At 49.5% G+C, this 121,896-nt stretch overlaps 2 protein-coding genes and 1 long non-coding RNA gene across 6 annotated transcripts; 2 read left to right on the top strand and 1 right to left on the bottom strand.

Annotated features, from left to right (window-relative positions):
• Positions 1 to 432: 432 nt before the first annotated feature.
• Positions 433 to 4,568, bottom strand: LOC112580214. Its single transcript, XR_006545961.2, has 2 exons — positions 4,049 to 4,568; positions 433 to 2,560 (listed from the first exon to the last, which is right to left on the bottom strand). It is a non-coding gene; the product is annotated as an uncharacterized LOC112580214 (long non-coding RNA).
• A 61-nt stretch (positions 4,569 to 4,629) lies between these two features.
• FBXO31 (F-box protein 31) lies at positions 4,630 to 41,279 on the top strand. Of its 4 annotated transcripts, XM_025268496.3 has the most exons (10): positions 4,630 to 5,019; positions 15,277 to 15,348; positions 18,662 to 18,748; positions 25,516 to 25,592; positions 30,180 to 30,347; positions 30,906 to 30,980; positions 35,358 to 35,467; positions 36,480 to 36,633; positions 37,506 to 37,873; positions 39,138 to 41,279. In XM_025268496.3, the coding sequence occupies exons 1-10, from the start codon at positions 4,671 to 4,673 to the stop codon at positions 39,358 to 39,360; spliced, it is 1,683 nt and encodes a 560-aa protein (XP_025124281.1). In that variant the 5' UTR covers positions 4,630 to 4,670; the 3' UTR covers positions 39,361 to 41,279. The 4 variants fall into 4 exon arrangements, with proteins under 4 accessions (XP_025124281.1, XP_006046190.2, XP_006046191.2 ...); XM_006046128.4 differs by lacking the exon at positions 18,662 to 18,748; XM_006046129.4 differs by lacking the exons at positions 15,277 to 15,348; positions 18,662 to 18,748.
• A 6,405-nt stretch (positions 41,280 to 47,684) lies between these two features.
• Positions 47,685 to 62,103, top strand: C18H16orf95 (chromosome 18 C16orf95 homolog). The gene is made up of 8 exons (XM_044931941.1): positions 47,685 to 48,036; positions 48,119 to 48,230; positions 50,707 to 50,761; positions 51,470 to 51,610; positions 55,555 to 55,701; positions 56,545 to 56,581; positions 59,663 to 59,873; positions 61,859 to 62,103. The coding sequence occupies exons 1-8, from the start codon at positions 47,685 to 47,687 to the stop codon at positions 61,875 to 61,877; spliced, it is 1,074 nt and encodes a 357-aa protein (XP_044787876.1). The 3' UTR covers positions 61,878 to 62,103.
• The last annotated feature ends 59,793 nt before the right edge of the window (positions 62,104 to 121,896 follow it).

Here is a 121,896-nt window from a genome sequence, read left to right as displayed (position 1 = left end):
AGTTCTTCACATCAGGTGGCCAAAGTATTGGAGCTTCAGCTTCAGCATCAGTCCTCCCAATGAATATTCAGAACTACCATATGACCCAGAAATTCCACTCCTGGATATATATCTGGAAAAACCCCACTAATTAAAAAAGATATCAATACACATACCCCAATGCTCATATCAGCATTATTTACCATTGCTGAGATATAAAAGCAACTGAAGTGTCAACAACATTCATCAACAGATGAATGGGTAAAAATGTGATGTACATATGCACATACAATCAGCCACAAAAACGAACAAAATTTTTGCCATTTCCAGCAACATGGATGGACTTGAAGGGCATTATGCTTAGTGAAATAAGCCTGAGAGAGAAAGAAAAATACTGTATGATATCACTAATATGTGGAATCCAAAAAAATACAACAAACTCTAGTGAATATAACAAAAAAGAAGCAGACTTTGCAAACATGGGGAACAAACACTAGTGGTTACCAGTGGAGAAAGTGAGGGAGGGGCACAAGACGGGTGGGGAGTGGGAGGCACAAGCTTATATGTGGAATCTAAAAAATACAAGTGAGGCAGCTACTCACCTTAGTCTGCCTGCTCTCCCACTGTGAGCATACTTTCACTTAATAAATCCTCACTTTGCTTTCTTGGAAAAAAAATAAAACTACAACAAACTAGTGAATATAACAAAAAGATGACTCACAGATACAGAGAACTGGTGGTTACCATGGGAGGTGGCAACACAGGAGTGGGAGAGGCACAAACTTTTGGGTGTGAGATAGGCTCAAAGGTGTACTGTATTACACAGGGAATATAGCCAATGTTTTGTAATAACTGCAAGAAAAAGTAACCTTTAAAATTGTATACAATTTAAAAAATTTTCCGTTTAAAAAGATCTCTTCTATCTAATCTTCCCTCATTTTAGCATGAATGTATCCTCTTTGGCGTTTTTTTGTAAAGGATCCAGTTCTACATAACGGGCTGTAAAAGCTTCAAGGACACAAAGCTTTCAGGGTTCAATGTGTAATTGTTTTCTGCGATAGCCTAAGTCTTCCCCTCTGGTTCTTCTCCCCCATTATGGATTACCACAGTTCTCATGGTCATCCATTTCTTTCTGTTCTAATGGTCAGCACAAAGTCAAACCTTTAACATCTTTGTGGGTTATTGTACACAGTCTTTTATTGTTCCTGCTGTCAAAAATGTAGATTTAGGTATATCTTTTAACTGAATTATACATAATTCAAATTATGAACATGGTTAACCATTCTTCAAAAGATGGAAATTTAACCAAACTATTTTGTACATTTTAATATACCCTAAAACTTTTCTAGAAGAATATTTTATTAATAGGACCTAGTAGTGAGTAGACAGATTAGAAAAAAAAAACAAATTGAAATATACAGCAGCGAAGTGCATGCTTTATAATCTATGGATCCATGTAGAACATAGCATGTAGGTTAGTCAGGCATTCTGTAAATACTTATCACATGAGTTGACGCATTTGTATTTGCTGAGAGACTTCCTAGCTTGGATGGGGATGGCAATGATCCACAAGGCTTCTTTAAATCTGTTTGGTTCACATTCCTCCCTCTGTAGCCATCTAGCCAGTTTGTTGTTCTTCACTCAGCCAACATGTAGTCAGTACACATTTGCCTATTGCGTGATGTATGCTAGCATGTCTGTCATGTAACAGCGGATACAGCTGGGGAGGCCGCTACCAAAGGAAGCACGTGTTTGTCATAAAACAAAGGATGGTGCAGTAATAAAGGGACATTCCGGGAAGGGGTACCATTTGAGGACGAGGTGGAAGGGGTGACTGTTTACCAGCACAGACTGGGAAAAGGGTTTTCCTGACAGAGGAGACAGCTTGAACAAGGGGCAGGGATGTGACAAGGCATGGTGCGTTCCCACTAAGGAACTGGGTGGCTCCCATTGAGAGATGTTTGGTGACAGGAGATGCTGCCAGACCTGGAGGTTAGGCCTGGATTGTGAAGTACTCTGTGTCATGTGATATGGAGTCAATGGGGTCATTAAATACTAATATTAAATAGGTGAGTGAAGCATGACTCTTCTTTTGTTTCTGTGTTACCACTTGCAGGAGGCGAGTTCTGATAACAGGCTGGACGACAGTTTGAAAAAACACCCAGATACAGGGAAGGCAGTCACAAGTTGTTTTTCAATTGCCCGGAGCTGAGATAGTCAAGGTTTGAAGTCCAGCATTGTTACTTTTGTCAAAAGATGCACTTACCTGTTTATGGGATTCTGTGGACTGGGGTAGGCAGCTGTCTTTTCCGCTTGGAGACCTCCTTAAGGAAGTAGTGAAGAGCCAGGACCTTGTGGAGGCTGGGCCCAGGGAACTCGAAGAGTCATTATTTTTCAATCTGAGTAGAAAGAGCAACACTGACCAGAAACACTGGGGTGGTCTGTGGATTCTTAGCTTCCATATGGGCTCTGGGCAGTTGCTCCAGCACTTCAGGGTGTTGACGTGAGTCTGGACCAGAAAGGAGCTGGGCTCACCCAGGCAGAGGTCTGCTTCCATAATCTCGTAATTGCGTTCTTCTCTCTGGAAATGACAGTTTCTTGTTATTAGTGCTGCTTAAGGGGAAGCCACTGTCACAGGAAGGCTTTGTGTCTTTCACCCCTGCCCCAGGCCCCAGCTGGCTTCCCGTCTAGAACCCACAGTACCCTCGAGCACAGTAAACAAGGTAATCAGGGCACAGAAAGGTCATATAGATCTGATAGACAGAGTGCCTGAAGAACTACAGACAGAGGTTCATGACACTGTACAGGAGGCAGTGATCAAGAAAAAGAAATGCAAAAAGGCAAAATGGTTGGCCTCTGAGGAGGCCTTATAAATAGCTGTGAAAAGAAGAGAAGTGAAAAGCAAAGGAGAAAAGGAAAGATATACCCATTTCATTTGAAAAGACCCTGATGGTGGGAAAGATTGAAGGCGGGAGGAGAAGGGGGTGACAGGATGAGATGGTTGGATGGTGTCACTGACTGGATGGTCATGAATTTGAGTAAACTCCAGGAGTTGGTGATAGACAGGGAGGCCTGGTGTGCTGCAGTCCATGGGGTAGCAAAGAGTCAGACATGACTGAGCGACTGAACTGAACTGAACTGAAGATCATATAGACTACCCATCTAGTGTGATTACCTCTTTTCATTGCAATCAGGGTAGAAATAAGTGAATGTCAGTTTTTAAATAACAAAGGCACAATTTAGGGTCCGACTTGGCTTAACTAGTTCCAGGTGCTATAAGTTTGTGTTGTTTCCCTAATCACACCTTATATGACCCTTCTGGGTCATGGGGAGGTGTGGTGGGGGTGTCCTTGTGTGCATCCTGAATTGTTCTCTGAGGGGGGATCCTTAAGATGTACACTGGGGGTCCTTTGAAACTTTTGGTGGGGTTCTTGGGATCCTGCGGGGAGTTCTTCCAGGCCTTCCTGGGAGGTCCTCAGAAGAGTGTTCTCTGGGCTACCCTGGGAGGTTCTTCATGCAAGGGTGCTCAGGTGGGTTTTAGAGGTCCTGAGGGTTCTAAGAGGGCTCCTTTGGGCCTTCCTGAAGGGTCCGGGGCTGGTATTCTCTGAGCCTTCATGGGGGTTGTAGGGCTCTCTTCCAGGTTTTTTGGAGGATTCTCCAGAGGGTCCTCAGAGCCTTTCTGGAGAGTTCTTGGAATCCCCAGGGGTCTTTTTGGGGCCCTCCTGGGACGATCCTGTGGGGGTGTCCTCGGGGCTTCCCTGGATGGTTCTTTGGGGATCCTCAGGGGGATCCTTGGGGGGCTCCTTGAGGCCTTCCCGAGGGTCCTCTAGAGAGGGTGTCCTCCGGTTTCCCTGGGGGTCCTCTGGGCCTTCCCAGGGGGTTCCTTGGGGATCCTTGGGGGGAGCTCTGGAGGGGGCCTTAGGGCCTTCCCGAGGCATTCTCCGGGGGCGGGGTGGGGGGGGTGTCCCTCGTAGGGTCTTCAGGGTGACCTCTGGGAGAGCTCCAGTGCGGTACTCAGGAGGTGGTGAGTTCGGCCCTCACAACCGGCAGCACGCCATCTACTGCCTACCTGTCGTGTGCGCTCAGTCGGGAAGGGGCAGCCGTCGTGCGTTTGTCGGTGACATTCCTTTCCCGTGCTCTGTACGGGCGCGCGACGGGAGGCCCGCAGTCCTCAGGTGAGCGGAGGCCAGGGCCGCCTGGGACCGGTGGGGCTGCGAGGAGAGGGACCTAATGAACCTTGAAGGGCGGTCGAGGCGGGGGGCTTTTCGGCTACGCCAGCCCAAGACTTTTCGGGTCCCCTCTGGTGGGCGGGACCAAGCCCCAGACAGGTACTTTGGCAATGTACTAGAGGCGTGGCTTAGCTGTCGGGCGGGGCGGGGCCTCGAATCCCGGGGGGGGGTGGTGGTGGTGGTGGTGCCTTGGTTTCCCCCTCCCCCCGGAGGGCGGGGCTTGGCTCTCTGACGGGGCGTGGCGAGGCAGGGCTCTCCCAGGGGTGCTCGGCTCCCCCGGGGGGCGGGACTCCGCGCTCCTGGGGGCGGGGATAAAGCTCCCTGGAGGGGCGGGAATAAGGCTCCCTGGAGGGCGTGGCGTGGAGTGGCGGGGCCGGGCTCTCCGTCCGGGCGGGCGGGGCTCGGCTCTCCGGCGGCGCGTGCGCACGGGCGGCGGCGGCGCGGCGGCCGTCAGTCGCCGGCATGGCGGTGTGCGCTCGCCTCTGCGGCGTGGGCCCGTCGCGGGGATGCCGGCGCCGCCAGCAGCGCCGGGGCCCGGCCGAGACCGCGGCGGCCGACAGCGAACCGGACACGGACCCCGAGGAGGAGCGCATCGAGGCGGGCTCGGCGGCGCTGTCCGGGGCCGGGGGCGACCGGAGCGCGGGCCCCTCGTCGCCCCCGCGATGCTCGCTGCTGGAGCTGCCGCCCGAGCTCCTGGTGGAGATCTTCGCGTCCCTGCCTGGCACCGACCTGCCCAGCCTGGCCCAGGTCTGCACCAAGTTCCGACGCATCCTGCACACTGACACCATCTGGAGGCGGCGCTGCCGGGAGGGTGAGTGCGCCGGGGCGCGGCCTGGGCCCCAGGGGCCTTGACTGGGAGGGGGTGGGGTGGGGTCCCCACGGGCTCTGGCAGGGCAGCTGCCATCGAACAGGGATCCAGGGGGGAAGGTCCCAGCCGTCGGGTGCTGCTGTGACCCCGGGGGCCCCTGCCACAGATCCGGGGCGCGGGTTCCGGGCGCGGCGGAGTTCATGGGGTGCTCAGAGAGGGTTGCGGGGGTGCCCCAGCTACGGGGGCCAGGACGCCGAGGGCAGTGACGCGAGCTGGGGCTGGGTTTAGGCCGGGGAACTAGCTGACGTCTGTGACACCCTTCTCGGTCCCCAGCCCTTGGGGGCGGAGCTGACGAGATCGATGAGGGTGAACTTGAATAGTTAGGGGAGTCCGAGGGTTTGGACGGTCTCGAGGGCGAGGACCTGGTCTATGAAGCGGTGGGTTGTGAGGCGGGCATTGCTGGAGGGCGCTTATGCCCCGCTTAGGGATGCTGATGTCCGAAGTGAGGGTGGTGAATAGTTTTGTAACAAATCCCCTGAAAACAGCTTTACTTAACCCAGAGTTCAGGGCTCTGTATTCATTTGAACGTTGACAGATCGCTGCTGTTCACTAAACTCTAGAGTTTCGGTAAAAAGGATAGGTAAGAAGAAAAATCAAACAATGAAGGACAACAAAGGGAAGAAAGTAAAAAATCATCAGAGATTCTTGCTATCAAAGATAATCCACTCTTAAAATTTTGGAAAACGTCTCTCCCTACGCACATGTGGAGTCATGTACACATTTTTCCGTAAATGGGATCGTATCATTTATGATCTCATAGAGGGTTCAGTATAAAAAAGCTTCATAGTGTTCCACTGCCTGTGTATGCCACAGGCTAGTCCTTTACTGTTAGACTTTTAAGCTTGCAGTTTTTCCTTGTGCCATCGAGACTGCCTTTGTGCATTTTATAGGAATTGGTGGGACTTACATACACCTTTTAGAACTTCTGAGACTATCTTCTTGGGGTATAACTTTCCAAAGTGGGGTTGTGGGCAGCAGGGAGGCTGTGCATCTTGATAACACCTTACATACTCATTGCCCAGCTGTTGGTATTTACACCCCCAGGAAGACTTCATGAGAAGGCCTCTTTCCCCGAATCCTCTCCAGAGGGAGGTCAGTCAGTTCATCATCTTTCTACCATAAAGCTCAGTGGTCAACCCTCAGGATTGGTCGTCAGTGGCTAGACTCTGTTTATCTGCTCTGAGATCCTGGACATGCTGCTTCCCTGGCCCAACTGTTATTGGGAAGTGCTGCCCCCATAGGGTGACTTTGAGGGTAAAATGAGATGATACAGATGAAGCCCTCACACCCTAACTGGTGATGATGCTTCACGGCCATTTTAACTTCACCTCTTTCAGAGGCAAAGAGAGTTCCACCGTTTCATTTGCTTTGTTTTGCATTTTGTACCCTTGTGAGTCCCAGATTTGTCACAGATGTTGCTTTGAGCGTTGTGAGTTTCTCCATCAGTCAGCCAAACCTGTGTGGTGGTCTCCAGGGGGTTGTCTCTGGGGAAACTGTAAGATGTGTAGGAACAGAGGCTAACAAGACTTCTGTGTGACCAGAAAGCTCAGAGGTGTGCCACAGAGTAAAATTAACCAGAGGTACAGCTCAGGACAGGTTCTTATAACTTCTAGTGGAAATATGAAAAGTCCTCCTGAAGATGTAGAAAGGCGTGGGGGCAGATGGAGGACGACTAGCCCTTCCTTTCCTGCTCTTGTGCCTCTCAGTGCAGCTCTCTGGGGACAGCAGGCACCGTGACAGCTGGGTCAAGGCCTCCTCTTCACCAAGGTGGCCTGGCAGCCGGGAGAATTTTCACTCTGAGAAATTAAAAAAATGAAAGACAAACATGGTAAAGCAGACGCCTTCTTAGTCATCCCCAGTAAATAACAGTTAAGTCTTCTATCATATTTGCTTTTGATTTTTCTCCTTTTTTTTTTTTTAAAAGAAGCCTTCTAGCCAGCTCTCAAATCCCTCCAGATCAGCCTTGTCTTTCCCACCCCCAAGAAGCAGCCACGCTTGTGGGTCGATTTTACTTGTATATACATACACCTGTAACATCCCCAACATTGTCTTATCATGCTTTAGTTTTTCGGAAATATATCATCCGTGAGTATTACGCATCTGTCAACTTGTGTTTTTAAATTCTGTCCATGTTAATACATTTAAATCTGGTTCCAGCTTCCTGAGCACTGTGTGGTGGTTCATAATTTGGAGAGGCCGTGTGTGGTCCTTTGCTCGTTTTTATTTTTCTCACTGCACACAGTGTGATAGTGAACGAGCTCATATGTTTCCTTGGATGCAGTTAAATTTGATAATTTCTCTGAGGAATATATCCAGAACTGGTGTTGCTGGGGTAGTGGGTTATGAGTTTTGTAGTTTTGCTAGAAACTGGCCAGTTATCTTGTGGGGGTTGGGGGGGCGGTGATTTTTCACTCCAGATATTAACAGGTGTGTTTTCCTCTTTGCACATCTGTCACGAGGCGTGCACAGGCAAGACACTGAAGGTAACAGGAGTGCTCTGTGCTCATCACAGAGCTGCCTTTGTGGTCTGGGTTCGTTATGTCGTTTAATCCAGTGTCCCCTAAATTTTTTCTGGTTTGAACCATTTGTTTCTAAAAATCTGTGCCAATCTGGGTGAGAAACAGCATCTCATTTAATTTACAGATGGCAGATAACTCATGAAGATGCGCATTTAAAAAAATATAATTATTGGCACTCTTTGGTTTCTCTTATTTGTGTATCCTTAATCTTTGCCCCTTTCCCCATTGTTATTTTTTTATTATTGATTTGCAAGTTTTATTTAATCTGGATCAATTTCTGTTTAATATATGCAGACCATTTTCTCATAGTCAATAGTGCTTTACTTTCAAACTTCACTTATAGTCACTTTTGCAAAAGTTACAGCATTGATCAAAGTTATTTTCTGGTAGCTTTCGGTTTAAGTAATGATTGTCATCCTGAGGTTATGGAGGTTGTCAACAGCCGGGTCTTCAGTTTCACTTGTTTGTTCTGGTAACTTTAACTTCCACTTCATCTGGGTCCAACATTGGGTGGTTGGCAGTCCCATGTAGCATTAACAGGCATCCCATAGGGTTAGTGTAATTACGACTGGAGTATGTGTAAGGATAGTCGTGCGTGAGACAAGTCTCATTTCTCTGAGCCCCTAAACGGCTTCCATCCTGAACTAGACATTTGGTTGTGGTGGGAGATAAGGTCAAAGTCATGTGCACAGAGGCAAAAACCAAAATGATCCCAGCCTTGGTGAGCAGGAGGCGGGTGGTCGCAGCCTACTGGGGTTCCTGGCTCTGAAGCCCCAGGTCCAGCCCTGACACTTGTTAGTGTTCTGGGAGGACGAGTGAGGCGTTAGTGAGCGTGCGTGTTTACCGCTCAGTGTATGTGCCTTTGCTTTCTGTGTTTTGATAATCAGTTTTCCCAGAGGAGAAGACAAGCAATCCGGGGAAGAGGGTGCTGCACACCTGTGTTTTGTTTTTTAAAAATTTTTTAATTAGAAAAAATTTTTTTTCTTACCCCTGTGTTTTATTGCTTCTAAGAGTTTTGGGCTGCGGGCAAGACATGCGAGTCAGGGGCTCTTTTTAAAATGAGGGGATGACTTGGGGGCAGGTGGAGGGTGGTGGGGGAGGGAGCCTAGAAACTTAGAGTGGGGTGGCTGTTACAGTGCTAGCGTGAATCTCACGGTTTTCAGTGTCCTAGCAGCAGGAAACCAACAGTAACAAATCAGTACTTTTTATAGAATTTGGTTTTCTGAGCCCCCTGCCTAATGGAGCTGTTGGATTAAATAGTTTCTTTGGGCAGGTGAAAGAAAGTTGCTACTCAGAAGCCAAATATGTGCTTCTGTTTTGGGGGCAAGTACACCAAATAAGTGATATCTCCCCTCTTATGGGAAAGCAGAGCAGCTCTGGCCTGCAGGGCGGCGCGGGGTCGGGAGTGAGCTGTGTTCTGCCTCTCCCCGTTTCCAACCCCTGCACCCCCCCACCCCCCAGCCGTGTTTTGATGCATCACTCCTTTGGCTCCAGGCCCTCTGCAGTTACTTGCTTGTGGGGCTATAAATAAGCCGTCATTTCTCAGAGCATAGGGCAGAAGCCAAGTCCATTCTTTGCCTTTGACCCTGACGAGGCTTTTCTCAGTTAATACTTCACCGTTTAGTTGGTGAATTTTGAAACACTGGCCATTTTTAATACGGTTCATCTCTGCAGCACTTTGTGAGGTCTACCTGAGGCTAATGCGTCTAGAAAATTCAGACTGTGATTCCAACTCAGAACATTCAAATGATAGCAAAAGATATATTTAGAAGCAAAGGAAATGCTCACACGTAAAGACATAGAGACATAAAGTCAGGTTTCAACTATATAGTATATAATTTGCCCATTTCTTCTCTTGATGGTAAGTGCCTCAGTGACCCCTGGAATAATATTTATATAATATTTTGATCAGTTGTAAGTCTAAGGTGGGCTGCAATTCCATCATAATTAGAAATATCCTTTTCCCATAATGTTTGAGCTGTATGACAGAAATGGGAAAATCAAAAGTAATATTCAATTTTGTATTTGCATACAGAAGAAAACACTGTTTCTGTTCTGTTTGGTGTGCTGACATGAAATGTGAAAAATGTGGCTTTTGATAAACATGGCTGAGCTCGGAAGGATCATCCAGGGAGGAGGTGAAGTGGGCAGGTTGTTGGCTTTGGGAATATTTTATGGTTCTCGTTAAGCAATGCCTGTTGAGCCTGCTTGTTTTGGGGGTGTGGGGTGGGTGGTGGTGTATAAACAGACTGTCCAGGTAGTAGGAGCAGCATCCCTGTCCCAACCAGGAGAAAGAGGAAGCCAGGTTGCCTCCTGGACACACAGCAGGGTCTCAGAACTGGAGGGGAGCCCTTATCCTGTCCTGCTTTGCTCAGTGACAGGACTACAGGCTCTTTATTTTTGGGAGTTGCATCACGTATGCTGCTCCACAGAGTAACCTAATCCTTCCAGTTAGCAGAGTAGGAGGGGTACAGGAGACACTTCCTCTTAGCGGACATCGCTAGCCTCAGAGCAGCAAGCTAGAAAGCGCGTCTGGCCCCCAGGAAGTGCTGAGCCAAGATTCCCCCTTGGCCATGTTTAACTGGACAAACATGGGTGCCTTGCCAGGAAGAACTGCTGGGCTGTATTCACTGTTTGCTGTGTTTACAAAGTGGTTATGTAATTCAGTTGAGGATCTTGGTTTGTCTTTCTGGCTGGAAGGAGTGTGTCTTTGGGACTTTGGAGGAACCACTGTCCTCTGAGAAGCCCAGGACTGGTCCAGGAGGTGGCCTGGGTTCTCACTCATGAGTCAGCATCCTTTGCCAGTGATGCCCTCACTGTCTGCCCCGCGGTGATGGGCAGGGGAGGAACCCGGAGTAGCCCCAGCAGGCCTGCTTGCTGAATATTAGTGGGGTGTCGGGGAGTGTCTGAAATCTGAGAGGAGGTCTGGGGAGACGTGATGGCAGAGTCAGACTCCTGCTTACCCCCTGGTCTCAGGAGTGGGTGGTAAGACCCAGCAGGGGTGTGTGTAGCAGGAATAAGTGTCTAAGAATGACAGATGGGCCTCAGTGGGAGTGGGGCTCCCTTGGCCAGTGGGTGCCCATCATGGAGCTGGACAGGGTCAGCATCTTCTGGCTGGAGGGACGAGGCTCCTGTTGGCACTGAGGCTGTTCATCTTTGCAGAGGTGGAGCTGGTTGGGAAGAAGTCTCATTGACTGTGTAGGTGGTATCAGCTGTCCTGGGGAACTGTTTGCTTAGCAGCCCGAATATTCTAAGTGTTTAATAGGAAATGCCCATGGGCTGCGTCTAGGTTTGGTTTTTACATTCGTCCATCCTGAGATGAGCTGGCTGCAAAGTGCTTTTCCAGATCTGCTACATTATTATTATTATTATTATTTTTAAAAGGCATTTCATGCAGTTACAGTAACAGCTAAGGAAAGCAGCAAGCTGTGGGACACACAGGACTTTGGAACCTGTGCTCTGCTGTTGGAGGGGTGTCCTCAGAGCAGGAGACCTGAAAGCCAGTTGCCTGAAACCCCCCCACCCCAAGCCTGATGGACCCCCCTTCTCTACCAGCTCCCATCCCTGCCTCTGCCTCCTTTTACAGCCTCAGAAATTCCAACCATACTTTATTAAGGGTTATAATTATCCCCTAATCTAGTGCAAACAAAAATGAACTACATTTCCAATCAATATTACCTTTTGGTTTTGTTTGGGGAACTGAGTTTACAGCAGGTGGGAGACGACCCAGCCGCATTCCCCCAGCCCCCTTCTCCCACTGCTGCCTTCTGGGGGCCACGGCTGGGCCCCAGCCTTTCTCCTGCCTTTGCCTTGCCTGGCAGTGCAGTGGCCTCCGCACTGCACCCCCCACCTGTGCCTCCAGGTGTGTCTCTGCCGGCTCCACCCACAGGTCGCCCCATCTGGGCGCTTTGCTGCCTGAGCCTGTCAGTGCTCCTGCGTTGCCCTGGACCCCCAGCCCCGTCTCTGGAACAGCAGGATGACCTGCTGTTCCCACTCTCATCCCATGTGCCCCTCGCTTGCGTCAGAGTTGGTTCTGGCTCTGTGGCCATCCAGCGTGGCAGAGCCCTCCTGAGTGGCCTTTATTGGAGCATGGGGCTGAGTGCCCTGTAACTGTGGACTCCAGGACTGGTGCAGCCCATAGATGGATGTCGCTAACTTTGTCACCTTCGATTCTGACACAGAGTGCCTGCACGTCTTAGCCACGGCAGGCACAGGCACCAGCTCCGTTCACCTCCGTTTTTTCTTCCAGGGTCTTGGGAAGTAGCATGTGACCCTTGGGTCCTCCTGTAGAGGCGAGAGAGTGGAAAAGAGAGGAGAACACTCTTACCCGTCCCCACCCATGGAGACAGAAAAGACCTCCTGCACATTAAGAAACACGTCTGTGGTTGGCAGCTTGGGTAAAACCTGGGCAGCAAGGGACCTCACTGGACGGGAAGTGAGTGAGGAGGGCCGGGAGCCCCTGGCAGTCGGGTCACAGGAGGATGCAGCTTCAGTGTTGACTCAGCCCAGATTCCTGGCCTGTTTTTCCCTCTTGGCGAAACATGCATTAAATAGCTTTTCGGAAATTTCCTGATTGGAATATTTGGAAGTGGCAATTTAAATTTTTTTTTAATTGTGGTAACATATACACAAAGTGAAATGTACCACTTTGACCTTTTTGAAGTGGGTGGTTCAGCGGCATTACCTGCATTCATGTGGCTGTGCAGCTATCACCAGAACTATGGCCACAACTTTTCCATGTTCCCCAGTGGCTGCTCAGTCCCCATGACACAGTAACACCCCGTTTCCCCTCCCGCAGTGCCTGGCACCCTCCATTTCTACCTTCTGTCTCTATGAATCGGGCCGCTCTGGGGACTTCGTATCAGTGGGACCATACAATGCTGCCCTTTTGCGATGGGCTCATCTCACTCAGTACAGTGTCCTCAAGGTTCAGCCAGGTTGTGTCAGGTGTCTGCCTCTCTTCCTTTTTAAGGCCACTTCCTTTTTAAGTCCATCCCCACTGTGAGGATGGACCTATTTTGCTTATCTGTCATCTGTCAATGGACACTGGGGTTGCCCCCACTTCTTGGCTATTGTGAACCATGCTTCTGTAAGCAAAGGTGAACACACATCTCTGAGTCTACTTTCCTCTCTTTTGAGAATGTACTAGAAATAGGGTAATAGCTGGATTCTATGTTTAATTTAAATTTCCTCAAGTCTAGCTCAGCCAGCCATTTTTCTCCCCCTTCCCAAACTATTTTTTTTTTTTAGACTGTGTTGCTTGTTTTAGAGTAGACACTTTCAAAAAAGACTTTCACAAGCTGCCTGATGTACTAGTTTAGCAAGGAAACTTTTTGAATTGCTGGCAATTAGAAAGCAGCTGTGGGCAGCATGGTTTGGTGTGCTAACTGTAACCATCTTGGGCAGGAGGATGAGTTTTTCTGGGAGGGAGGCTCCGTGGTGATGTAGGTTCACTGGCCTTACTGCTACTTTATGGCATTTCCCCAGTGACTTACAGAAAGGTTTATAGAACAGTCAGAGGAGGTGGAATCGTTCCTAGCCGCAACTTTAAAAAAAAAAAGCCTTTCCCATCATGTGGAAAATACCGAACATTTCTTGCAGGAACATTTGGGTCAGAATGACATTGTTCTGCTTTGGTGAATGTATTATCTTTGGAGAACGTTGAGGAAAACCCACTGAGCGTTGCCATATTTATTAGCACTGTGTCATACCTTTGCTTTCCTTCCGATTGTCGGTGGCCTTTTCTGTGGTTGGTTTGTCTGCTCATGCAGGTTCATCTCCTGGGTGATATTAACAGTGCCTTTTCTTGACACGTTGTGCAGAGAGATTCACCGTGTTTCAGTCATCCAAAGTTCAAGCCATCGCTGGGAGGCAGCGTGTTGTTTCTCTCAGGTTGGACGATTGCTGGACTCAGACAGGAAAACCTCAGATCAGGTTGCCTGCCTTCAGCGACTCGGCCCCGGGAGGTGCATGCGGGGTGGCACCCATGCCTCTGCGAGATACAGGCTTCCAGAGCAGGTGCATCTCTGGTCTGTGCCCTGTATCTGACCGGCAGTGTCCGTGTGTATCACAAAAGTGCGACGGGAATTTGCCGTATGGCTAAGAAACTCAAACAGGGGCTCTGTATCAACCTAGAGGAGTGAGATCGGGAGGGAGATGGGAGGGAAGTTCAAAAGGGAGGGGGTATATGTATACCTATGACTGATTCAGGTTGGGGTTTGACAGAAAACAACAAAATTCTGTAAAGCAATTATCCTTCAATAAAAAAATAAATTAAAATAATAAATGAGAGAATAAATTAAAAAAAAAAAGTGCACAGTTTGGAGGAGAAGGCTCCCACCCCCTGCCCCCTAGTGGGCTCCCAAACCATCATGTCCATCATGTCTGTGAGGCAGTAAGAGGCAGGTCTTGTTGACCATGTGCCCTGGTTGCTGCTGGAACCGAGGGGGAGGAGCTGTCCTTTCAGAACCACACAGCAGGTCTTGTGTGGTGACAGTTTTTGAGTGCGCTGTCATTGGTGCAAGGGAAGGACACTGTTTATGGGGATCACCCAAGGTGGTGACAGCCCCGTGGTGGTCAGGCGGCCGCCTGACCGTGGTGGGAGCTCATGAAGGCCGTCTGGTGTGGGGCCGAGCTCTTCTCAAGAGTGTGGGCAGACCCACTCCAGCTCGACTGCCAGCCAGGGTGGAAGTGGCCCTTCCAGCTGGTCCCCCACGTGGTCTGAGAGGGTTTGGGGCCTCTTGGTTGCTGGTGGCTCATGTGACATGCAGGTGTCACCCCTGCCCCAGGTCACACACAGCATGTTTCACTATCAAGTTCCTTTCAAGTTCTTGCGACTTGCATGACTCTCCGGAGTGGAGTCCACATTCTTCTTGGCAGGAGGGTAGCACGTGTGCTTTTGTGTGATCATGAGGCAGGCCATGGGCTGTTCGTCAGCAGGGGAGGCAGGGAGACAGGCCTGGTGGTGACCGCCTTGCCCCAAGCGGCTGCTTCACTGTCTGCCTCTTGAGCTTGGCTTGGACACCGTCACAGTCCTCGCAGCCACAGAAGCATTGGGTTGACGTCAGGCGTTCCGCTGGAAAGACCAGGCCTTGGCAGGGGAACGGCCATGGTGTGATGAGGTTGACAGCCCTTTGCTGGCCTTCTGGAAGGACTGCTGAGTCACCAGCCTCTCTGAGCCTGGGGCCCCTGCCTGAGGTGGGGCAGAGTGCTGTCGTGGAGGTGGTATAGGGTTTTGCTTCAAGGCTACCCTGGGCAGCCCCAGCTGTGTCTTCACTGCAGAGTCAGTAGCCACACCGGGGTCTGGGGCCTTTGTGGAACCCTGATACCAGTGATGGTCTTATTTCCATGGGAACACACAGTATTCACTATGTTCCTGAGCTGGTTGTCTGGTTGTGGGTTTGAGCGATTAGGTTTCCAGAGCTAATCAGAATAGACAATGCAGATTGCTGTTTCATTCAGAGTGGTGTCATCTAAAAATAGAACAGTGGCTTCACTGGTGAGTGAGGTGTTGACTGAGTGTGGAGAAGGCCCGTAAAACCTCCGCAGTGGGAGAAGGGTCAGGCTCGGAGCACACGGCCAAGGCTGAGGCATGCCCACCCCAGCCCCTCCCCTAGTCTTTCTGTTGCTGCTGCTTTCTGATTTCTTGACTGTAATTCCCAGCAAACGTTTCTTGTTACAGAGTACGGCGTTTGTGAAAACTTGCGGAAGCTGGAGATCACGGGCGTGTCTTGTCGAGATGTCTATGCCAAGCGTAAGTTACTCTGTTGTCATCTTCCGCTGACTGGTTCCAGAGGCGGACCCTCACTGAGCAGCAACCACGTAAAGTAAAAGTCCACGGCCCTCAGCCCACGGGCCAGTTCTCAGATGCCCCCTTAAAGTCAGAGGTGACGCCGTGGAGCCAGCACAGGCGTGACGGCACTGAGCAGGCAGGGGGCTCTCTTCTCCCCATTTCTGGCCAAAGCATGACTCTGACTTTGCAGCACAAGTGCATCAGGTGTTGTTTATCTGGGAGACGTGGCTGCCCTGAAAACAGCTCCGGGGGGCTCAGAGGCGCCCCTCTCTGGGTCCTGGCCCGCAGCCTGGCTGGAGATGTGGCAGCAGGGGTGACCGTGATGTGTGACAGCAGCCGGGCCCCTCCACCTCCCCGAGCCCTGCCCTTCCTGGGCTCGCTTCCTGCAGCAGTGGTGAGCCCCCAGTCCCCGCCCCTCCCCCCATTTCTTGTCCCCGCCCCTTTGCCTTCCAGAGTCGCCAGCAATGCTCCCTGATGCCCAGAGCCCCTGCCCCAAGCATCTCTCCTCTGGCCGTCCCTCAGGTGTGAGGCTGTTGGCACTGATGCCACCCAGGGTCCTGCAGGGGGCATCCTGCCTCTCCCTACCTGGGCTGGGGTGTGATGCGCTATTAACCCTCGGGGCTGGGTTGTAAAAGACGGTGTAAGAAAGACCTTTGGCCTAAGGGAGACCTGCTGAATTCTCTGGAAAGGACCTTAATTGTTCGTCTTAAAAGCATCTTGGTAGATTTTGGTTTTCACCTTCTTTTGCACTTTGTACCAGTTCTGCAGAGAACACTCAGACCAGGTGGTGCTTCTCCCTGAGCGGCTTCCCTAGGAAGCCAGGGCTGGGGTCCTCTGTGGGAACACCTGTGATTCAGAATGGGGGGCTTCCCAGGGGGCCAGCCCCTCCTCACGTGGCCCACACCCCCTGCACAAGCAGAGTGTGGGGAGGCAGGCCATGGGCCACAGTTGGCCCCTGAATCCAGGCTGACTTCCTCATCCCCTCAGACTTCTCTCCGTCTCAATCCCGTGGCCACTTGGGGGGTGTTAGATTGGCAGGTGTTCCTGGGTTAGTTTGCTCACGAGTTGGGAAATCTCCTGTCAGAGTCTCTGGGTTTCCGTGGATCTTCCTCTGAGGAGCCCAGCCACCCTGGACATGGGCAGTTCTTGGTGTTGGTGCTTGACTGTACCTTCAAGGTGGCCACGTCCCCACTACCCACCCGCCCCCGCCCCACTCCCACCAGAGCCCTGCATGTCCCGGCCTACTTCTACCTCCCAGCACCCCAGTTCCTCACTTGCCAGGGGCCTGGGCTGCATCCTTACTCACCATAGCCACCATCCCTGCCCTATCCCCCGCCCGGACCTGTCCTTGGTCCTGGACTTCCACCTTTCCCCACTCCTGTCCTTGGTCCTGGACTTCCACCTTCCCCCCACCCCTGTCCTTGGTCCTGGTCCCCACCCTTCCCTGCACCCACTTCCTGTGCTTGGTCCTGGTGGCAACCCCTTCCTGCACCCTGTACCTGTCCTTGGTCCTGGTCCTCCCCTCCCCCACCCCACCCCTGTCCTTTGTCCTGGTCCTCCCCTCCCCCCACCCCACCACTGTCCTTGGTCCTGGTCCCCACCCCTCCCTGCACCCTGGCCCTGGTCCTTGGTCCTGGTCCTCCCCTCTCCCCACCCCACCACTGTCCTTGGTCCTGGTCCCCACCCCTGCCTGCACCCTGTCCCTGTCCTGGGTCCTGGACCCAGTGCTGGTCTGCACAGGCTTTCCCGCTCCACCTTCCCTGTCCACGTTCGCACTTTAGTTTTTCTCTCTGACCTCTGCTCCATGTCCCACTCCCCAAGAAGACATGTGCCTCCAGGGGAAGTGGATCTGGGGGCCCTAGTGGTCACTCCTGGGAAAGTGTAGTTTCTTCTGGTCCTCTGGTCTCAGGGGCGAGAACAATGCTCCTTTGAATCCTGCAAAGCCCAGAGTTCCAGGAGTGGAGAGCTGGTTGTGTACCCTGTCCTCCTGCCCTCTGTCCTGGGGGTGTCCCCAGGGCCCCACTCCACCCTTGGCTCCAGCGTTGCTCCCCCAGAGTTGGAGTCTTAAGTCCGGGGAGTTCAGGAGGCCACCCTCGCTGTGGGCATCAGTATCTGTCTGAACCACACTGGCCGCAGTAGCCTCTGTCAGCACAGAAACGAGAGGCTTCCTGGCTTTGGGGAATGGTCAGCTGTTTCCTTGAGGGTCTAATACGACAAGTTCTTATCATCGGGCCGCTTGAGTTTGTTAGGCCATTTGATGATATCATGTGAAAGTGACTTGAGTTCCCTGTAAGAGCTGTAAGTCCTGAAATAGTCCTGGAGGGAGGCTTACACCTGCCTGGTGGTGGGGCTGAAGTGCCTGGGGGAGAACATGCGTGAGAAATTAAGGCCCCCACGGAGCTCATCTCAGCTGTGGGCAAAGGGGCTGGGGGCAGCTGTCCTGTGGAGGAGATGTCTGGGCACAGTGAGTGGGCAGGTGAGCAGTAGAGAGGGGCAGTCCAGCAAGAGGGGACAGGGCCATGGGGAGGTCACAGGCAAAGCAGGACATCTGGAGAGGTCATAACTGCTGGCTCTCAACCCCTTGAAAGTGGTTGCCAAGTGCAGAGGATGATTTGCAGTCTGTTAACCGGCATCCCAGAGTGTCTGATCTGTCCCGGCCAGTGTGAGCTTCAGCTTCTATCCTCACATCCCCGGAACCGTGTTTCTTTGAGTTTGCTCTGAGGGCCTCATCCTTAGCTTCCGGAGGAGGTGGTGAAAGAAAGTCACCCCTCTCCTCCTTAGATAGTGGACCCAGCTACCTTGATTCAGGAGCGAGGGGTCTGACTGAGTTCAGGGGCTGGCAAGTACTGTCCTTCAGCACAAACAGCATGCTCAAATGCAACAGGTGAAGGACATGCCAGGTATGCACCGGGCAAGCCGGGGATCCTAGCTGGGGTACAGGGCTCCCTACACGGTCACCCCAATATCTGTGAGCGTGACCTCTGACCTCCCTACTCAGCAAGCCTGGTGATCGTGGTGGGTGATGGAGAGAGAGCCTGGGGTTGGGGGAGTCCCGAGTGGGCCTGCCGTGGGGAGTTCCCAGCATGGATCGCTGACTGGCAGCAATGCCTGTCACCACAATTCCTTCTGGCCGGGCCTGCCACCATGGCGAGTGCCCCTGCAGGTTCCAGGGGTCGAGGACGTAAGGGGAAGCGTGTGATGTGGGTGAGCAAATGGCGAGTCCTGTCGAGAAGGCGGAAGCCCCCTCAGCCCCTTGCCTGCTGTGTCTGTTCAGGTATAAACCCACGAGTGAAGTCGGGACGTTTCATGAGAATTCTGCCCGATTACGAGCACATGAAGTACAGAGACGTGTACACCTGCCGTACGTACCCCCACCCTCAACCCCACCCTGGCTTCCGCTTCTGTGGCGAGCACCGCCGAGATGCTGCTGGCAGGGCCTGTCACCCAGGCTCTGGTCCCGGCAGTGGGCTGACCTCCTTGGCTTTTGCTGGTTTTCACCTCCTGAGTGGTAGCCCTGGGGCAGTTATACAAATGGGCAGGGTTTCTGCAGCCGCTTTGGGTTTGGGGTTGTAGCAAGCACGAGCATGTGTTGCTGTGCATTTTAACATTTATCGCTTCTTGAGACACAGGAGCCTTAAAACCTACCTCTTCCGAGATGAAATGTGAGTGTTCACATCTCGGCTTTGTAGTCATCATGTGTTAACAGTAGACGTCAATGTAAAAAGTTTACACACACAACAAAAGTACGTAGAAATAGTGGGTATTTCCTCCTTTGATGGGCATCACTTGAGCTCTAGACATCTTCCTAAGCCGTGTTCCACAGGGGAAGAATGCTGTCTCTGTTTGTATTGGGTTGAGCCAGGATGCGCTGGAAGCTGTTTTCACGTTTTCGAGAAGCACAGGCAACCCTCTCCTGCTCTTTTCCCCACCCCTTTGGGTGTCCAGGGGCCAGCGTCATCTGCATTGAGCAGACCCGCTCCTGAGTCTTAGAAGAGCATAGTTTCCAACAAAATCTGCTTAAAACAGAGAGAATAGAGTCATTGGTGGAATTTTTCCTAACCCCCACCGGACTCCATGTAGCTGCTGTGTGCTGGCCAGTCCTGTTTTACTCAGGGTCATCCTGAAGTCTAGGCAGTGTGCTCTGGGGCACTTTCTGGGCACTGTGCACTTACAAAGCCACCTCGTGTGTCACCCAGGCCCAGGGGACTGGTGTGGGAGCAGTCACCACACACCCGGGCTGGGCTGGCTGGCTGAAGATGTGAGTCCTGTTCCTTTTCTGGCCCTCTTGGGAGTCGGCTCTCTGGAACACTCTGTCCTGGGCTGTGCTATCCCCCCCGCGCCCAGCAGTCAGTGAGCCAGGCGCCATCTCCAGCCCCATAGGACAGATGGTGACGTTTCGGGTATCAATGAGAACAGCGGATCGATGGCACTGGCTGTGCTGAGGGGAAGCAGGTGTCGCGGGCTTTTAGGCACAAACAGACCAGCACTTAGAGGTTATCATGCCACAGGGCTGTCACAGGCTTCTTCCAGGACGTACACTGTCAGGCTGATGTGGAATTCCAGCACGCCTCTCGGGGTGACCGGGACCAGGAAGTGCCTCAGGTTGTTTTGAGAGGTGTCCTTCTCTGTGCCCAGAGGGTGGAGAGAAGCTTCCTGCAGTGATGAGGATGAGTCCTGAGTCCCGACGGTTGACCACACTTCTGGGAGACCACATCTCGAGCGTCTGGACCAGAGCCGCATGCGTGCTGTCCCCATTGCTTGGAGCTGACGCTGCCTCGAGGCCCTGCTTTAGTGGGGGATTGCTGGCGCCTCGAGCTGCGAGTGTAGTTATAAAAGCACAGCGGGACACCTGGGAGATCTAGACACAGTGACAGTAACCAGTTGTCAGCCTTGGTTGCCTTTCTCTGAGAACTGGTCTGTTATTTTAGATGGTCTACAAGAATACCAGGGAAAAATAAGCATGCGTGAAAAAAAGAAAAATCAATTTCAACTGAGCTTGAGCTTCTGTACGCCCAGGTGTTGTTCCAGGTTCCAGTGTCCTAAGGTGTCCCAACTGAGGGCTTCTTGATATTCGTGCTCTGATGCTCTCCCAAGCTCCAGAGACGTCTGCTGTGATGACTGGCTTGTGAGGAGCGAGGCCCTGGGCTCTTCCTTGTCCACTTGTGCTCTGTCTGGAGCCATGGGACCTCAGGTCCCCAGGTCCCCTGAAGTCTTCTGGGCCTTATTCCCTTGGACCTGAGAGACACAGTCTCTCTGAAGCCTTGTGGCCCAGATCAGCTGCTCCTGGGGGTGGTGTGTGTGTGTAGCTAACTGACAGTCTTGACAATCCATGTCTGTAGGATGTTGGGATTGTACCGGGGGTATGTGTGTTGCCTTTTTGATGAATCTAGCACATGTCTGTGTGTGTGAATCGATGGTGCACTTTGAACTTAAAAATAACCTCGTGTACCTGTAGGGCTCTGGGCTTTGAGGCTCAGACCCAGCATTCTGGCAGTGCTCCAGGTTGCTCGAGTAGACATGAGGTGTTTAGTGGAACATCACCCCCGTGGGTGAGGAGATGGCCAGGCCATTTTTAATCCTCAGGTATAGATGGCACAGGGTGGAGTCCTTGGAGGGGAAGTCCCCTCCAAAACCCAGTCTGCCAAGTGGAGCAGAGAACGCATTGCAGGATGGCTACGGAGAAAGGCAGGAGACCATGGGTAAGGATAAAGCAGAAGGGCCCTCCTGGAAAGGGCTGTGGGCACCAGCGGGGTGTGTGTCTGAGAGAGGAGAGCGTGTGTCTGTGGGATGTTTCTCCTGACTTTGTTCCGTATATCGATTTTGTATCCTGCCGCATTATGTGATTCATTTATTCAGTCTGAGTTTTTGGTGGTGTCTTTAGGGTATGGTAACATGTCATCTGCAAAATGGTGGCAGTTTTATTTCTTCCTTTTCAGCGTGAACACCTTCTATTTCTTTTTCTTGCCCGATTGCTCTGGCTTGGACTTCCAATCCTACACTGAATGACAATGGGGAGAGTGGGGATCCTTGTTTTTCAAAAGCTTTTTGCTGTTCATGTTTGATGTGCTGCTGGCTGTGGGTTTGTCACACATGGCCTCTGTTGTGTTGAGGTACACTCTCTCCATATCCTTTTATCATAAATGGGTGTTGCATTTTGTCAAAGACCTTTTCTGCGTGTGTGGAGAGGCTCCCGTGGTTGTTAGCCTTCATTTTGTGAATGTGGTGTGTCGCATTGATTGATCTGCGGGTTTTGTGTCATCCTTGCCTCCCTGGATAAAACCCCCTTCATCGTGGTGTGCGGTTCTTTTTGGTTTGCTGACGCTTTGTTGAGGATATTTGCATCTGTGTTCAGCAGGAATATTGGCCTTAAATTTTTTTTTCTCGTGGTGTCCTTGTCTGGTTTTAGTATCAGGGTCATGCTGGCCTCACAGAGTGAGTTTGGAAGTGTTTTCTCCTCTGATTTTATTCCAGCTACCTAAAGTTTCTAGTGGGTGGCAGGAGATACCGTCAGTTGCATGTAGGGTTTTCCTTTGGGCCTGAAACCTCAGTTCTGCACGACAGATGTAGTGATTCAAAAATGATGTTACAGCCTTGTGGGTGGTGGGCCGGCTGCCCCGAGCGTGGTGGGCCGTGGCAGCTGCTGGCAGGACAGCAGGGGCGAGACTGCTCAGTCTCAGCTCATGCCGAGGGAAGATGGGTCTTTTAGGCTGGGTGTTGTCAAGTGTGTTGGAGTTTCCCACTTGGCTTATTAAGTGGCCCTTCCCGTTGGCAGATGAGAATCGGCTGGCCCTGACTAGGACAGAGTGTTTTTCTGTTAGCTCCTGGGCTGAGAGGTTCCTTAGTCATCTTGGACCATTGTTCCTGTTTTGGTGGTGGTGGTGGGGTGACCTGAGAGCCTGGGCTGGTTTTCTGAACGCAACCATGCTGACCTTGGGGATCAGTGGTCGGCAGGGTCTCTGAGCTGGTGCTCCTTCTGGAAGGCCCAAGTCCTGCTTCATGGGGCTGAGAGCAGGAGCATTTTCACTGTTCTCGCTGAGTTAAAGTGTGGTTCTCTGGTTTCTGGTTGCTTCGCCTGTGAACTGGAACACCCGGCTTCCCTGGATTCCTGGGACTTGGGCGCTTTGAGCACGCCTGCTTCTGGTGGGACAGCCCCTGAAGGGTCTGATCCTGTCCACTGGCTGCCTCAGGTCCCAAGCCCACTGTCTGCATGTGGGCAGTGTCAGGTGGGCCCCATTCAGTGTGTGTGTGTCAGGCACTCAGTCGTGTCCGACTCTTTGCAACCTCATGGACTGTAGCTCGCCAGGTTCCCCTGTCCATGGAGTTCTCCAGGCAAGAATATTGGAGTGGGTTGCCATTGTCTTCTCCAGCCCCATTCAGTAAGTGGGACTGAATCCCACTTTACTCTCCTGACTTGAGTGGTCAATGCGTGTTTGGAGACGGAGGAAGGAGGGCTTGTTGAGCTGGGGATCCTCCTCCAGGTGGGGAGCCCTGGGGTTTGTTGAGCGCCTGGGCCAGGAGGTGCTGGGGACTCTGTCCTAAACCCGGGGGCCCCTCCTCTGCCTGAGGCAGGGTGCGGGCGTGGGTCAGAGGCGAGCCCGAGGGCAGGTGCTTGAGCTTGTCTGTGCTTGTTCCGTCCTGTGGCCGTGGCGCCTTAGAGCCGGCCTCCCAACAGGCCCGGGCACAGGCGGCCACCGTGCATATGGGGCTGCCCTTCCTGTCCTCACCCTGAAGTTTTGTGTGACTCAAGTGGACGCTTCAGTCCGAGGGCCACTGGGGCTTGTCAGGTCGCTTCTCCTGGACTAACCCTGAGACTTTCTGAAGAATATGTTGTAAAGCACAGGCATCACGTTATCTTAGGGAATAGAGTGCCTCTGGGCCAGCATGCTCCCAGCCCACCTGACGCCGGTGGTCTCTGACTTTCCCTCTAACTGTCCTGAGGGCCCAGGCTGGGTGGGCCAGGAGCCAGGGGCATACCCGTGTGTGCTCACCTGCGTGGAGCTTGCAATCCAGAGGCAGCTGCTGCTCTCGGCAGCACGGGAGGCTGGACTCTTTTTTTCAGAGAGTTGCTGCTTTTAAAGCAGAAGAAGGAACTCCCCTTTGGAAATTGCCAGGTCGGTGGCAGATTCTTTGGACAGACTTTCCAGGGGCTTCAGGATCAGATTGATTGATCTTGGAAAGATGGGAGACCGGAGATAAGAGAAGGCCATGCTGTATGGGCCCATTTGATTTTTTTCTCCACAGTTATATGGCAACATTTTAAAAGCATAACAGAAAAGTATAGAGAATTGTGCAGTGAGCACCCACTTACCCGACTCCGTAGCTCTCTGCCCCACTTCACCCCCACACACCTGTCCATGCATCCATCGTATAATGTGCTGTGTTTCTATGTAAGTGGCAGACATTAGTCTGTTTTACCCCTAAACACGTGCGTGTGTGCTGCACTGTCTGGAGCTCAGTATTTGCTTATGACTCTGACCCTGCTTATTATTGCTTGTTTAACAAATGCAAAACCTATGGGGGCACGGCCATGAGACAACCACTGACTTTAACATGTGTCTTGTAAGCTGACTCAGAAGATGTGTGTTCTGAGGCTGCAACCTTAGGGAGGCTGGTGGAACATTCCCACCAGTCTTCTGCACGCCCTGTGGGCTCGGGATGATGCTGGACCCGCTTTCCCTGTCCCTGTACCCCAGACCAAGTGGCGGCCGCAGAGCTGCTGTCTGGGCTCAGGTCCCTTTGGACCCTGCTGCCTGGCCTTCCTCCCTGAAGTTGTGATGATGCAGCTCCTGCACTTGGAGACCATCCATGGCTCCCACTGGGTGTTAGCCAAGGTTTTTAGACACAGAACCAGTTCCTTCATATAGAAAGAGAGCAGTATAAGAAGTTGGGTTGCACAACTATGGAGACCCTGACCAGTCCCAGGATCCAGTCAGCAGCCTGGAGACCCAGAGGAGCCAATTGTGTAGCTCCAGTTCGAAGTCTGGCAGGCTCCAGACCCAGGAAGATCCCATGTTTCAGTTCAAATCTGAAGGCTGGAAAAGACCATTGTCCCAGGTCAACACAGTCAGCCAAGAGAAAACTCCCTTGTTTGTGGGAGGGTTAGTCTTTTTGTCCACTTCAGGAAGAGCCCATGATTAGAGTTTGAAGTTAGAAAAGACTGATTTCCCAACATTCAGCCAGGCAGGAGGAGCTCCTTCATACTCACGGGAGCACCAGCCTTCTTCTGCTCAGTCCTTCAACTGATTGGACATGGCCCTCCACGAGGGAGGGCAATCTGCTTTCTCCGTCAGATGGCAGATTGAAATGTCACCCTCGTCTAGGAACACACACATATCAGAATAATGTTTGACCAAGAATGTCTGCCCACCCCTGGCCCCCATGGGCAAATCCAATTGACAGATGAATTCTAGCACCGCACACTGGCTGTGGTGAGACCCCAGACCCTGCAGCTGGCAGGCAGGGCCCTGCATGAGCTGGTTCACTTCTTTGTGCAGTTTGCTCCTCTTTTCACTTTTTCACTTTTCACTATTCACTCCACAAATACCCGTGCAAAGGAAGTGGAAGTGAAGGACTTTTCCCAGGACACCTGCTGCACATGGCCATGCAGTGGGATCGCAGGTTGGCCTCAAGTGCCCTTTTCTCTTGTTGCCCCCAGTAAATATACATGCATTGCTTTTGAAATAAGGCGGGAATGTGTTTTGTTTTTAAAGAAGGATGATCTGTTTTAAATCTTACTCTACAGCCCCATGACATTTTGGACTCTGCCCTGCTAAAGAGTCCCATGCTTACTCCATCGTGGAGACCGACGGGAGGCTCATCACCTCACCAGGGTGCCCACTGCATGTCTTTTGAGGCAGCAGTTCCTCGTCACTGGAGCTGATACGCAGAGGCTGGGTTTCAAAATAACCCCGTTATCATGCTTTCTAAAGACATTTTTACTCTTAGAATGATTTAGGAACTTGTAAGGTTTACTTAAAGCCCCATTTGTTTGCACGGCTCTCTTGTGAGCCTTCATGAGTGACCTCTTCACAAGCCTCACCCCCCACCAATGCTCTTCCCTCCGATTACTGACTCTGCATGGAGGCTGGCTGACTCTACAGCAAAGCCCTGTCCTCTCTCTCCCTGTAGTGCTTCACCGATACAGACACATCCTGGGCTTGTGGCAGCCGGATATCGGGCCGTACGGAGGACTGCTGAACGTGGTGGTAAGTCTGAAGAGCCTCGGGCCTGGATTCTTGTGCAAGGGACTTTGTCCACCTGCCTGAGTGGTTCCTACCTGACAGATAGTCGCAAAGACTCAACAGGCCAGGTGTTATTTTCTAAATGAGCAAAGATTCGTACTAAGTAGTTCTTGGCCCCTGCCACATGCAGGGACTTTGTGATACAAAATGCTTTACCTGATCCCTGCCTCTTGGACACCAAGGGCCGTTGATTGTCACAGGCCCCGGACACTCCCGTCTTGGGTTGTGCACAGGCCCTTTGCCCTAAATCAGGGTCTGAAAGGACAGGAGGCAGTGTGGGGCCCTCAGAGGCTGGCTCTGGATGGAAGGCCCATGCTGGCTCTGCTCCAAGGTATGTGTGGCACGTGCGTGGGGTTGTGGCAGGCACCTGTCCCTCCTCTGCAAGCCTGCCTTCTGCCTCCTCAAGCAGCATTTTAACTTCCCCTTTTCAGCCTTTATGGCTGGTCCCAGCAGGAGTGGCTGTTTGATATAAGCTCCTTGGTGGTAGCCAGGAGAAAAGTCTTTTGGTTTTAATCTTTATATGCTTCCTGATGACTTGCCTATCTTATGTAAAAAACTAACTGATCAATTTTTGGATCCGTCTGAAAAAATTCAGACCTGACTTTCCTTGGTGTTAACTGGAGTCAGCATCGAGGAGGACACGGCCCTTCTTGCTGGTGTTCTTGCTGACATGACTACAGCCTCCGGGACAGAAGCCGGGCGGGGCCTTGTATTCACCGAGCTCCAGGCAGGCGCCCCGGCCTTAGCGTCACTGTGGCCAGCAGTGCAGGGAAAACCAAGCCAGGGGTCCTTGCGGCAGCCTGGGGTCCACCTCTGCTTCCCTCTTGCTGCACATACACCTGGCGGGCCAGAAGCCTGAGTCCAGGGCTCTGGCTGCAGCTCGGGTCACAGCTGGCGGGTCTGCCTTGCTGCGGCTGTCAGGGTCCCAGGAGCCAGGTTCACGTGGATTGCCAGGTGACTCTGGTGACTCCGGGTTTTGCTCACCAGGTGGGGTTTGGTTAGGGATAAATATTGCTTCATATTCCTTATAATGTAGTGGAAACATCTGTTGAGAAACTCACTTCACATTTGTTTAATATTAATACCGCCAGGGAAGCCTTGCTGTTAGAATGTTCTCTCGGGATAAGCCAGACAGCTCCCAGCGTGGGCTTATTCTCTCCTTAGTTCCAGTGCGGGAGGGGGTCACTGTTTTTCTTACTGGCAGTGAATGATAGAGTTGTGTGTGTTTTTTTTTTTTAAAAGGGCTTCTGAAAGCAGGGGATAATTAGGGTAAAGTGGGGCCCCTGACAGAGCACCGTCAACTAGCCCTCCTCTCAGACGATTAGTGATTGAGTTCCGTCCTTCTCTGTCGCTGGAACCAGAAGCTGGGGACTCAACCCCCCCGGGGAGGCAGGACTGGCTGGGGGGCCACCGTGTGGGTGGCAGAGGCACCCCCGCCCTCCACGAGAACGCGCGCTTGCTGAGTGTGGTGCCCGGGGACTGTCCCTTCCTTTATCCCCGTCACCACTTTTATCGTGTGGCACTCTAAACACACACAGGGTGGCAGGGTGACGCCCACATGCCCGCCTCCTGGCAGCTGCCTGGTGCCAAATTCACGGCCCCTTTGCCTTTTCTTTTCAGTATTTTAATGCAAGCCCCAGGCTCCTGACAGTCCGTGTTTGTGCTTCAGCGTGGGTCTCTAACTCCAGTACCCACACACGTGAGGTTCTGACCACAGCTCACCACAGCAGCACTGGTCCCCGGGTCCCCTGAGGCCCCATCCACACTTGAGGCTCCCCATGCATCTCAGAACCACCCTCAGCTGCTGGCTCATCCGCCTCAGGATCTAAGCCAGGGCCTCCTGTCGCGCGTTGGTCTTGGCTCCCGAGTCTCCCCTGGCAAGAGCAGCGCCCGTTCCTTCTCGAGTCTGCTGCCCTGTTGGGGGTCGCTCTCTGAATCACTCCTGCTTCTTTCCTGTGTCTTTGGGCTTCTTCCCTTGCCCCGCCCCCCGTGCCCACTTCAGAGCTGGATGCTCTCTCTCAGTAGCTTGCTTGGATCCAGGTCTTACTGCTGTATTTTCTATTGAAAAATTAGCTAATTTTTTCAGCTTGGTTTAGTATAGTTACCAAAACTGTGAGGTCTGTAAAGCGTACCTTGTGGCGATTTGAGGCACAAGTAACATCGTGGAAGGAGTCCCCCTTCTAGTTAGTCAAGGTACCCATCACCTCACAGTTTGATCCCTTTACGAGGGGTGGGGAGAACTGTGATTTCTGTTTCTCAGCATATTTCAATGATGTAACAGTGTTACCAGCTTTAGCTACCACGTTTCATGTTGGATAAACTACTTAAATTAGTTATTTAATTAATAATTAATTAATGGCGGGAGAGACCGTGCTCGTCCTGCTGCTCTGGGTCCCTGCAGGACTGGGATGTGGATGTGGCTGGTCCTCACTGTTGGGGGGGTTTCAGTTCAGTTGCTCAGTCGTGTCCGACTCTGCAACCCATGAATCGCAGCACTCCAGGCCTCCCTGTCCATCACCATCTCCCGGAGTTCAGTCAAACTCACGTCCATCGAGTCGGTGATGCCATCCAGCCATCTCATCCTCTGTCGTTCCCTTTTCTTCCTGCCCCCAATCCCTCCCAGCATCAGAGTCCTTTCCAACGAGTCAACTCTTCGCATGAGGTGGCCAGAGTACTAGAGTTTCAGCTTTAGCATCATTCCTTCCAAAGAACACCCAGGGCTGATCTCCTTTAGAATGGACTGGTTGGATCTCCTTGCAGTCCAAGGGACTCTCAAGAGTCTTCTCCAACATCACAGTTCAAAAGCATCAATTCTTCGGCACTCAGCTTTCTTCACAGTCCAACTCTCACATCCATACATGACCACTGGAAAAACCATAGCCTTGACTAGACAGACCTTTGTTGGCAAAGTAATGTCTCTGGTTTTCAATATGCTATCTAGGTTGGTCATAACTTTTCTTCGAAGAAGTAAGCATCTTTTAATTTCATGGCTGCAGTCACCATCTGCAGTGATTTTGGAGCCCCCAGAAATAAAGTCTGACACGGTTTCCACTGTTTCCCCATCTGTTTCCCATGAAGTGATGGGACCAGATGCCATGATCTTCGTTTTCTGAATGTTGAGCTCTAAGCCAACTTTTTCACTCTCCTCTTTCACTTTCATCAAGAGGCTTTTTAGTTCCTCTTCACTTTCTGCCATAAGGGTGGTGTCATCTGCATCTCTGAGGTTATTGATATTTCTCCCGGCAATCTTGATTCCAGCTTGTGCTTCTTCCAGCCCAGTGTTTCTCATGATGTACTCTGCATATAAGTTAAATAAGCAGGGTGACAGTATACAGCCTTGATGTACTCCTTTTCCTATTTGGAACCAGTCTGTTGTTCCATGTCCAGTTCTCACTGTTGCTTCCTGACCTGCATATAGGTTTCTCAAGAGGCAGGTCAGGTGGTCTGGTATTCCCATCTCTTTCAGAATTTTCCACAGTTTCTTGTGATCCACACAGTCAAAGGCTTTGGCATAGTCAATAAAGCAGAAATAGATGTTTTTATAGAACTCTCTTGCTTTTTCGATGATCCAGCAGATGTTGGCAATTTGATCTCTGGTTCCTCTGCCTTTTCTAAAACCAGCTTGAACATATGAAAGTTCACAGTCCATGTATTGCTGAAGCCTGGCTTGGAGAATTTTGAGCATTACTTTACTAGTGTGTGAGATGAGTGCAATTCTGCAGTAGTTTGAGCATTCTTTAGCATTGCCTTTCTTTGGGATTGGAATGAAAACTGCCCTTTTCCAGTCCTGTGGCCACTGCTGAGGTTTCCAAATTTGCTGGCATATTGAGTGCAGCACTTTCACAGCATCATCTTTCAGGATTTGAAAGAACTCAACTGGAATTCCATCACCTCCACAAGCTTTGTTCGTAGTGATGCTTTCTAAGGCCCACTTGACTTCACATTCCAGGATGTCTGGCTCTAGGTGAGTGATCATACCATCGTGATTATCTTGGTCATGAAGATCTTTTTTTGTACAGTTCTTCTGTGTATTCTTGCCACCTCTTCTTAATATCTTCTGTTTCTATTAGGTGCATACCATTTCTGTCCTTTATCGAGCCCATCTTTGCATGAAATGTCCCCTTGGTATCTCTAATTTTCTTGAAGAGATCTCTAGTCTTTCCCATTCTGTTGTTTTCCTCTATTTCTTTGCATTGATCGCTGAGGAAGGCTTTCTTATCTCTCCTTGCTATTCTTTGGAACTCTGCATTCAGATGCTTATATCTTTCCTTTGCTCCTTTGCTTTTCGCTTCTCTTCTTTTCACAGCTATTTGTAAGGCCTCTCCAGACAGCCATTTTGCTTTTTTGCATTTCTTTTCCATGGGGATGGTCTTGCTCCCTGTCTCCTATACAATGTCACGAACCTCAGTCCATAGTTCATCAGGCACTCTATCAGATCTAGTCCCTTAAATCTATTTCTCACTTCCACTGTATAGTCATAAGGGGGGTTAGGGTGGGGATACTGTGCCTCACCCAACCCCGACCCTCACCCTTGTGTGGACCTGCGTGCAGGTGGATGGCTTGTTCATCATTGGCTGGATGTACCTGCCTCCCCACGACCCTCACGTGGATGACCCCATGCGGTTCAAGCCCCTGTTCCGAATCCACCTGATGGAGAGGAAGTCGGCCACGGTGGAGTGCATGTACGGCCACAGAGGGCCCCACAACGGCCATGTCCAGGTGAGGCCAGGGCTCCTTGCTGCTCCCCGGGGCCCAGTGCCAGCTGCCTGCCAGGGTCTTCCCAGCAGCACCCCCAACCTGCGCTGGTCAGCAGGAGTGGGGATTCAGGCTTGGCCCAGTCCTTCTGGGTGCTGTTGATGCTGCTACCCTGCTTCAGAGATTCACTGGCTGGAGCTGTCCCGGCTTCTGCCTCCACTTAGAACCATGTGTCCTTCTAAGCGAGGTTCTTTTCTCCTCCTTTGGAAGGGTGTCTGCTTGGAATAAGACATTTTACTCTTGGGTGTGGGCCTGGCAGATAGCCACCCGCGAGCGAGTTAGCGAGCGGGCATCCTTGCTGCCTCAGTAGGAGAGTGCGGCTCGAGGACACCCCCTGGGAGCAGCGATGCCGCCTGCGCTCAGGGGGTCCCCAGTGCCCTTCTAGGACCACCCACCATCTGGCGGCCTCTGGGGCCCCTGGATGATGGGGGGCATGGGAGCGGGAGGGCCTGGTGCACCCCTGCTCTGATGGGGCCGCCGGGGCTCACTGGTGACCCTCTCTCCGTCTTATGGACACTCAAGATCGTGAAGAAGGACGAGTTCTCCACCAAGTGCAACCAGACGGACCACCACAGGATGTCTGGCGGGCGGCAGGAGGTGAGGCCGACTCTGCTGTCCCGGGGAGTGACATGAGGGTGGACATGTGAAGGGAGGCCGCCTCCCAGGCTCATCCTCATGGTGTGGATGTGTGTGCCGGGCTGAGGATAAACACGCCGAGTAGAAGTGGTTCTCTGACTGCTTCTCCATCGCCCCTTTGACAAGAGGCCCGAGGGCTGCGGGGTCTCATTGCAGGTGTGAGTTGCAGGGAGACCAGAGGCTTTATCAGGGCGAACCCCTTAGAGCCAGAGGCTGGGCTGCCTGAGGTGCTGGGGGGTCCACCCGAGTCCTGGGGTGGGGAGCTCGCCATCTGGCCCACGGTCACTCTGCCCGCCTCAGCTGCCCGGGGTCTCTCTGCTGGCTCCTTGTGCTCTACCTCTCCACCTCTGTCTCTCCCTCCAAGTAGGGAGTTAGAGGATGGTGTTCTTCTGTGGATTCACATGTCAGCTGAGACATCCCCACTCTTAGCTGAGTCTTGCCGACCTAGAGAGTGGCTTCAGGCTCCAGGGGGAGAGGAATCATGATGGCTCTGAAGATAAGATGAAAGCCTGAGCCACCCTGTGCTCTGATGGTTGATAATCACGTAAAATTCTGGACCACAGTGGTGCTTCCCAAGGGAATAGAGGACTCCTGGTGGCCTCAGAGGGCAGGAGGGTAAACTTATCACTGTCTCCAGGTGGAGACCTGTCCTTGACTCTGAGCCCCCGGCCCCTGCAGGCCCTGCTGGCTCTCACCCCTCCCTCTGCTCAGGAGGAAGCCCCACCCCAGCCCTTCTCTGCCCTCATCAATGCCCAAAGCCTGCTCTGCATAAACTGCATCCTGAGGCTTGCCAAAACCCCGCCCCCACCTCTACCTCCCCACGCTCTGGGTTACCTACCAGCTTTGTGCCACTTCCAAGGCCACGTCCAGACTGTCTTGGCCCCTCTTGGGACTGGGGTGTTGCGCTTGCTCCTTACCTGTCCCTCCTGAAGCTGCAGCCTCATCTCTGGGGTCCCCAAGGGCAGTGCAGGGCTTTGTCTGCCCAGACCCCAGCTGTGTGCCTGTTGTCTAACTCCCACTGCGGATGGTGCCTGCTTTCTTCCTGGGTGGGATGGCGTGGCTGAGCCACCATACCCATCCCCATCTGTCCAGACCCCGCGGCCTGAGGCTTCTGGAAGTCGGGGGTTGGGGGGAGCTGTGAGGAGGAGCATGGATGGGAAAGGGAGGAGAGGGTGGCGGGTCCCACCCACGGCGTGCAGAAAGCCTGTGGTGCTGGACACTCTGAGTTGCACACAGTTGCTTTTATTTTGCTTTCCTTTGTCTTATATACTTTCTCACCGCCTTCCCAAAATGATGCTTCCTGAACTGTCACCATCAGATGCAGAATGCTCAGAATCCAGAGGGAGAAGAGTGCTGAGACGGCCCCACCAGGGTGGCCTCCGCAAGTCCACTCTCCATCATCCCTTGTTTCCCTTGGCCTTTGTGGTGTCACTGTGGTCTATCTAATTTAGATAGTTTTTCTGTTTTTTTCTTTTTTGTTTTTTAGCTTAACTGGTATTCCAGAAACATTTCCCAGTCTCATTAATATTATATACAAACTTTTCTTTTTTTGGCCGTGCTGCATCAATCGCGGGATCTTCCTTCCTTGACCAGGGATTGAACCCATCCCCCTTGCTTTGGAAGCACAGAGTCTTAACCACCAGATGGCCAGGGATGTCTCTGCAGACTTTAGTTTTTATGCAACATTCCATCCATCATCTTGCTTTGGTGTAACAACCGTAGGCGTGTGACTGTCCTGCAGTTGGACATGGGGTTTGTGCTCAGCTGTTCCCCTGTCATCCTTTGACCACATGCTCGAGTGACCTGCCCTCTGGGAGCCTCAGCCCTTGTCTATAAAACGGGGCCCTGAGATTGCCTGTAGTCGCGGGTGATTTGGAGCATTGAGTGGTCAATGGCTTAGAGGCAGGCCTGATTGGAGCCGCCTAAGAGAGATGCTGGGCATTATTTTTGTGACTGCTGCATGGACTCTGCAAAAGTGGAATTGTATAAAAGGCCCTGAAGGTCCTCCAGATTGTGCTTCAGATTGTGTTCCCACGCTGTCAGTTCGCTGGTTCCTGTTTACAGCCCACCATGGTGCGTGGGGCCCTCTGCCCTGCTGCACTCCTGCCAGCCCTGATTGGCTGTGGCAGAGATGAGACCGGTGAGCATGTGGCCTTGGGTTATTAGCTTTAATTCTGTCACCTGCTAGCTGTGTGGCTCTGGAAAGTTCTGTGGACCAGGGAAGGTGTTAGCACCCAGCTCCTAGGCTGCTGTGCAGAACGAGGCGATGGTGGTGGGGTGTTGGCCATGGTGAACCAGCCCTGGATCTGTAATGGACTTCTTGTCTGGTATGTTTTCTGCCCCTGTGTTTTTCCTTGTGGATACATATCTGATGAGATAATTTCATAGTGAGCGTATCTGTTCTGAGTAATTGGGTCTGGTTGGTATTCCTAATGACTGACCTCATGCGAAGGAAATAAGATTATGACGGTTCACAAGCCAGTTTCTTGGCTCTCAGCTCAAGTCTGATTATGTGCCGTGACAGCACTGAAATCCTGGCTCGCTGCATTCCCTCACCTCCATCTTCATCTGGTATTTCTCTATTTGATTTTTTTTTAAGGGCCTTTCCTCCATGAGTTCAGCCACGTAAGTGGGAGGTTTTGATTTTGATGAAGTCTAACCTGTGAGGTTTTTTCTTTTGTGGTTATTGTTTCACCCCCAGACTGCAAAGACAGTGTGTTTCTCTCTGTGATTGTTTTTAGGAGTTTGGTAGCTTCACGTTACGTTTCGGTCTGTGACCTGTCTTGAATGGTTACTGTATGTGGCGGGGATCGCTTCTTTGTTCCCTGTGGTTGTTGGTTTGTGCCCCATTTGTGGAAAAGAAAGACTTTTTCCCTGTTGGGTGGCTTGGATGCTGTGGTTGAAAGTCCATTCCTGAGACACATGTGGGTGTTTCTAGGCTCTGTCTTTTTTTTTTGGCAGTACCACATGTCTTGCAGTGTCTCTGTTCCCTGACCAGAGACTGAACCTGGTCCATGGCAGTGAAAACCCAGAGTCCTAACCATGAGGCCACCAGCGAACTCCCTCCAGGTCTCTCCCTAGCTCTGACCTCACGCTCAGCCGCCGTCTCGGTTACTGTCGCTTTGCAGTGAGTCAGCCACGTTAGCGTGCATCCTCTAGCCTTGTTCTTTTGCAAGGTTGCTCTGGATGTTCCAAAGGGGTTTCAGAATCAGCTCAGCAGTTTCTCCAGAGAATCTGATGGGATTACGGCTGGCCTGGTGTTGAGTCTGTAGGTCAGTGTGAGACAGTTGCTGACCTAATACTGAATCTTTTGGTCCACAGGTGTCTCTGACCTGTGGGCCTCTTCACCCCCTTTCAGCAGCATCTTGGGGTTTTCAGAGTAGAACTATCACCCATGCTTTGTGTATTTATTCCTAAGTCTGTGTGTTTTTTGAGGCTGTTGTAAATAGGATTTTAAAACTTTCATTTTCCAATTTTGTTCTGTTAGTATATAAAAAATTCAGTTAATTGTTATTTGTTGACCTTGTATGTCTAACAGTTGTTTATTTCAGTCACTAGTAATTTCTATTCTTTGCCAGGGTATGAGCAGTAACATATTAAAGCAGTTGACAGATAGTAGCCTTTTTTTTTTTTTTTTTTTTTTAGTAAATTGTTTTTGCTTGTGTTTGTAGAGCTAATTCTAGATAGTCACTGGAAACACTGTACTGAGTTAGGAACACGTAGCTGTGGATTAGCTATGTTGAATGTACAGAACGAAACAATGAAGTGCTAAATATCCTTCGCATAGCTTGATGCCATAATGAATTATGGGGCTTCGTGGATGCACTGTTTAAAAAGCTTTCTTTTTACAAATATACTTACTGAACATAACTAGGAAGACAGGTTTTAAAAAGGAAAGTCCACCCACACCCTCCACCCTGCCCATCCCTGTCCTGTACTCACTGGGGGCTGCAGAAAGCAGACGTGGCCAGCACAGGGGTCCGATGTGCCTGCTCCCCCAGAGGCCCGACAACCAGGCTCAGTGTACATGCTGCCGTCTGGCGCGGAAGCAAGGCTCATACAGTTGCCTCCCAGGCACTCTTGACAGCGCTGTGGCCCCAGCCTCCACAAAGGACGCCCATGGTCCCTAAGTGTCCTTCCTGTTGAAGTTGGGAAAGTGGGGACCAGAGCCCCAGGCTCCTCAACAGGAAGGGAGGCTGGGAGCTGGAAGAACGAATGCACACAGTCCCGTCCCTCCTGCCCAGCTTGCGTCTTCATGCTGTCCACGCACCATCACAGCAGGCAGCCTCTCCGCACCCTTGTGTCTGGGTGGTTTTGTGACCTGTGTTCTCTTGGAAGGAATTCCGCACGTGGCTAAGGGAGGAGTGGGGCCGGACGCTGGAGGACATTTTCCACGAGCACATGCAGGAGCTCATCCTGATGAAGTTCATCTACACCAGTCAGTACGAGTGAGTGCAGCCCCTGGCTGGGGGCAGGCAGTCTCTCCCTCCCATGTGCTGTGTGCACAGTCCCTCTCTTCTGGGTGCTATGAACACAATCCTTCTGGGTGCTATGAACACAGTGCCTCTCTTCTGGGTGCTGTGAACACAGTCCCTCTGGGTGCTGTGAACACAGTGCCTCTTCTGGGTTCTGTGAACACAGTCTCTCTGGGTGCTGTGAATGCAGTGCCTCTCTTCTGGGTGCTGTGAATGGAGTGCCTCTCTTCTGGGTGCTATGAACACAGTCCCTCTGGGTGCTGTGAATGCAGTGCTTCATCTGGGTGCTGTTAACACAGTCCCTCTGGGTGCTGTGAGTGCAGTGCCTCTCTTCTGGGTGCTATGAACACAGTCCCTCTGGGTGCTGTGAATGCAGTGCTTCTTCTGGGTGCTGTGAACACAGTCCCTCTGGGTGCTGTGAATGCAGTGCCTCTCTTCTGGGTGCTGTGAATGCAGTCCCTCTCTTCTGGGTACTGTGAACATGGTCCCTATGGTACTTTGAGTACAGTCCTGCTCTCTCTGGGTACTATGGCCAGAGGCCCTGTCTCCTGACCTACCTTGGTGTCCATTTTCTGCCTGTCTGACCCCCATCACCCACCAGCTGTGTTCTCACAGGCCTGGCCTGTGTGTTAGAGCCTCATGTTCCCTTTCCCATGCCCACCTGGGCAGCCTCTTAGCCCCCGTTCGCTGTCATGCTCTCTGCCCTCAGACCCTCTCCTGCTGCCTCTGTTTGGCCCCTTGGCAGCCTCAGGAGTCCCCACCCTGAGTGCTGGAGAAGGTGTGAGGTGTGTGGGCACCCATGCATTGGGGTGAGTGGAGCTCAGGAAGGAGGGGTGCCCCTGCTCCCACTGGCCTTGGGGGGAACCTAACGCGGCCTGCCCTGTGCAGCACAGCGTGAGCCCCGTGTTCTACCCCCGCGCCCATGGGCTGTGCCAGTCGTGCTCTCACGCTGCCCTTTCCTCCCCCCACACCCCCTGTCCTGCAGCAACTGCCTGACCTACCGCCGCATCTACCTCCCACCCAGCCGCCCGGATGACCTCATCAGGCCGGGCCTCTTCAAGGGCACCTATGGCAGCCACGGCCTGGAGATTGTCATGCTCAGCTTCCACGGGAAACATGCCAGGGGCACGAAGATCACGGTGGGTCCCGGGGGCCACCCTGCCGGGCCCAGCACCACATGTATGCAATCACATAATCCTGGTGTAGGGCGGCTCTGGCTGCGCCCCAGCTACTCAGAGCAGGCCCCAGACTGTGGCAGCACTTCCCCAGGGGGCTTGCCGGGAACTTGACATCTCGGGCCCCACCCCGACCTGCTGATTCAGGGCCCACCTTTCACATGATCCCCTGGGAATTCTGAACATTTCCAAGGCAGCCTTCCCTGCACAGCCCTTGGCTCTGGCCACACCCCAGGATTCCTGGGGAGGCAGAGAAAACCCTGATGCTGGCCCCACCCCAGAGGTTCTGACTTAATGGGGGTAGGCCGGGTGTGGGGCTCCAGGAGTTCCCTGGGTGACCCTCTGCTTTAGCACTTGGGCCCCCACAGCCTGTCTGGGCCTCAGCAGCTCAGGAACATGCCTGGAGGGCTGCTGAGCTGAGTGGGGGCCCTGGCCGAAGGGCCCCTTGTCTCCTGTTCCAGGCACACAGTCTGGGCTGGCATTTCCGGCTGGCCCTGCCTGACCGGGGAGGGTTCACAGACCTCTTGAGGCTCCATTGCTTCAGCTGTCAACATAGGGTGGCTCCCACCCAAGGTCTTTGGTGTAGGGGTGCCTATGGGCCCTCCCAGGGTCACCTGTGGTACTGTCATTCCCTGTCCTCAAAGGCCTTTCACAGGAGGCTGCCTGCTCTGGGCACTGTTTTTCTTTTTAAGGACGTATCAGATATTCCGACTGGTAAGGGGTCACTGCCAAACCAGTGGAAAGGCTCAGCAAGCGCCCTCGGCCGGAGGCAGGACTGGGGCTGGAAGCTCAGCGCGGTCTCTGAGCCTGCTGACGGCTGCACACTGGCTCCACAGGGCGACCCCAACATCCCTGCTGGGCAGCAGACGGTAGAGATTGACCTCAGGCACCGCATCCAGCTGCCTGATGCTGAGAGCCTGCACGACTTCAACGAGCTCTCCCGCGTTGTCCTGGAGGTGCGCGAGCAGGTGCGCAAGGAGCAGGAGCAGGAGCAGGAGCAGGAAGGCGGGCCTGAGGACGCTGAGGGCCTCGGCCAGCAGAGCCCCCAGCCCCACGAGGAGCCGCCCGCCGAGCCGGCCCAGGCACCTGGGGATGGAGGGGCCGTGGCCGTGGCTGAGCCACCTGCCCAGTCGGGGCAGCCGTTCGTGTTGCCAGTGGGCGTGAGCTCGAGGAATGAGGACTATCCCCGGACCTGCAGGATGTGGTAAGGATCGGGGCGTGGGCTTCCGGGGTCCCTTGCCAGACCAGCACAGAGGCAGCCTGGGGTGGGGCCAACTCCACACGGAGTGGGGAGCATTGCACCGTGGGAAGCTCTGCCCACGTGTTCAGGTCCTGGGTGGCCAGTGCTACTCCCTGGGCCCCACGCCGAGCTCCCCAAAAGGGATTTAGGCATTGGTGCGGACTTGACAGACAAAATCTATTATATCCTCTTCATGTTAATACTGTTGTGATAAAAGAGGCTGAATATGGGTTTTCCAGAGGGAGGTGTACACGATAGCGTTCCAGTGTAACTTCACCTGCTGTGAATTTTTGAAAGTCATAAAGGAGACAGATGTCTCATCCCTGGGAAACTTGACAACTTGCAGCATCTCAAGGCCAGCTTAGAGCCTTCGGGCAGAGCTGGCCTGGAAGCTCTGGTCCAGCCCCCGCTATGTCACCAGAAGGTCTCCACCCCAAGCTGGATGTTAGGGGCCCGGCTGGGAGGGGTGCGTGCGTTCCCTGGCCCAGCTGCAGAGCCTGTGCAGCACACGTTTTTATGTGTCCAAGCTTGGTGCCCAGGAGCCATCCGAGCCGCGGGCCCTCAGGCACAGGGCTGCAGTCCCCTCCCGCCTAGCAAAGCCTCAGTGTGGTAGGCAGAGGTGGGGTCCTAGGCATTATTCCACACACCGGGAGGGTCAGGCCAGTCCCAACTCCTTGTCATCTGTCAGAAACACTGAGTTCTTTGCAAGAAAGACATAAGTGCATTAGAGCCCGAGTCTCCAAACGTGGCTGTAACGGGTATTTGCAAGTTTTGCTTTTATGTGCAGATAAGTCATTGACTACATTTGAGTTGTTCACACGTGCACATGACTATCCTGGGAACTGAGGTTTCTGTTGCCTGGGTCTGTGCCATGAAGATGTGCACTTTGGGGCAGCAATACGAGGGGGAGCTGCCTGAGACCCTCATCCTTTCGTTGGGTGAGTTGGTAGAGAGTCGCGGTTGGCGGGGTGAGCCCAGCCATCTGGGGCGAAGCAGCAGGCCTGCTCACGCCCTGTAAGTGAACGCCAGCCTCCCGGAAGGTGCGGAGCCCACTAGCCGGACCCCGCATATTGCCCACTGCTGGAGGATGGTGGACGTAGCCCATGTGGGATCTCTGGGGGAGGGGTGTTCCAGAATGTCCCGGACCACAAAGTGATGGGCTGGGGCCACCGCGTGTCTTCAAGGGCCCTGCTCACCCTCTCTCCCCACACTCTTTATTTTTGTTCAGTTTCTACGGCACCGGCCTCATCGCCGGCCACGGCTTCACCAGCCCTGAGCGCACCCCTGGGGTCTTTGTCTTATTTGACGAGGACCGCTTCGGGTTCATCTGGCTGGAGCTGAAGTCCTTCAGCCTGTACAGCAGGGTCCAGGCCGCTTTCCGGAATGCAGACGCCCCGTCCCCACAGGCCTTCGAGGAGATGCTCAAGAACATCCAGTCCCTCACCTCCTGACGGTCCGCCTCCCCACAGAGGGCGGCTCAGGGCTGGGAGGGTAGCAGCATGCGCTCTGGGGGACTCGGCCAACACCTGACACCCCCCTGCTCGCAGGAGCCTCGGCGCGGCCGCCCAGATGCTTTCCACGGAGCACACCGCACACCTGCATATCTGCCAGTAGCAAAAGGAGGGCTGAGCATGTCTTGAAAAAAACAACAGAACCAGAACAAACGGACCTGGAGGATGGGCCGCGGGGTGTGTAGGGACTGAACTGGAGAGACTGGCCGTTTTCTAGGGAGAACACAGTCCTCCCCCAGGGAGGGTCACTCCGCATGCATGGGGGTCTGCTGCCTCCAGCTCATGGAAGGAGTCCTGGGGGAGGCATGTTGGCTCCACCATCCCCTCTGCGGGGAGCAAGCCGGAGGGCCATGGTGGCTTCCACGCAGCCTGGGCGGGTGGGGGTGCTGTGTGCAGAATAGGAGCTCCGGGGAGACGGGGTGGGGCTCGAGACCCACTTCTCCACCTATCCGCTTGGATTTGGGACAAGTGCACGTCACTCCGATCTCAGTTTCCAAGATCAGTGAATGGGGCCGGTGATACGGGTCATGAGGAGATGCCCACTGCAGGCCGTCCGGCAGCTCGGTGGCCCTGGTCCAGCACCACCCGGCCCTGCTCCCCGCAGCACAAGGTGCCTGCCTGGCCTCTCTCAGGTTTAGAACCGAGACCTGTGCTGTAGCTGTTCCTACAGGCAGTCACTGAGCGCCCTCCCTGCTCCCCCACCCCACACTCACGGGTGTGAGACCGTGAGTTGCAGCTGCCGGTCTCAGAACCAGGACAGGGCCCCTCGGAGATGACCCACGTCTGCTCCCCTGTGTGGTTTGCGAGATGCCACTCTTGAAAGGGGCGGAACATCGGGAGGGGTCGTGCTGGGTGTTTGACGCCCCTCTGCAGGGGAGAGGGCAGCTTTCTGGAAGTGTCAGGGGACCAGGCCCCTCCAGCGTGGAGAACCCGGGCGCTAACCCTTCTGCTGGCGCTGTCCCCATTGTCTTGTTGACCCCTGCATTTGGGAACCCCCACGAGGCCTGATCTTGCCATCCCCTGAAGAACGGAGCCCTGTGTGCCTGGGCACAGACCTGCCGGAGTTATGTTCAGCCCTCCCTCCAGCCCGCAGAGCATCACCACACCTGCCTGCCAGGGCCGGTGGCTCCCCGGGGTGGATGGACTCTGTTGCAACCCAGCTTCTTGTCCTCATTGGGTGGACTGTGCTGAGCCCTCACTCTGGGCGCCCCAGGGAGGGGGCAGCTCTGTGGTGCCTTCACGTAGAGCCCAACCTGAGGTGCCCCATGAAACGTGTCCTGTGTTTCCTGGTAGAATTCTTCCTGACTGGCCCTTTTCTCAAATAACTTCAGTCCCCGCTTCAGTCCATTTGGCTACTTGGGCCTTCCTTCCTTTGCTGCCCAGAAGCAACAAGCTCTGGGCATGGCCCTGAAATGCAAACTAACCCTCCCAGGACCAGGACTCTGTGGGGTCTGCCCTGGGCCATCGCCGGGCACTGTCAGCCGAGTCTCATCAGTGACACCACCTCACACCTCCCAGATCCTTCCAGCAGGACCCACAGTCGGGTAGGGACGTGGTTTCAGTTCCTGTATCTCTCGCAGGACTGAGCCTCAAAGCCTGTTGCCCTCCCCCATCTCACAGCGCGGCTGTTCTTCTCTTGTGCCAAGCGTGGCTGTCCCTGATGGTGCAGCCACAAAGCCTTGAGGACAGTGAAAACGGAGGACAGCTGGGCGCTAGGCTGTTCCTCTCTAGGTTTCACCACTGTTTAAATAAAATCAAGAAAATGCGTGTTTTACCCAGAGCTAAGGGACTGTCTCCGTCTGAGGCCCCCAGCATTGTAAAGATGAGCATTTCTGATTAAAAACCAATCCCAAACTAAATGCTATCCTGCCTCTAGTGTCTGGCCTACGCATGGTTGCCACTAACAGTGACTGAAATAACCTTGGGCTGCTGGCCGCATTCACGTTGGCCTCCGTCTCGGGTGTCAGGTGGGGCCTGTGGGTGGCAGCGGCCTGGGTGTCGCTGGGCAGGGCAGTAGGAGTGAAGGGCGTGGGCTTGTCATCTGCCCAGAGGGCTCCTAGTCTCCCAACTGTACTTAGTTTCCAGTTCTGGAAGCCCCAGTTTCCAGTTCTGTAGGTGAGGTGCGCAGACAGTGGCAGTTCTGTGCACAGACGCAGTACCGGCCGCTCCCCCTCATGGTGGATGGTCAACCGGCCCAGGAGGGGAACTTCCAACCAGTTAACTCACTGTAGGCAAGGATTCAAAAAGGCAGAGGGTGTTGTCCGAGGCTTTTGATAAAGCCGGTTCCAATGGGGATCTCTCATGACCCAGGTTAGGGGCTGGCCATGCTCCTGTGGGGCTTGATCTGGGGGTGGCAGGTGGACCTCGGGCGGTCTTTGGATGTTCCCCACGGTGGGCATCACCTTCACTGCCACTTTTGCTGCCGTGAGGTTGGGTATGGGGTGGAGGGATACCTCTCTGCATACCTGGAGGGCTCCACGCTCTGGGAGTTGATTAGAAACGTGATTGGAGATTTCAGACACAGGTCATGGGGATTCTTCATGTTGGGGCTGGAGGTGTTTGGTGTGAGGCTGTGTCAAACGCCCTTATTTTTTTGGCTTCGTGATGTAGGCCTGGCACTATACCCAGATCTGTTCCTCACCCTCCCCCCGTGCCTCCCGGAGCTCAGAGCTCCAGCATCTAATACTGGGTGAGAACAGGTTTAGGGGCATTGTGGTGGGAGGGTTTCAATCTTCTTCCTCTGTCAGTTCAGACTGGAACCTCCCTTCCTAGCCTTGCCCTGGCCCCTCTGGGACAGTCCAGCTCACTGTGGCTGGTGCTCCAGGCTGCCGCTGCCTGGCTCCTCCCCTTGTCCCCTCCGGCCCTGACACCAGGCCTGGTGTCCCCGCTCCGTGCAGGGTACCTGTGTCCCTGGCCGATGAGGAGGGTGGGAAAGCATACGGTCGTCTAACTAGCTACATTCCCACTGCCTGCAGAACAAGCTCAGGGGTGAAGCTGTCCTGCCTTTCTCACTGACAACTTGGAGTTGTTCCCAGACAGCCAGATCCCTCCCTCAGCCAGCCGCCCTCTTGTCTGACACTTCAGGACTGCCTTCACTTTTCAGGTTGCCTGGGCTTTCTCCCACTGCCACTGAGAGGTCTTTTTAGTGCTTGTGAGCCAAGCCGGAGTGGGTCAGAAACCTGCTCAGCCCGTTGTCATTTGGGGAATTCCCCGAGTTCCTTGCGACTGTGGTATCTCAAGTGTGGACCAGGAGCACCTGTGACTCAGTAGCTGTGTTCTCCTGGATACTTTCATGCTTTAACTTTAAGAATCCTTATGTGAGTGTTCTCAGGTAACCCTCACCTACCTTGAGGGTAAGATGCCTCAATTCACAGAGTCCATCCCAGTGTTAACAGGATAACTTCTCTGTCTTCACTTTGGGGAGAAGATCTGCAGTGTACTTTGTACGTTCTCAGAACTATTTAGACAGAGAAGAAAGCCACATGCCGTCAGTTTGCCTGATACTGTGAATGGGAACCACATGGAGTGCTGTGTCATTTATAGCTCAGCGGCCGGCAGGCCAGCCTTCCGGGGCCCAGGGTCACCAGCAGTGACACCTGAGGGTCCAGCAGCAAAGTAGCTTTCTTCTGGGTCCTTTCTGCGCTTGCAGGGAGACCTGCCGGAACACGCAAAGGGATGAGAACCCTTTGCTTTTTTTTTTTTTTAGCCTAATTCTAATTTTGGTTGTGGTTTGAGATCATGAAGCCCGCTTGGAGAAGAAAAACATTCATCCTGTTTGATCTTGAAACCCCACCTCCCGAGTGATGAAGACAGCAGTTGAGATGGACGCTGTGATCACTCTCAGGCATCTGCTCGGGCTTGCTGGGTGGGGCAGGGTCAGGACCCTAGGAAGGTCTGACCTGTGACCTGGACTCGACAACCTTGGGGTGCTGTTTCTCCATAAAGCAGCTTTTGAAATCTTGTGTGCTTTGTAATTTGTTTCTTTCGGGTTATGATTCAGATGGAGCCTGGAGCCCTAAGTGACATGGGCTCTGGATGTGGGCAGGGGCCAATCACAGGAGAGTGGTTGCTGGTCGACAGAGAGGACTGGGTCACCAGTGCGGGGGTGGGGCCTCCCCAGGGGCCTGTGCTTCTCATACCCGGTCTGGATAGTTGTGATTTTCCCAGTTATGGAATAGAGTGGGTGGCGAGTGGCCCTTGGGAACCCAGACAACGGTAGGCCCCTGGATCCCTCTGTTTGGTCTGGGACCTGTACCCTCTCCCCAAGGGTAGGGCTGCAGTGGGTTCTCCTAGTCTGAAGTCTAAGTTGCCATTTTTGAGAACCGAAGGGTGGGATAGATAAGGGCAGGGATGTGCTCAGTGGCTGAATAGACAGCCGAGGAGCTCATTTATGTATGATTTTCACCTGTTTACAAGAGTAATATCCTTGTGAAAAATTCAAATAGTGTACAGAAAGTAAAACTACATCACGTTCCCATCCAGCTGGGCCTGGATTCCTGAGAAGGGTTGAGGCTGAGTTCTGCCCTCCATCTGGGGCGTCGCTTCGTTTCCCATCCCCGAAGGCAGCGTGCTCACCCTTACCCACTGCAGGGGGCTGCTTTGCCAGGCCTGGGGGCTTTTGCTCCCTGTGACCAGGTCCCTTTATAGCCCCCACTCTAGTGGGCCCTTCGGGTCACTGCATGCTGCATGACCGCAGCCAGCAAGGTGAAATCAACGAAGACATGCCTCTAGGGTAAAGTTTTCAGACCTTTCCCCCCACTTTGACTTGAAAATCCCTTTAAGTGATGGAAGGCTGCCTCTCAGGCTCCTTTCTGGGAGAGGAAACTTGGGGGAAGGAGGGCTGGTAGCTTGACACTATTGTGGGAATGGTTGGGCTGTCCTTTTTTATTTCTTGGCTAGGTTCTTTGAGATGTAATTTATGTAAATTTGTAGTGCAAGTACATGTCTTTAAGTTTACCAACACAGAGCTGTGAACAGGCACCACAGTCAGGATATAGAATGTTCCATCCTCCTCAAAATCCCTGGTGCTGCCCCTTCTTAAACCACTCCTCTGTTCTCCATCCCTATTGTTTGGCCTTTCCTAGAATGTCCAATAAATGGAATTACTTAGTATGTAGCTCTTTTAACCTGGCTTCTTTCATTCATTATCATTTCCCTCCAAAGAGCCATTGTACACGTTTTCCCCCTAACACCCCCAATGAAGTTTTAATGCCACAGACATAGTTTATATGTATAACGCATTTGTGCTTTCAAACTTTGGTGCTGGAGAAGACTCTTGCGAATCCCTTGGACAGCAAGAATATCAAACCAGTCAATCCTAAAGGAAATCAACTCTGAATATTCATTGGAAGGACTGAGCTGAAGCTGAAGCTCCAATACTTTGGCCACCTGATGAGAAGAGCCAACTCATTGGAAAAGACCCTGATGTTGGGAAAGATTGAGGGCAGGAGGAGAAATGGGCAGCAGAGGATGAGATGGTTGGATGGCATCACCGACTCAATGGACGTGAGTTTGAGCAAACTCCGGGAGACAGTGAAGGACAGGGAAGCCTGGTGTGCTGCAGTCCATGGGGTCGCAGAGTCAGACACGACAGTGACTGAAAAACAACAACAAAGCATTTGTGTGGGTCTGTGTGGGTATGGGAGCCCAGGTGGATGGCCGCGTCACCATGGAATGTCTCTCCTGTTCACAGAGTTCCACAATTCTATTGGAAGGCAAGCTCCCACGGGCTGCCATGGGTGTGGGGGAAACGGTGCGGAGGCCTCTCCTAGAGGATGCTTCGGTGATCTCAGGGCGAGTGCTAGAATGGGGTCCCTGGCACCTTGGGGGTGGGGGTGAGACAGTGACACAGGCAGTTGGAAATGAGAAGACTCTCCTGGCCTGGCTACCTGGCCTGGCCGTGCCATTTCATAGTGCCCCGATGACAGAGAAGGATGACAGTGGTCCTGTGTCCCCCCAGCAGACTGCAGGAGCTCACAGTGGAGGAGGGAGGAGAGGCCAAGACGCTGCTGTCACAGCCGCCGAAGAGAGAAGTCTAGGTGTCACAGTTGGTGAGGTGACGATGAAGCCTGTGGGCCCACAGGAAAAGGGTAAGGTTGGGGGCAGCAGAGTTGACGGCATGCCGGTCACCAGTGTACACCTGTCACATCATACAGGGCCCTCATCTGGGTAAAAAAGTGAGTCCTGTATTCAGGGCTGTGACGGTGGCGGCGCCTGGTGTAATCTTGACCTGAACCACTGTGCAGCTTGGGTTCAACCTGAGAGAGACCCAAAAGTCATGGGACACGAGAACTTAAAAATTACAGTTCTAGCTTAGACTTTATTTGAAAATCATGATTTCACTTAACCATTAACCATAACAGGATTTACGTTTGTGAAAACTGTTACAGGTCAGTTAGGCAAGATGATCCTGAAATAACAAGCGAACCTCAAAACCAAACCACAACTTTTTTTCTTTACCAGCAATACATGCTTTTTTAGGAATGTTCTCAAAGATACAGATGTCTGTTCTCACACAGATACGTGTGAAGGAGTGAGAAGTGGCTGTCCTCCAGCTGCTGGCTGGGCTGGCACTGTGTGTGTTTTTGTTGGTATCTTCTGGTGGACATAAGCTCTATTATCTTGGGTGATTACCTGGGGTGGGGAATTGCTTAGTCACAGGATATTCACATGTTTGAGTGAGTGAAGTCGCTCAGTCGTGTCCGACTCTTTGCGACCCCATGGACTGTAGCCTACCAGGCTCCTCTGTCCATGGGATTTTCCAGGCAATAGTACTGGAGTGGATTGCCATTTCCTTCTGCAGGGGATCTTCCCAACCCGGGGTTCGAACCTGGGTCTCCTGCATTGTAGACAGACGCTTTACCGTCTGAGCCACCAGGGAAGTCATTCACATGTTTAGACATTGTAAATACTGCCAGTTTGCCTACATGGTTTTATCTGTTGTGTAAGGTGTGAGGGTTCCTGCTGCCACACCCTCTACAAACTTGGTACTGTCAGTCCTTTTAATTTTAGCCATTTTTGGTGGAAATGGTGATGAGTTGCACTTGACATGAAATGGAATGACAGTGTCAAGAGTGGTGAGGGCCAGTGCTTCTGTGGGGCTTGTGGGGCATAAACCTGTCTTCTGTGTTATGATATTCCAGTGGGCTCAGGAGAATAGAAATGACAAGGACTCCCAAGGGCCATCCAAGGTTGGCAGAGATGAGACAGCCATAAATCAAATACTAGGCTAATGGTGAGATTCCTCGATAAATTTTGTCATTAGCTATTAAGAGACCAGTGCTGACATTGTTTATACAGATACACAGGTAGGGGGTGGTGTCCAAAATAATTAGCAGCTAAAAGACAGAATAAAATAAATAATTAGCAACTAATATAGTGGGGGGTGCTGCCCAATCAGCATGGGTGCTAGCTAGGAGAGCCTGCAGGGTGGGAACTGGCTGGAAGCTCAGCCCTGTTCATAGGTCATGAACTTACCAGTTCAATAAAAGAGCCATGAAACCTGAGTAGTGCCTGGGAAATTCTGTTTGTCTATGGCTAGGAGAAGGCCATGGCAACCTACTCCAGTACTCTTGCCTGGAAAATCCCATGGACGGAGGAGCCTGGTAGGCTGCAGTCCATGGGGTCGCTAAGAGTCCGACGACTGAGAGACTTCACTTTCACTTTTCACTTTCATGCATTGGAGAAGGAAATGGCAACCCACTCCAGTGTTCTTGCCTGGAGAGTCCTGGGGAAGGGGGAGCCTGGTGGGCTGCCGTCTGTGGGGTCGCACAGAGTCGGACACGACTGAAGCGACTTAGCAGCAGTAGCAGTCAGCACAAGGAAATGTGGCCCACCAGGGCTACCGTTGCTTATGATGGTTTGATCAAATATTAGTATTAGTTGAGAATGTTAAAGTCAGCAAAAAAAGGGAGTTCCTTAGTTGTCTAGAGGTTAGGATTCAGGGCTTTCACTGCTGGGGCTGGGATTCAATCCCTGGTCAGGGAACTGAAATCTCACAAGCTGAGGTGTGGCCAAAAAGAAAAAAAAAAAAGTTAGCAAACACTGAAAAGTTTGTTTTCAAGAGATACTACAATCAGTTGTTCTGAATTCCAAGGCCTTCGAACCCTCGGTTGCTTCAGAAACACACATCCTCAAAAATCACAATTTGAGTCCGATTCAGCCAGTGACAAAGGCGCCCAGTTAAATCTCAGCGTCAGAAAAACAATGAAAGACTTCAAATACAAATACGTCCCAGGTCCTGCGTGGGACACACTCCCACCGAGATGCTCCGCGGTTCTCGAATGGGTCCTGGGCCCGCGTCGCGCAGCTCTTTCTCTCCTTCCAGGGGACAGATACCCCGTCTACTGTGCCCTGCAGCCCCGCAGGCCCGTCTGCACGAAACAGTGAGTGGATTTTCCCGGGATCGGGCGGGGAAAGGTGTGTCTTCCGAGGCCGACGCCCACCTAGGCCAGGTCCAGACCACAACCGAGGAGTCTTCACCTGCGCCTAGCCCGACCTCCGCCCCGGCCCGCCCCGTCCCCGTCCCGCCCCCCGGCCCCCGGCCCCGCCCGGCCCCCAGCCCCGCCCGCTCCGCTGACCCCGAGCCTGTGCCTTCAGAGCCCAATCAGATGCCAGGTAAGTAAACATGTATAGAATGCAGCATCTGATTGGCTAATAGAGAGCCAATCGACAGCTAATAGAGTGCTGTCGCCGGAAGAGCCTGGCCTCAGAGGAGCGGGAGGGCGGAAGAGGTGGGGCTTTCGAGGTCGAGGGCGGTCCCGGGGACTGACGGGGCGGTGTGAGGGGCGGGCCCGAAGAGGAGTGACACGGTGAGCCAGCCCCGACTTTCGTCACGGCTGTCATCTTGAGCTTCGTCACCGCCCTCACCATAACTTAGCAGAATCGTGGCGGGCATTTCTGGGAGCTCTCGGCTGTCCGTTCGGTCTGTCAGCGCACACTCACCCCGAGCGCGTCATGACAGGCAGGTGCCTCCCTCAGTCTTGCACGCTGGGCCGTCGCGCCACACAAGGGGCCCGGCACCCGAGTCACCTGGGGGCGCCCCACACCCCAAGTCTCCTGAGGGGGCCCCAGACCCCGAGTCACCTGAGGGGAACTCAGACCCTGAGTCACCTGAGGTAGCCCCGGGACCTGTGTCACCTGGGGAACACCGACCCTGAGTCAGCTGAGCGATCTGGACCTCGAGTCCACTGGGAGGCCACAGACCCCAATTCTACTGGGGTGGCCCCAGACCCTGAGTCACTTAGAGGGGCCCTGGGCTGAGAGTCATCTGGGGGAACCTGGACCCTGAGTCACCTGGGGAGCCCCAATAGCCTCAGGTCACCCCATCCCATGCTGCTGCTCCTGTTGCTGCTAAGTCACTTCAGTCGTGTCCGACTCTGTGCGACCCATAGACGGCAGCCCACCAGGCTCCCCCGTCCCCGGGATTCTCTAGGCAAGAACACTGGAGTGGGTTGCCATTTCCTTCTCCAATGCATGAAAGTGAAAAGTGAAAGTGAAGTTGTTCAGTCGTGTCCCACTCTCCAGCGACCCCATGGACTGTAGCCTACAGCCTCCTCCATCCATGGGATTTTCCAGGCAAGAGTACTGGAGTGGGGTGCCATTGCCTTCTCCGACCCCGTCCCATAGTAGCTTGTAAAAGGTAGGCAGGAAAGACACTACACTACATCATATAAGCAGGAAAGGCAATTCACTGACTAATTGAGGCTGTCAGGTGTAAGTCGTCAGGAACCGATGTACTCAGATGCTTAAGGACTGTGGTCAGGGACTGTTGTCTCCATCTTTCAGCTTTGTTTTCTTCCCCTTTGGGGGCAAAATGACCACCAAGACCTCTGGAAAAGCTCTTGCAACTTCAACAGAAAAGGAAATTTCCTTTCCTAGTAATTTTAACACAAAGCCCCAGAATGAGGGACGCATGACATACTGCACCATGGGGTTGCAGAGTCAGACACAATTGAATAATAGCAACAAGAATGAGTTTCACTGGGTTGACTTGGGTTATGACATTCTGACCCAGTCTCTGGGACTAACTGGCTTCATCTTCTGGGCTGGAGGTTTGGCCTCCACAAAGGAAATAACAATGCTCTTATGACTGTTAGGGGGCTTGGGTGCTGTGCAGGGCAACATCCCATATTCTGTGTTGTCAAGGATCAGGTGTGGGAGTTGAGCTCTGTGACCTGAAGCTATTACTGTAAATAGATAGCAAAATAGTGATTATTATGATCATATCACTCTTACCATTGCCATGTTACATATGCTATTAGGAAAGCTGGAAGTTTTGCTTTGTTTTGAATTTATGCTCACTGGACACTCTCCATATGGTGGCCAACATACTAGCAATTTGTTGTGCGGAGAATGGGGAAGAGTAGTAGAATCTGTGTAGCTCCAAATGCTTTGTCAGCCCAAGAGACAAAGCACCCAGTTTTTTTTTTTACTGCAAAGAATTTCATTAGATGTATGGTTTTGACAGTATTTTCCTTCAGAATTCTAAGTAAGCTCAGGGTGTATGATAAAGCATGTGTTGTGGTTGGCAGCTACACATTTTGTAAAGTTCTCACCAGGTTGGAATGTTCCTGTCTTTCCTAAAGGTCCTAGCATAGGTTTAGCTGGAGTGTGCCTGGTGGTAGTGGTTTAGTCGCTAAGTCATATCCGACTCTTGTGACCCCATGGACTGTAGCCTACTAGGCTCCTCTGTCCATGGGATTCTCCAGGCAAGAATACTGGAGTGGGTTGCTGTTTCCTTCTCCAGGGGATCTTCCCGACCCAGGCTGATTCCAGCTAAACCCTTTGGGGATGCAGGATTCCACAATAGCTTGACATATGGGAACCCCTAGACCTTAGCACATGAGTGTGTATCTACCTGCTTCTGTTGTCACCCTCTGCCCCCTCTTAGGCTCAGAATGATGACCCCTTCCACTCTTGGGGGGCAGTTGACTAGGGCCTCAGAATGGGCAGTTGACTAGGACTTCCCTGGTGGCTCAGACAGTAAAGTGTCTGCCTACAATGTGGGAGACCTGAGTTCGATCCCTGGGTTGGGAAGGTCCTCTGGAGAAGGAAATGGCAGCTCACTCCAGTACTCTTGCCTGGAAAATCCCATGGACAGAGGAGCCTGGTAGGCTACAGTCCATGGGTTCGCAAAGAGACATGACTGGGCGACTAACCTTTCACTTTCACTTTCCACTCTTGGGGTTTAATGATACGAGCCAGGCTGGCTCAGGCTCTCATACTAGCATTCCTGCCTCCAATGTACACAAAGTCCAGAACTTTCTAAGCTGTCTTCTTTTCTAGGAAAAGAAGCACATTTCCAGCTTTTGGGAAAGAAGTGTGTCTCATAGATCATTTGGTAAGGAAAGCAAACCTGAACTACTTTGCCCCAACCCTGACATGCCCTTTGGTGGGGAGTAGAGCAGAAAATGTGGGTCCAGAAGCAGCATCTCATGAGAGGGTGTGTCAGCCAGTGGTTTAAGTGGCCATGCAAGCCCCCAAATCTCTATATAGGGTCACCCACTGCCTTCCCCGCCCCTCAGTGCCTCATGATACCTTGAGACAGGGATTTAGGAGGTCTGGGAGAACCAGTGCTGCCCCTTAATGTATCTGTTCTGGGCAGCTCTGTCTGCTCCTGGAGAGGATGACTTTCCCTCTCCCCCAGCCTGTGGGTGTGGTGGGATCATATGCGATGGATGTGGAAGGTTTTGCAAACAAAGTTCTGTATGCAGACTGACGTGGACAACCACAGAAAGAGCGGTCATCCATCCTAGAGTTGGTTGTATTTCTCCATTTTTAGAAAGAGAGATCCAAGACTTGCTCATAGTAATGTGGCTGTAAGTGATTGCACATCCCGGGTCTGCAGGCTCTGTGGTCCCCCTCCAAGTGACTTTGGAGGATCTCAGGACAGTCTGCAGTAGCCGAGGCCCCTGTGCCTGCACTTGCCCTGGATGCCATGTCTTAACCTGGCTCCCTCTGAGTGTGGATTTACCATTCAGAGAGTGCCTTGGCTTGCATCACTAATGCAACATCACGTTAAATTCTGTTTTGTCTGCCTCTTGCTCAGATGTGTCCTGTCCCCAGCACTGTTCATCTAGAGCCCATCTGCTGTGAGTGCCAGGCCAAATTTGGGGGCTACCTGCCAGTGCCCAGGGCTAAGGCAGCACTGCCTTACTGGGTCCCTCTCTCCTTGAGACCCCAAAATCAGGTAGGTGAATTGAATCAGGGGTTCAGATTTTTGGAGATATGATTGACATGTGATAAAATGGCACACATATAAAATATCCTGTTTGATAAATCTTGACATATGCACACACCCATGAAACCACCACCATAATTGTGATAATGTATAGTCATCTCTAGATATTCACAGGGGATTGGTTCTAGGATGCACATAGATACCAGAATCCAGGGTGCTCAAGACCCTTATATAAAATGGTATAATGCAGTACATGTACACAACCCTGAAAGGTTTCCTTGTACCCTTTTCAAAATTGTATTTATTTATTTCTGTTTGGCTGTGCTGGGTCTTCATTGGTGTGCTCAGGCTTTTCCCTAGTTGAGGTGAGTGGGGGCTACTCTGTAGTCGCAGTGCGCGGACTTCTCGCTGCGGTGGCTTCTCTTGTTGTGGAGTATGGACTCCAGTAGTTGCAGCACAAAGGCTCAGTAGTTGCAGCTTGTGGCCTCTGGAGTGTGGGCTCAGTGGTTGTGGTGCATGGGCTTAGTTGCTTCCTGTCTTGTAGAATCTTCCTGAACCAGGGATTGAACCCATGAACCATGCATTGGCAGGCGGATTCTTAACTACTGAACCACTGGGGAAGTCCTCCTTGTTCCCTTCTGTAATTCCACTCAACCCTCTCTTCCCACAGTCCCCAGGCAACCATGGGTCTGTTTCTGTCACTATAGATTCGTTTGCATTTCCTTGAATTTTTTATAAATGGAATCGTATAGTATGTACTTTTTTTTAGTCTGGTTTCTTTTGTGGTGGTGGTGGTTTAGTCACGGAGTCGTGTCTGGCTCTTTGCGGCCCCATGGACTATATATAGCCCACCAGGCTCCTCTGTCTGTGGGATTTCCCAGGCAAGAATACTGGAGTGGGTTGCCATCTCCTTCTCCAGGGGCTTCTTTTACTCAGCATGATTATTTTTGAGATTCATCAGTGTGTTCACTGATAGGTCATTCCTTTTTACTGCTTAGCAGTGTGTTATATGGATAGACCATTCATCCAGTGAAGGACATGTGGATCGTTTCCAGTTTTTTTCTATTTTGTCCAACAAATAAAGCTGCTGTGAACATTTGTGTATAAGTCTTTGTGTGAACATGCCTTCATTTTTCTTGGGCAAGCACCTAGGAAAGGCATTGCTATATTGTATGGGAGGCATATGTTTAATTTTCTAAGAAACTGTCAACTGTTCTGCAAAAATGGTTGTTCCATTTTACAATCTTCCCAATAATGTATAAAGTTCCAGTTCCTTCATGTCTTCATGAATGCTTGGTTTGGTGAGTGTTTTAAATTTTGGCCATCTTAATAAGTGTTTATCTCATTGTATGTTTTTTTGATTAAAAGATTTTTAAAATTTTGGTTTCAAAGATTGCGGGATCTCAGTTCCCTGATCAGGGACTGAACCTGCACTCCAGGCAGTGAAGGTGTAGAGTCCCAACCCCTGGACCACTAGGGAATCCCTCTCACGGAGGCTTTAACTTGTGTATTTCCACAGTGACTAATGATGTTGAGCATCTCTTTGTATATTTTTACCATGTGCATATCTTACTTGATTTGTGTCTGTTCAAGTATTTTGCCCATTAAAAACGTTGAGTTGCTTTTTTTAATTACTGAGTATTGAGAGTTCTTTATATATCTTCATACAAGTTCTTTATTAGATATTTAGTTTGCAAGTGTTTTCTCTGCGTTTTTGACTTGTCTTTTAATTCTCTTATCACTGTCTTTCAAAGAGCAGAAGTTTTAGATTTTGATGAAGTCTGATTATCAGTTTAATAATTTAGTCCTTTCTGGATCTTGCTTAGGCATGCCTGTCCCCAGTACAGTGGTGGATCATGGTTGCCTTTCATCAGGCTGAGGACTTCACTTCTATTTCTAGTTTGTTGAGAGCTTTTATCAAAAATGAATCTTTTAAGTTTTCAGGAAGACTTTGTGTAGAGTTGGTGTTATTTTTCACTTCTAGTGTTTTTAGATGTTGGCTGTGGGTCTCTTATATGACAATGTACATGGCAGAAAGTGAGTCTTCCAGAGTCTTCCAAAAGCTTACCTCCTACCTTCTCCTCCTTTTCAGGGATAAAACATTCCCAGAAGCCCAAGCTTTTTTGTCCCCTTACCCCCCAGACCCTTTGTTGGCAAGTGGGACTGGCTGATCCCTGGCCTGGCCGCTTTGCATCGTAAGCAAAGTTGGTTTCTTTTAACAGGAGGAGGAATGATTGCTGTGTGGCTGCCCTGGTAGTTCTCTTGTCATGTCTTTGGGACTCTCAGCAGGCATGGTTGCTCTCTTGATTCTCCACCTAGCTGCCCCTCTGGCCTGAATGTTCTCCCAGCTCTGCTCCCCGAGTCCCAGTGTTTCTTCTTCCCCAGTGGACGGTGCTGTGCAGGGAGCTGCTGTGGGCAGGATGGGGTCTTGTTGCTTCTGGTGCAGCACCTGCCATGGAGAACGGGCTTAGCAGGCATGGGTGGATTGAGTAGAAGTGGCTAGAGTATCCTTATCCTGGCGGGCAAAAGGGTCCTATGTGAGAGGGGTCCTGTGCCGTGGTGACAAGGAGCCAGGGTGCAGGGAGGTGCCCGGGTCTCCAGGCCTCATCTTCTCTCCTTTGGAGGAGGTCCAGGACTCCCTTCCTCCTTCCTGCGGCAGTGTCTGCTTGGCAGCACACCTTACACCCAGGCTCCAGTGCAGTCCTCCCGCGGCCTCAGAGGTTGCAGGGGTTACTCAAAGTAGTTTTGATTATGTTTTATAATGTGAGCAGTGAGCACATGGTTGGAAATTCCCACAGTGCAGCAGGGGTGTGGTACACAGAACTCTCTGTCCTACCCCTCTTCCAGAGGTGTCCTCATTTGGCCTTCTGGAGGTTTTCTGTGCTTGTTTTGTTTGGCTAGCAATGTACAAGTCACCCTAAGACCCAACTTGATACAGCAGTCACTGTGATAGCTCATGTGGCTGAGGGACACTCTGCTGGCAGCTTGGCCTCAGATATCCCGATCTTGGGGTCAGCAGGCTGCCCCAGGCACTGTCTTGTGGCCATGGCAGAGATGTGAGAGCAGCTCACAGCCTGACAGATCTGGCTACTGTCACTTCCTGCTTATACTGTTGGCCAGTCCAGTACGTGATCTGACCAGAGTCAAGGGGCAGAGTCTACTCTTCTGGAAGGAACTGCAGAATTGCAGGGCAAAGGGTGAGGCTAGGGGTGGTGAGGAGGCATTGGGGTAAGGATCTGACCCACCACAACTCATATACAAACAACACTGCACACATATTCTTTAATTTTTTTGATGTAAATGGTAGCATGCTGTATTCACAGTGGTGCATTTCTCACTTAATATTGCATCTCTGTGCTCATTGTATGTCAGGACAGATAGATCTGCATTATTCTTTCCAAAGGCCATCCATTCCCTTTGTCCCTGTGTCCGTTATTCATTGTCCCTTATTACCAGATTCAGGCTGATTGGTCACTACAGTCAGTGCTGCACTGAGTGTTCTTGAGCAAATGCACATGTGTTTTCGCGGGATGCGGTCCCAGAAGTGCAACTGCTGGACCAAAGACTATCCATGGTAGACTTTGACCAGTGTGGCCAAGGTGCTGGCAGAGTCCCCTCTCTCGCTGAGATCACTGAGGCTCAGAAGGGCTAAATGTGGTACCAAGGGTGCTCCTGGAGGCCAGCAGTTTCAGGACGGAGCCAGGTCTCCTGACTCCCCGCATGTGTCCCACCACAGCACCACGCCCTGCAGATGTGCAGGTGGTGGGTAATGAGGGTGCTGGCCACCCCTGGGAATATCATGATGGGGGGACCTGCTCCCTCAGCCGGGCAGTTGGGGTGTACTGTGGGAGGGGTATAGCAGAGGCACTCTCCAGGGCCCTGTCCCTGAGGCTGAGGTTTTCTGGGGTGTGGCTCCACCCCCCTTTGGACCTTCTCTTCCCTTCCTCTGTTAGATCCAAAAGATGGTCCGGTCTTATATTCCCAAAACCACCAAGGCATGCCCCTGCCCATGCCACCGCTTTGGGGGCCACCTCCCGATGCCTAGGGATCAGGCCGTGATGCCCTACTGGGTGCCTCAGGTCCTGAGGTCTCACAAGAAGGTAAGAGGGAGGCTCGTATGGCAGTAAGGCCTGAAAGTGAGGGGTGGGCTGAGGGGGACCCAGAGATGAGGGGAAGGGTGCCGGGTTCCTTCCCCACAGTAGCCTGCATTGGTGTCTGGGGGTCTCCTCCAAGCTGTGGCCTAGGGCAGCAGAGAGCAGGAGGCAAGTGGTACTCAGGGCAGGCCCAGGTCAGGTGTCCTGGTGGTGTTGGGAAGGGTGGGATACACTGCGCTCTGAGGGTCTGCTGCCACCTTTCCCATCATTTCTTCTGCCCCTCCTCCTCCCCATCTCCTCCTTTCTCTTCCCTCTTCTCCAACTTGCTCACCTCCCTCCCTCTTTCTTCCCACCCGACCCTGCTGCTCCTTGCCTCCCCTCTACCTCACTTTCCTTGGCCTGTCTGAGCAGCCTGACCTTGTAGCCCTAGCATGGCAGGCATGGAGCGAGGGTTCTGGGGAGGGGCCGTAGCTCAAGAGTCTGTGCTCACTCTTCGGCTCTGTCTGGCCGCCTCCACAGCTCTGGGTTCCAGGCAGTGTTTGTGGTGGGGTATGGTTGGCTAGGCCTAGCCCCGCTCAGTTCCGGGGCCACTCCTCTCCCTTGCTTTCTGAGTGTCCTGGAATTAGAGGCTTCTTCTGCCTTCACCCACATTCCATCTGCTGGTTTTCTGTCACCAAGTAGCAAACTGTCACCAGAATTAAAACCTAGAGGCCTTTTAAAAAAACATAACTTGCATTCTGAGCTGGTCATGGACCCGTTTCTGGGGGTCTCCAGGCTAAATCACTGGGCCCCCGTCTTGGTGGATCACTGGGCTGACGCTCTTGCCCACGTTCTTATCTTTTATCCTAGGTGGTGAAAAGGCAGCAGAGTTTTAAAGGCATCCCAGGTAACTCAGTGCACACGTGTCTCATCACCCCCTCCCCAAGGAAGACGGGGTTCTCATGAACATCATGATGGGAGTGGGGTAGACTTCTGTCATGATGGGTAATAACACAGAGAAGGCCACAGTCTGGCGCACATACCACTTCTCCGACACCTACCCTTACCAGGCGTCACTAATCACCCCTTATCTTTTCCCAGTGAACCCAGAGAAGCCTCAGACTCCACCAGTTATCAATATTGACTCTCAGGATGAAACCAATTTGCATCCTGGGGTTAGGTGGTATCTGAAGTGTTTTTTAAGCTCTAATCTTCTATAATTCATGATATGACTTGTATATGTATGTGTTATATGTAAATATACATTTATGACAGTGTATAGGCTTGTATGTTGGCATATTTGTATCTTCATGTATTCCTGACACATTGTATGTTCATGACACCACACTTATGCATATATTCATCATACAGTGTATACATATATTCATATGTTCATGACAGGCCTAGCACATACTCACATGTTCACAGTGCAGTTCATAATCATGACAAGGTGTGTTCACGTATCCTTATGTGTGGCCTGATGTACGCGTGTCCTCACACGCTCAGTCTTGGTGTGCCAGGAGATGGTGTCTCTACTTGCACCTTTACTTTCTTCATCTCTGAAATGAGCAGAGGTGCTTTTCCTCACAGATGGTTGACAAGTCTGCTTTCTCTGCATTGCATGTGAGCAAGGGAGTGGACGTGTTTTGTGCAGTCAGATCACACCCTCCCCTTTTTGTGCTGGGGCCAGATTGCACGGTGAGCGCCCTTGATGGACTCTCTGGAGGAGGACCTGGAGAGAACTGAGACGTTGGGTGTCTGACAAGGGGTTTTCCTGATGAGCAGGTGATTTGAGCGGCCCACCCAGAGCCTGGGTGTGTGCAGGTCGGGGTAGAGTGGTTGGGAAATGAGCGGCCACTACCTCTCATGCTCATCTCTTCATGTAGAAGATACTTAACTTTTCCCTCATTTTAAAAGCACAGTTAGGAAGAGCATGAATTGTCACAGCCTTTGGCAGGAGGTTTGGAGGTATCGATCAAAATCTTTAATCCAACAAGCCCATGTCTGGGTAATATCTGTGGGCACTCCACACATGTCTGTCTGTAGCAGTGATTTCTTTGGTGAAAAATTGGAAGCAACTTAAGTGTCTCTTGGTGGGAAGATGGACATAAATAGAGGTGCATTTGAAATGTGGCACTGGCTACCTAAAGTCCACAGCTGTTAGGGATGATGAAACGGACCCCCCAACACATTGCAAGGTAGAATAACAAGTCAGTGTAGCCCAGGCAATAGGACTCCACTAGTGTCAATTTCAGAGAAGGCGATGGCACCCCACTCCAGTGCTCTTGCCTGGAGAATCCCATGGACAGAGGAGCCTGGTGGGCTACAGTCCATGGGGTCACTAAGAGTTGGACACGACTGAGCGACTTCACTTTCACTTTTCACTTTCATGCATTGGAGAAGGAAATGGCAACCCACTCCAGTGTTCTTGCCTGGAGAATCCCAGGGACGGGGGAGCCTGGTGGGCTGCCGTCTCTGGGGTCGCACAGAGTCGGACACGACTGAAGCAACTTAGCAGCAGCAGCAGCAGCAGTGTCAATTTAAAAATGAAAGCTCTGTTTATGTGTAGGTTAAGGTTGGTTTCGTGTGTCTGAGCTGACAGTCACAGGTAATCCCTGTGGGTGGGAAAGGGGCAGGTCAGCCCAGTAAAGAGAGGCTTTTGGGGGGGGGGTGTGTGTGTGTGTGTGTGAGCATGGTGAACAAAACAGATAGCAACACGTTGCCTCAAGTTTTAGGTGGAAGAGCCAGAAATCACTTTATTAAAAAAAGTGGCCGTAGAATGAGAACCACCTGAGAAACCGCTCTTTTTACTGTATAGTATAAACTCACCAATTTAGTGGTTTATTTTTATTGGTTGTTTTTGGCTTTGACTACTCTGCATCTTTAAGAAAGTGTAAAAGCTTGGTCGTTTTATTAGTGAATCATGCATCCATTGATAACACTGTTAAAAACCAGTATTAATTTTTACTCCAGCCATGGTTTTATAGTTCAGGTGATTTATGTTAGTAATATTTCAAGCCTCAAACCCATTCAAGGACAGGAATGAGAATGTGTTCACAGGATGGGAGTGAGAGTGTGTTCACAGGTTGGGAGTGAGTGCCAGTCTCACTGCCACTAGGAGGTTAGGGAGCCTTCTCTCCTCTGAGCTTCATACAGAGTGACCTAAAAATAAGAGATGGTTCATTGGCTTCAAATCCAGCTGATTTCCATTTTAGAAAAATCTGTGTTTCTGATCTTGTAAATAGAGGGCTCATGTGCTTTTCTTCTTTATGCTCTTGTGATAGTTTTTTATAAAGAAAAGATAGTTTATATTTGTTAAGAATGTATTTTATATTAGTATGATTAGAGTCGGGGTACTACATTTTTAGTAGTAGCATATTAATAGAATAGTAAAAATAAATAAGAGATATAACATCAAGAGGGTCACATGTGACCAAAGCAGGACTTGAAAAAGCTAAAGAGCATGGAGGAGATAGAGATGTTTGAATTCCATTTGTGTTTGTGGTGGTTGTTTACCGCTTATTATGGGAAATTTCAGATACTCTGCAAAAGCCCATGTTCCCTTCCCTCGGCTACAGCCACGATCAACTGATCAACTCCTGGATGATTTGGTTTCTTCTGTGCTTCACCCACTCCATACCACCTCGCCCCCCCAAAAAAAAGGAAAAAAAAAAAGATTACTGTGGAGCAGATCACCACTAACTACCATATCCTTTCATTCATAAATATTTCAGTAGGCAGCTCTAAAAGATAAAGACTCAGAAAACACAGCCACAAAGGCCCACAGTCGCCCTAGAAACAAACACATAGCCATGCTGTCTTCATCTCCCTGGGCGCTGCGTGAGTGCTCACACCCCAGGGCTGCGACCTGCCTTGCTGTGACACCTGGTTCCTTTGCCCTGGTTTCCCGAGGGCTCTCTCATGGGTGCAGGCTCAAGGGTACCCTGGCCCCATACCCCTCGGGGCCTGACTCACTTTCTCTGCCTAGAAGCCCCTCTGGATGTGCGTTCCCGGTACAACCGCTGGCGGATCTGTGGTGAAGGGCGCCATCTCCTCAAGTGGCAGCAGCTCCAGGCTCTTCACCAGGCTGGGCTGGTGGCCTCAGGGCAGCCAGAAAGCCCCCCAGCCTCCCTCCTGCCCCTCAACCTCAGCCTCCTGACACTCCTCCATGCCCTGCTGAGGGTCATGGAGGCCATCCGGTGAGCAGGTGTGGGTGGGGCAGTGGTGGCCTTGGGCTTATCTTACATCCTGGGGTTTAGTTGAGTTGAAGGTGTGGGAGAACTTGGTTGTCGCGCAGCAGAGGGTGAGAGGTGGGCACTGCTCTGATTACTGTTATGTGGTTAGCGTTGTCTGGACTGTTGCTCGTACCTGACGCACACATCTTCTTCCAGAAAATGCAAGGGAAGAACAAACCAGATGCATGAAGATTAGGGCCAGTGGTAGGGTGGTGGAGCATCTACCCACCTTTATTTTCTCACCTTCCCTGTTCTCAAGTTTCTAAATTCCCCTTCCCCCAAAAGACCACTGGTTTCAGTTTCTGCAAACTTCTGTTGTGTTGGGGTAGGAAGTGGATTTAATGCCAGCCTGACCAGCCATCCCTCTGGAGTTTAAGCACACTACAGCCTTGAGGAACCTGCTGCCTCTCTCACAGCCCAGCCCCGACTATCAAGGCTCCATATTGAAAAGCCCTTTCTCCAGCCTTAAACACACCTGGCCTTGTCCAGGCCTGCATTTCTCACCTGGGGGCCCCACTCTGCCTCTGCCACCACCCAGGAAGCCTCCAGGGCAACCTCAGGTTCACTGCAGGGCCTCTCCTTACCTGGTTACTTGCTTTAGTCCCCTCAGTAACAGCTCTCCTCCTCCTTCTCATCCTCTTAACGCCCCAGTTTACCCATGTCCCCAACCATTACCCCATCCACCTTCTTCTTCCTGTTTCTTTCATCACACCTATATATAAATATATACAAACACACACCAATATGTAAATAGAAGGCATGCAAATACATATCAATATGTAAATGTGCACAATTAGAATTTACATATATTGACTTATTTACTTTTTGTCTGTCTCCTCCACCCAGTTGTAAGAGGAATGTTCTAGAAAATGTCCAGTATCTGAAAACAGTTTCAGATGCCTTTTGCCCAGTTTTTTAGTTGTTCAAATAAAAAACCAGCTCTGTCATTGTCACTCCATCTTGTCTGGAAGTGGAAATTCCTCTCCCTGAATCCTTCCTGGCCACTCTCCTAGTATTGGCGCTCCCTGTGGTCCATATGACACCGTGATGCACATTTGCATACGGGTGCCTATAGTGGACCTGGGTTGCAGCTTCTCCAGGGCGAGTGCCCCGAGGAAGCAGCCGGCCAGGGTTCTGTCAGCTTTGCATGATCTGAATGGGTCAGCACTGTGAGATTTCCTTCTTTGTTTAAGTTTCATTTTTCTTTTTTTGTTTGCCAACTTGATGTCAAATTTGGTTGGACTCCCTGGTTCCCACTCTGGGAAGAACAAAGATAGAAGCTTGTCTGTAGATGATCCATATTAAGTATTAATAGGTGGTTCAGGTGGGCCAAAGGAAAATTGCTAATACTTTTATGGGAGGTGTTTGCTTCTGAGCCAGGATCTTAGGGCAGAGGTCAGGCACTAACCAGCTGTTAGGAAAAATTCCTTACCTGCCTGGGGTGTATGTGGGGTGCCCTGTGAGATCCCACAAAGTGCACACCCCGTTTATCTCAGGAGAAGCTGCTGGCCCATCTGCTGGCCTGGCAGAGGCTTGCTAGAACTCAGAGGCCATGGGAGAATGGATGAGCTCCGAACCTGCCCAACAGGGAGCCCAGAAGAGTACTGATGAGTCAATCCTTGCCTTCTGGTCTGGACATGCTGTGCCTTCGTTTTATTCAGTTCCTTCCACAGTTCTGCAGAGCTGGTGTTCTCCTTGGAGCCCAGAAGGGGAGAGGGGGCTGAGGGGACTGAGTGCCTTCCCTCAGGTCCCACCCTGGACAGTGAGCCAGCCAGGGTGGCTCCCTGTCTCCTGCGCAGGCTCCTCAGTGGCCGAGTGTGCATTCTGCTCTGCGGTGGGGTTTCCTCCACCCTCCACCGCGGGAAGGCTCCTCACACAGGCCCTACAAGGCCAGTGTGGTTTCATTTTGGGGTCAGTTCCTAGTAATTGCCTTTCTCTTTGCTTTCTAGCCAGCTTTTTTGGGTATGAAGTTGGAATCAACGGCTACCGTCAAGAACATCAGCAGAAATGTCCATCCTCCTCAAGGTCTTTAACAAAAGCCATCAAATCAGGGAGAGTCTGTGATAGTCTCTCTTCTCTCAGTCAATGCAAGTTATTTATCATCAGGTGATTTTTAGTTGTAGTGGAGTTGCTGTGAATGTGGGTGAGATTCCATTATGAATATGATCAATAAATGTTATTTGTGAAACTCAAAGTGATCACTTTTGAAAAATGATTTCCTCAGATTTCCCTTTGTGAGGATGGGACTCGTTCTCCACCTCTGTGTCCCTGTGGGCGGGGGGCCGTCCCCGAACTTCTTTTCCCTTTGCTAGGACAGCACATCCTCTGGATGAGGATCCTGAAATGGCTTTAGCATCTGTTTCATGTGGGTCTCACTTTAAGTAACATAAAATTGTATGCAGTTTATATTTTTAAAAACTGAGATATCATTCACATACCATAAAATTCACCTTTTTTAGAGTGATTTAGTGTTTTTTTTTTTTTTGCTATATTTACAAGGTTGTACAATTGCCACTGCTACATAATTCCAGACATTTTCACCCCCCAAAGAAACCCTATACCTATTAAGCACTTACTCCTTGTTCCCTTCTCTCCTCACCCCTGGAAACCACTAACCTACTTTTTCACTTTTCCAATTTTGTATAGATGGAATATGTATCCTTTGTATCTGGCTTGTTTTCGTTTGGCATAATATTTTCAAGGTTCACTCACATAGTAGCTTCATTCCTTTTTTTATGGCTGGATAATAAGCATTGCAAGGACAGACCACATCTTGTTTATCCATTCATCAGTTGGTAGATATTGGGTTATTTATACTTTTGGGGTATTACTAATAATGCTGCTGTGAACGCTTATTTATGACTTTTGGTGTCAACATGTTTCATGTTTCTTGGGTATGTACCTGGGAGTGCTGGGTCATATGGTAACTCTCTTTAATGTTTTGAGGAGCTGCCTCATTTCCATGGTGGAAAACACTGCCTCATTTTATTTGTTTATTTATTATTATTATTTTTTATAGCAAAGTTTAAAAAAAACTTGTTTAATTTTGGTTGCTCTGAGTCTTCAGTGCTGTGTGCGGGCTTTTCTCTAGTTCTGTTGAGCGGGGTTATTCTTCACTGCAGTGTGCAGACTTCTCATTGCAGTGGCTTTTTTTGTTATGGAGCACAGGCTCTAGAGCACACGGGCTTCAGTAGTTGAGGCACACAGGCTCATTAACTGTGGCTCTCAGGCCCCAGAGCCTGTGGGTTTCAGTAGTTGAGGATCACAAGCTTAGTTGCTCTGCGGCAGGTAGAATCTTCCTGAACCAGGGATTGAACCCATGTCCCCTGCATTGGCAGGCAGGGAAGTCCCTGTGCACCATTTTCCATTTCATATTCCCACCATCAGTGTATGAACTTTCTGATTTCTCTGTGTCTGAAGAGACTCGTGTACTCAGGGTGTTGCCTTGAGTGCTAGTTGTGGGGTGACTCTTGCCTGTTGTTTCTGCTCAGGTCAGTGTGGGACCCACTCTGCAGACACAGGTGTATTGATGTTTCTGAGTGCTTCTGTGATGCGACCCCACCATGCAGCAGTGACAGGGCCTCTCTCCCTCACACCTGCACTGGGCATGCCTCCTCCCCTGAACCTCTGCCAATGTGAGAGGTAAAGCGTGCTGTGACCTTTTAACTGGCATTGCTTAACTGAGGTGTGAGCAGCTCCTCATACTTTTGCCAGCATTTGTGCTGCCTCTCGGAGAAGGTGATGGCACCCCACTCCAGTGTTCTTGCCTGGAGAATCCCAGGGACGGGGGAGCCTGGTGGGCTTCCGACTATGGGTTCGCCAGAGTCGGACACGACTGAAGTGACTTAGCAGCAGCAGCAGCAGCAGTGCTGCCTCTGCTGCAAGTGGTCTGTCTACAGCCTTCGCCATCCCTTCTGCTGTCTCACGTGGTTCCAGCTGAGGACAGCTGATGATGTCAGTTACTGTACTTAAAGCAAGACAGAAGAGCGAGGCATCTTTAACTGGAATGTCCTTGGACTTCAGAGTGCAGTCCTGGGGGCTGCAGTCATGGTCAAAGGTGTGTGTGAAGCATGGAAAGTCAGCCAGGCATAAAGCAAAGCACAGGCTAATGTGTGTGGGTCCCTGAGTCACTAAAGTTTATGAGCTGGCATGGCAAAGTACGAACCCTCATGGGCCTCCGATTGTCATCAGTTGACACAGTTGGCCTGAGACATGCCATTTCATAGGCATAGCTTTCTTCCTCAGGAGGTCTGGCTCTACAGAAACTGAAAGCGAAGAGATGGTCAAGTGGTGACGGTGCTAGGAAGAAAGGCAAAGCAGAAAAAAGATGGGTGGTGATTGGGTGGGGGCCCTCTCTGAATAGGAGACCTGAGCGGAGGATTGAATGGGGTGACAGTGGGGACAGAGCCCCAGACTGTGGGGCGACAGGTGCAAAGGCCCTGAGGATGGATATTCGTGGAGTATGAGGAAGCTTAGGAACCCAGTGTGACTACAGCAGAGAGTGAAGTGGACTGTGGTCAGGGATGGCGGTCTGGAGGTTAGCTCAGGCCTGGTCCTGAGGTCTTGGCATCATTTGCGGGTCTCAGGGTTTGTTCTGACTTGGAGAAGCCCTTTGGAAGTGCCTGGACTGAATGGCCCCAGGCTGGCTTCTAACCTGCTCCCTCTGGTGGCCATGTTGAGGACTGACTGAGGAGGGGCAGTCTCGCTACCTGGGAGGGTGGGAATGAGCCTGAGCTCCTGGTGTGTACTGAGCGTGGAGACAACAGGATTTGCTGGTAGATTGGCTGGGGTGGGAGAGCAGCGGCGGAAGGAGTGGGTGTGGTGGGCACGGTGGAGGAGCCACGTAGAGGTGCTGACATCACTGTTAGAACTGAGTCTTTGTGGAAAGGGGAGCTGTGGCTGGAGGGGTAAATTTGAGTCACCAGCTGGCTTGTTTTGGAGCCCTGGGGCTGGATGCAATCGCCTGGGAGTTGATGTGGGTGGGGAGGATGGAGACTGTGGCAAAAGGGGGGCCAGCTCCTGTGGGTCCTGCCACCTGCCTGCTCCGGATCATCCAGGGCACCAGCAGACACACCTTCTCTATCACTGGGATTTCTGGACGGCAGAGTTGAGACTACATGCCAGGCCAAAAGACTGTGATCTGGTCACTAAAATGATACTGAGGTGTTCCTAAATGATTGACATGTCACATAGCAATAAACATGGGATCTGATGTCGTTACCCCTTCCCCCCTCCCTAGCTTCCTCCCCCTCCTCCTCTCCCATTCCCTCTGTCCTATCCCCCTTTTACCCATTTTTTCTCCTCCCCCTCCTCCCAGTCTTCTTTCTGGGTAATCTTTCTGCCATCAGTGATCAGGTACCAGAGGCTCTCTACAGTCTAGGAGGGCCAGCTTCAGGATCTCACGGTCTGTGTCCTCCTGGTGCAGAACTGTGGAGGACCCCCTCCCCTCCATTACCACCATCAAGGGGTTGCCATGGACAGTGGTGCCTGGCGGGCTGTAGTCAGTCCATGGGGTTGCAAAGAGTCAAACACGACTGAGCGACACACTTAATGGTAAAGGTGGTAAATTTTGTTTGTGCATTTCACCATAATAAAAAATTAAATGGAAACAAAACTGAAATCATTGATGTTTACCATTGGTGTCGATCATTTGCTTGTTGTGCTCACAGCTGTTGTCAGCTCGAGTGTTGTAGTCTGTGTCTCGTGCTAGGGGACCTGAGGGCTGGGCTCTAAGAGCACGCTGGTGGAGTCAGCTAATCTCCAGGGCAGGGGGATCCCGTTGAATTGCTCTGCATGTTTTACGAGGTGCCTACTATGTGCTAGGGGTCGTGCCAGCCACTCATGTGGTTCCAGCACCCAGTGTGAGGCCTCTTAATTGGCTTCAAATGTAGCTGCGGTGTTCCTGAGCCTCTTAACGACCTTGGGTAATGAGGTGTCTCAGGCACAATATTTGTTTAATGCTTTATTCATGGGCACAAAACAGTGGTAACATTAACTTCAGGGGAACTTTAATGATGTATGTGTTTGGTGAAGTCCCCAGCTCCTGACCCTTAAGGTGCTAGATCTGTTTGGGGCCATGTGAAATGTTTCGCATCACTTACAAGAAAGAAAAAAGAGGTGCTGTTTTTCTTTGGGAAAAGATGAGGTATTTCACAGCCAAACCTTGTTCTCCTGTGGAACATTTGTCAAAGACTGCAGAAAGGAAACACATGGAAATTTCCAATACTTCTTCTAAAGGAAGGAGCTGGACTTGTCACATCGCATCCACCCATCTCCCCATCTACTCACCTGTCACAGGCTGAGGCCTGCTGTATTCCACCAGTTCTGGGGTCAGTGTTTGTGTCCAGCCAGCTGGATGAGGCCAGTGATTTCATCTTTCTGAGCTCCCATTTCTTCACTTGCCAAGCGAGGCTTTGTTGGTGGCAGGCTTGGTGAGTAGCCCAAAGCCTGGCCTAGAGCAAGCAAGCCTTCAATGCATGTAGTCAAGTTGTAGCCATGACCAATAATAATAGTAATATATTCTGAGATAGGCACTGTTTTCACCCCATTTTACATATGAAACTGAGGTAGAGCCCTCTGGTTCTGTTTCCTCTTAGAGTACAGGTGTGAAATGTGCAGGAGCCTGGCCAGGCTGGACCCTTGGAGCTGTTCCTTGCTGCTTGAGTGGCTGTGACTTCTAGATCCCTGGGTATCCCCAAGAGCCTGGGATCCAAGGGCCTGCCTGAGAGGAGGCCAGAGGTTGTAATTTTCTACCTCTGGACACAGTGAAAAGATTAGAAACAGAAAGATTATCACTTCACTTCATTTCTTTTCCTATTTAAATAGCTACCTTCCTTCCTGCTCCCCTCCAATCATTCCAAACAAAGTTTGCTTGGGGTTTTCAAGCTTCTTCCTTGTTTCTGTCCTCCCAGGTGAGTGAGAAGCTGATTACGACCCGGGTGGGCAAAAGCAACCCCTATTTGTGCAATCCCAAATTCTTCCTTCTTAAATAAAATTTAAGACCATCTGAAAACGAGCTGCAAGGGTGACCTCTCAGCTTTGATTCTTGGTTGAGTTTCTGAAAGGCATATGAAGCTGAGCCTGCTAATGCGCTGAAATAATTAACCTCAGCTCCAGGGAGGTGTTAATGCCTGAGGTATTCGCTTGCCAGTTGTCTTGCAGCTAGTGAGAAGCAGTGTCAGCCTCTCCCACTTACTGTCAAGTCGCAGCCTTACCATCTTTTCCAGGCTTGCTGTCGATCCCAGCTGATGGCAGCCACTTGACTCTGGTCCAGAGGATGACGTAGGTGCCTCCACCTGTGCTTCCGGACGGTGTCCATAGGGACAGACCTAGACAGGTGGTGGCAGCCAGTTTCCACGATGCCCAGTGGTTCCCCCTCCTGGAACTCACATCCTGTGAACCCCTGCCCCACTCACTGCGCCACGGCTGGTCTGTGTGGCCAGTAGACTCTGCGGAAGTGATGCTGTCACTTTTAAGGTTGGGTCCTGAACAGTGCTGCGGCTTCCATCTTGGTGCCTCCGCCTCTCGCTCTCCCACTCGCTCTCCTCTTCCACCTCCAACTCTGTCTCTCTGTCTTTCTGTCTCTCCGACTCTCTCCCCACCCTTCCCACTTCTCTCTTGGATCCTTTTCTTTGTGGAAGCCGGAGGCCATGTCCTGAGGAGCCCTGTGGAGAGGCCGCATGCCAAGGAACCTCAGCCTCAGTCGCTTGAGTGAGCGTGGCTGCAGGTCCTCCTGCTTGTGTGGAGCCTTCATGACTGCACCGTGGCATCTGCATGGTTGACTCTTCCTGCAGGAAAGTATCTTGGGTCTAGTAAGAGCTGGAGACATTTACTCATTTACCCACCTACTGAGTGGACAGCTGATCACGAATAAACTCAGGAAGGTAGGAATGTGAGAAGATGCTTCTAATAAATGAGCTAGAGAGACTTCTTTGTGGCAGTTACTAAGCATTACATCACAATGTTTTGCTGTTCTGTGATGGAAAAGGGGAAGAGAAGTGAACTGATGTTTTTTAAGTGTCAACAGTAATGATACCTACTCTTCACTGTTTCCCACCTCTACCTGCTTCACATTCTTTTTACATGCATGGTGTTAATTCATCCTTCCTTTAACAAACAGGTGAGGTAATGGAGGCTCAGAGAGGTATAGTGATTTGCCCAAGGTCACACAGCCAGGCAGTGTGTGAGTGTGGGTTCAGCCCAGTGATGTCTCCTTGCAAAGGGGTGAATAGTGAATGGGACAGATGTGGAAGGGACAGTGCATCAGAGCTTGAAGGCACTGAGGTTCTATAGACGGTGATCATGTTATCAAAAAAAGAAAAATTGAGACATACTGACTGAAAAAATATTTTTTCTCAGGCGTATGAATTTATAAGAAAAAGAATATTAAAAGACAGTCAAATAAATTGCTTGTTTTGAAAAGAAGAAAGTTACATGAAGAGAAAACAAAATTATGCAGCAAGGTTTTACCTATCAGTGTTAGTCCATATCATATCAGAATGCTGGGAATTGGGAAGGCCCTGGGAGTGAGGCACTTACAGTCATCATGGTTACATGATCTGGTTATTCCAGATTAGCTCTGAGGATTGAAGCTTTGGTCACTTTATCTTCCTGGTGAAGCAGCTGGCTGGGTTTCAGGTCCTGGCTATTCCTGTGTAAATCATACTAATTTTTAAGTAAAATTTTAATTTTTTGATAACTTCAGATTTGTCAAAACTAAGGAACATTGCTCTTAAGTAAACTGTAGATGGTGTTCAGATTTCACCAGTTTTTCTATTAATGTCCTGGGGCTCAATTCAGGATACCTTACTGTGTTTCTCACACATTTTGAGTGAACTTGAATTTGCTCTCAAAACCTTGGACCCTGAGCTGAAGTCCTACTAGTTAATCAGGAATCCATTCAGCTGTACCTTTAAGGGATAGCAGCCCAATAACTTCTTGTGCTTTAAGCCCATTTCCTCCAGTGGCATGGTGGTCGCAGTGGGTAGATATATTTCACCTCCTGGGCTGATTGTAATCTGTTGGTGGGTCTGCATAGTGTGTCAGGAATAAGGAGACCACATCTGAATACCGTGATCAACTAGCAAAGTCTGTTCTAGTCATGGGAGTAGAGAGGAGTGATGTGTGCTGAGTATATGCCTTCAGCCCCAGAATGTTTCACATTTCAACATTCTGTCCCCATGTCTAGGAGGGGAAGTCACATTTGAGTGCAGGATTATGGAATGAGGTATCTCTACCATCCCAGGCACACTTAGACAAGGGTAGTGGTTGTGGTGGTGGTGATGATGATGTAAACATAGCTGCTGCTGCTGCTGCTAAGTCGCTTCAGTCGTGTCCGACTCTGTGTGACCCCATAGACGGCAGCCCACCAGGCTCCCCCGTCCCTGGGATTCTCCAGGCAAGAACACTGGAGGGGGTTGCCATTTCCTTCTCCAGTGCATGAAAGTGAAAAGTGAAATTGAAATCGCTCAGTCGTGTCTGACTCTTAGTGACCCCATGGACTGTAGCCTACAAGGCTTCTCCATCCATGGGATTCCCCAGTTAAGAGTACTGGAGTGGGGTGCCATTGCCTTCTCCGTAAACATAGTTAGGTACCATTTATTGCTTCTTAAGTCTCAGGCACTGTATTAAGTGTGCCACGCAGATATTGTGCTTATTCCTTACAATAGCCCTGTGAGGTAGGGCATGATTGTCATTCCCATTTTATAAATGACAAAATTAAGACATAGGTAAGGAATTTTTTCCAACTCCTGCAGCTTTAAGTTTCCTTTTAGAGGAATCATTGTTCTCCAGCAAGGCAAGGTTCTCCAAGTGCTGTCCATTCAGAGGTTCTCTGTCTCAGGCCGCATGTCACACCCTTCTCCTTAGGTGTTGATCATCACCTGACCAAGTAAACTGTTTTGGGCCTTGGCAACTGCAGCATTCTGTGGGATTTATTCAGAGGCATTTGGGGCAAGAGCAGGACTGAGTGCAATTTCACAGAGGTGGCAAATAGGGAGGGCCAAGAGCTGTATGCCCAAGAGAACGTCTGCAGGGTTCAGGAGTTGAGAAATGATTTCCTTAAATGTGTAATGTATATCTGTGCCAGGGATGCAGATTAAAATCTGGAGTTTCAAAGGAAAAATTGCTGTCCTCCTAAAGGAAGTTCTTCATTGATTGCAGGAAAAAACAGATTTATTTTTTTTGTTTTGGTAGGTAAAGTTCTCAGTAATCTGAGCCCTTACAAGCTTGTGAAACCCCATCTGCCCCAGGGCTCTCCTGGCCCCACACCCCAGCCTGACTGTTACCCCAGTTTTTATTTCCAGCCTCCTTTCCTTTGCTCACTCTCTCTGCTGAGAGCACCCTCGCTCCCTTCTCTTTCAGAGTCCCTTTCTTGTGGATGCAGCTTCTCTTCCCCAGGCCTGTCTCCCTGCTGTGTCCTGGCTGGAAGCCTCTGGAAGGCAGTGTTGTATGTGATGTTCTCAGTGCTTGGCCCAGGGCTTGGGGGTGAAGTGGTTCAGTAAGTTTCATAGGCCGATCAGTGTCTCTTAAAAAGTGAGCACATGTGTAGCCAAGAGGAATCTTCTTTCAGCTACATCTTCAGAACTGCATGAGCTCCTTAGACAGGAATATCTGTGGCCAGAGCAAAGATTAAAACACCCTACTTTTGTCACACTCTTACTGCACTGTGTGCTGAACACATGTCCCCTTATCTCCCTCTCACTGAAGTCCTCTGGGCAGGTGGTTTTTCCCCTTTTATCGAGGAGGTTATGGAGACTGAAGTTACTTGGCCAGGGACCCACAGCTGTCAGGAATTCTTGCTGATCCTTGAACCCAGCAGCTGCCCAGAGTGCAGGCTCCCAACCTGGAAGGACCATTAGAGTTGGGAAGATGGTGGGGCCAGGATGCAGGGTTTGGGGCAACCTCTTCCCCACCACCTCACCGTGTCTCCCACTGCCCACCCGTGATCAGAAGCCCAGGCTGCTCTGTGTATCATCTCCTAAATACCTTCTCCCCTCTTGCTGGGGAGTTGTAGCTGCATGTTCCTTAAAATGCAATTATAAAGACAAAATATAAAAAGTAGTTACCTAAAGCTTTGCAGAATCTTCAAAATGTATTAAAACTGTTCCACTTAATATCAGTTCAGTTCAGTTGCTCAGTCATGTCCGACTCTTTGTGACCCCATGAACCGCAGCACGGCAGGCCTCCCTGTCCATCACCAACTCCTGGAGTTCACCCAAACCCATGTCCATCGAGTCGGTGATGCCATCCAACCATCTCACCCTCTGTCATCCTCTTCTCCTCCTGCCCTCAATCTTTCCCAGCATCAGGGTCTTTTCAAATGAGTCAGCTCTTCGCATCAGGTGGCAAAAGTATTGGAGTTTCGGCTTCAACATCAGTCCTTCCAATGAACACCCAGGACTGATCTCTTTTAGGATGGACTGGTTGGATCTCCTTGCAGTCCAAGGGACTCTCAAGAATCTTCTCCAACACCACAGTTCAAAAGCATCAATTCTTTGGTGCTCAGCTTTCTTCACAGTCCAACTGTCACATCCATACATGACCACTGGAAAAACCATAGCCTTGACTAGACGGACCTTTGTTGGCAAAGTAATGTCTCTGCTTTTTAATATGTTGTCTAGATTGCTCATAACTTTCCTTCCAAGGAGCAAGCATCTTTTAATTTCACGGCTGCAATCACCATCGGCAGTGATTTTGGAGCCCAGAAAAATAAAGTTGGGGAAACAGAAAGAAATAAAAATAAAGTTGGGGAAACAGAAAGCTGGAGCCCAGAAAAATAAAGATGGGGAAACAGTGGACTGTTTGCACTGTTTCCCCATCTGTTTCCCATGAAGTGATGGGACAAGATGCCATGATCTTCGTTTTCTGAATGTTGAGCTCTAAGCCAACTTTTTCACTCTCCTCTTTCACTTTCATCAAGAGGCTCTTTAGTTCTTCTTCACTTTCTGCCATAAGGGTGGTGTCATCTGCATATCTGAGGTTATTGATATTTCTCCCGGCAATCTTGATTCCAGCTTGTGCTTCCTCCAGTCCAGCATTTCTCATGATGTACTCTGCATTTAAGTTAAATAAGCAGGGTGACAATATACAGCCTTGACATACTCCTTTTCCTATTTGGAACCAGTCTGTTGTTCCATGTCCAGTTCTCACTGTTGCTTCTGGACCTGTATACAGGTTTCTCAAGAGGCAGGTCAGGTGGTCTGGTATTCCCATCTCTTTCAGAATTTTCCACAGTTTCTTGTGATCCACACAGTCAAAGGCTTTGGCATAGTCAATAAAGCAGAAATAGATGTTTTTGTAGAACTCTCTTGCTTTTTCCATGATCCAGCGGATGTTGGCAATTTGATCTCTGGTTCCTCTGCCTTTTCTAAAACCAGCTTGAACATCTGGAAGTTCATGGTTCACATATTGCTGAAGCCTGGCTTGGAGAATTTTGAGCATTACTTTACTAGCGTGTGAGATGAGTGCAATTGTGTGGTAGTTTGAGCATTCTTTAGCATTGCCTTTCTTTGGGATTGGAATGAAAACTGCCCTTTTCCAGTCCTGTGGCCACTGCTGAGTTTTCCAAATTTGCTGGCATATTGAGTGCAGCACTTTCACAGCATCATCTTTCAGGATTTGAAATAGCTCAACTGGAATTCCATCGCCTCCACTAGCTTTGTTCGTAGTGCTGCTTTCTAAGGCCCACCTGACTTCACATTCCAGGATGTCTGGCTCTAGGTGAGTGGGAGTGATCACACTTCGTGATTATCTGGGTCATGAAGATCTTTTTTGTACAGTTCTTCTGTGTATTCTTGCCACCTCTTCTTAATATCTTCTGCTTCTGTTAGGTCCATACCATTTCTGTCCTTTATTGAGCCCATCTTTGCAAGAAATGTTCCCTTGGTATCTCTAATTTTCTTGAAGGGATCTCTAGTCTTTCCCATTCTATTGTTTTCCTCTATTTCTTTGCATTGATCGCTGAGGAAGGCTTTCTTATCTCTCCTTGCTATTCTTTAGAACTCTGCATTCAAATGGGTATATCTTTCCTTTTCTCCTTTGCTTTTCACTTCTCTTCTTTTCACAGCTATTTGTAAGGCCTCCTCAGACAGCCAGTTTGACTTTTTGCATTTCTTTTTCTTGGGGATGATCTTGCTCCCTGTCTCCTGTACAATGTCATGAACCTCCGTCCATAGTTCATCACTTAATATAAATATAAATATTATATAATATAATATAAATGACTATAAATGACATAAATAGAATTTTTGTAAGTGGTTAAATTTGGTAAATTTCGAAAGTTGAGTTGGTCATTGAGCAAACCGATTTTTTTGGGGAAGAGATGTGCGGCCATTTGGGCCCCATCAGGGCTGGTGCTAGCCCATGCAGTGGGCAGTTGGGCTTGATTCTGTCGGGAATTTCGATGAAGTATGTAGAATGAGACTAGAAATTGCCTACCGAGGCCCAAGGGGTGAGTGTTTACCCACTGGCTCTGATCTCCTGTAGGTGGAGGGAAGTTCCACAGGTGGTATGTCTTTGGCTCTTCCATGACAGGATGAGCTTCTGGAGGTCGTAGGCAGAGAAGCTGGGCAGAAAGCAAGACATGCAGAGTGCAGGGAGGCATGCTACTGTGCAGAGACTGCATCTGTGCATGAAGGGCTGCTGCAGAAATTGCGGAGCAAAATGATGGGCTGAGAGAATAGCACACAAGGCATGAAACAGCCAGCATGCCAGTCTCAAAGACACGCTGGTGCCTCCAGACATGCTCTGGGCTTTCCTTCACCTCCTTTCCTCAAGCAGTTCCTCCTCCTAAGTTGTCATGTTTCTGCCATGCAAAATGGAAAATGGTAATTCGTTTTACCAGCATCCCATTTAAAGATCTTCCTATAGGCTGTATTTGCTGCTCTTAGCCTAGGATTTGGGCACAGAGCCTAATGGAAATCGTTATGTCATTAGGAGATTTATTAGGTTCATAGCAATATTATCTAATATTAGATGTATTATATTCATAGTAACATTTACATGTCCAGGGCAGGTTGGAGAATATTTTAGCTCATTTGCTGTAGAGTTTGTGTGTGGTTTACACATTCATCTTCAAACCAGCCAGACTTCTTAGGGTCTTCCCAAGGTCAGACACAGAAGTGCCAATGCCCATCACAAGATAAACGTGTGTTACAGATGTTGGGGGGATTACAAAGTTCCTTTTCTCAACATAAGCTGTTTGTGGTTCTCTCTGTTCCTTTCTCTAGATAAGTTTATTTTTCCTGACTGCCATTACTGACTAAATTCTGTCTGCCTCACTTGAAAGCTCCTGGGAGGTGGAGAGACTGAGTTTCTGGAGGTAGAATTGACTATAGATTATATTAAAGACCAGGATTTGAAGAAACAGAGCTGGTTGGCAATTAACCCACTTCCCTGTGATCCTCAAATAGGAAGTCTACTTTCAGCTTTTGGGGGATCTCTGCTCTGGAAGAAATCCTAACTCTGTCATAGAATGAATGGGATGCATGCTACTGAACACTCATTCATTCATTAAACATTTCCCAAGTACTTACTGTGTGTCAGGCAGGGCTGGGCTCCATACTACACACATGTGCTCTCATTTAGTTCTCTTCATAACCCTCTGAGGTGGGTAGTGTCCTCATTTTACAGATGTGGTTGGTTTGATCAAAAAGATGTCAGTAAAAATTCCCTCCAACCTCAACCTTTGTGCTATTTTTTTCATATTTTTTTTACTTCTATAGATGTTATGAACTCCACAATACATTATTATTATATCATTAAACAGTTAACGATATTTTATTGCCATCCTAGGGTTTAGAATATGCATCTTTAATTTTTCAGTTTGCCCTCAAATAATGTATCACTTCATGAATAGCATAAGCAGTTTGTAATAGTCTGCTTCCAATTTCTCCCATCTTTTGTGCTATTCTTATCATGTATTACTTTTACATAGGCTATAATTCCACAGTCTTTTATTTCTATTTTTGCTTTAAACACCCAGCCTTAAAAAGTTACTTAGAAGATCTTTTATATTTCCTTTCGTTTATACAGTTTCTGGAGCTCTTCATTTCTCTCTGCAGGTCTGTGTTTCGGTCTTGTTTCATATTCCTTTCACCTGAAGAACTGAATTTTAATATTGGAGAAGATAATGGCACCCCCTCCAGTACTCTTGCCTGGAAAATCCCATGGACGGAGGAGCCTGGTGGGCTGCAGTCCATGGGGTCGCTAAGAGTTGGACACGACTGAGTGACTTCACTTTCACTTTCACTTTCATGCATTGGAGAAGGAAATGGCAACCCACTCCAGTGCTCTTGCCTGGAGAATCCCAGGGAGGGGGGAGCCTGGTGGGCTGCCGTCTATGGGGTCGCACAGAGTCGGACACGACTGAAGTGACTTAGCAGCAGCAGCAGCACCAGTCTACTGGTAATTCCTTCTCTCAGGTTTTACTTTTCTGAAAAAAATTTAAATTTTGCTCTCATTTATGAAAGGCATTTTTTCTTGGAGGTAGAACTCTGTGTTGACAGTTATTATTTATCTTAGTACTTTTATGAAGCCACTTCATTGTCCTCTGTGTTGTATAGTTTCCGATGAGAACTTTGTTGTCATTCTTATATTTCCTTAATTTATCTGAGTTGCCTTTGAGATTTTCTCTTTGTCTTTCAGTGTTTTGAACATGATATGTCTATTTTTATTTATTTTTAATAATCCTGCTTGGGGTTCTGTGATCTTTTTTGGATTTGTGATGACATATTTTATTACTTTAGTAAAATTATCAGCTATTACTTTAGATATGTCTTCTACACCATCAAGTCTTTCTTTTTCCCTCTGGGATTTCAGTTACATGTGTATTAGATTATTTACCTTGTCCCAAGTGTATTTAAAGCCCCTCATTGTCCTCACTCTCCTCCTCTTTCTCCCTCATCTCTTTCGGCTCCTCTTTCTCCTTCCTCTGTGTTTTACAGTTTGGGTGATTTCTATTGATCTAGCTTCATGGATTCTTTCCTCATCCATATTGCATCTTCTGGTGGTCTCAGTTAGGGCATTCTCCATCTCTGTTACCATATGTGCCCTCATGAGACTCCCCTCTGTTTCCACTCTCTCAGGCACGACTCTCTTGAGCTGAGATTGCTCGCATATTTCTTCTTTTTTGTATGTAAAATGGGAGGATAAATCCAGTGCTTATTATCATTGCCAGAACCACCCTTTTACTTCAAATATGTCCATGTGTTTATATTTCAAGCTTATTTCTTGCAGACAGCATGTTGCTAGTTTCTTACTTACTTGGATTAGCAGGTAGAGTGTGATTTTTCTAAATCTAGGTCAACATTGAGAACAACTATAGTCTGTGTCCATGGAAGCACAGAGGTGAGGACTTGCTTCACTGAGCACTTGATATCCTCATCTCTAGGGAGTGATATGTGGGTAGTGCCCTGGCTGCAGACTTTGGGTTCAAACACACCTGGCTTCACAGCCCTCTTGGCCGGATTCCTTAGCCTTTCTGAGCCTGGTTTAACTCATGTATAAAGAGGAATAACAGATGGGGTACTAAGGACTAAGTGCAGTGACCGCCCCCCTCTCTGTCCACTTTACCACAAGGCCTGGTACACAGTAGATGCTTATTAAATGCTTTTGAATGAATGAGTGCTTTCAAGAGTTCTGCTGGCTCATTAAAATAAATAAATAAATAGTCCCCAACCAATCATTCCATTCCTTAAGATCCTATATATGGAAAATGATTTTTGCCCTGACCACCAATTTTACCGCCTCCCCTTGTTCAATACAATGTTTGCTTTCTCTAATGAGATTTTCCAAATTAATTGGAATACATTAATTTATGTGGTTACCACCCCACAAAATGCCATCTGTACTTTGCTTTTTTTCTTAATATAAACATTCAATTTAGGAGACCTGTTAGAAAGGAGCCTGATTCAGGAGTCAGGAACACAAACATTTCTTGCCAGCTTGGTTGCCATGTGACTTTGGACAAACCCTTTAACCTTTCCTGAGCCTCAGTTTCCTTATCTATAAAAGAGGATAAGTGACTGAAGATAAGTGTGAGAACCATAGAACTGGCCTCAGATACTAAGCATCCTCCATTCTCTCTCTCACCTTTTACTCCCTCATCACATCTCCCTCCTATGACTCCACTAGATGTAGGCAGGGGCTCCAGCAAACTTTAAAGGGTACACAGTGAGGACAGGTAGGGGGTGTGGAGGACTCTTCTGGTTCTCATTTGGCACTGCTGCTGCTGCTGCTAAGTCTCTTCAGTCATGTCCAACTCTGTGTGACCCCATAGACGGCAGCCCACCAGGCTCCCCCGTCCCTGGGATGCTCCAGGCAAGAACACTAGAGTGGGTTGCCATTGCCTTCTCCCTCATTTGGCACTAGATGTTGCTTTTGGTCTCCTCCTTCATACCTAGCTAAACCTTTAAGTCGTTCCCTTGTTTGCCCTGGATCCTGGAAACAGTAGAATATCAGCTTTGGAATCAGAAGAATTGCACAATATTGCCTCTCCAGATGACAGTCTCTCTTTAGAAACAAGCTCTGGGGAAGTGACTCTGCCAACGGTCCCTAGGCCCCTCCTCTTCCCCAAGTTCTAAAAGTCTAATTTGCATTAAGTGGACAAGTCCTATCTACCTGGCACTGCCTTCAGAGGGAGGCAACCCTTTCTAAGGCCCTGGGCATTGTGGGGAAGGGAGAGGCAGAGGAAAGGAGGATTTCTTTTCCGTTACTTGATACAGTGAGTAGGTCTTTTGTCACTTTGTGACTTAAAGCGTGGTCCATGGACCAGAGCAGAGGCGTCCCTGGAGCTTCTTAGAAACACAGAAACAATCTCACCCAGGACCCAGTGAACCAGAATCTGCAGCTGGACAGACCCAGGCAATTCATATGCACATTAAAGTGTGAGAGGCACTGTCTCCTCAGTCAGTGAGGAAAACTCGGGGCGGCAGAAGTGTCAGGTGTGTGCAGTCAGCAGCATTTGGTGCAGACGATGGAGCTGTCAGATGGCAAGGACAAGGTTCAGGGGGTCTGTGGAGAGGTGGCTTGAACTGAGATGGCTCCATGGCCAATGGGGCTTCCGTCCAGAAGAGGCCGCCTCCTATTGCTCCCTTAGGTGTAGGGTTGTCACTTCACTTTCGGCTAGTGTATTTTGAAGCTTTAAAATTTTGATCAAGTCCAATTTATCCATTTTTCTTTTATTGCTTGTGCTTTTGGTGTCACATCTAAGAACCCATTGGAAGCTCCAATGTCATGAAGATTTAGTCCTATGGTAACAGTTTAAAGTTTAGCTCTTACACTGAGCTTCTTGATCCATTTGAGTTGCTTATTGTATAGGATGTGAGGTAGGGGTCCAGCTTCATTCTTTTGCAGGTAAACAGGCTTTGGTTTCCTTATTCAGAGGATCTCTCTAACTATTGTGTGGAGAATAGCCAGGGGCAAGAAGGAAGCAGGGGGACTAATTTTCCACTCTTCCATGATAATCTGTCTCTGAGACTAATAAAGTTAGAGGAAATGGTTAGAAACCCACTACTGGACAGCCATCATAGCCATAATTGATTCAGGCAAGAATCATTACTGGATGCTAGCATGAAAGTTTCTTGAGGAACAGAGTGTGTGGTCTCAAAGAACCTCCCCATGAGAAACTTGTTACAAAGGGTAAAGAACAAACTTCACAGTGAAGAAGCCTGAGAGACACTGCCTTAGTCAATAGTGATATCATCATGTGCAAACAGAATTCGTGGGCTTCCTGATACAGTGCCCTGAGAAGGACACAGCATCACTTTCTGGGTTCCCTGCCCAGAAAGCACACCCTGACTCTGATCATGACCAAATACCAGACAAACTTAATTTGAAGGACATTCTACTCAATGATTGGCTCTAGAAAGACCAGAAAGACTGAGGAATGTTCCAGGTGAGAGGAGACTAAAGAGATGGAACAGCGGAACACAGTGTGTGTTCTGGGACTTTTCTTTGGTGTGAAGGACCTTCTCAGCGTAGTGAGTATAATGCAAGTAAGGTCTGTAGATTGGCGACATCAGTCAGAGCAAATTTCCCAATTTTGAGGTGCTGCACCAGGTGCTGTAGCTGAGAAGGCAGTTTCTCATGTTTATGCACATGAAGTGCATAGGGACTGAAGGTGATCATGTCTGCACGACAGCGTACCCTCCAATGGCTCTGAGAACAAACGTGCAAGAGAAGGCAGATGTGGGAAGACGTTGCCACCATGATGTGTCCTGCTTAAGAGTACGGTACAGGGGATTTTTTTTTTTAATACTCCTCTGAACTTTTTTGCCACCCTGCTTATTTAACTTATATGCAGAGTACATCATGCGAAATGCTAGACTGGATGAAGCACAAGTTGGAATCAAGATTGCCAGGAGAAATATCAATAACCTCAGATATGCAGATGACACAACCCTTATGGCAGAAAGTGAAGAGGAACTAAAGAGTCTGATGAAAGTGAAAGAGGAGAGTGAAAAAGTTGGCTTAAAATGCAACATTCAAAAAACTAAGATCATGGCATCCAGTCCCATCACTTCATGGCAAATAGATGGGGAAACAATGGAAACAGTGACAGACTTTATTTTCTTGGGCTCCAAAATCACTGCAGCCATGAAATTAAAAAACACTTGCTCTTTGGAAGAAAAGCTATGACCAACCTAGATAGCATATTAAAAAGCAGAGACATTACTTTGCTGACAAAGGTCTGTATAGTCAAAGCTATGGTTTTTCCAGTAGTCGTGTATAGATGTGAGAGTTAGACCATAAAGAAAGCTGAGCATCAAAAAATTGATGCTTTTGAACTTGGTGTTGGAGAAGACTCTTGAGAGTCCCTTGGACTGCAAAGAGATCCAACCGGTCCATCATAGAGGAAATCAGTCCTGAATATAAATTGGAAGGACTGATGTTGAAGCTGAAGCTCCAATACTTTGGCCACCTAATGTGAAGAACTGACTCACTGGAAAAGACCTTGATGTTGGGAAAAATTGAAGACAGGAGGAGAAGGGGATGACAGAGGATGAGATGGTTGGATGGCATCACTGACTCAATGGGCTTGAGTTGGAGCAAGCTCTGGGAGTTGGTGATAGACAGGGGAGCCTGGCGTGCTGTAGTCCATGGAGTCACAAAGAGTTGGACACGACTGAGGAATGAACTGAACTGAACTGAACTTTTTTTGCAAGTCTGAAATTATAAAAATAAGAAGTGTTTGGGGAAAAAAGAGAATCTTCCCCCTTAGAAAAACGACATACCCGGGGACCTCTGCACTGTCACTGATAGGGTGTTTGATGGGCTAGTTGGCTGCCCTGGTGTTCCCAGGATGGCCATCAGAGCAATATTGAACAGCACCAGGCATCTCCTCCACCACGGCACCCTGCCTGTGGGCTTCACGCAGCCTTTCATCCTGAGCTGCTCATACCAACAGCCACTCTTGGGTGTCCTGGCTGCCAGGTATCCTTCAATCTTCACATGGGCCCTACTCTTATTTCCATTTTACAGATGAGGAAAGAGGTTCAGAAAGAGGAAAGCAGAATCGAATTTGGAAATGCATCTGTCCAGCTCTGCTCTTGAGCAGTTTGCCTCCACCCCTGTGTTTTCATTCTCTTGTTCACTTGTTTATCATCTGTGTTCCCAGCCTCAGCTCCTTGAGGGCGGGGCCCTTGTCCTGTTCTGCTCACTGATGTATCCCAAGGAACTGGCTCAATGCCTGCCTGTGACAGAAACTCAATATCTCCTGAGTGGAGGACCATCATGGGGCTTAGCACACTTCATATACAGGTGTTGGGCTTGAACCTCAGCTCAGATCCTGATTCTGCTACTGAGAAGCTGTGTGATCTTGCATAAGTTAACTTTGCTGGAACCCAGTTTTTCAATCTATGAAATACAGATTCTGCCCCTACCTCTTAGGGCTTGTGGTGAAGAGCTAATGGACCAAAGTGTTTATTGTAGTCCCTGACATCATGTGGATTCTCAGACCCCACTTACTGAATGAAGGAACGAACAGCATTTTCAAGTGGGCACTATCTCTCTGAGACCCTACTTCCTCATATAACAGTGTTTATTGGGAGCAATATGGAGGGCCTTACCTGGAGACCTTAACTTCTGTAACAAACCACGTGGAACTGTTGTCTATGTATTTAGTTGTGTGTTTCCTCCCGTGTGTGCGCTGAGCTGGCAGGGACCCTGTTTGCCTCGTTTGCGTTGTACCCTCAGCATGCCCACAGCTGTAGCTCAGGGCAGCCGGGCCTGCTTGCTGCCTGACGATTGACTCAGCATGTTTTGCTTTTTGACGTATTTACTAGGGTTCTCCCCATTCTGGGTCCTGTACTGGACACTAAGCACCTGCCTTCCTGCCCTTGATTTCTTCTCTGGGGCCCTCAACCTGCCTCATGATTGGGGTTCCCTTGGCCGACAGCTTGCCTTGGGCTACTCTCCCGGCCCCAGGAAGCCCTGTGCCCTCTGGCTCACATGCCTGTTTTTTACCTGACCTTTGCAGTATGCTGCTGGGCAGCCCTGGAAGCTCCTGTTATTGCAGCTCCTGCAGCAGATAAGCGAGCATATGGAGGCCAATCTAGCATTTTCCCCACCTCGTGTCCATGTTTATTTCCTCTCCTGACTGGGACTGAAGAGGCTAAAGTGCTCTGGAGATCACAAGGATGGCCAGCTCGCTGGACACCTCTGAGCTGGACGCCTGATGTCCTACACGTTCTGGCCAGCAGGTGGCGCCGTCCTACATTTTATGGGCTGGGAGGCGAAGGCGAGCAGAGAAATCCTCCAAGGGTGACTTTAAGATCAAGGGAAATTCATGGGCATTGGGACTAGCTTTTTGGAAGAAAAACAATTCTGAACATAAAATGATGAGTTAAAGCTTCCATTCACGTTCTGTATTTGAGTTTTGAATTCTGTTTGCAGGAGGACCCATCTTGAGGGTCAGAAGACATTTTTTTCTGTTTGTTTTGCCTGGAAGTCCTGCAGGAAGGGCTGGTGGGGCTGAGAACCCAATTTTGCTTTTCTAAGAGATTGAGGAGGTAGGCTCTGGGCTGTGTCCTTTCCTCTGTGTCCCTGGATGAGTTGCAAGAGAGAAGCAGGGATAAAAGTCCTGATGCCCATGAGGTGTTGTGGCTGTGAGTTGATGACTGTGAGGGGCTCTCCCTGTGCCGCTGCGTAGAAAGCAGGGCTGTGGCTGGGCTGGTGCCTCGGTACTGTAGTCAGAGACAGTGGGGGCCTCGGCCACGCGTCTTTGATTGAGGGACTTTGTTGGGGAATACAGCCCTGCTTACTGTTGCAGGGAGGTGGCGCTGGCACTGCAGAGCACCTGCTCTGCACAGGGAGCCGGGAAGACACAGATGAGAACCCGCAACCCTGCCTCTCGGACCTTAGGGGGAGAGGGTGCCACAGTCTCTCTGGAGGTTCTGGCTGAGGTGCTCGTGGACAGGGAGGAAGACTAGTCTGCCTGGGTGAGGTGGTAGGCGTCATGGGAGAGGTGACAATGCCTTTCTTTAGGAGAGGATGTATGGGAAGGGTATTTTGAGCAGAGGGCACAGCCCAGGCAAAGGCTTGGTGATGGGAAAGCTTCAGGCGTGGTGGAGGGTGGGCCATGGGTGCATGGTGGGCCCACGTGGATGTGGACTTCACTCAGGCCCACGGGTTCTGGGTGGGGCCTTTGGGGTGACTTTTTAATCAGTGCTCTATGCTACTGAAGCATGACTTCCCAGTGGCTTTTCTTAGAGCCCACAGCTCAGCCTTAAACTGTAGAGAGGGGGAGTGATGGATTCACACTTCCCTACTTCCTGCGTTTTACTTGACGTCTCCCTTCCTTCTCAGGTGGGGGCCTTGTCTGTGTCCCCTGCTGCACTCGTGGTCCGGGTGCTCCCTCAGGCAGAGGCCTTGCCGTGCTGGCCTTTGCTGTTGATCTCTAGAGCTGGGCCTCAGCACTTCCCGGGCTCCCACCTGGCCAGGTTAAGTTTGTCAATGCCTGTTTGAATGTCCAAGGGTTTTATCTGAGGACCATCCAACTGAAGTTTCAAAGACAGTTGGCTGAACTCAGTAAACAAATGTGGAGACCCTGGTTGTTGTGGCTTCTAGTTCCTGTGTCATTTCTCCCCGTCGTGTGAACGCCTGCTCGGCCTGCCCTCCTCAGGGGCTCTTTCACTTGAACCAGCGCACGGTCCAGCCTGGAGCCCCTCCTGGTTGATTCTTTGTGCTGCATTTGGCTTTCTCTGGAGGGACCTGTGGGCCAATCTGCTGTGGCAGGGGCAGTGCTGGGGGAGTTGGGCTCAAGACTGGGGACATCACAGCTGCCTATGTCCAGATGGGGATGGGGGGAATCCACTGGTGGAAGCGCCCTTGAATTTCAGGGTTTTGAGGGGAAGAACAGGCCAGGTGCCTCCGCCTAAGCCACGGAACCGTGTCACCAGAGCTGGAGGCAGGGCAGGGGCCCAGTGTTGGGCCGCAGAACAACATTTTGGTTTTCACCCTCGACACTGAACAGCCATTAAATGGAAAGGAGGCCTGCGTCCCTCCCTCGGCAGCCACGCCGCCCGCTGTCCCGGCACCTCACAGAGCGGCTTTTGTTCGGGGTCCAGAGTGTAAAATTGGAGTGTCAGGTTGTCGGTGCGCACATTTTGAATTTCCTGGCTTTCATCAGCTGCGCCACTCAAACGACAATATTTAATCCCAAATGTTTCCTTCCCTTCCCCTCCCCCTCCTGTTTCATAAACAAGAGGGCTTTCCCCCTTTTCTGTCTGGTAGACTTTGCTGCCATTTCTTCAGTCACAGTGAAAATATACTTGTGATTTTTCTCTCATGTCTCTGCAGTTACACATTCCAGGGACCTTGGGAGAACCTGACTTCCTGGGACCTGGTATAATGTAACCTTCTTGCTGAGCCCTCCAACCCCACCAACTGTGTCATAAGGGAGATCTGGACGCATTTACTTCCAGGGCTCAGATGGCGCAGCAACAACTTCATGCCATTTTATCCTCTTGGATGTGGCTAGGGTCCAGTTGCACATTGGTTTTTCTGTACAGGGATTTTTTCATGGTAGTCGTTAAAGAATGATTTGTCCTAGATGGGAGAATTAGCCACCTAAATTTTAAAACTTGAAGTTTCTTTTCGTTGCTTGGTGACTCCGAGAAGTAATTGCTGAGCAAGACAGCTCTTGTGAGACAACAGGAAGGTTCTGATAATATCCCATCCGGATTTTCTAATGACTGTCTATACATGTGTGTGTAAAGTCACTTTACATCTTGCACTAGAGCATTCCAAGTCACATTTCATGTAGAGAAGCAGCATGCTGTCCTAAGATGAGGTACTTTGCGGTGAGAAGGAGCGGATGTGACACCTGCTTGTGTCTCAGCTATGGCTTCTTGGCGTGTGCAGCCCTGGGTGGGCCTGAGGTCTCAGTGGGGTCTGACACCTGAGCAGTATCTGCCACCTGAGGCTTCCAAGGGCTGTGGGTTGGTCAGTTTTGTGCATAGATGTGGTCAGGCTGTAAGACCAGTTATTTGATCAAATGCTAATCTAGGGGTTGCCGAGAAGGCTTGTAGCTGTGACCAATCAGTAGGCTGTGAGTAACCTGGATAGTCTGGGTGGGCCTCATCCAATCAGTTAAAAGGCTTGTGAACAAAGGCCGAGGTTTCCCTGGGATGAAGAATTCTGCCTCAGGACGGCAGCATCAGATCCTGCCTGAGTTTTCAGCCTGCAGTGGCCTTACAGACTCTAGGCTTTCCCAGCTCCACAGCTGTGTGAGTCACTTCTTAAGATGAATCTCGCAATGTACACATATACACATATGTAATATGTAGACATATGCATATATAAAATATGCTTGCTCCTTGGAAGGCAAGCTATGACAAACCTAGACAGTGTATTAAAAAGCAGAGACATCACTTTGCTGACAAAGGTTCATATAATCAAAGCTATGGTTTTTCCAGTAGTCATGTACCGATGTGAGAGTTGTACCATAAAGAAGGTTGAGCGCTGAAGAATTGATGCTTTAAATTCTTCCTGGAGAAGACTCTTGAGAGTCTCTTGGATGGCAAGGAGATCAAACCAGTCCATCCTAAAGGAAATCAACCCTGAATATTCATTGAAGGACTAATGCTGATGCTGAAGTTCCAATAGTTTGGGCACCTGATGCAAAGAGCCAACTCATTGGAAAGGACCCTGATGTTGGGAAAGATAGAAAGCAAAAGGAGAAGAGGGTGACAGATGGTTGGACGGCATCACCAACTCAATGGACATTAATTTGAGCAAACTCTGTGAGATAGTGAAGGACAGAAGCCTGGCGTGGTGCGGTCTATGGGGTTGCAAAGGGTCTGACATGACTTAGTGACTGAACGACGACGAGTATCTCCTGGTAGTTCTGTTTCTTCGGGGAAACCTGACTGATAACTGGCTGAGACAAGCAGGGCCTTTATTCAGGCTGAGCTATGTAAGAGAACAGCAGCCCCAGGCCGTTGGTCAAGGGTCTATGAAATCAGAAACGAGCTTCTCTGTGCCTCTCTAGGCCCTTCTAGGAATCTTGAGTTGTTTTCCAACAGGCACATGTGTGTGGGAGGGGGAGTGATGCAGACGTGCAGGACATGCATTGCTGTGTGTGTGCTCTCCCAGCAGGTGCACCCACCTCACCGGGAACCAGCGGCCACACCTGAATTCATGGCCACGGGCAGAGGGTTCCGAGAGAGGGTACTGCAGGTGGTGAACTTCTAGGGTGGTTGGACCATGGAGCTTCTTATGGGCAGGGGATGAATAAATATCGATGAGCCCAAGGTGAGTAGTAGAGGCATGGAGCATCGTGTCATGCAAAGAAATGCAGAAGTCAGTGAGGTGGATTGTGCTAGCCTGTTGTCCACCAGCAGGCAGTGAAGCAAGTGGGTTAGCTCTTCCAGGCTGCAGCTGTAAGAGGGTGTCAACTTGGTACCTGCCATTAGGGTTCTGAGGCATAGATGTGCTGATGCAGGTGAGGAAGGAAAGGAGGGTTTCCCACGACTGAGGCCATCCACTCCAGCTCTGGTCAGCAAGGGGTTCATTGTGAGCAGAGGGCTGAAAGTCATTGGTGTCCTCCTCCCATGAAGCGCGTTGTCAGAAGGAAGGAAGCCATCTCCCACTGAAGGTGGGTCTGCTTCAAGACCACCCTAAAATACAATTCAGACAAAAGGCCACATGTTGTATGAGTCCACTGATGTGGAATGTCCGGGGTAGATAAGCGTATGGAGACAGAAAGCCAAGGGTTGCCAGGGGCCAGGGGAAAAGGGGATGGGGAGTGACTACTTGTGGGCACAGGGTTTTCTTTTGGGGTGATGAAGGCGTCGTGGACATCTTGGAACGAGACAGAGGTGGTAGTTGTACAGTCCCTTGAATGCCCTAAATGCCACTCAGTTGTATATTTAAAAAATGGTCAAAGTGGTAGATTTTATGTTACGTGTTTTTTAACACACACAGGCTGGATTTGACAGAACTCTTTGGATGGACGTGACAGAGACAAGATTCAGGTGAAAGGTCAGCTAGTTGGCTTATGGGATGGAAGTGTCAGCAGGTGGCTGGACTCCAGGTCTCCACTGTCTTTTGGAGTAAAGGCTGCTCAGCCACATCCCAGCTTTCCACAGGGTCTCTGTCTGTGTCTTCCTCAGGCTCACGTAGAGTAACTACCATTTCCTTTCCTCCAAAGCCTCCTGGATGCCTACAGAGGCCTGATCAGATGCAGCATTCACCAGAGACCCTGAAGCCCCAACATGGGAGTGTGTTTGGGGTGGGCAGAGGCAGACTGGAACCCAGCACACCTGGCAAAGTTGTCATGCATGACAAGTGTGGGAGGGCAGTCATGGGGAGGTGCTTCTGAGACTAAGCCCGAGGGTTCATGCCAGGACAAGATGATGGAGTAGGGCCCCACAGGACAGCCTCTGTTCCATGCAGAACTGGGCAATTAATGGATATCTTGGTGCCACATAGGCTTTCAGTTCTGACCGTCGGAGTCAACATGACACCACAAGTGTGGGGTGTGAGTGTCAGGGTGTATGTGCTGTGGGTTTGCAAGTCCATACACAACAACTTGATAATGGGTCTTGGTGGCTGGTTCTCTAGTTGATGGAACATCTATTCAACTTTTGACGACAGGCCAGTGGGGGGCTCTCTTCATCTGATCCCCAAAGATAGTTTCACCTACATTCAGGAAAGAGACTGTGAGAGCTCTAAAACAAATAAACAAAACCTAACTTCAAACAGGATTGGTGTCCTGAGGAGGTTTCCTTTCCCCACCTTAATTTTGGGATTAATCTGTTTTAGAAGTTCCTTGGCTGCTGCTGTGTGTGTATGTTTGTGCATGCCTGTGTGTAAGAAAGGAAACACTAAGGAGAAAATGTGTCATGTTCTTCTGAAACCTCCACTGGCTAGGTTCCCTCTCTGTACCTTGAGGATAGCCCTGCCTGGGGCCTCTCTCATGTTCACAATCGTCTCTGAAGCCAATTTTGAAAGAATGAAAGGAAATTGGGCTACCCAGGGCTTTATTCCCATAGTGGCTCCATGCCAGGACTGTCCTTACCTGCGTGTTCTGAGGTTTTTTTTTTTTTTTATTAACTGAAAGTGATCTTGGTTAATAAAAATATGAAGACAAGAGCTGGATGCTTTCTGATTCCCAGCTTTGGTCCCTTTTTATGCTTATCAAGATAGGTTAACTCACTACTTAGATCCATCAGTTCCTGCTCTTGGAGGTGGGAGTCAGTGCTGTGCAACTCTTTCCTCTGAATTTATTAATTTTAATTTCAAATTATGGGTCACCAAAGACTCTTTTGTAATGATTTGTGAATTCTTGTGACCCAGTAGGGGGTATTAGTTATAAATGAGTTTCTTTTTTATTACTTTACAGTGTATACAAGTTGGCAAGAATATAATTTCAGGGTTAAATAGTCATTATATTTATTTTTAAAAATTCATTATATTTATTTTAAAAAGTCATTATGTTTATTTTTAAATATTCATTATATTTATATTTTGGGGTTCCCAAATCACCACAGATGGTAACTGCAGCTGTGAAATTAAAAGACACTTGCTCCTTGGAAGAAAAGTTATGACCAACCTAGACAGCATATTAAAAAGAAGAGACATTACTTTGCCAACAAAGGTCCATCTAGTCAAAACTATGGTTTTTTCCAGTAATCATGTATGGGGGTGAGAGTTGGACTATAAAGAAAGCTGAGCGCAGAATTGATGCTTTTGAACTGTGGTGTTGGAGAAGACTCTTGAGAGTCCCTTGGACAGCAAGGAGATCAACCCAGTCAATCCTAAAAGAAGTCAGTCCTGAATATTCATTGGAAGGACTGATGCTGAAGCTGAAACTCCAATAGTTTGGCCACCTGATGTGAAGAACTGACTCATCTGAAAAGACCCTGATGCTGGGAAAGATTGAAGGCGGGAGGAGAAGGGGACGACAGAGGATGAGATGGTTGGATGGCAACACCGACTCAATGGACATGAGTTTGAGTAAACTCGGGGAGTTGGTGATGGACGGGGAGGCCTGAAGTACTGCAGTCCATGGGGTCGCAAACAGTCGGACACGACTGAACGACTGAACTGACTAAGTATTCAAATGATTCTGAAGTTATGGCAAAAGGTGCTGCCCCATCCCTCCTCAGGCAATCACCTTCAACGGCTTCAGTGCTTCCTTCCAGTTTCCTTCCCAAGCACTTGTATATGTATATGGATCGTAATACTTTAGTCATTTAATGCCACATTCAGTGGCAGCCAATATTTAATGTGTAGAATAATTCTATACGTATTTATTGGTTCAACTAATATTTCTGAGCACCTGCTGTGTGCCAGGTGTGATGCTGTGAGTAGCAGACTCAATAGAGAGCCATCACACAGCTCACAGCCTGCAGGCATGTTGTGCTGGGGCTAGTTTCCCTCTATTTAACAGGGTATCTAGGCATTTTCTCCATGCTCACCCTTATGCCCTGTACTCTTCAATGTTGAGAGAAAGAATTGAATTTTGATGGACAGCAAATTAAGTTCCAGTTGATTTTCCATTATAAAAAAGGAAGCAATGAAGGTCTCATTGAGCACCTGGGTGTTTTATAAGATTTAAAGATTCTTTGCGCAACAAGGCACAACACACCAAGCCTCGTCTAGAGAAAACTCCCACTTGCATACCGCACTATTACAAATTACAGTTCTCAAAAGAGAGTCTTCAAGTACAGTTTCCATGGAGTCTTCACTAGTTAGCCTGGGAACTGATAGTCCTACAGTTATGCACATGAGGAAACTGAGGCTCAGAGAGGTCAAGAAACTGGTCCAGGGTCCCAGAAGCCACAGAGCTTTGAGTTCAGGCTTTGTGATGCTTATCTAGAATTTTCCATTTCAACTCTGTCTGGAGTCTGGCTTCTCTGCTCAAAGTTTGGTCTCTGTCCCTCTGAATCTTTGGGATGTCCCTCCCATCTTTGGGAGTCGTCACAAATCTGAAGAGCAAGCACAGAGCCATCTCCAACCTCTGACAGAAAGCCAGGCCTTTTCTCTTCTGTATGATGGTCCATTTCATACTAAGAACAAGGAGACTTTCCTGTTCCAGGGTGCTAAGCCTTGATTCCCTTGGAACATTAAAATATCAGGGTATGAACAATTTCCAAATGTCGCTTGTCTCATCTCTCACAGCCCTGACACCTGGAGAAGGAAAGACATTCCAGAGGAGGAGAGATGCAGGCACATGTCACTCTGTTTGAATTATTTTTCTTAAAGGCGAACACTTTTCAATAGTCCAAAGCAGGGGCCCATCATTTGTGAGAGCTCTTTGACGTGTTGCTGTTTTAAAAATTAAGTATGTGGAGTTTGCAGAATGGACACGGCCTTTCGGTTTTTTAATTTAAGGTTCAAAAAGTGCTTTCACGCTGTAGTCCCTGGGGGACAGGAAAGGCTGTTTGTTCTGTCCCCGGCCTCCAGGAAATCTGGCCCAGACCACCTACGGGAAGTTAGCCTGAGGCCTCAGCCTGGCTGGGAGGCGACAGCAGCGCCTCTCGGCTCTGTGGCTGTAGTTCGCACTACATAGTCTAATCTTTCAAGGGCATTTTCCTCTGGAGAGGCAGTGAGCTGAGTAACTAAACAGACACAATGCTGCTAATCCCTCTTTCCTGAGGCTGAAGGGTTTAACTCCTTGCCTTCTGTTTTATCACAGTGAGCTCAAAGTGGGCTATTGGGATCAACATCAGAATTTCATAAAAAACATTTGGTTTTGTACTCTGTGCTGAGACTATGCAGTGTCCCTGGTCTTACAATGCGTCTGGCATGGCTCTACAGACTTCAAACAGAGTTACTTCTAGCCAGGAGGTAGGTACTGTTATTATGCACAGAGACGTTAAGTAATATGCTCAAGGTCACACAGTAAGCAAGGCATATGGGCTGGGATTCAACCTCAGGCCTACTGCTTCAGAGTCTATGCTCTTGACCCTCATTAAAGAGGAAGGGCCCAGAATGCCTCTGAAATGTCTGCCTAGTCAATTTTCATTTGTTTAGTTGTTCATTTACTCATTCATACACTTCTTCATTTGTATTCAGCCTTTGCGCTGTTTGAATGCCAAGGTGATTTAGACAGAGGCACTCATTGGCCTCCCATGGGTTGGCAACCAGACATGGAAATGAATAAACCCCGAAATAACTCTGATGCAGAGAGCAGAGGGCAGCAATAGCTGTGCAAGGGCCAGAGCGGCCAGTGGAGTGAGGGGAGCATTGAACTAAGAAGCAGGGGAAGGTGAGGGAGGCTTCTCAAGGGGCCAGGAGGTGGAAGGGGTGGCATTTGGCATTAAGGGTGATGATACAGTACCTTTTGGGAAACTCCTGGGGTATGTGGTCAGCTTGGAGGGCTGTGAGAGGGAGCAGAGGTAGAGAGGAGCCTGGACTTGGTTAGCTTAGCTAAGGCAGAGTTTTAATGAGAATCTTATGAAAAAGCAGTTAGTTAGGTGAATAGTTTCCTTAGATCTGGTCACTCAGCAGTCTAGGAACCAGCATTTCCAGGTGGTATATGGGGCAGGAAGCAAGGTGGTCCTTGCTGAAACCATAAGATACAGGACTTTGTCTCTGCAAAACCAGAGTCTCTCACTTCTTGTCAGAATATCCACCGAACACCACTGACCAGGACTTCTCAGCAGCTCAGGAGCTGTTGCCATGTGGCTCAGCGGGCATTAGCCCTCTCCCCCACTGAAGACCCGGGCTCTAAGTGAAGCCCAGCCCCCCAAGACACAGGTCAGGGGCAGGTTCTTGACCCTCATCCATCACAGTGTGACTACCGGCTGATGCAGGATGTGAGTGGGTTCCAGCTGGTTCCATCCCAGTGGTGGCAGACAAACCATCCTTGCATTTTTGCTCTGCGGCCCCAGCCCCAGGGCAGCACGAAGACCCCCGCAGAATGCCCTTCTCTCCAAGCCTGGTTTGGCGGAGCCGATGCTGAAAGTACTACTCAGCCAGCTGGGTTCAGAGGGACTCTGCAGTGGGGAATGTTGCAAAGCTATTTTGAGCTGGAAATCGCTTTTTGCTGTTTTGAAAGGTGCAGAATGATTTAGTAATTACTCCCAAACGTGGGGACCTCCTTCCTCGCCTCACCTGAAGGCCCTGTCAGCTTTCACCTGTCAGACTTCTGTTGGTTTGAGGTGGGTGTTCCTTTCCCCATCCCCTCCCCTCTGCTTCCTCTGCCCTTTGTGGCCCTCCTCTGCAGCCCCTCCCACTCCCAATCTGGAGCTTGGAGGGAGTTCTAAGGCGCCTCATTAACGACTTAGATTTCTTGTGACTGCTTCTTTCTTCGTTTGTTGGTTTTCAAGCTTTCTCTTGAATAATCATATAGAAAGGGGCCCTGTTTGTTTTTCTTGCTTAGTATCTCCCTGCCAATCAGTTCTTCACCAGACAAAGGCTGTGTGATCCCTAGGCTAAACAGGACTAAACAGAGGTGGGGAGCTTTTCACGCGGGAGGGGATTCCAGCAGACACACGTGCTCCCGGGAAAGTTGCCCATTTGGAAAGGCTATTTGCCAGTGATGGCGCAGATTAAAAGAGCTCACCTTTATGCCAGAACGACACCCATCTCACAGATTAGGAACCTGGCACAGTTAGTTGCTCAAGGTCACACTGTACAGTATGCAAATAGAATTTGCATTCATGGTCTGGGAAACCACTGTCATCCCATGGAAATATAGATGAGCTCACGTATGATTCTAAATTTTCTGATGGGCTCCTTTTAAAGAATGTAAGTGAAATGAATAATACACTTTATTTAACTGAAAACACCAAAAGTATCATCAACATTATAAATATTAGTGAGTGTTTGGGCAAAATGTTTGTGTCCTCTCAAATCCAGTGCAGTGATACGTGGTGGTGGCCACATGGGGAGGTGATTAGGCTTAGAGGAGGTCGTGCGAGTGGGCCCCCCATGATGGAGTCAGCGTCCTTGGAAGAAGAGGAAGAGATCAGAGCTCTCTCTCCTAATGAGAGGACACAGCAAGCAGTGGACAGACGCTGCTGTCTGGGCTCCCTGATTTAGAAGTGTTGCTGGATGTTACCTGCACGTCCCTGTGTCTCTGCAGGGCCGGATGCACCGGGGAAAGCGAGCTGAAGCAATGTGGTGGGTTCAAGTCTGTATATGCCTATTTCCACGTATTTTTGAAATCCAGGTGGCAAAGTTAATTTCAGACCCTTTCCTCATCAAAGACAAAGGGAAAGTGGATCTGTAAGCCCCTAGTCTTCTGCTTCTACTTTGTTAGGGCGACCCTGTTTTTGTTTTTGTTTTTTTTTCCTTCTCTAGAACATTATTATGTATTTTAATAGCAAAAAAATTACATGGGAACAATGGGGAAATATTGAAAGCATATTGTAAAAATACTAAGTGGTCCTTAGAGGCAAATTTGCACACATGTGGATTAGTAGTTTGTATAAAATGTATAATGTAACTATATTGTTTTCCATGCTAATGAAATACATCAGTCACCGAAAATGTTTTTCAAAAGGAGCTTAGTCCTTTACGTGAACTCATTTTCCCTCAGTTTATAAATTTGGAAAGCAAGGAAGTGGGGGATGTAGAAGAGGAAAAAGGAGGTAAAACACACTGCTTATTCTGGTGATGGAATGCTGTTGAGTGTAACATCACCTTTGGAAGAGGAGGGTTCTACTTGCACATTTAGTTTTCTTTCTGTTCATTTATTAATTTGTTCAACAAATATTTGAGTCAGAGTCTGTGTTGGGAGTGGGAGAAACCGCAGAGATTAAGACCAATGTGATCCCTGCTTGCATGGGGCTCCAAGTTCAGTGGGGGAGACAGGTAAATACTTAGAACCACAGTGTGGTTGGGACTGCAGGGAGAGTGCAGGTGTATGGGCCTTTGTAAAGAGGGGCCTACGCCAGAAGGGGGTGGTCCTGGCCAAGGGAGGTGGTCCCCGGGAATTGACGGTTGTGCTGAGACCTGAAGGGGGAGGAGTTGGCCAGGTGGAGAGTGGAAGGGGCCAGGATGTTGCAGGCAGAGGGAACAGCATGTGCAAAGGCCCCAAGACTAGAAGGCACCTGGGTACTTTGACTCCAGTCTGTGCCCAGTGTAAACTGGCAGGGGAGACTCTCTTGGCAGGTCCCGGCTGTGAAAGGAGCCCCATCCCCACCTAGCTGCCCAGCTGCGAGCACAGTGCCTGTCACTGCCCACACTGCTAGGAGCCATGTGAGAGTTTCCACCCCAGAAAGCAGACCTGACTGGGCTCTGCCAGGGAATCCCAAGAGTGGCATGGAGGCAAGATGGAATTCTTTGCAATTCCCCATGTAAGCAGGGACCACATTGGTCTTATTCTCTGTAATTTCCCCAGCTCCCAACTCAGAATCTGATTCAAATGTTTGTTGAACAAATTAATGAATGACAGAAAACAAAAACAAAAACACGAAATGTGCAAATAAAACTCTCCTGTTCCAAAGGTGATGTTACACTCAATGGCGTTCCATCATCAACAGCACAGCAGGTTCCGTTACAGCTGGTTCAGAGACCGAGACTGTGGAGTGTTGGGCAAGGCATGCAGCTTCTCTGAATCTCAGTTCCTGATCTGTACGCAGTCTGAGTGCACTATTTCATGTAATCTTCATAGCAACCTGTGAGATCCTTCTATTGTTAACTTGAAGCTGAGGAAAAGGAGGAACAGAGAGGTCCAGAAGCCCATCCAAGATCACACAGCTTGAAAATGGTAGAGCTGAGACTGGAATCCTTATCTTTAGGATTCTGGAGTTGAGAGCCTGTGGGAGTGGGCAGGAGTAGGGGGCTGTTTGGATTCCTGTGGATCACTTATCCTATTTAACATTCACATTTGGTCAGTGAGCTCATCCACAACCGTGTTCCTGTCCCCTTCACATGTAGCATAGAGAGGGGTGAAGCATGTGACTTGGAGTGCAACTGCCTGGGTTGTACTCCTGGTTCTGTTTACTGAACCTCAGCGCCCCCTTCTGTCTAATGGGAAAATGAGGTTGGTAACTTCCAGGGCTCTTGGTAGAGTTATGTGAGTAATACTAATATGGGTACACAGTAAGTGCTCAGTAAAATGAAAACCAACCTCTGCCAGAGGGAAAACATACACACTTCAACTGAATCATTTGGTAAATCAATTATTAAAAAAAGAGTTGGGAGGAGAAAGTGAACCCTGTCATGTGGGATCCCTTGATACATTAAGTCCTGGTTTTATTTTGCTCACTCTTGATGAGAGAGGTGCTTTTGTTATTCCTGTATTTTGGATGAGGAAAATGAGACTTGGAGAGGAACGTTCTTTAGCTCAAGGCCCCTAGCAGGCAAGTGACAGGTGGATGCTCTCTGTGGAGCCCAGAGGGGTTTGCAACCCACGATATGGCCAATCTCAGTCCCACTAGACAACGACCAACGCTGCAGAATCCACGGTGATTTTAAAGTTTCTCTGCTAAGAAGTGGCAAGCTAGGCCCGAGTAACTAGCCCAGGACCACAGGGGGAGTTTAAACCGAGCCTGAATTAGAGCTCATAGCAGCCAGTTTACGGTCTGAGGCCAGGATTACTAGCTCAGACCTCAGTTTTTTGGCCTATGAATTTCTACTGAGTCAGTTAAAAATTAAATGAATCTATTTAAGTGAAAATGCTTAGAGGCAGAGAATTTAATTACTCAAAGACTTTTTCTTTTCTTATTTTTTTTACTATTGAAATTAATTAAAAAATAATTTTGCAAATGTATGGCTGACACTCTGCCAGGAACATATCATGTGTAAAATTATTCCTGTCTACCTCATGTATTCATAAATCCTGGCTGGTCATCTATTTTCATAAGACCATTTGGAGCCCACCTTTGGGGATTTTTTTCCAAACAAATTAAGATTTATAACTTTTCCTTGGGAAAGAAAACCCTGATGGATATATATACACATATACAAACACACATATACACATATATCTGCGTGTATGTATAAATATATACATGTGAACATATGTGCATATTATCTTAACGTAGCCTTTAGGCTTGCTAGTGGTGAGTGATCAGAAATAGGGAAATGTCAAATGCAATAATACTGGTTTAAATACTGACTTTTAAATCATAACCTCTGATTGACTTCAGAACTGATTTGAACTTTGGGGCCATTTCTTTCTTTAAAACTTCTTCCCACCTACTACATAAGGTATATATACTCATTAAAGAGATGCACCTCCATCTCTTCATCTGCCAAATACAACCCCTGTTAAATGTGATGTGTTTCTTTCCAGTGTATGTATATTTTTATGTGCCCCTAGTTAGTACCTGAAGTACAGTATTGTATTCTGCTACTTTTCATTTCAAATTATATTGTAAGTGTTTCCCCTGGCATTATGCAGTCTTTAAATTATTTTTGGTGGCAGCATAGTATTTCATTCATTGGATGCTGAGCCTAATTAACTACACTCCTGTATTTAAACCTCGAGGCTGTTTCTAACTTTTCAATATCACCAATAAAATGCAGCCACGAACAGCACTGTGTTAAGTTTTGCCCCTACGCATGGGGTTGGAGCAGGCTCCTCCTTCAGTGTCTGTCTCCCCGTTCTGGTTGTCTCCTTTGTCATACCCTCATTAACAGTAGCTTCTCTGGCCTACTTGTCTACACTCTCTGTAGCATCAAAGTGTTGGGGAGCAGGTCTCAGCTGGGCCCATTGGAGGTGTCCCCACCCCCATGGTGGCCTCGCTCACAGCTGGCTGCCTGCCTCACATGGGACATTAGCTGGAGACAACAGGTAGGAACCCATCTCTGGGTTGTGTGGGAATTCTGCTCAATTTTCTGTAAATCCCAGACTGCTTTAAAAACTAAAGTCTGTTAATTAAAAAAAAAAAAAAAGAAAAATCTTTCCCTGTTAAGGATCTTTAACGGAGGGGCCATTACCAAAAGAAACATGTATCTAAGGTATTTGGGACAGATGGGCCCAGAGGAAGCTGGACGAATGTGCAGAACCCTCAGCTCCTGAGATACCTCGAGAGCACCCTGTTTGCAGCTGCAGGGCTAGGAAGGGGAGCCAGGGGGTGCAGGGTGGCAACCTCTGTCTCTAATGAGACTCTTCAAGGCTCCGCCCTCTCCCCCCGCGCCACGGTTCACAGAGTCCTGCCTTTACACAGCTTGCCGGCCTTGTCTCTGGCTTGTTTTCCCGTGTAGATGAAATGCTTTGCACCAAAGGAAAATTATACAGTGTAAACATTTATTCAGAAAATTGGTTTGCAGCGTTACCTCCCTGGAGTGCTTGGCCGAGAATGAAAGCCTGGTACGAACGCCTGCCGGCATGGACAGGAAAGACAGCCCTCAGCTCAATATATTTCCAGCTTTTATGAGGCAGCTTTAGTGGAGACGTGTCAGCCTCTTGTCCGAAGTGCAGGCTGGACAGAGCCCCGCCCCTACGCCGGACGAAAGCCGGGGCCTGGAGAGGGTTCGAGAGCGTTGGCACCAGGGGCTCAGTGACCAGATGATGCTGTTGGTGACTTGCAGCTCAGCTTCAAGGGGGCAAGTGAGAAGAAAGGGTGGTGCAGTGGCCTCTGAATCCTGAGGGTCTAAAGGGGATGGTCTTGATCATGTCTTGCTAAGACCACAGACTCTAAAGATGTCCCCATTTAGAGACATGCACATGTTGCCCCCAACTTTGGCACTTCCTTTTTCTGCCTGATTTTCTCCAAGCACAATTGTGGGTTGAATTGTTTTCCCAGAAAGATATGTTCAAATTCTGCCCCTGTTACTTTTGACAGGGACCTTATTTAGAAATTGGGTCTTTGCACGTGATCCAGTTAAGATGAGGTCATCTGGGTGGGCCCTGATCCGATGACTGGTGTCTGTATAAGAAGAGGAAGGCTGGAGATACAGGGAGAGGTCACACGACAACAGAGTAGCAGAGACTGAAGGGATGCGTCTACAAGCCAGTGACTGCCAAGGACCTCTGGCAACACCAGAAGCTGAGAGAGAGGCACAGGACGTGTTTTCCCCACAGGTGTCAGAAGGTGTGTGGCCTGGCCAACACCTTAGTTTGGGGCTCTGGCCTTCAGAACTGTGAGGATAGATTTCTGCAATTTTAAGTGCCCCAGTTTGTGCAGTTTTGTTATAGCAGCCACATGACACTCATGCATACCGGATCATTTATTGCTGATGTTTACAGTCTGCCTCCTCACCCCATCTTTAGGCAAACAGGACTTGTGTCCATTGTGGTCACCGCTGGACCCCATGTGCCATGCAGATGTTAGGCCCTCAGTAACTATGTGTTGAGTGAGTGGATTCTCAAGATGATCAGCAAACCTTTCGTGGAACGATTTTGGGATAGATTTTGGGGGTCTTGAAGCAATGTTGAGAGGAGCCTACCTTCTCTGCCCCCCTTTCCAGAATCCCTGCACCAACCAGAACCCGTCACACCCCCTGTAGCTCCTCTGCACGGAGCACAGAGCTGTGCCTCACCCAAGAGCACACAGAGAGGTGCAGCAAGCTCTTCTTTCATTTTTCTTTAAATAATTTTCCCCTGCCCTGGTCCACACTTATCACCCTGGGTTATTCCCGAGAAGCCCCAGGGAGGAGAGGAAGGGAAGACACATAAGAGAAAGGAGCTGATGGAAGCATTTTTCAATGCATCAAAAGGGAAAATATGTTTTAAAATAAAGACACCCAGATCGAGAGGGAGTACCTTGTTTTTCACCCACAAAGGCAACAATGCTCAGGTATTGGCCAGGCTGGGAGCTCCCTGTGGGCAGGAGGGACCCTTTCCCACTCACAGGGTATCTCATGCTGGACAGAGTCTCGACCTTGGAAACATCCAGGGTTTTGGCCAGGGCGACCTTTCCTCCTCCCTTGCGCTCTGGAAAATGATATACCCTAGAGCCAGGGGGGCAGTGGGAGAAGCCTAGCCCTGGAGGCTGGACCCTTGTGCTCGGGCTGGATGTAGTCAGCTACATGGAGCAAAGTCCTGGTCCTCCTCTGCCAGAGGCCGTGACCTCCAGGCTTGGCGGCCTCTTTCAGAAACTCCCGCCAAGTGCAGGACTTAAGGGCCAACCAGGGAGCAGCCCCCGCTTCTGCTCCCTCTCCCACAGCCAGAGGCAGAGGGGGAAAGGCAGAGGGTGGCCAGGCTTGAGGGGCTGAGTGCCAGATCAGGTCTCTTTGGGGTACAGGGAAGTGACGGAATCTCATTGAGTTGGCACGTGGACCCAGGAGAACCGTTTCATTAACTGATCATTCAACAAAGACTTATTATTAAATATTTTTTGTATAATCTACTAGTATTTATTGAGCACCTACTGTGTGCATCATCATCAGTACTAAGGAGTGAATGACCCCAGACCCCTGCCCTCCTGGGGCTGATGTTTTGGCGTTTAATCACGACCCCACTGAGATAGTGCTTAGGTGTATGTTCACTCATTTGTCCTCACACGAAGTTTGGTGAACGCCGGGAAAGGGGGAGGGAGAAGCATTGGCACTGTTCAGGGTGGCAGGGGTGCTTCCTGGTGAACAGCTGAGGAGGGGCGTGGGCAATCGGACCAGCAGAGCCACAGGGAAGGAGACCCCCAGGTCCTGCCCTGTCCTGCCCCCATGGGCAGCTGGCTGTAGCTGGACCATGTATCGTTTTGTTCTGAACTCTGTTGTCTATGTGTTTACGATTTCTTAAGTTATGATTTCATGATCAGGAGGTCGTGGCTGAGGCCTGGAATGGGTCCTCACGCTCTGCTGGACCCCCTGCTCTGAGTGTGGGCTCCTGCTGTCTCAGCTCACTGCAAACCTGTGCCTTCAGGTTGGGACTTATCTTTGCTATTTCTCCAGATGTCTGGGCTCAAATCTGCTTCTCACTGTGTTGTGGACAGGAGGGCAACTGGCTTAACTTTCCTGCTCCTTGACTTACCCCCAAAACGGCAGGGATGCTGCTGCCCGGTGCCTGGTCCCCAGAGGGTGCTCCGCAGAGGCTTGGCGTCTTCCATCCAGGAGGCCTTCCGAGCCCAGCCAAGGAGGGAAAGCTGCTTGGGGGTGTTGTTCCCCCAAGTCACAGGGTACCATCCTTATCCTGTGTTCCTTATGGGAATTCCTGGGGCTTGAAATTCCTCTTAGCACAGGGTGGTGTGAGGACTAGGAGAAGGAATAAGGGGAGTTGCATGGAGAAGACAGAGCATCTCAAGGTGTAGGCTGCCCTGGCTGCGTGGTGCACGGAGGCACAAATGAAGATCAAGTGTTCTGACCTAAGTGAAACTCCACGGATGGGTGCCCATCCGCCTGTCTGTGCAGCTGATTGTATTGGCAAGCATAGGGCTATTAGCTGTGCGGGTTCTTTGCATCAAGCCAACTGGGCTGGCTTAATCTCCCACAGCCCTGACTAAAGAGGAGGCTTCGTTGACTGATTTCTGAAAAACGAGTAAGAAAGCAGTGGTTGGAGTTGCTTTTCCTCTTGGGATTTTCAAATAAAATCAGAGACTAATCCCTCGTCTAATACCAATTTAGTAAGGGCTGAGTTAGAATGTAGTCAGCTCCATTTATGAACACCGGTTAATATTTCTTTATAGAAAGCTATACTATTTTCAGAAGCATTTCAGACAAACATCCTAAGAAGACTTAGCAGGCTCACGATGTTTACCTTGGACCTGAATCTTGTTTCTAATTAACCGAGTCTTCAACAGTCCATCAGAGAATGCAGTTACCTGCCAAACTTCACACCTAAGGGGAAAAAATATTCCCAATAAAATTTTCCTTAAAAAAATCCACTCACTTTTACCACTAAGACGTCCTCAACATATTTAAATCAATCCCTCTCCATGAACACACAGAAAACTAATGTTCTAGATCCCAAGCCTGTCTCTGTGGGTCCCAAATTTCGGGGAAGCCATTTAATTCGACATTAAGTTTTCAGCAGACACTAAAGTAGGGATTCCGCGAAGACGGAGGGGCTGAATGTGTGGGCGCGGCGAGTCCAAGTTTTCCAGGCTGCAAACACACATTCCTGTGATACCACACATTCTGCGGGGAGAGTTTAAATGATCGTATTGTTTCACTTCACCATACAGAAGCAGCTGCTTATGGAAAGTAAAGCTTTCCTTCTCTCTGTTCAAAAAGAGACTGGCTTCATAGAGAGGCTGTGGGTTTCTCTCATGCTCCAACATCCAGCAGTTTAGAGTTTATTTCGAGGTACTGGGTTGGACAGAGTGTATTTTCTCAGATGTGAGTTCCCTGGGAATAAGGGCAGGAGATCTGTGGAGGCTCACCCTTTCTGTTATGTTTATTGCTGCCCCCTGCTCTGTGGTGTTGGGTACCTAAGAGGCTCTTGTTAAATATTTATTGAATAAGAAAATGTTCCTTGAATAGGTGTGACAGCTTGTTTTTACAAATAACTTCCTAAATATTACCTACAAAGATTCTTGGAATTTTGGATCATCTGTCCTGCGCCAACAATGGTACTTGGACACACACACACACACACACACACACACACACACAGACCTTGTTGATTATTGTAGATTAGTGAGTAGAAACTTAGTGTTTTTTTTCCTTAATTTTGCTTTTAGCTTGTTCTAAAAAAAATAACAACAAAACCTCATGTCAGCAAATGAAATTCTTAAGTCTGTTTCATGTGGTTTAGCAGAAGCAGGCTGGTTTGTGAAGGAGGATGTGATGGTGCAGAAAACCCCCAGGTATTGATGTCAGCACTGCCAAGCCATGTGGCCTTGGAGAAGTTATTTACCCTCTCTGGGCCTCATTCTCCTTATCTGTTAACTGTGGAACTGAATCGATGCTCAGCTGTCCTGCCAGCTGTGAGAACCAGAGTGACTAGAGGGAGAATGGGTCCTCAGGTTTAAAGACTCAGAATGACGATGTGATCCACTGCTTCTGCGGGGCAGTTAATAGCATGGTCAAGAGGCCTACAGTGAAAACCCTGTATCTCTGAAAGGTTTACTGGAAACATTTTGGTTTTCTTTTGCTGGCTTTCTCAGGGACAGTTTTTTAAAAATTTGTTTTTAATTGGAGGATAATTGTTTTACAATGCATTGGTTTCTGCCACATCAGTATGAATCGGCCATAGGTTGATGGCTGATAGGCCCCTCCCTCCCACCTCCACCCCATGCCTCCTCTGCCAGCTGTCACAGGCGGAAAACTCTTTCATATTTGCTTTTGTGTTTCTCTTGAAAACTTCTTTCTGTCATACAGTAATTTTATTAATTATTTTGGTTTGAGATCTGAGAAAGTATTTATTTATTTTAGTATTTATCCTTAACCATTTCAGAAGAAATTTAAAATGACTTACATCAAAATTGTTATTCAGTCGCTAAGTTGTGTCTGACTCTTTGCAACCGCGTAGACCGCCACACATCAGGCTTTTCTGTCCTCCACTGTCTCCCGGAGTTTGTTTGAATTTATGTCCATTGAGTCAGTGATGCTATCTAACCATCTCATCCTCTGCCACCCCCTTGTCTTTTTGCCTTCAATCTTTCCCACCATCAGTGTCTTTTCCAATGAGCTGACTCTTTGCATGAGGTGTATTGGAGCATAAAAATAATTAATTCAGAATGAAAGACAAGATCAAAGAGAATAAAGGTGCAGAGACAGACAGAAATTATATTATGAAATCTATACTTAGGGAAGCTATAGCAGTTAAGCATACAACTTAGCTCTGAGCTTCCTAGCAGCCAAGGAAAAAAACAAAACTAGAAGAGTGTTGTTAATGTCAAAGATAGGGAGGCAGAAACTCACAAGGGGCTGATGGTCCTTGGTTGTCTCCTTAAAAGTTCCTGGAACATTCTTTATCCTGATCTGAAAGGAAGATTTGCGAGAGTTTGGAATCTCTTGCTGAAGTTCAAATCCAAGAAGCTGAAAGTTGCTGATCTTCACTTCCAGGTGCTCAAAAAAATGTTAAAGTTGGACTTAGCTGGTGACTCAGACAGTAAAGAACCCACCTGCAATGCAGGAGACCTGGGTTTGATCCCTGGGTAGGAAGATCCCCTGGAGAAGGAAATAGCAACCCACTCCAGTATTCTTGCCTGGAGAATTCCATGGACAGAGGAGCCTAGTAGGCTGTAGTCCATGGAGTTACAGAGTCGGACATGACTGAGCAACTAACACTTTCACTTTTTTTCACTTTTGCTGGCAAAAGTATAGATGATATTTCCCTCCAGAAATTAAGAACTGATAAAAATAAGCAAATCTTACCAAAAGAGGATGTGTGATAATAGAAAAGACAAACCCCTGGCTAGAGGTCAAGAGACCTGGATTTGAATTGCAGCTCTGCCAGTAATCTGTGTCTTAGGGAAGGTCCCACAGCCTCTCTGGGCCTCAGTTTCCTCATCTATAAAGTAAGAGGGTTAAACCAGTCTCCTCTGAGATCTCAGGTGTGAGAGTTCTACCTCTGGGACTATAATGGTATTAGGAGTATCTTTGATGATATCTTTTGTCTTCTGCAATCAGACCTGCTTAAGGTACAGCACTTACATCTCAGAAATCACTTTGAGATTGCCATGTTGGCCTCCCTAGAAAGTAAAATGGCCTCCTTCTAATATAACATCTTGAAAGAAAAGATCTCTTCTTGTCCTATGGAATTATTCCAACCAAAGCACATTTCTGTGATCTGAGGCATACACATTTGGCTGCAGGTGAAATATGCCTGTGTGGACAAGGGTGTCAGGCTTTCTCGGGCTCAAACAGGGCTATCACGAGGCTGAAAAACTGCAAGGAGGTTTTTCCAAGAAGTCGTCTCTGGGCAAAAATGTTGCCACTTTCATTGGGGGGAAAATGGTTTCAAATATTGGCTTTTGTTTTTATGGAAAACGGTGAAAAGTTTGAGGGAAAACCACAAAATCCTTTGCTTTTATTGAAACCACAAAAATTGATTAATTTTTTTTCTTAAAACAGTTTTTGCTGAGGGCTGAACTTTCTTCTTTGAAAGAGTCTACTTTTCTTTTTCTCAAATATCTCCTGAGAGCCCCATGAAAGGTCTTTCTGTTAGCTGGTTGAGCTGAGCCCGGGAATCCTGGAGCTCTACACAGAAGCATACTTTTTTGTGCCCAGACCCTGCCTTTTGGGGATGTCTTCATGCTCCAATCTCCAGACACTGGCTTAACTTTTCCCAGGTCTCCAGGGAGGCATGGTGCCCATGAAGCTGGTGAGCATTTCCCAGGTAGCTCTAGCCTCAATAAAATCATTGAATCTGACTTTACTTTCAGGCTCATCTCTCTTCGTCGCTGCGGCTTCCTGCACAAATGGAAAACTGTGTGCATAGAGGCTGCCTTTGCCAGTGGGGGTCTCAAAAACTGATTTCATGAACTAAATTGGTGCCCCACCTGGTGGCTGGCATGGGCTATCCCCGGGTAGGAGAATTGTTTATCTCAGCTGAAATCTGTCTTGCACTCTGCCCACAGCGACACCCTTGCCAGCTGGGCCAGGGTGCTGCTCCTTCACATGGCATTCTGTGTTTCTTAACAGAGGCAGCTGGGGAATTCTCCTGGGCCATGAAGAGACAATTGGTTTCTGCTCTCCAGCACAGGTTTGGTTTTGATGCCAGTTGGAAGGTGCAAGGGAGCTACAGGGCATCTTTGAGTGACCCTCCCCCGCAACTCCGCTCAGAGGCACATTCAGGTCTCGTGTGCACAGACTCACTGATGGCTGAGAGGCTTGGTCTGTGCTGGCCTCCACTTTGCCTGTCTCTCCTAGCTGGCATGCCCACTCCACAGAAGGGCCACTCCATTCCTGGAACTGGACTGTTGGGTACATATTCTACTTGCCATCTCCTCCTGGCAGGTTTCCTAGCCCTTCCTGGTCTGGCATTTCCCTCTGTCAAATGGGAACAGTGATAGCACCAGCCACAGAGATTAGTTGTGAGGGTCAAATAGTACAGGACTGGGCACACAGTAGGTGCTACTAATTACTATTTACATATTCTGGAAACTAATCCTGCTGAATCCAAGACTTATTTCATTTTACAAGTGAAAAGACTGCAACATGACAAAACTCAAGACAAATTTAGAGAAAAGATGATTAGCGATTTCCTAATGCAGAGACTCTGTCCAGCTTGTATGTTTCAGTTTACTATTCCTACAGCTGCGAACCATCAACAGCATGAAGTTCAGCCACCTCTGAGTAAGGGTCCAATGTAAACCAAGCACAATGTGACGTGCTCTCTAGTCATGGGCTCCCCAGTGGACCCAGGTCTGGGGGACATTAACCTCCTTCACAGACGAGGGATCTGAGGGTCTGAAAGATGAGTTCACCCAAGGTCAACAAGCAGAAACTGCAAAAATCGGAGCCCTGAATTCAAAATCTCTGGGCTCGATCAAAATGCTGTACTCCTCTGGTCCCCACATATGAGTCTTAAACCAAGAGAGTCGCTTTATTTAAAAGAAAAAAGCAGGAGATTTCAGTCTGAAGCATTGTTCTGGTCTGTGGTCATAGGAGGTGGAACCAGTGGAAGGTTCAGTTCCTTGTCTGTCTAGGAAAATCTCTTCCAACCTCAAAGAGGTACTGAGGGAATGGAGTGAAAAGTCTGTTCTAGTTGGGTGGATGTCCCTTCCCTGCCCCACAAAGCAAGTGACACAGTGTGTAACAGCCCGGGCAATCAGTGTCCCAGAGCCTAAGCTCCATGTCTTGTTGAAGCCCAGGAAAAGGGCTCCAGGTGCTTCCCTTCTGTTCCTTGTCAAAGTCACCTTCACCTGAGAAGACCTAGCATCTAGAGGCTGGATCTTCTCTGCAAAGCTCACCCCTTCCTGGTTCTGTCTGAGTTATTATTATTCAAAACACAGCCTGTCTGCCCATTTGTCCTCAGGTAGGAAGAGCAGATTAACAGGCAAACACTTCTTTTCCTGATCACTGATCTGTAATTTCATTAGCTTTTAAATTCCATGTAAGTATTGTCTGATCATGGGCTCAGGTACAGTTTGGAACAAGTCTCTTTTTTGCTCTCTTATCTGATTAAGAAAACATCTCATTGTTCAGATTCAAGACTAACAAGTTTCTCCACATCCAGTCCCCTCAGATCTTCATTTTTCTTCATTCTTTCTGCCCTGTTTAGCATCGCATAATTATCGAAACATGTCTGTAAGCTACTTGCACATCTGATCATCAGATTTTCTCTTGTTCCTCACTCTTTCTCCATCTTCTCCCCACCCCCACACCATCCTGTCACATCTGGAAGAGTCCCTTGCCACTCCATGCCCAACTGACTGCTGAACTATTTCCAGATCACATCTCTCTTTTCCGGTCCTGGCCGCCTGACATGCTCAGGCCCTAAATTTTGGTTGTCTCTGATTCCTCCCCACTCGGATGATAACTGTGGGGCAGAGACATTGTCTCATTCCTTCCATTCTGACCTGGTCACGTTAAAGTATAGTTTTCAAAAGGTAAAATCATGACTCTCACACAAATATGAAATGAACAACGATAGGAAATTGAAGTCACAAATAAGTTGGTATGATGTTAAAGCTGGCTCAGAGGAGAGTGTGAAGAGCAGACATGTCTGTAGGCAATCAGGCAGATGGAAATGAGTTTCCTAATCAGTGCACACTGAGTTTATATCTCTAGGATGGAAGATGTGTGTTTGGAGCCATCTTTTCTACGGGGTGAGTGAATTGCATCTCTACAGGACAGAATTTATTTGCACTTCTGGGGGCAAGAATCGTTTGCATTATTCTGTGTCTACACTACACGCTCGTCTTATAGTGTGTACAGTACACACTCAAAGACCAGGGCAACTCCAGAGCCTTTGCTAGACAATTCCTAGAATTCAAATGAAGTATATATTGCTATTTCAAATCAGTCAATCAATTTCATCGATTCCAGTGACATCTTTTTTCCTATTGTAAAGTGTTTCACAATTTTTCTTAACAACCACTTTTTATTTAAATCTATTCTCGGTATGGAACTTCCCTGGTGGCTCAGACAGTAAAGTGTCTGCCTACAATGCGGGAGACCTGGGTTCACTCCCTGGGTCGGGAAGATCCCCTGGAGAAGGAAATGGCAACACACTCCAGTACTCTTGCCTGGAAAATCCTATGGACAGAGTATCCTGGTAGGCTACAGTTCCTGGGGTTGCAAAGAGTCGGACATGACTGAGCGACTTCACTTATTCTGAGTATACGCATGGAAGGGCTGTAATTTTCAAGCCTCCTTTTAGGAGAAGCTCAGGAGAACACAGTCAGGTGAGCAGCAAGACATCACTGATTCTAGGCAAATCTTCTAAAAATGACACTTTCGTCTAGGAAATTCTTGGCTCAAAGACTTTCTATGGCTCCCTATCACCTGTGTGATAGCTTCCAGATACTCCTGTGTGGCATTTAAGCTTTTCCACAACTTAAGACATGATATATGTTTAAATCTTCAAAAACATTTGTTAAAATAATACATGGCTTCAATTAAAAAATAAATTAATTAAAAAAATAATACATGGCAATGGCAAAAAATTCAAAGATTACAAAATCATATAAAATAAAGACTAAAAGTTAATAGCTATATAGTTTTAACTACCTCTTAAATATTTTGCATGGACACAAGAGAAAAAATGGATAACTGGTTGACAATGATTGGTTGCAGATTGAGGGTCAACTTGAAGTTTATTTGAAAATCACTTTAGCATTTATCAGAAATGCCAGTTTCTTCCAAGAAGGAGGTTGTAAATGACATCAGGCAAGGAGGTTCTGTCCGAGACCAGGTGTGGGGTGATTTTTCATTATCACCTCTAGAAATTTTCTTGATATAGAAAATCATATTCATATTTATATCTTTAGTCATATAGTTATTTAAGTATTTATTTTTAATTGATTGATGATGGCTTTACAATATTGGTTTGATTTCTGTCATATATCAACATGAATTAACCATAGGTGTACATATGTCCCCTCTCTCCCACCTCCGCGCCCAGTCCCACCCCTCTCGGTTATTACACAGCCCCGGTTTGAGTTTCCTGAGTTGTACAGCAAATTCCCATTGGCTGTCTCTTTACATATGCTGGTGCATATGCATCCGTGCTGCTGTCTCCATTCATCTCACCCTCTCCCTGTTCTCCCCCACCCTGTGCAAGTCTGTTCTCTATGCCTGCATCTCCACTGCTGCTCTGAGAACAGATTCATCAGTGCCATCCTTCTGGATTCCATATATATGCATTACTATATGAATCTTTAACCATACAGTTTTAACATAAATGATATCACTTTACCCATACCGCTTTTTTGTTGTTGGCCGTGCTGGGTTTTGTTTGCTTTCTCTTGTTGTGGCACTGCTTGTCGCAGTGTTTGGGCTTCTCTGGTTGTGGTGTGTGGGCTTAGTTGCCCTGAGGCATGGGGGATCTTAGTTTCCCAACCAGGGATCGAACCTGTGTCTGCTGCATTGGAAGGTGGATTCCCAACCACCAGATCACCAGGAGAGTTCCCCCATACCACCTTTTCAATACTTTGTTTTAAGCAATTATTGTGTGTCCCAGATATTGTTAGGAATAGGTTATGTGTAATATACCTTAGAATTTTTTGTGTATCAGCACAGACATATCTACTCACCTGGCCCACAATACAGACTGTCCCCTCATCCAGCTGCACAATGACCAGAAACCATCCTTGATGACGGTTATTGAAATTTACTTTTCAAAAAATGAGTACATATATCAAATACGTGTTGGCCAAGTCGTCAGAGAGAACGGCAGTGGGAAGGCACGCGCTGTGTAGGTGCTTGTGTGCTCTGTGTGCTCCTGGGCCGCTGGGTTCTCACCCCCTGCCCTTTCCTCTTTCTCTCCCTCCGTCCCTCCCGCTCCCCTACTTCTATCCATAACAGTCATATGCTGTGAGCCCTGCGGTGGGTGCTGAGAATTCAGCAGAAAGTAGGACAGAAACAGTCTCTGTGTGTTGCAGCTCCCAAGTTCCAAGCCCCTTCAGAGACTTAAGTGCATATGGAAGCGTAACCTTGCAGATGGACATCCGTGCCCTAAGGGAAAAGCACAGGGTGTCGTGAGGGAGAGGAACGGGCTGGTTAGAGGCACCTGTCTGTGTCCATGAGCTTCAGGAGGACACCTAGAGGGTACGTGTGGACACCAGGCATGCGACACAGAGGAGCCGAGGGCAGGATAGGTGGGGCTTGGTCCCACAGGCCCTGCAGTGGTCGAAAGTGTGAATTTGACGGGCTGTTCGATGGGAACATAACTGACAAAAGAGCACCCTAGCTTACCTGAGCTGTGTTTGTAGAGTGCCTTGTGGTGGGCAATGGACTCTGGAGCCCCATCATGGCTCCAGAACTGACTTCACCACCTGCTGGTGACCGAGGGCAAGAAGCTCCACCTCTCTGTGCCTTTGCTTTCTCATCAGTACAGTAGGGGAGATAATAATCCCTGCTAGGTCGGGACGGGTGGCCAGCCCAGCGCCGTGCGACTCCTGGCTGTGATGCACGCTGTCTGAGCCCTTCTCACACCACCTGCTGTCACACAGCTTTCTCCAGACAGGCTCAAAGATACAGCTTCCAGTTGCATCTTTACACAGGCAAAGCGAAAGGGGGAGTCGTGGGCGTCTTGTGATGGTTCGCCCAGCACCCCTCCGTTACCCCGATTCTGTGGGCGAGGCCCGCCAAGCCCCGGCAGCCTGCCGTCCCTCAGTCTGTGTGCTGAGTCTGTGTTTCCCTGTGGCGTGGGGACGGGATGTTAGTCATCCGCTGGGGATGTGGCTAAATATAAGATAAATATTTTTCTCCAGACTTGTGAGTTTCCCAGGGCTAAGGATGGGAAAGCCAGAGATGGCGCTGGGAGTTGGAAAGAATTTTGGATCCTCTCGGATAGAGGTCTGGGTAGACGATGAAAGGCAGGAGTCGAGACTGAGAATGGAGACTGGGGGGAGTTAAGCTCACAGAGACTGGACTCAGGTGGCTCCTCAGAGCCTCACCCGACACCGAGCTGTGCCCTGAGTTCCCATCACACTTGACTTGCTTCCCTGCCCAGAGCCTCCCAGTGGCTGCTGTGGGGGAAAACACAGGCTCCCTGTGCCTTGGCAGCACCGAGGCGCCCTTCCACCTCCCTCCAGGTCTGCTCGCCCAGTGCTGTCCTCATTCATCCGGTCAGTCTGGCCCTTCCTCTGCCCGGGGCCTTGCCTGCACTTTCCTCTGCCTGGGGGCACTTTCTCTTTCACTTGCCTGGTTACCCTCTAGAGAATTTAGATTTTAACTCACATGTCACTTTAGATCATGTCACCTGTCCCCGTGATGAGTTCTCGTCACCGTGGCCCTCTCCTCTCCACTGGTGAAGTGAGGTGAAGTGAAAGTGTCTGACTCTTTGTGAGCCCATGGATTGTATGTAGTCCACCAAGCTCCTCTGTCCGTGGGGATTCTCCAGGCAAGAATACTGGAGTGGGTTGCCATGCCCTCCTCTAGGGATCTTCCCAACCCAGGGATCGAACCCAGGTCTCCTGCATCGCAGGTGGATTCTTTACCGTCTGAGCCACCTGGGAAACCCCCTCTCCAGTGGTGTGCTTATTAAATTCCTATCCACCCCCCATCGGGACAGTGACACTGAGGGCAGAGATAGGGTCTCTTTTGCTCATCATAGTGCTCCCATCCCCACCCCGAGCACCAGGCCTGCACACAGTAGGTGCTCAGTGTGTATCTGTTGACTGACTAGATACAGAATGGCTTCTCGGAGGAGGGAAAGCAGTAGGGCGGTGACTTTTTGTGACTCCCTTAGCTATGCGGACTTCATTGCCTGCCAGGGTCTGGAAGCAGTGCTCTCAGAGGTGGCCTGAAGGGTGGGTGCACGGCTTAGGAGCTACGGGTGTTCATACTCCACCATGCACACAGAGAACCAGAGAAGCTGGCCTGGAGTCAGGGAGAGTCGGAACTTGGGACACATAGATGAGTCATCTAGTGGCTGGGCCCAGTTTCTGAAGGCTTTTTGTTCCCATCCCAGCCCCCTGAGACCTAACTCTCGTGAGTCACCCATGTCACCTTACAACATACCCCTCTCTTTGGCTCAAGTCAGCTCAAGTCAGTTTCAGTCCCCTGCAGCTCCCAGGTGCTTTAGCAAGATAATCAGGGAGCAGGCACAAAAGGAGGCCAGAAACCCAGACAGCCTCTCACATGGGACGTGGGACGAACCTCCTTCAGTCCTGGGTGAAACTCCCCCTTCCTGGCACACTGTGCGGTGTCCAGCAGTGAAGGGGCTGCTTTCTCTCTGACACCTGCCCTTGACTCCAGAAAGGGATTTGCAGAATCCATAAAGAGACTGAGCCGCCCCAGTGGGCAGACTCGACACACATTCCACCCAGGAATGGTAGGGGCTCCATGAAGCTGGACAGGCCTCCTTCCTGGTCCCGCTGGGGCCAGGACGCCAGACTGGCCCCAGGAGCTTTTATTGGCGCTGACTTGTGTTTGGACCGTGTGACTGCTCCAAGCTTCCCTCCAGGACGGCGCTGGCTCCCCCTCAACATTTACACCTTATAAACCACCGCTGTGACCGGCTGGGCTGCTTATGTGAGGCGATGCTCAGCCCCTGGTAACGGAGAGTAAATAACTCAGTAACGTTTCCTTGCGCTTTTCCAGCTTTCGTTCGGTCTCAGAAGAAATAAAACAACGAACTTAATGGTGTTCTTTAATCTTCTGCGCTAGTGGCTTTCTTTATAAGGTGTTATACAGAGTCCATGTAAACCCAAACTCTGCAATGGGGTCAGTGTTTCTCAACAGGTGCTGGGTGGGTTTGGGTTAAGACGTGCCTACCCCCACCTGAGCCTCCTGAACAAATACAGAAGCAGGAGGTTTTTTCGCAACACAGCCCTCATTCACAAGCCAGAGAGCTGCTCATGGCCAGCTGCGGGACCCTTTCTTCCCCCACAGAGTGTTCCCACCCCAGCTCAGTGGAAATTAGGTAAAAATGGGGGTTTATGGAAAGGATGAAATCCAGGTCAGGAAGAGAGCAGGTGTGGACCTGGGTCTCTGTGTCAGCTCAGCTGGGGGGGCTTGAGAAATGACTGTCTCTCTCACATCCACTTCTGTCTGCATGTCATGCTCCCCTTGCTCTCCAAAACAGCTCCCTCCATGTCGGGGCAGAAAGACAGCATTTGAGCTGTTGTCTCCTGGCTCATAAGGCCCCAGGAAAAGGGGCTGCACCTTCCACTTCTCCCAGTTGCTCAGAAAAACCTCCGGAAGCACTCTGACTGCCTCAGAGGTTCTCCCCTGGGCCAATCAGCTGTGTCCACCAAGTCATGGCAGAGTATGGCCACTCCCACCAGAAGAAGGGGTAGGGGAGGGGAGAGAAAGCATGTGTACCAGGAGGAGGGGTCATACCTGGAAGGAAGGAGGGATGCCTGAGTGACAAGACTAGATGCCACTGCATGCCCCTGACGTGGCCCTGCTCTGGCCTGGATCCCGGGACCTTGAGGGAGGCTGGACCCACTGCATTGGGGCTGGCCCTGTAGGGGCTCAGCGACCCCAGTGTGCCCCCAGCAATGAGGGCAAGGACAAAGGGATCAAGGGTAAAGACCTCATCTCAGCCTTCCCAGACCCTGATCCTGCCTGGCCCTCCCCGCAGTCCAGAGGATTATCCAAGCTTGGGCTCTTGGGATTCTTGCCTGAGAAAGGTCTCAGAGCTCTTCACGGCCTCCTATTGGTCGAATGTTCTTGTCATCCGGTCCTGACGTACGAGTCACTCTTGCTGCCCACTGCACCCCGTGTGGTCTCTGATGTTTACACTGCTGGCCCACTTGCCTCTGTCTGCAATGCCAAAAGCTCAGAATATCAGAACACTGAAACACTTTCCCCAGGTTTGCCCCAAACTAATTGGGTGGTAAAACTTGACTTGAAATCATATGAGTCTGTTTGGGTCTTGGTTTATCCCAGTTAGTGGGGGTGTTCATATGTTGTTCATAATCCGCCTGCAATGCAGGAGACCCTGATTTGATTCCTGAGTCAGGAAGATCCGCTGGAGAAGGGATAGACTACCCACTCCAGTATTCTTGGGCTTCCCTGGTGACTCAGCTGGTAAAGAATCTGCCTGCAATGTGGGAGACCTGGGTTTGATCCCTGGGTTGGGAAGATCCCCTGGAGAAGGAAAAGGCCACCCACTCCAGGAATCTGGCCTGGAGAATTCCATGGGGTTGCAAAGAGTAGGAAATGACCGAGTGACTTTCACTCACTTCATATGTTGTGCTGCCAAGGTGTCAGCATACTTGATCGCAGAGGCTGCCCTGGACCCTGCTGCAGTGTTAAGACCATACTGGGTGAGTACCTCATTGCCATTCCAAATTCCTAAAACTCTGAAACACATCTGGCCCCGGCAGTTTCAGATAGAGATTGTGGTCCGGCTAACATCCTTGGCAGAATTCTAGAAACCTTACATGGGGTAAAATTTGACCAGTTTTCCCAGGGCTGTGGTGATGCTAAATGCGGTAAGACAGAGAGCCTGGAATTGGGTGCTTGGTGTGAAGTCATCCTCCCATGAGTGTTGGCTCTTTGCATTACAAGTCTTAGGTTGTCAGATCTTTAGAGTGCCCTGTGAGGCCTGGCTTGCATTGCCCCTGCTTTACAGATACTAAAATTGAGGCTGGGAGAGGTGAAGTAACATGCCTAAGGTCACAAAGATAGGAAGCAGCACCACCATGAGTGGCTGATTTCAGAAAAGACAGTTCTCACCACTGTGCTCCCGGCCATGGGATGCCCCATGGGATCTGCTAATCATGGGCTCCCTGGGCTTTGTCCCCACCCCCTTTTGGTCACGGGATAGAAGTTGACATCTGGTGTACCAGCACGGTTTCAGCACCTTTGGCATATTCTCTCATCCAGTTCTCACTCCCAGCCTAGGAAGTGGGTGGCAGGGAAACCAAGGTACAAAGAGAGTAAGTACTTGCCCTGGAAAAAGTGAGGAAACCTTGATTAGGGGCCTCAGTTTTGCTCCAGGTCTCTGAGCCTTTCCCGGAGTTGCCTCACTGTGTGTATAAACAAGCCCTTTGCTCCATCGTTCCCACTGTGTTTTAGTCTGCAAAGCGCTTTCTTGAGGGAAGCACAGCGGGAAGGTGTTATTCCGTGTTGCGGCAGCTCAGACAGGTGGCGAGTCTGGGAGAATGACCCACGGGTGCTGTGCGGTGTGTGCGTCTCTCCGTGCTGCTGGGGCTACAGCGGCAAGCTCCAGGGAGCTGGAAGCGCAGAGCAGGGCTGATGAAGGACTCTCTCGGTTGCCGCAGCTCTGTGCTTCTGTACTTCAGCCAGCGCTCGGGGGGGAGAGGCTGGCTTCGGGCTGCACGGTGCAGGGAGTGCTGTCTGACAGGCTGCCATGATACGCCAGTGGCTCACAGGAACCGAGCGTCCATGCAGCTGACACGGCAGGGTGAGGAACAAGAGACTCTTGACGAAAGGGCACCACCACTCATGGGACGTTTGCCCCAAACATCAAACTGAACTTGATCAGGTCTCCTGAGCTAACCACCAATTGACAGGAGACACACAGGACAGAAGAGGAGGTCAGCCACACCGTGAGGAAGTGGCCAGCCAAACCCAGACTGCGGCTCCTCCAGTCTCCCTCTCCTTCTCCTCCTCTCTCCGTACATCTGTGTGTGCTCAGGGCGAGGCACCTACCCTCTGTGCCTTAGTGTCCCTACTGTTAGATGAGGGTAATGAGATCACCCACTTCACACACACACACGCATACAGCTATATATACACATATATTAATACACATTTATGCCTACATATATGCATATACATGTATGTATATTCATGTGTGTACATATGTATGTTTGTGTCTAGAGAGAGAATAAATAATCTTTATGATAAAGATACTTTGAAGTCAAGCCAAATGATTGTAATTTGTGGTCCTTATTTGAATTCTAGTTCAAACAAACTGTTAAAAAATGATTTATTAAAAAAATGATTTAGAATATGGAGGGAAATTAGAAATGTGAACACTGCCCAAATATTTGATGACATTAAGAAATTATTGTTATTCTTCAGGTGTGATCATAGTACTAGAATCTGGATGGGTGAGGTGGAGTTGAAACAAGTTTGGGCAGGAGTTGATCATTTTTGAACCTGGAAGCTGGGTGATAGGTGAAAAACAGAAAAGTGAAAGTGTTGGTCGCTCAGTCGTGTCCGACTCTATGTGACCCCATGTAGCCCGCCAGGCTCCTCTATCCATGGGATTCTCCAGGCAAGAGTACTAGAGTGGGTAGCCATTCCCTCCTCCAGGGGATCTTCCTGAAGGGATCAAATCCCGGTCTCCTGCATTACAGGCAGATTCTTTACCATCTGAGCAACCAGGGAAGCCCTGGGTCATGGGTACATTGAGTTAATTGTACTGTTCTTTCTATTTTTGCGTGTATTTGAATTATTCCATAACATAAAGTAAAGAAAGAAGATGTTTACTTGCCTGAAGCAAGACTGGGTTTGGAAACCATTCAAGCAATATAAAAACTGAGTAAAACACAAAAGTTCCTCGTTTTTCCAACTTCTTCCCCTGTCCAGGTAATGACTGACTGAGAGTTTGATGTATATCCTTCTAGACTTTCTAACGTCTATATAAACAATCACATATATTTATACTGTCTTACACAAATGGGATTATGCTATGCACAGAGGTCTGTAGCCTGCTTTTTTCACTCAACAATATATCACGGCCCATTTTTCACGTTATACTCCATTTCTTTCTTTTTAATCACACAGCATTCCTTTGTATGGATATACCATAATTTATTCAACCAGTCCCTTTGGGTAAACTTTCAGGTTGGCTTGAGTCTCTTGCCATTACAAGTCGTGCATCACTGGACGTCCTCGCCCGTACTTCTTGGTGCATTCGTGTGAGGATCTACATCAAGTGCATTCCTAGAAGGAGAGTTGCTAGACTGGGACATGTGCTGCCAGAACGCCCTCCACAGAGTGGCTTCTCTGCCAGCAGGAATGACGTGACCTGTGTCCCTGCTCTGCCTTAGAAACATTATTGATTTTTTCCCCCTGATCATGTAGGCAACACTTGCATTTTGAAGGAATTTGGAAAAATGCAGAAAAACGAAAGAAGAAAGTAAAAATCACCATGTTTCCACGCTCCCTTCCAGTTGCTGTTTATTTAGGTTGTTTCCAAGTTTTTGCTGTTGGAAGCCGAGCAGTGAATGTCACTGTGTATAAAGCTTGATACACATTGCGCTCATATCCTTAAGAGAGATTCAGACAGCAGGAGTCATAGAGAAAAGCTTTGGGTGATTTTGGGATTCTTATACTATACTTCCAAAACAAATACGAGGATGTGTGTGTGTATTTTGAGTCTCACGAGTGATGTTACGTCTTATCTAGTATGGGGTGTCTCCTCTGAAGAGCTGTCTTTTTCTCTATTGCTTGTTTACAGGAAGAAGTTAGACTGTGCTCTTCTGCTTTTTCTCCTTTTGTCCTGAAATGCTCAATTAGGATTGTGGGTTAATTACTAATCTGATTACCAGCACAGACCCTGACCTCAGGTTCCCTGGGCTCACGTGCCAGCTACGCATTATGGGGTGCATTTTTAGAGCCCTGGTTTCTCCTCTACAAAACGGGGGTATCAGTATATCTATTATGAAACTATGTAGTCCCCAGGAAGCGCTGGGTCTGACACTGTCTACAAGAACATGAGGTTGGAGTTTGGAGCATAGGATATAGCTGAGAAGATGAGCCTTAAAAAGAGAAGAACTCAGGGTTGAGAGGTGAGTGCCAATGAGGATATGGAAGGAGAAAAATGAAGGAGTGCTCCCTGAGGACTTCCTGGCAGAGGGGGCAGTTGAACCGAGCCTTGAAAGATGAGCTCAGGAAAGCAGGCAAATTGGGCCAGGTAGGAGCATGAAGGATGGGGGGTAGGCATGGTGTGCTTCTCTTCCCCTCTTCAGCCTGTTGTGGCTCACGCTGGGCATCTATCACCCTAATGAGGGCCAAGGGGAGAGCTGGGTGGGGGCAGGAACCGCCACACAACAGGAATAAAAACGCTCTACCCTCTGTGGGATGAATTCAGTCTCACTGGGCACTTTTGTTTTGAATAATTAACTAATATAGCTGAGGAGATTTCATAACAAAGACAGAGAAGTATGGAAAAGTACTTTCCAGCAGGGAAAAAAATGAGATTTTTTTTTTCCAGTTCCATTAGCACCGGCAGGAATAAAGCTCATAAATGTTATACAACGTCTCCATTCCTTAGAGGAACTTGAGGAGTGAGTGTGTAAAACATGAAGGGTGGGCAGTGAGAGAACCACATGACGGCTCTCCCACTCAGGCTGGATTGGGGTCCAGGATCAACAGTGCCATCCTGAGAAGTCTCCCAGCGGCTAAATATACCCGCGGTTCATCACGTGGCCCGGCGGCTGTCCCGGGACAGGGCGCGCAGGCAGGGGGCGGTGCGGGGGCTCCGACGGCGGGGAGGCTGCACCCAGGACAGCGTGGGCTTGCCTGTTCTAACAGCGCACGGAATGCTCGGCCAGGGCCAGCGCCTCCAGTGGGCAGAATGGGAAGGTTGACAAGATCATGAGCAGAAATCAAGGATGCACAGCTGCTTTCTGGAGACACTGAGCGATTCGGCGAAGGGTGAGGGTCTGTGAGTGAGGGCCCGAGAAGAGCTCTCAGGTTCTTCTGTAAATTATGACAGTTTAGGAAGTCAGAGTGCATTTCCAGATTTAGTGCAGTTTTGGAGCAGTGTGTTAATCTGTTGGGTCTGTAAAATAGGTTATGATAATGCCCACTACACAGCAATAATATAATACAGAAGGGGATGTATATTAGGTGCTGTCTGGTTGTCGAGTACTATGCACCGAACTGTTCGCATGAATGGAGGCTCAGGACAGCAACCTTCTATTGAGCCTCCTGATTCCACAGCCTCTCCACGTGGTGTCTCAGTCTCCAGGTCTCTTCATATGTTCTCTCTGACAAGGAGGCCTGGATTTCCTGAGGGCAGACTCAAGGATCCAAAGGACCAGGTCTTCTTTTTACCCGGCCTCGGACGACCATAGGCCCTGCCGAGTCCTGGGAGGGGGGCCCTGCACCTACGAGGTGGCAGAGCTGTTGGGGGTGGTTTGGAGATCACCTTTCACAAGTGCTTCTCAGCAGGGCTGACATTCAGGGACGAGGCATTGGGAGCATGGCTATGGTTAAATACTCCTTCATAAATTACTGCTGCCCCTGCAATGCCCCCACACCACCCCCTCCAAGCCTCCTCATGGTCCAGTGACTAAAGAGCAACATGTGGCAGAGTGGGGGCTTCTGAGACTTGTTCCAGTGCCTTCCATAGCTGGTGACTGTGGCTTAGCAGTGGCTAAATATTTTGAACATCACTCCAGGGACAGAGTCTCTCTAGTAAGTGCTCAATAAATGGGAACTTCTTTCATGACTGCTAATATTGTCTTGTACGTATTTTAAGAAGGGGACCCAGAGATTATGCCTTTAAGAATGAGAAGAAATGCTGGCCTTCTCCAGAAAGTCAGCATGATCGAGCTTCCCTTCTGGAAAAAGCCCTAGTCGTCAAATAAGAAAATCAGCACTTCCTACTGGGTTTTCCACTTGGTCAAGGAAATGAGGGCCTCACGCTGCACACTGAGCGAGGGCAGGGCGGCATCTACACAGAAGGGACGTCTGTCCCAGAGGCATCCCTCGGTTCCCCTCCCCAACAGCGTGCTCCAGGGTGAGACTCGTGGTCCAGACCTGGGCCTCGTCCCAGCCTCCCAGCCTGTTTCCTGAGCTTGCTGACAGAGCCGTCTGCACAGCGCGAGGGCTCACATTCCAGGCAATCTTGACTTCGAGGCCATTCCTCCCAGCCCAATTTCAACAAACAGACAGACCACCACAATCCGGCTCTCGCCGTGGGGCTGGCACCCCAGCCCCTGGCGATGGGAAGCGCGGATTGCTCCTAGCCAGGGCGGCAGATGTGGGCCTTCTGAGCAGCCGCCCGCCTGCAGAGGCTGCAGGCCTCGAGGTTAGTATCTGGGGGCCGAGCGGGGCCCCTCCTCCCCTGGCAGGGCTGAAGTCGCTCTGTCGGGGGAGCTCGTCGGAATGTCGAGTGTCGCGCAGTGCTCTCCGTGATTCCCATGGCCGCAGCCCAAAAGCAACCTCCAGGCAGATGGGAAAATCTCCTTTTTGTATGAATATGAAAAATTCTTTGAAGACTGCTCATCTGTGTGTCCTGTTTGGAAAAGTAGGAGGCCTGAGAAAATGGAAACCACCCTCTCCATTAAGGTATGAAGTCTGGAGTAGAGAAAGATGGAATTTGGAACTTCCTTGGAAAGTTCACAAGAACTAAACCTGTTTAGAGAACATTTCCTGTGGAAAATGTCTAATGCGTGCAATATATTCCCAAAGGTCTCACTTTTTGAAGATCTTTATAAAGAAAATAGTCTCGTAGTTTGGGGAGGGTGATCATGTGTTGTTGTTTATTTCTTTTTATGGGGAGTGTATATAGTTTGTTTAATCTGTGTCCTCCCCCACCCCCCGACCTCAAACGAGACAGACATTTCTGGCTGATCCCAGAGTTCCATCCCATTGACCTTAGATTTAGCCTCAGGATCCTTCTTAGCACAGTTCTCCACTTCCAGTCAGTAAACTGGAGTGGAAACCCTTTTGCCGTCTTTGGACTCCATGATCACACAGGGATCCTCTAGTGACAAACTGAAGCACACACCAGTGCCACACCATTTACACAGCCTCATACCATATCATGGTCTGTGTCCCCATTTAACCACAAGAGAACTGATGAATGGGTCATGTCACCCAGGGCCTGCCAGACATGAGTGGCTCTGGGATGGGGACCTGGGGCCCTAACCTCGCTGGTCTGTGATCTTGTCACTTGAAGATGCTCTCTCTCGATCAGATTCTGTGCCTGCCGGCTAAAGTCGCCTCAGTAGTGTCCGACTCTTTGCAACTCTATGGACTGTAGCCCACCAGGCTCCTCTGTCCATGGGATTCTCCAGGCAAGAATACTGGAGTGGGTTGCCATCTTCTCCCCCAGGGGATCTTCCCAACAAAGGGATCGAACCCACCTCTCTTCTGTCTCCTGCTTTGGCTGGCGGGTTCTTTACCACTAGAGCCACCTGGAAGCCCTGGTTGTCTTGTAATTGTGCCAAAGACAATAAATTTGTTTTGGTTTCAGCTGTATTTTATTGGCTGTAATTTATTCTAAAATAAATTACTTGGCTTTAAGGTGTTGAAATAATTTATTATAAAATAATGATGTTTTGCTGGTTTTAATTGTTTGGCTTTAACGATGGTTAGTGTATGACTCACAGTTGTTTGGCATCTTAGGTCCATGATGGAAGGATGTTTGTTGAGGGCTCCTGTCTCCCTTGTTTTCAACTCCTTGGCTCTGGCTTACACCCTACTTCAGAGTAAAACATCAGAACTAGTGTTCACAGGCAGGTTCTCCCCTCCCGGGCTCCACCACTAGGGCGTCTATTCAGAAACTTGGCAAGAGGTTGGTTAGGATGCAGCTGAGAACCACAGAGGCTTTTGTTGTACACTAACTTTCTTCTGTGGGATTTAAAAAATTACAGAAATATTGGCACGCCGTCTTAGTAGCTTCAGGAATCAGAAGGAATTTGGGAAAAAAAGTTTATTTGTGTAATGCTTGTTCCTGGGGGTTCCCTAGATGTGGGCACATCTCCGGCCAACGATACGCCTGGGTGGAGTGATAAATTGCATGTATTTGAGTTTATGTAAATTAAATAAAAGTGCCGTTTTGTAGCTGTCTCTAAAATGTCCCACAGTGAAATGGTGAGAGGGCGGCTGCTGCCACTGTACCCTCCAGCCTCATCCTTCTCTTCCGGTGGAGATTGTGGAGGAGGGTGAGGATCTTTGGAGATGAACTCAGGCAGATCCAGGTTCAAATCCCACTCTTGCCAAGGAGCAAATATCGGGGTTGCCTGGGGAACACTGACCTCTCTGAGCCTCAGTTTTCAAGTCTGTGCAGTGGAATGGTGCCTTGGATTGATATGGTATAGATATGCTCAGCATAGGGTGATTAGATCTCAGTAACACTGTTACTTGGAAAAGGGTGTTGGAGCCCAACTGGAAAGGAAACATTAAGTGGGGAAGTACGTTTCCCTTCACATGTGATGACCCTCCTGGCGGCACTTTGAGTTGAGAAGGTATTAAAATTCACCTTGAGTTCTAGCTTCTGTTTCCACGAGAAACCAAATGCTCTGAATAGCAACCACCTATTCTGTTTCTCATTATTTCTTTCAAAGGAAAGTAGAAGTGATTCTTGTCCAAGGAGGACTGCTGTCTTCATCTGCTGTGCGTGCTTCAGGGCGTAGTTGACTGCTATCAGCTTTATAAATAACAATTACAAAATGGGTTTATTTTGGCTGAATTACCACTTTGTTAAGAGCAACAGCTACGAAGTCAAAATACATCAGGTTGCAATTGTCAGCTGTGGTCCTCACGTCCTCAGGCTGAGCCTCAGTTTTCTTATCTGTAAAACAGGCATAAAGATCCCTCCCTCAGAGTGTTGCCTTGAGTTAATAGGATTACATGCATACCCACGGTACTTAGCAGGGTAAAGAGTCAAAGCTACTGTCAGACCACAGCGAGCTTAACTGTGAGCAACCCAGCGTTTCCACGAAGGGGAAAAAGGAAAGTAACACTTTGATAAAGTATTAACAAAATATGTATGGAAACTTGGTTGAGTACCTCCTTGGGGAGCAAGTTCTTTTAAGCTTTGATTGTCTGAGTGTAGAAATCCCCCCAGAGGAGAAATTTCCAGCCTCTCTAATATTTGTGGACTGCAACTGAGGATGAGAAAGAGGAAGTGGTGTTTTGAATGGACCAATGAGAGCGATAACTAATGTCTGTCGAGCAGTTTATAGAAACACTTTATTACTTTGCTGAATGCTAACAATGACCATATGAGATGTGACTCCAGGGACCGCACTCCCAGTGTCTCTGCTTTATTGCACTCTGCTTTTGTGGAGACACTGTTCAAACCATATTTGTTTTGACTTGGCTGAGGATGGAGGGTAGGACCACTATGTACAGTTGCTGAGGTTGTGCACCGCGTGATCTAAGGCCCCCATTTGCATCACAGATATCATAGATATGGGTGCTTATTATGACACTTTTCATAATAAAACATGGTAACAAAGTGATTTGTTCCAACAAAAAGTATATTATGACTATTTTCTGACAGGTTGGGAGAGGGGTACGTTTTTCTAATTCACACCAGAGTTCTGTATGGGTAGCAGTGGCACAGTTATTCGATGGGGTCACTGCCTGCTTCCTCTGGAGGAAGGGAATCATATTCTAATGGGGGGAAACTAGGATTCCTATTTTATCTCTATTTCTGGTAGCAAAGTACCATAATCAAATATGACCTTGTTAGCAGGCGTCCACAAGAGGCAGGGAACGTGGTGGTTAAGAATGGGGATCGGAGGCGGTCGTGTGTCTTTGGACAATTTGCTTAACCTCTCGGTGCCTCAGTTCCCATATCTGTAAAATAGTGACAGTGACACAACCTGTCTCGCAGGGCCGTGCGAGTCTTAAATGAATTTATGCATGTAAGATGTAGAAGAAACCTAGCCTCGTGATAAGCGTTAGCTGATTTTATGAAAGTGGTTGACCGCCTTGCTCACAGAAGGGTGGTCTTGAGAATAGGAGCTGACCC

The sequence above is a fragment of the Bubalus bubalis genome, chromosome 18, assembly GCF_019923935.1.
Source record: "Bubalus bubalis isolate 160015118507 breed Murrah chromosome 18, NDDB_SH_1, whole genome shotgun sequence".
Lineage (NCBI taxonomy): Eukaryota > Metazoa > Chordata > Mammalia > Artiodactyla > Bovidae > Bubalus > Bubalus bubalis.
The sequence above is the reverse complement of the archived record's forward strand: the minus strand, read 5'-3'. Positions and strand labels throughout refer to the sequence as shown.

What these genes read in the sequence shown, in the direction of transcription:
- FBXO31 (XM_025268496.3), top strand. Translation starts at nt 4,671, where the DNA reads ATGGCGGTGTGCGCTCGCCTCTGCGGCGTGGGCCCGTCGCGGGGATGC. An exon ending in GAGGCGGCGCTGCCGGGAGG is followed by an intron (nt 5,020 to 15,276) that starts GTGAGTGCGCCG and finishes TTCTTGTTACAG; the next exon opens with AGTACGGCGTTTGTGAAAAC. An exon ending in ATCTACACCAGTCAGTACGA is followed by an intron (nt 35,468 to 36,479) that starts GTGAGTGCAGCC and finishes CCTGTCCTGCAG; the next exon opens with CAACTGCCTGACCTACCGCC.
- C18H16orf95 (XM_044931941.1), top strand. Translation starts at nt 47,685, where the DNA reads ATGCTCCGCGGTTCTCGAATGGGTCCTGGGCCCGCGTCGCGCAGCTCT. An exon ending in CCTTGAGACCCCAAAATCAG is followed by an intron (nt 51,611 to 55,554) that starts GTAGGTGAATTG and finishes TTCCTCTGTTAG; the next exon opens with ATCCAAAAGATGGTCCGGTC. An exon ending in TCCTGAGGTCTCACAAGAAG is followed by an intron (nt 55,702 to 56,544) that starts GTAAGAGGGAGG and finishes CTTTTATCCTAG; the next exon opens with GTGGTGAAAAGGCAGCAGAG.